General features: G+C 40.4%; 1 protein-coding gene across 1 annotated transcript; it reads right to left on the bottom strand.

The window, feature by feature from the left end:
- Positions 1 to 48,159: 48,159 nt before the first annotated feature.
- On the bottom strand, positions 48,160 to 100,988 carry LOC126336959 (DNA polymerase delta subunit 3). The gene is made up of 8 exons (XM_050001159.1): positions 100,070 to 100,988; positions 99,894 to 99,949; positions 94,283 to 94,540; positions 88,652 to 88,811; positions 71,117 to 71,275; positions 69,917 to 70,361; positions 60,719 to 60,907; positions 48,160 to 48,665 (listed from the first exon to the last, which is right to left on the bottom strand). The coding sequence occupies exons 1-8, from the start codon at positions 100,184 to 100,186 to the stop codon at positions 48,457 to 48,459; spliced, it is 1,593 nt and encodes a 530-aa protein (XP_049857116.1). The 5' UTR covers positions 100,187 to 100,988; the 3' UTR covers positions 48,160 to 48,456.
- Between the last annotated feature and the right edge of the window lie 43,191 nt (positions 100,989 to 144,179).

Raw genomic sequence — 144,179 nt, 5'->3', positions numbered from 1 at the left:
ATTCGAATTTTAGTTGGCCAGAACACTGAAGAGACTTCTCAAAATTTCTAGAAACATTTTCCCATGCCTTAATATTTTGAGAAATCATCCCTTGTCGTATACATAAACATAGAGGGAGTGGACAAAAATATAGAACTACCAAAAACACAACACATTACCATACAATACGATGTAGGGAAACCGTGGGCATTCAAAACAGCTTCCAGTCATCTCGGAATGGATAAATACAGATCCTGTATGGTTTTCAAGGGAGTCTTATAACATTATTCCTGAAAAATAGCGGAAAGTTCAGGAACTGTGTTGGAGGTGGATATCGATCAAGCATCCTTCTTTAAAAGTAGACCACAAAGGCTCAGTAATATTGAGATGGTGACTGCGGTGGCTAGGGGAGAAGCGACAATTCATTCTCACGCACAGACATCCAGTCCTGGGTCGATGCGAGCCTTGTGAACAGGGCGCTGACACCTTGGAACACAGTGTCACAACTGGAGAACAAACATTGTACGACGGTAAGGATCTGATCAGCCAAAATGGTCACATAATTCTTCGCAGTAATGCGACCTTGCAGAGTAGCCAAGGGGCCCATGGAGAACCACGATGTGGCTGCCCAAATCATCACCGAATCCTCGTCGTGTTTCAGTCTTTGAACGTAAACTCGGTCAGTAGCTGGAAAGAGTGTGGAACAACACTCATCCAACCGATTTACTTTCATACATTGTTCCATAGACCAGCTTTTATGGCTTCAGCACTACGTTTTCTTGCCAACGGCATTTGCATCACTCATCACTAGTTTCGGAATTCCACATCACCCTGCAGTTCCCTGCTTATGGAGCTGCCTTCGTGTTGTCTTTCTGCTGACAGGGTTTCGAGACTGCGACATTCAGTTCTGCATCGATTTTTTTTAGGTGTCGTCACAATACTCTTCAATGACAATCCGTCACGATCACTCGACACGTACGTTCGTCCTCATTGTTATTTGTCGGATAATGTTTTTCTGCTTTACTATATGCAGTATAAACCTTTGATGCAGTATCTCTTGAAACATCAAACACAGTGGTAAGACGACCGCTATCAAGAAGTGGGAGATCCATCCCATTCTACAGTTGATTGTTGTCCACATTCGCAACTGCGAATACGTTTAATGTATTTCATAACTGCTGTAGTTGCCACAGTGCCTGCTCCTTTGAACATGCATGCATGCCCAAAGGAACGTCTTATCGTAATTCAGAGTAACACAGGCACTGCAATATCGTACCAAACACTTCGGCTAAGGCGGTTAGGGAAGCACCCACCACAGGAGCACGAATAATTTGCCCACCTTCCAATTCATTTAGCTCCTACATACAAGGAAGTAATGCAATCATAACTACACAAACACTGTTCTGACACCTGGAACGTGTTGAGGACGTTGCACACATGCCGTTCGTGGTCAAATACAATAGTATAGCTTGCATGCTTGGTTCGCATCTGCAGTTATGTTCAAGCATGCATTTCTCATGGTGCTTTCATATTTTTGTCCAACCCTGTCAAAACCCGCATATACGATGTTTCCTGATGACAAAAACTTTCAGAGATGATAGAGAATGTTACGGCGTCGGCGGTGCAGACACCAGTGTGGTCATTTCTGCCTCGAATGGCGTGTGCGAAATATTAAGTTGTGTTCTGGTATAACGCAACTCGCAGCCCCAAGCACAGTATCAGGAGACCTCAGTCAGTAACAACATTCCTCATTCCGCCTGACTTCCGTACATAGATTGTTGAAGACAAAAAAATGGTTCAAATGGCTTTAAGCACTATGGGACTTAACATCTGAGGTCATCAGTCCCCCCGACGTAGAACTACGTGAACCTAACTAACCTAAAGACATCACACACATCCATGTCCGAGGCAGGATTCGAACCTGCGACTGTAGCAGCAGTGCGGTTCCGGACTGAAGCGCCTAGAACCCCTCGGCCACCGAGTGTTGAAGACATCCCGGTGGGATGTGTGGTCACCCAAGCAGCGGTTGCTCCCTCAACGTAACTCCCATGGCGTGAGTATGCAAGACAATGGTAATTGCTGATATTAACGTAAGAAACTCTGGCAGCCAGCGCGCTCAAGCCCCAGCATCCCGGGGCGCAGATAATCCTTGGAGACTACCGGTCTGCTGTACGAAGGCACCATAGAGGAGCTCTTCCCTTAGCGGAAACCACTCGAGGCTTCAAATCATTAGGTCTAGCGGCGGCTTGTAGACCAGTGAATAGCTGATGACGCTTCTGGATGAAATTGAAGCTACTTGGCCCCACATAGGATCGATGGCTGGTGTGGACATTGTCACGGCGTCGGCTGTAGACGGACGTCCCGGAACCAGTCGTAGTTATGAATACATGTGATACTACGGGCAGAGCGGCAAGTATTTACACTGAAGAGCCAAAGTAGCTGTTACACCTGCCGAATATCGTGTAGGGCCCTCGCAGGCACGCAGAAATGCCGCAACACGAAGTGGCATGGACTCGCATAATGTCTGCAGTAGTGCTGGAGGGAATTGACACCATGAATCCTGCAGGACTGTCCATAAATCCGTAAGAGTACGAGGGGTGGGCATCTCTTCTGAACAACACGTTGCAAGGCATCCCAGATATGCTCAATAATGTTCATATCTTGGGAATTTGGTGGTCAACGGAAGTGTTTAAACTCATAGGAGTGTTCCTGGAGCAATTCTATAGCAATTTTGTAAGTGTGTGGTGTCGCATTGTCCTGCTGGAATTAAACTCGTCCGTCTCAATGCACATTGGATATGAATAGATGCAGGTGATCAGAGGGGATGCTTACATACATGTCACCTGTCAAGAGTCGTTTCTAGATCTATCATGGGTCTCATATCACTCCAACTGCACACGCCCCACACCATTATAGAGCCTTCACCAGCTTGAACAGTCCCCTGCTGACATGCAGGGTCCATGCATTCATGAGGTTGTTTCCATATCCGTGCACGACCATCCGCTCGATACAATTTGAAACGAGATTCGTCCGACCAGGCAACATGTTTCCAGTCAACAGTACACTCTCGCTGTTGACGGACCCAGCCGAGGCGTAAAGCTGTGTCGTGCAGTCATCACGGGTACGCGAGTGGGTCTTCCGCTCCGAAAGCGCCTATCGATTTTGTTTCGTTGAATGGGTCACACGCTGACACTTGTTGATGCCTCAGCATTGAAATCTGCAACAATTTGCGGAAGGGTTGCGCTTCTGTCACGTTGAACATTTCTCTTCAGTCGTCGTTGGTCTCGTTTTCTTCTGGCCACAGCGATGTCGGAGATTTGATCTTTTACCAGATTCCTGATATTCACGGTACACTCGTGAAATGATCCGACTATAGCACTACGTTAAAACCCACTTACATCTTGATAACCTACCATTGTATCAGTAGTAACCGATCTGACAACTGTGCCAGACACTTGTTGTCGCCGGCTGGTGTGACCGAGCGGTTCTAGGCGCGTCAGTGTGGAACCGCGCGACCGCTACGGTCGCAGGTTCGAAACCTGCCTCGGGCATGGATGTGTGTGGTGTCCTTAGATTATTTAGGTTTAAGCAGTTCTAAGTTCTACGGGACTGATGTTCTCAGATGTTAAGTCCCGTAGTGCTCAGAGCCATTTGAACCATTTGAACTTGTTGTCTTGTATAGGCGTTGTCGACCGCAGCGCCGTATTTTGCCTGTTCACATACCCCTGTATAGCATGCCTAGACCCGTTTCTTTGGCGCTCAGTATATATTCGATCTGTTCAATTATATTGTGCCAGGAACCCGCCTCCGGTCTCGTAGGTGGCCACGGAAGCATGGCGTTGTGCCACGGCATGTGGAAATTCTTTCCACCAATGCGTCACACTGTGCTTTCGCACCGTACTGTGCCATCACTATTATAGCACCCGGCAATAGGATTTCGCAGGAGCTCGCCTGCTCACCTCTCATCGGCTTACGAATTCTGAATTATGCTACAACATACATAGATACACACATATCCAGAGGTCACAGGCCCTGCAGACCACGCGCTGCTTCCGCAAACTGCCTCCATTCCTTTCTGTTTTGTGTTCAGTTCATCCAAGTGTCTTCAATCCCCACGGCTGCTAGGTCCTTCGCCAGGTCGTCCATCCAGCGCTGCCTTAGTTGTCCTATGGGGCGTCTGGTGTTTATTTTCCCTCAAGGGCTTTCTTCACCTGTTTTTCTTCTGGCATACGGACTACATGGCCTACCCAGTGAATTCTTTTGCTCTTCAGCTTCTTGAGGATTGTTGGTTGTTGCATCAAAAGGCAGATTTTCTCTTTCTTCCCCCTCCTCCGTTCTCCTTTATCTAAGAAAGTTCCTCCTGTCTTCCTTATTACTCTTCTTTCAAATATTGATAGTTTTTTCTTTTATCGTTTAGTCATGTTTCAGGTTTCTGAGCCGTAAATGGCTGTTGGCGTATCACTGTGTTATATATTGTTATCGTAGGATTCGCTACCCACGTCTCAACGGGCTGCGAAGTCTGGACTGAGCTACAACATGGAGAACAAATGTATCAGTGTGAGATAAGGAGCAAGAATGCCATTGAGTCGGAAGTAAGTAACCAAAAGTGCTGTGGAATGACTTCACTGGTATGTTCTGCGCGATGACAAACAGGCTATTGTTCAAGAGGGAACCACTGTCTGGAAAGACATAGTTTCGGTGCTGTGGGCAACCAAGCCTGAGAACCTTTGCCTCAAAGCGTCTTCAGATTATGGCTAACATCGATTTTTGACATCTAAGACCACACAGAAACGCAGAATAACTGATCTTGTAACGGTCCGGTCTCTCCTCGTTCTCCTCGCAATTGCTAGGACGTCGAACAACGTGAAGTATCTCTGTTGGGGAATCTTTCAGCATCTCCTTCTGGCCCCTTCTCCTACTCTATGTGTGGTTAAACCGTAAATCATACAAACTAATTAAACGAACACACAATCCTGGTAACAAGTATTAGTTGAAGCTGACATTAGCGTTCCAATTTACAAAGTGCAATGAACATGCAAATATATTTGCAGGCTTGACTGTTCAATGAAATCGCATCTGGTCACAGCTAGAGAAAGCCAACTATTTTATGCACGTTACTGTTATGGTGTATGTTATGTCTTGTGTAGTTTTATCCAAGTGATTTCAGAAACTACGAACTATAGGCGATGAAGTATCCTGTCTATGATCGAGACGTTATCCTCATCAAATCTTGATACCTGCGAGGAGAAGTACCCAATGAGCAAGAAAACATACGAAAGCGCTTAGTAATCTGAAGGAAAGCGGCAATTTTGTTTCATTTACTGACTTGGAGGGATGTAGAAGTGTATAAAGTAAGAAGTATGTCGAAAATCTGAGAAGATTAAAGCCGTAGGGATAACTTTGTTAATGAACTTGTTGAAATAGCCATTAGAAAGAATATAGATTGACAGAGATCCAGTTGTTCCAGCTATCACTAATCAAATATTGCACGTTGCTTTCTTGTCACTAGATGTTAACGCAGAGGATACAAAACACCCTCTTTTATTTGTATTAATGATTTGTTGACGTAAATACACTCTACACGTCTTCTTTTGCATTAGTGTGATCCTTCTGATTACATGCACAGTTAGAATGAAGATAATATTGTCGTCTCGAATCATTGTCTGATGGACACTAGGATGTTCTCGAGCGGCGGCCGTGTTGTGTTTACGCCAGATAAGAAAACTGCTCCGTAAGGGAACGCTGCAAACTTATCTCAGAGAGCAGTGTCATCTCTCTCGAGACGCATAGTGACTTGCTGTGAAAGCTTCTCACACAGGCACAATTACCACAAACACATTTACCTGAGAGACAATTTTCTCGTCGGCAGGTTTCAACACTCAGCACATCTACTACGTAACTACACCTGGGTACCAGGAAAAGTGTCAACTGGATACCCTTGGTGTGAAGCCGACACATTCGAGTACGCGGTTGCCAAGTGTGTTGAGCCGCTTAAGGACAGAAACTGACGATTTTAAAGTACGAGAAGGACCCATAGTCCAATACGTTTTGATTTTATTTTATTTCATCAACGCCACAAATGTGTTATTAGAATTTTTATGTGTTAACCATTTGCCCTGAGCGTTTACAACGTGATTCTCACTTCCACTTTAGTAAAATATTCTGGAGGTAATGTATCCCTCCACCATTCGGGTATCCGACGGGGACTACTCTAGAGAACGTCGTGATCAGCAAAACCAAAACTGACATTCCACAGGTGTGTAATGTTTGATATCCTAATTCGGTAGGTAGATTAGAGAGTTTAAAATGGGGAATGATAGGCTAAAGTTAGATGTACTGGGATTTAATGAAGCTCGGTCGGGGAACAACAGTGCATCTGCTAAGGTGAGTACAAGGTTATACATATAAAATTAAATAGGGGTAATTCAGGAGCGGGTTTAATAATGAATAAGGGAATGCAGGTAAGCTACTGTGAAAAGCATAGTGAACGCATTATCGTAGCCAAGACAGACACGAAGCGGGCATCAGTTACAATAGTACAAGTTCTTATGACAACTAGCTCGAACTATCTTTGCTGATAAAAACAAAGCAGTGGTTGAGAACGAAGTGCGTCAGGGTTGTAGCCTATCCCCGATGTTATTCAAACTGCAGATGCCGTGGAGATTGAAAGAAGGTATGATGAGGTAAAAGAAATTATTCGGATAGTTGGCGGAGACGAAAATTTTATTGCGATGGGGGATTGGAATTCGGAATACGGAAAGGAAGAGAAGGAAAATAGTAGAAAAATATGGACTTGGGGAAAAGGAACGAAAGAGGAAGGCACCTGTTAGAAATTTGCACAGAGCACCGTGTTTAACAGTCAGTTAAGAAGGTTGAATAAGTGGAAGAGACCTAAAAACTCTGAGAAGTTTCAGATAGATTTTGTAACGTTAAGACCGAGATTTTTAACCATATTTTTAACTGTAAGACATTTCCAGGGGCAGATCTGAGCTAGATGTGAACTGCAGCTTAAAACTGAAGACATTGCAAAGCTATAGGAAATTAAGGAGGTGAGAACTGGATAAAGTGAGAGGTTACTCACAACTTGTCCAGAAACATGACTGTAGTTATAGGTTTCTCAAATGTTGAGAAAGCAATAAAGAAAACCTGGAGAAATTTATAAAGGGAATTCAAGTCCAGGAAGAAAAAATAAAAACTTTGACATTTGTCAGTGACACAGCAATTCTGTTAGAGACATCAAATGACTTGGAAGATCAGTTGGGCGGAATGGATAATGTGTCATAAAGAGGTTGTAAGGTGAACAGCAACAAAAGTAAACCAAGGGTAACGAAATGCAGTCGAATAAGGTCAGGGGATTCAGAGGGAATTAGCTTAGGAAATGTGGCACTAAATGTAGCAGAAGCGTTTTGTTATTTCAGCAGGAAAATTAGTGGCAACGGCCTAAATGGAGGGTATATAAAATACAGACGGCTATAGGAAACAAAGCAACCCAGAGAAGGAGGAATTTGTTTATCAAAAATAAATTTAAGTGCCAAGTCTTTTCCGAATTTTTCTGGATACGGAAGTGAAACGTGGACAGGAAACGGTTCACACAAGATGGGAATAGGACCTTTTGAAATATGGCGCTACAGACGAATGCTCAAGGTTAGATGGTTCGAGTAACTAATGATGAGTTACTTAATCGAATTAAGGTTCAAATGGTTCAAATGGCTCTGAGCACTATGGGACTTAACATCTGAGGTCATCAGTCCCCAAGACTTAGAACTAATTAAAGCTAACTAACCTAAGTACATCACACATATCCATGCCCGATGCAGGATTCGAACCTGCGACCGTATCAGCAGCGCGGTTCCGGACTGAAGCGCCTAGAACCGCTCGGTCACTATGGCCGGCTCGAATTAAGGGAAAAAAAAAGAAATTTACAGCACAACTTGACGAAAAGAAAGATAGGTGGATAATATGCTTTACGCGCCATCAAGCAACCATTAATTTGATAATGGAGGGAAGTATTGGCAAGGAGGGGTTAAAAACTGTAGAGGGAGACGCCAGGATGAATGCAGTAGTAAGGTTTAAATGGATATAGGGTGCATTCGAGTACTCACGTACAGACAAACAGACTTGCTTCGCTTCACTTGCGTAACAAGTATGGATGTCATACGTGACTCGGTGAACGTAAATCATCGGTGGCACAAAACGAAAAGTAGTTCAGCTGGGCCATACTAGTGTTGCTAGGAAGCCACTTACCGAGATTAGAAGCGGCTGAGATAACAAACCGGCCTTTCAACGTGAACATTGAGGACGAATAACGTTATCCTTGCTTGCATGGACAACCTGTCAGTGACAAAACATCACTGGAAGGAGGGGAAAGCACCCGCAGGACGCAAGAGGTGCCGGCAAATCGGTCACAGTGCAGGCTTCTAAATGGTTCGCCATTGACGGCCAAATAAAAATCGACTACTTCCACCCCAAGATACCTCAACTCCCTTCTCTGAAAGGTTATCATCCAATCATCACGCGGGCTACCACTACCACAATGCCTTGCAACACATGCAGATACAGGGGCTGATTAGTACGTTTACAACAACGGTGGTATACCTGAAGTAGTCAACTTGGCGTGGATTCCGCTCGTCAGGTCGTTCTTAGTGAGACAAAATCGACAACTGTAAAACAAAAATCGGGAATTCTTCAAAGGAGTGTTATAGAACCGTTAATGGTTACAATACACTATCTGATCAAAAGTATTCGGACATCCCTGTGTAAACCTACGAGGCCGGCCGCTGTGGCCGAGCGGTTCTAGGCGCCGAACCGAGCGACTGCTACGGTCGCAGGTTGGAATCCTACCTCGGGCATGGATGTGTGTGATGTCCTTAGGATAGTTAGGTTTAAGGAGTTCTAAGTTCTAGGGGACAGATGACCTCAGACGCTAAGTCCCATGGTGCTCAGAGCCATTTGAACCTACGAGGGGCGTTTGAAAGGTCCGTGCAAAAATAACAACTACTTACGTGTTTGGGGTAAACCTTTTTTATCTTTCGACATTGTCTCCTTTTAGACTTATACACTTCGTCCAACGCTGTTCTAATTTGTTGATCCCTTCCGAATAATTGGAATTGTCCAAGTCTGTAGAACAGCTATTAGTTTCTGCAATCACCTCCCCGTTTGAATAAAATCTTTGTCCCGCTAGCCATTCCTTCTAATTGGGGAAGAAACAGTAGTCCGAGGGAGCCAAGTCAGGAGAACAGGGGGCATGTGAAACGAGTTGGAATCATATTTCCATTAATTTTGCGATCACAACTGCTGAGGTGTGTGCTGGTGCATTATCGTGATGGAAAAGGACTTCTTTGCGGTCCAAACACCGGTGTTTTTCTTGCAGTTCGGTTTTCAAACGGTCCAATAACGATGAATAATATGCATCTATAATAATTTACACTTTTCCAGATAGTCGATAACAATTATCCCCTGCGAATCCCACAAGACAGTAGCCATAACCTTTCCGGCCGAAGGAATGGTCTTCGCCTGTTTTGGTGCAGATTTTCCCTTGGTAACCCATTGTATATATTTCTCTTTGGTCTCAGGAGTATAGTAATGTATCCATGTTTCATCCACAGAGACGGAACGACGTTTAAAGTTCTGCGGATTCTTCCTGAACAGCTGCAAACCATCCTTGCAATACTCCACACCATTCCGTTTTTGGTCAAGCGTGAGCAATCGCGGTACCCATCTTGCGGATAGCTTTCCCGTAACCAAATGCTTATGAAAAAATTATGTACCCGTTCACTCGAGATGCCCACAGCACTAGCAATCTCACGCACCTTAACTCTTCTGTCATCCATCTCCATATCATGGATTTTATCAATGATTTCTGGGGTCGTAACCTCCACAAGGCGGCCAGAACGTTCAGCATCAACTGTGCCCATATGGCCACTCCGAAAATTTTGAAACCAATTATAAACTGTTCTAATAGAAGTTGCAGGGTCACCGTAACGTTTATCAATCTTCTCTTTAGTTTACTGAGGCACTTTGCCTTTCATGAAGTAATGTTTAATCACCACACGAAATTCTTTTTCGTCCATTTTTTGACATTCACTCGACTTCCTTGATTCAGACGAATGTCAAACACAAAGAAATAGACCAATATGGATGAAACTTGGTGTGAGTTCTTTCCAAAGATTGCACAGATTTTTCAAACGCCCCTCGTAATGCGGAATTGACTACTCGATGTCACGAGATGATGATGATAGTTGGTTTGAGGGGCGCTCAACTGCGTGATTAGCAGTGGCCGTACAAATTCCTCATCTTTTCACTGTCCAGTCTCACTACTTTCCCAAATGATGATGAAGTGGTGAGGACAAACAAACACCCAGTCCCTGGGCGCATAAAATCTCCGACGCGGCCGGGGATCGAACCTAAGACCTCCTGATCCAGAGGTTGCAACGCTAGTCACTAGCCCACGAGATGCGGACAGGGTCACGAGAGTCGAACATCTAGTACACTGGTTTGTCAGTACAGAAGCAGTAACATTAGAATGAGTCAGTCGGAAGCGCTCAGTAACTTCGAACGTGGACTGGTCATGTCGTATGAGTAAAAAATCCATCAGGAACATTTCAACCCTTCTACATCTGCCAAAGTCGACTGCTGGTGTTGATTCTGAAGTGGAAACGTGAAGGTACATCCATAACTGAACCAAGATCTCTTGTCTTATGAGCAGGGACAGTCGAACATAGCAGAGAATGACTGTAAAAAATCGTTTGAAATAAGCGAAAGAAATCATTCGTGAGTCCCAAAGCCCTAGCACCAGTCCAGCTAGCCCAGTGGCTCTGTGTAAGTGGTTAAAAATAATGGAGTACAATGGTCGAGCAGCTCCACATAGCGATGCATTCCTGTAGTCGATGCCATGCAACGCTTGAGTTGGTGCACAGAGCGACACCACTAGACAGTGGATGACTCGAAACGAGTGATTCAGAGTGATGAGTCACGCTATACTCTTTGGCAGTTGGATGGAGGAGTTTGGGCTTGGCGAGTGCCTGGAGTACGTTACCTGCTTTCACGTGTATCAGTCAAGTATGGAGCACGTAGTGTTGTAATATGGAAGTGTTCTTGGTGCTTCGGAAAACACTAAATGTGGGGTGCCACTCTCATGACATCTCTTGGTCAGTTCCGCTTTAGGCCTACATAGGGATCTCCAGATAGTTTTGATCAAGTAGTGTAGAAGCAAGTTCTTGTTTCCTGTAGCTTATGGAGTCGTTTCTGATTTTATCTTTTCTACAGCAGCCTTTCATAATCTGAGTAATTTCATTCAGATGTTCCTATTTGCTTAAAGCCTCTTTTCTATGGAACCGAGCTGTGTGGCTTATCTGAGTTTCTCTTCTTTTGAGACTTCTTCCAATAATGTGTTGAAACATCTGGTAGGTATTAGTCTTCTTAACTACAAAATGTCAGAAAAATGTGAAGTGTCCAAAATGGACAGAGGATACGAAATGGTTTAACAGATTAAGAGGGCATGTAATGTTATTTCAGTGACATTGTACTCTCTGTGGCCTGGATGCACGTACTGTTTCGGCTTGGACACGTGTCCCTCTCTTGACAGACGCTATCCCACAACCGTTGTAACTGGTCCTTGATATCCAGGACACTGGCACTGCGACAGAGTTGACGTCCAAGCTGGTACCACATATGTTCAATTGGGGACAGACCTAGGGATATTGCTGACCACAGTAGTACTTCAGCATCACACAGTTCATAAAGTCAAGTGCATTGTGTGGACGAGAATTATCCTGTTGAAAGACGGCAACACAATGCTGTCATAGAGGAACATGAGGAAGCGGAATGCTTGTGGTGTTGTCTCAGTAGATACCAACTGTGGCCAGAAATCATACCCGCCGTCTCCACACTCGATGACGCCAGGAGTAACACCGCTGTGCCTCTCCAAAACATTGTAAGAGACCTCTTCCCAGATCGTCACCATAATTCCAACCAAAGGCATGCGGTGTAGTGCAGAACCACGATTCATCGTTCAACAAAATGCGACGCCATTCATCAGCAGTGCCTGCTTCCCAGTCACCGCACCACTCCAAATGCACCCATTTGTTTTGTGGTGTTAACGACAGCCTATGGTATGGTAGTTCCCTAGTCCGGCTGCTCCTAGTGTCTGAGCAAAGGTGCAGGAAGACACGGTACGTTTCAGGGAGTCAGTTACTAGTTCTCTGGTGGCAGATGCAGATGTGAATGTGTTATAATATGCTTAATTCACAATACATCAATCTACGACTAATGATGCAGGAATGCACAGTATGTTTCAGGGAGCCCATTCCTCGTTCTAGGGTGGCAGGTGCAGATGTGAAGAGATTACGATATGGTAAGTTTACAATACGACGATCCTCCCTTGTGGTGGTCAGAGGTGATCGACTGGAACCTTGAAGACGAGTACGCCAGCTCTCACGTTCCCATGCAGTGCAATGTCGGTCCACTGCCACATCCTAATGCCTCCAAACATGGATATCGCACTATTCGACCAGCTGATCAAACGTTGACCCACAAGTAGGCCACTTTAAAATGTGTTGTCTTACGTGAGTACACAGCATGTCCGTGACCTTCGCAGTGATCACTCGACATCTGTTGCTGATCATGTGGCTTATACACTATGCGATCAAACTATCAGGACATCCCCAAAAACATACGTTTTTCATTTTAGGTGCATTGTGCTGCCACCTACTGTCAGGTATTCCATATCAGCGACCTCAGTAATCGTGGGACATCGTGAGAAAGCAGAATGGAGCGCTCTGTGGAAACTCAATGACTTCGAACGTGGTCAAGTGATTGGGTGTCACTTTTGTCATACGTCTGTATGCGAGATTTCAACACTCCTAAACATTCCTAGATGCACTGTTTTCGATGTGATAGTGAAGTGGAAACGTGAAGGGAAACGTACAGCACAAAGGGTACAGGCCGATCTCGTCTGTTGACTGACAGAGACTGCTAACAGTTGAAGAAAGTCGTAATGTGTAATAGGCAGGCATCTATCCACACCGCCACACAGGAATTTCAAACTGCATCAGGATCCACTGCAAGTTCTATGACAGTTAGGTGGGAGGTGAAAAAACTTGGATTTCATGGTCGAGCGGCTGCTCATAAGCCAAACATAGGTGAATGCCAAACGACGCCTCGCTTGGAGTAAGGAGCGTAAACATTGGACGATTGAACAGTGGAAAAACGTTGTTTGGAGTGACGAATCACGGTACACAATGTGGCGATCCGATGGTAGTGTGTGGGTATGGCGAATACCCGGCGAGCGACATCTGCCAGCGTGCGTAGTGCCAACAGTAAAATTCGGAGACGGTGGTGTTATAGTGTGGTCGTGTTTTTCATGGAGGGGGCTTGCACCCCTTGTTGTTTTGCGTGGCACTATCACAGCACAGGCCTACATTGATGTTTAAGCACCTTCTTTCTTCCCACTGTTGAAGAACAATTCGGGGATGGCGATTGCATCTTTCAACACGATCGGGCACCTGTTCATAAGACACGGCCTATGGCGGCGTGGTTACATGACAAAAACATTCCTGTAACGGACTGGCCTGCACAGAATCCTGACCTAAATCCTATAGAACACCTTTGGGATGTTTTGGAACGCCGACTTCGTGCCAGGCCTCACCGACCGACATCGATACCTCTCCTCAGTACAGCACTTCGTGAAGAATGGGCTGCCATTCCCCAAGAAACCTTCCAGCACCTGACTGAACGTATGCCTGCGAGAGTGGAAGCTGTCGTCAAGGCTAAAGGTGGGCCAACACCATACTGAATTTCAGCATTACCGATGGAGGACGCCACGAACTTGTAAGTCATTTTCAGCAAGGTGTCCGGATGCTTTTGATAACATACTATATGTATTTATATCGAGCCTGGTAACAAAACTAAACAAGAACAACGCTAATACACACTGATGGCTGTTCTACCTGACACCTCGCATTCTACCTGAATCTACATATCAGCTGATCACGTGTACATGTGCGAGGTTACATTAGCACCCGAATGCGTCAAACGGGGCTTCACTTTTTCTGCTAAGCAGTGGATATCTTTACCTTCTCGTAAATGTTTTATAGAACTGAATTTATTTTCCTAAGTATTACTTAATTATCACCATTAAGTAGAAATGAATAATCACTGGTTTCTAGCACTTCAACCAGAGGCGTGTCTTCTTCTTTTCTTGTTTCCCCTATGTCATAGATATTATATTAAAAACCGATTCTTACGATAAAGAAACTGTTTATTAAGATTCCTTAGCGTCATTACTGGTTTCGAGCTGTCAGATTGGTGGTCAGTCGGCTGTCCAGGTTAGAGTTATATCTGGCTTAAGGTATACGAAGAAAAACAACCAACATCGAATGCACGCCATAAGGTTCTGTAATTTTTAAGGCGAACAGCCCTCTGACGGTGACCTGTCAGTTGGAAACCTGTAGCGGCGCTACTTGTTCTTATTAACCAACATTACTAACAGTAGCTGACTGCTGTTTTTGCGTTATTGTAAGAATAAGACTGTATTTTAAAAGACCACTTTTTGACCACGAAAATTTTTCGACCAGATGGCACCTACGAGTGTATTAAATAACGTCGAAGATGTACCAGGGTAGGAGAAAAATATGGGAACATCACGAGAAACGCATGCCTGGAAGTAAATGGAGGTGACAGCCAAGCCTGCAGGTTGCGCTGTTGTATTTGACCACGAAGGGCTCCTGTGCAATGTCCTCAATACGATGACAGCTCACTCTTGGTCAGAACAGTGCTTATGTAGTCGTAGGGCGTATTATGTCAGAGTTCAGTGCATTCGAAGGTCTTCGTATGGTTACGTGCTTCCGTAGAAAATTAACTGAACTGTCTGGCGTTTCGAGAGATGCCCTACCTAAGATTTATGCTCCATACAGAGAAAGAAGAAAAACATCATCCGTTAAGTCACAAAGCAGGCGAAAGTGTTTATTGAATGATCGTGACGGACTGACATTGTATAGGACTGTGGCGAAATATGACAGATGCAAAAGTAACTGCAGAACTGAATGTCGCATTGGTGGAACCCTGTGAGCACCAAAACAACTCCAAGGCAGCTTTATAAGCAGGAAGTTGCATGGCCAGCTAGAATTCCAAACCCATCCGTCAGTGATGCCAATGCCTGTAATAGGAAAACGTGGTGCCTAAGCCACAAAATCCCGATTATGGAACAATGGAAGAATGCCACTTGCTCGACTGTATCTTCTTTCACACTGTTTCCAACTTCTGACCGAGTTTATGTCCCAAGACTGCAACGTAACGAGGCTCGGTGGTGATCTGGTTAGCCATATCGTGGTATTTCTGGATCACGTAGTTGCTCTGCAAGGTCGGATTACTTCCAACAATTATGTGACTATTCTGGCTGGTCAGGTCCATCCCGTGGTACAATATTTGTTCTCCAATGGTGATGCTGTGTTCCAAGACGACACGGCTCCTGATCTCACAGCTCGCATCGTCCAGGTCAAGTTTTGTGAGCACGAGGATGTATTGTCGCATGTCCTCTGGCCACCACAATCACAATATCTTAATACGGTATTACTGAGCATTTGTGATCTACGTTAGAGAGGTGAGTGCTTGATCACTATTCACTTCCATCATCGTTACCTGGACTTGCCATGATTTTGCGGAAAGAATCGTACAAGATTCCCATGAAAGCCGTACAGGATCTGTATTTATCCTTTCCGAGATGACTTGCAGCTGTTTCGAGTGCTAATGGTTTTTCTACGACGTATTAGGAATGGTAATGTGTTGGGTTTTTTCTTTTTTCCATATTTTTGTCTATCCCCTGTACCACATCTTTGCCGAATTCCCTGACTTGTGAGCATTTTGGTAGCGCCTATCTTTCCACGTCTGTAACAGTTCTTTTGTCAATATCACAGTTTTGAATGACTAAGTAAATGGTTTCGTAAGCACTGATCTGCATTATCTCTGACAATTTATTTCTATCCACCCAATCGAATGTTTTTACGAAATCCATCAGTGCCCGTACTTTTTTATGTGATAGTGATTTTGACCAGCAACAGCGGTGAATGACCTGTTTATTTGTTGTTTTTTTTCTAACAGTGTACTTAATATCGATTATTCGTTCCTGGTGATACAGCATTGACAGATAGTAAAGTCTATACCAATTATTTTTTTTAATTATCAGCTCCCCCTAAACGTTATTTGTTTTGGGAGAATATGGGACCGGTGCTTCAAGTAGAGTACGCTCCATAGCAGATCGGCATGACCGCTGTGGCTGATCCTCTGGAATCGCCTGGGGCCGTCTTCGTCTCGCGGACTCACAAGCGTAGAGCTCAACAGATTCCACCGAGAACCCTTGACCTTGCTCCCAGTTAACGCGGACAGCTGACCTTGCCCAAAGACTGGTAGCTCAGCCTTGATCTCTCTCTCTCTCTCTCTCTCTCTCTCTCTCTCTCTCTCTCTCCTCGTGTGTATGTGCATCCCGACGGCAGCGCCCCTGGCGCCCTCCTGCGCAGTTTCAGTCAGCTGTCTGTAGCAGAGCACTTATTCGAATGGCTCATACGTTAGATCATAGCGACAATCGCAATTAAGTCGAACATATTATTTGTGCAGCAGTTGTACTCGTTTCATTAATACTATTATAAATGGCTAAATGCTGATCATTTCACAAGTTAACAAACTGTTCATTTACAATGTTTCGCGACTGATCTAAGATGTGTCAAGATGCACGTTCTTTACGTGTTACAGAACTGCTTCATGCTCCATTTTCCGGTAAATGTCCCTGAAAGGATTTTGTAAGGGAGACTGAAGGATATTCTACTATTACTTTTCTTCCACTCAGCTGTGATTATTACTTTAATCTACACTGATGAAAAAATAATCGCAACATCAAGAAAGTTGGTAGCCCTGTTTCTGCACCTGAAAGATGATTATTCAAATTTCGCGCCAGCTCCATAGGAGCAGATTTGCTTTAAATACAAGCTGTAACGGTTATCAGTGTAAGTTACCTTTCATATTGGACGTGTTGAGATGATGTTAGTCAAAGACGCCTTTAAGGCGACAAAGACGCCATTGGCAACACCTCACTGAGTTTGAACGAGATCGTGTAATAGGACTACAAGAGCTGGATGTTCCCTCTGCGATATTGCAGAATGGGCAGAATATAATCACTCCACGTGTTTGTTGGCAGTGGTGATAACGGGAATGTACGGGCGCTAGAAGACCAGGACGCAGACGGTTACGTAGCACTACCGAAAGGGAAGACCATCGTGTTCGGCGTATGGCTCTGGCGTAACTCACAGAATCTGCAGCAGCAATCTGAGCAGCAGTTTACGCCACAGTGACACAAATAACTTGCAAATCGGTTAATTCAAGGACAGCTCCGAACCAGATGCCCTCTAGCGTGCATTCTGCTGACCCAAAACCACCGCCATTTACGACTTCGATGCTGTCAAGCAAGACCTCATTGTAGGCCAGGGTGAAGGTCTGTTGTGTTTCCCGGTGAAAGCTTGTTCTGCCTCAGTGCCTGTGATGGCTGTGTGTTGGTTTGGACGGCACCAGTTGAGGGCCTGCAACCAGCCTGTCTGCGTGTTAGACACTGGTCGCACACCTGGAGTTAAGATCTTGGGTATGCTTTCGTATGATAGCAGGAGCACTCTCATGATTATCCCACCTACCCTGACGGCAAATTGTACATCAATCTGCTGATTTGACCTGTTGTGCTGTCACTAATGAGCAGCATTCCAGGAGGCGTTTTCGAAAAGGTTGACTCTCCCACATACCGATGTCATAACCTAACACGCTCTACAGAGTGTTCAAATGTTGCCTTGGGCTGTTCTGTCACCAGATCTGTCTCCAATCGAGCACATACGGGACATCACTGGACGACAACTCCAGAGCATTAACCACCCCTATACTGACTAACCAAGGTATGGAACACCATCCCACAAAATTACATCCAGCAGCTGTACAACACAATGAATGCACGTTTTCATGCTTGCATTCAATAGTCTGGCAGTTAACCCGTTGTTAGTGTACTAGCATTTCACATTTGCAGCCGGCCGCGGTGGTCTAGCGGTTCTAGGCACTCAGTCAGGAACCGCGCGACTGCTACGGTCGCAGGTTCGAATCCTGCCTCGGGCATGGATGTGTGTGATGTCCTTAGGTTAGTTAGGTTTAAGTAGTTCTAAGTTCTAGGGGACTTATGACCACAGATGTTGAGTCCCATAGTGCTCAGAGCCATTTGAACCATTTTTCACATTTGCAATGGCTTATCTCATGCTTATATTAATCTGTGATCTTGCAACGTTAATCACATACATATGTTAATTAGACAAATGTATTCCCGAAATTTCATTACTGTACATTAATTATTTCTTGGTGCTGTGATCTTCTTCAGTGTATTTGAAATCGATTTCGAAGCAATTACAGCTTCAGTTTCAGGCACTTCAGCACTGTTTCTGATGTGGTACACCACCACAGGTATAACCTGCTATTTTCCCCTAGTGTGGAAACTGAGGAAGCATTTGCAACAAAGTGTCAAAGATTGAAGCACTCATAAAAAGCAGTGAAGATCACATAATACTAAAAAAGCTGGGTAAAACGCGAAATCGATAGCACTGATATATTTTGGGGGAAACTTAAGCATATATCGAAAGAATAGGCTAATGGGAAATGGAGGAGGTGTATTTATTACAGTAGACAAGAAACTCAAATGCACCGAGATAGGAATGAGACTGTGCAAGACTAAGTGTCACATATAATCATAAAATTATACTTCTATCGATCACCAGATTTATGAGTACCTCCTTATGTAACTAAAAACGTTGGAGAGAACCTCTGGTCGCTACAATGTAAGTTCTCCAATCATACTGGAATCACAAGAGGATATTTTAGTCAATAGTGGGACAAAGAGAGAACAAGCCCATTTTTATATCAAATTAATCATGCAAATTAATTAATTGATCACTTTATTACCCCCATCCCTTGAAGATATCATGGGTTTTTCCCAGATGGCACATGCACCCAGTCACCCTTCCCTCCACCATTGGAAATAGCAGAAAATTGAAATTTTGAAGGGAGAGTAAAAATGGCCACAAATACAAATTTAATGGCGGGAATATCAAATTTTGTGTGTACACCTTGAGGTCCAAAGAACAACAGTAGTAGGGCAGTGGGGGTGGGAACGTGGGCTGCCACTACATCAGAGATGGTCTTCTGAAGGAAGGACAAGGCATGAGTGATGTCATCAGTATGGTGAAAAGGGAGAGTTGGCTTCAACCTGAGTGTCAATGAATTCCCGGTAGGCATCCCAGTCGGCACAGTGGTAGTCATGAATGACCTTGGAAGGGGCGACAGGGTAGAGAGCCAGGGGAGGGTGAGGGGCAAAGCAAATGGTGAGGAGAACTTGGAGGAGGTCACAGCCAATGGGATCAAGTACTTCTGCAGTGAGACACCAAAGGAGGTTTGCGGAAGTGAGAACAACAGCGAGTGTTGTATTAATTTTGGGATGGGTACGCTGAGGGAGGGGGACAAGGTCGCCTTGGAGGTTGGAAAGGAACTGATGCCACTGCCGGAGGATGGCAGGGTTGGAGCTATGAATGTTAAGGTCTGCAGCAATCACGTAGGTGGAGAAGGTGTGGTGAATATGGGAGAGGTTCAAATGGCTCTGAGCACTATGGGACGTAACTTCTGAGGTCATCAGTCCCCAAGAACTTAGAACTACTTAAACCTAACTAACCTAAGGACATCACACACAGCAGGATTCGGACCTGCAAACATAGCGGTCGCGCAGTTCCGGACTGTAGCGCCTAGAACTGCTCGGCCACTAAGGCCGGCAATATGGGAGAAGAAGTCATAGGAGATGGGAACAGCAGGATGGACATATGTGATAGCACAGATGATGGTGAGGGTGAGGAAAACGACGCTGAGGATCAGTTGTTCGGTAGGATCATTGAGCAGGCATTGTGGGCAGATGGGGGTATACTTAAGGTGGCCTATAGTGATCCCACCTTACGCTAAGGGGTGGGGATTATCAGTACGGTGAAGAACATAGGGAGAGGTGAGGGTGAGGAAAACGATGCTGAGGATCAGGTGTTCGGTAGGATCATTGAGCAGGCATTGTGGGCAGATGGGGGTATAGTTAAGGTGGCCTGTAGTGATCCCACCTCACGCTAATGGGTGGGGATTATCAGTATGGTGAAGAACATAGGGAGACGTGTGGGCAGTGTGGTAAGGTTGGAGGAACGTTTCATAGAGGATGAAAGTGTCAGCGTGTTACTGGCACTGGGTATGCATAAATAGGGGCCTGTTGGCAGGGAAAGAGCAGATATTTTGATAAAGGAGGGGATATGGTCGTCACGCCAGGATGGAGAGAGAAGAAGGGGAAGGAGGGGAATGAGAGAGGCTTAGACGAGGGTGTCAAGGTGGGTGAAGATGAAGTGGGCTTGGTTGTGGGAGTAGGTAGCATAGCTGTTCAGGTGGAAAACAGAAAAGCCGGCGATGGAGATCTGCTGGAGTATGGGAGGCCTTGGAAAGGGTGGATGTTTTGAAGGATGATAGTAAGGAACCAGATGATGTCTTTGGCTGTGGGGGAGGGCGGAGTAAATTGTTGGGTTGGAGTGGTTGATCAATGGGATAAACAAGGACAGTGAGCACTGGTTTGCTTGAGGAAGTTTGCCTTACATTTAGAGGAATAGGTGGGATGGGCATTATTACATGCATTGCAGGAAGGTGGAGAGGTGAGGTTGGGATGTTATTTGAGGAGATGAGAGACTTTGCAGTGGAGGCAGGTGGGAGGATTTTTACAGGCGGAAGTAAGGTGATTGTTATAGACCAGGCAATTTTGTCACCAGTAGGACTGGGGAGGGGAGTGGGAAGGGTCAACTGGGTGGTAGCCGTTATAAATAATGGCTCTCTGGTTGAGTAGGTGGTCAATGGAGGAGGGAGATTTGGTGAAGAAACGCAAAAGGAAGGTGAGCCTGGTGTCACTGTAGATGCAGCGACCAGAACAAATTTTGAGGACAGGGTGGGCATTCAGTTCCGCCAACACCTCCACCTCCATGACCACGGGGCTGAGCTTTGTGATCATGGTGGCGAGGGTTGGAGCAAGGTGAGGGAGTTGGGGCTGGCATGGAGAGGATAGTGTAAGGAAGAGTGTAAGGGTAGCAAGGGGCCAAAGGTGACATGGGAGATCTTTTCGAGGAGGTCAGTGAGGAGGGAGGGATTGGGGGATTTGCTAAAGATACAGTCCTTCTGGGGAATGAGTTGGGAAATGGGGGCATTGAGGAAGTATTTGCATATTTCCAAGGTGAGGGTGCGAGTGTCAAGGAACCTGTGGTGAAGGGAGGCAGGCCCTGCTGTGGACAAGGAGGTGCCAACATGTGGCGTCAGTGAATAATCTGGGGCGGCGACTGTGGTCCATCGAGCTATGACACACACAAATGGATGAGGTTCTGGGGTTGTAGGGCTACTAGGGAGGGGGGGGGGGGGGAACTCATGAGGGTGGGTGACAGGGGCCGGAATGGGAGCAGGAGCAGGAGCAGGAGTGGAAGTGGACTGATAAATGTGGGGATACAGTATGGGGGAGAAGATGGAGGAGGAGGAAAGAGTAATGAGGTGAGGCTGGGCGTAAGGAATGGGGCTGGCAAGGTACTCCATAAAGTGATGATGGGGGCAGGGGAAGGGGAAATGCAGATGATGGTGGTGGTGGTGGTTGGAGTGTCCATTTTTAAATGAGAATGAGCGTCCTGGCAACAGGCATCACTGAGGTAGGGAAACGATGTGTGGGGAGACGACACAGAACAGGTGAAGATGATAATGAAGATGAAGATACACGTGGCAACAGAGACGGTGATGGCAATGGGCAGTCAGCAGCCGGTACCAGAACCCAAGGTGGCGAGCAGTGGACAGTTTGCGGCAGACGGTGGACTGTAGGCTGCCGGCAGCAGACCCCGAAGTGGTAGGTGGTGGCGACAGTAATGGCAAATGGTAGATGGCGGAGGCAGTGGTAGACGGCGCTATTGAGAGCCTGCATTTGAAGTTGACCACAGAGGATTCCACTGCCACCAACGTACATTTGGCATAGGGACTATGAAGATAAGGTACAAGAAATTAGCACTCATAGGAAGGCATATAGGTAGTCTTTTTTTTCCTTGCTCTGTTTCTGAGCAGCTAATAGTGGTACAAGGTACTCCCCACCAAACACGGTATGATGCTTGCAAGGTAAGCGTACAGAAGGAAATGTAACTTTAGTCTACTTAATAAGATCTGAATCCATCCATATATAGCTACACAAAACTTACAGAACAATGTTGTCTCTTATTTATCAAGAGAACAAAACACAGGACTTCTGCTGCTGATTGTCTCTCCATAGAAACGTTCACATTAGCTCCTAATTTTCTCATTGTAGTCACTTCACTAGTTGTACATGACAAGTTACAATATGTTTGCTAACAATACTTAGAAGAAACAGTATACAGCTCACCTCTCAACTCCACTTTTGTCAGGGTATCACTTACCTATCATATTCTCAAGAATCTTCCTGTTTTTGATATATAGCAATTGGGTCCATCTGATTTCACCAAGTAAGATATGTTCCCCATCAAGTTACAGAACCCTGCTAATTCTCTTGAAATCCCATCACATTCCAACAGCAGTGTTCCATTAGTTAGGAGGCTGATAGATAGTGAAATTTCACAACAAGAAGAATAACACACTAACTTTCAAAAGGAAATTCACAACCATGCTGAGCATATATGAACTGCACGCTGAAATTCAGGAGTATAACACCTACAATTCATCAATATCGAATGAGATTATAAATATCACTCCATACATGTCCTAATCTATTTTATCGTGTTCCTATCATTACCAAGTCAGAAATATGACAGTCTAGGCTAATGGTGACTCAGTCTTCGTTTGACATCACAGTGTCTCTCTCTCCCCCCTCGTAATTTTTTTAACAACCAATGGAGTAAAACTACGAACTATAAAAACTTTGCTAACATTGCCTGGTAGAGAACGCAATAAGATCACACCACATCTCTCTCTTCTGATACACTATGGAAACAAATACCGTCTCCATGTTCACATCTACCGTGTGTGGTGATCTCATTAAATATGCATGTATCACCCACTGGAGCAACCATGTAGTGATCGAAGTCACTTCCACGGACGTGTATAAAGTTTTGTCGCCTATACTGGAGGAAGACTGTACTGACTATCGGGCACAAGGAGATGGTTCTTGTGTTGTTCATTCGTAAGCAGTTTGAGACATTGTTTTTCTGCTATAACACACCCAAGCAGTGTACGACTATGTATTTGTACATCACCATACATTTTGCTTTTCCATCATGATTTTGTGGTTTGTGTCAAATGCTAAACTGATATTAACATGTGTGGTGGATCCATTGACTCTCACAGAAAGCTAGACATCGCATGGTATAAATTGTGCTGCTTCCACAAGACACAGGATGGTTGAAGTAAAAGACAAAGCGGTGTTTGTTATTGACAAAAATGTGGAGGACAACTTGAAGAGTTTGCGGCGTTGTGGACCTTTTCCAAACAGCTGTTCGAAGGCGATGACCTATACATTTTATCTTATCTTCCGCAGTGACAGGATAGCATATGTCTCAGTGTTACGTTTTGAAGAGACCCTGAGCACTATTGATTCCTCATATCACAGCCATGTACAAGATGACTATTTTGGTGCTGGCCGTCCCCAGAAGGTGTTGCTTCCACGAAGACCCTCTCAGTCTCAAACAAGTGGTGTCAGTCGATCATTATGTCGTAATCAACAGTGTACCAGTGTACAGATGGGATGGAAAAGACACTGTTGGTATGGGGCACTGCACTGTAAGAAGCAGCACAGTTGACAGTGACACCAATTTTAGGAATTTTACCAACTTTGCTGTAATTTCAATGCCAAACAATGACACGGCTGCATGATTCCAATTTCTGTATCTTCACTAAACCACCCCTCCACTAAATCTAAATAGATGAGTATGCAGTACATCGATTCATGGTTAATTTTCGGACATATGCACCAAAATATGCCAGACAGCGTCCTATTCTTATGCAGTTAAGTTCTCTACATATTTCTAGCACTTCGATCATAGTGCGGAATTTACGGTTACGATCTGCCATCTTTCTCTATGTGTATAGGAGTCACAGGGTATTCTCGTATTTATAAGATCACCTTGGATCATGTTTGACCAACTGTTCCTGCAACACTGTAGCTGATTTAATTAGCAACTGACCAGAAGTAGGAGGATACTATGTTCACTATATTCCTCACCTCATGAAGGAATAGAGTGACCTGAGTCCGTAATTGCTGTTCCACACCAGTCTTACTCACAGCACCCATCCCTATGCCAAGATCACTCCAGATGACTAGCCCGTCGAGGAGGTTGGCACCCATTATCGGCATATAGTAGGTATGAGAGCGTTATGGTGACATAACAGATGATTTAGAAGAAACATGTTGTTTATGCATGTTGGAGCTCCAGACGGACGAAGTCTGAAGCTTTTTATGTAAATGAACTGTAATATCAATTCTGAAGTATTGTTTTAGTGTCTAGGGTCAGTATCAAGAAAGTACTGACAAGAGATAAATGATCATAGAACATAAATAGGCCATCTACTTGTCGATAAGTAAGAGACAATATTCTTCTGTGAGTTATGGATGGAGTCCGATCTTAATAGGCAGACTAAACTTACATTTAATTCTGTATGCTTACGTCACAAGCTATCGTGTGGTGTTTGGTGGAGGATACCTTAACCATTATTAGTCATTTCCTTTACTGTTCTGCTCAGAAACAGAGTGAGGGAAAAAAGACTACCTATATGCCTCCCTATGAGTGCTAACTTCTTGTACCTTATATTCATGGCCCCTATGCGAAATGTAAGTTGGCAGCAGTAGAATCCTTTTGCAATCAGCTTCAAATGAAGGTTCTCAATAGTGTTCCTCGAAAAGAACATCGTCTTCTCTCCTGGTATTACCAATTGAGTTCTCGAAGCATCCACTCGCTAATTTGGCAAAAGCCAATAGGAAAACTTCGATAGGGTTGTATTCTGACGGAAACCTAGATCTGCAGGTTCGTACACGTTTGGGATGCTGCAGTCAGTAGACAGATATTTTATTATTGTTCACCCGTCCGAATTATTTCGAAAACAAATCTTGAAATCTTTGGGTTTCCAAGAGGGACGAGGGGAAGCATTTGTGCGCCCAGTCCTTCTGAGAAGGATAGGACAACTTTTGTGTGAGTGGAATCATTAATAGTTGTCCGGCAAAGCGAGCGGTGGGCTGTCGGCTGGGATCGATACAGCCCTAATGCACGGAGGGAGGTTCGCGACCTGCTGGAGGCTCTTGACGTGCAACCCAGAGGCAGAAGCGCCATGGGGGAGAAGAGAATGAAACATCCTACAGTCCCCCACAGACCAACAGGTTTCAGCAGGTTTAGTTCGGGAGCTGAATAAGATAATTTTTAAGTGACTTGCTTCCAACAGGAAGAGAGAGAGAGAGAGAGAGAAAACATAATTAGCATTGTATGTCTTCAGCTACTTGATGATGCTTACCACCCATTTTGGTATCAGAGGAAGTGACTACCTAACCTGTGGGAAGCCTACAGAGACATCATGAAAGCGTCTGTACTGGTTACCTGGCGAGTGTAATTGGAGTGCAGGACAAAGAAAATTACTCGCCATGATCAAATTAATAAATTAGCCTATCAGTTTGATATCAATGACGTGCCGCTGGGAGGGTGGAAGCGAGGGCGAGAGTTGAAGCGGTTATCAGGTGTTTATTTTTTTTCTTTTTTTTTTTTTTGTTGCAGAGAGATTTCAGTCCCTCACCTATACACGGAGAGCTGATCATCGTAATAAAATCAGCTATTTTAGCGAATTTGTAAAGTGATTATACACAATAAACTTGATATTTACAACTTCTCTGTGCTGTTACATGGAGAGACTTTGCATGTGATGAGACGTTTGTTTACTTTAAGGGAGAGTTCGAAAGTGGGGAGGCATCCTATAACAGCGGTAGAACATGCTCTTAGTGATCTGTCATAAGCTAGAAATGCTTTTAATCTTCTAGTCCTAAGATGCAGGATGTGGCAGATAAGAAAATTTTTTTGTATCTGATGAGGAAATCCTTAGAGCAAGTATAGCCTATGGCATAGTGTTGTACAGGATTTTCACAAGTAACATTTTATCGATGTGAAAATGGGTGTATGGTCCGACTGCTTCAGTATTCGAAAATAACTCGTGTGAAAAGGTGGAACCTACATTTAGCATGAGAAATTAGAGGTATATTGAGAAAAGAACATCCCTGTTTTGGATTTTTAAATGGATGAGTGTATGTCAGAGCTGAAGCTCCAGTTATTCAAGTCGCACCACGCTATGCCACAGTCAGCAGCAGGAGCAGCTGGAAGTAGTGCTTAAGAACGCTGTCGCAAGCTGCAATTTCCCATCGGGCCGGCTCTTCAGGTATACAATACACTCAGTAAATGACGATGGACTAGACAGGCGCTGGCTAGTTTTCTTTTACATCTTGAGACACTGTGTTCAAGTAAGGTAACGAGCACTACAGTCGTAAAAAATATCATATGACGTATTTCCCATGATTATGTTGGCTAAGACTTGTCACTCGTAAACAGCTATAAGTGTGTTTCATTCCCAAATGATGTTGCTACAGGAATTTATATATAGGAGTAAGGGTGTTACAGGCTCATTTTCAGGGGGTTAGAATCCCTCACCCACATGGAAGAGTTTGCCAACTGGGCTACTCTCAGTACCTCCTCTTCGGTTGGAAGCTCAGTGACTCTACTCTGCGCCGTCTTCCTGTCTTCTCCAGGGATTTCCATTTGAGTTCTCAAAGGATTCACCTGCTTATTTGGCGGGAGCCAATAGGAACACTTCAATTCTGAGGGAAACCTAGGTCTGCAGATTCGTACATGTCTGGGATGTTGCTGTCAGTAGACAGGTATTTTATTATTGTTCACTGTGTTAGCTCTTTGCAATATTTCGAAAACATATATCTGAACGTTTTGATTTGCAAGAGGGATGAGGGGATTCATTTAAGCTCCCAATCCTTCCGAGAAGGATAGGACAACTTTTGCGAGTGTGGAATCATTAACAGTTGTCGAGCATGCCGAGTAGTGGGTTGTCGGCAGGGAGTGATACAATCCTTATGAGCCGGCGGTGTTTCACGTTGTGGTGGCAGCTGTTGACAAGCAATCCAATGGCCAAAGCGCCATGAGGGTGGAGAAGAGAGTGAAACAGCCTGGTCATGGTTGTGGTGTTGCGAACTGGATAAGTTAGTCTCCAGACTTCCAACAAATTTGAATTTGCCACCTTTTTTGATTTTCACTCCAATATTTCAATTTCCAGCTATTTCCAGGGGTTGACGTTTCACATGTGGCTAAACACTTCCTGTTTTCTTAAATAACTACCCGGCGAATGGTCTTGACACTTGGATGAGGTCATCCAGGATACCGGGCAGCATACATAGCACACGCCCGTTGGGCGTTTTGATCACAATAGCCATACATCAACACGATATCGACCTTTTCTGCAATTGGTAAACGGTCCATTTTAACACAGGTAATGTATCATGAAGCAAATACCGTCCGCACTGGCGGAATGTTGCGTGATACCACATACTTATACGTTTGTGACTATTACAACGCCATCTATCACAAAGCGAAAAAAGTGGTCCAACTGAAAGATTCATATTTCTTTATGTACTACACTAACATGTAATAAAAAATAAGGGTTCCTATTTTAAAAAGCACAGTTGATATCCGTTTGACCTATAGCAGCACCTTCTAGCGCGGCAACCTTAGCGCCATCTGGTTCCCCCTTCAAACTAGACGAGTTTTGTTCTTTGTAGTTTTTTCGTTTGATGCTTATTTCTTGAGATATTTGGCCCAGACAGTATCAATAGACCACCCTGTATACCTTGCACACTAATTCGTGATGGGAGGGATCCTCCATCGTAATGCAGTCGCTGTAAAGAAATTTCTGAAGAAACAGAGGTTACTGCACAATATACCCATCAAAAAAGTTAAACATATAATTGGTTCTCATATTTTTCAATGAGATAGATGTCTTATACTGTAGTTATTGATAGTATAAATATTACACAAATTAAAACTATGCTATATGTTCTCTTTTAACCAATCATGAAATTAAAAGGGAACATTATTTGAAAAAACAAAAAGTTACCATGTCCGACAACATCAAAAAACATAAAAAGGTGTGTTCAGTGCACTATTCAATGATGTTTAGGTCTTCCATGAACCCTCAGCACACTTGATTACGAAGGGGCATGCTCAGTACCAACTCACTTAAGGCCTCTTGGGACATATTGCCCCACTCCTCAATGGCGGAAACTGAACGGGGTGGCAAAGTGATTAACACACTGGACTTGCATTCAGGATGACAACGGTTCAAACCAGCATCTGGTTATCTTGATTTAGGTTTTCTGTGATTTCTCTAAATCGCTTAAGGCAAATGCCAGGATGATTTCTTTGAAAGGGCATGGCTGATTTCCTTCCCCATTCCTCCATAATTCGTGGTGGTGCTCCATCTACAATGACCTCATTGTTGATGGGACGTTAAACACTATAATCTCCTCCTCCTCCTCCTCAGTGGCAACATTCATGAGAGCTTCAATCGTTAATGGAGGATGTTGACGACTATAAATTGCTCTTTTGAACAAGCTACATGCATGCTCTATGCAATTCATATCTGGTGAGCATGCTGGCCAACCCATACTTTGGATCCCATGTCCTGCCAGAAACCAACACGATGTGGTTGGACATTATCACCCTACAGTCTCTGCAAAAACATTGACTATGGGTTGGAGGACGCTGTTTTCATACACTGCAGCAGTCATGTTGCCTTCAATTGGAACGAATGGTGTGCAGCAGCCATACATTATACCTACCCAGAATACGATTGAACCACTGGATTGTTACATTCCACAGTGATAGAGTTGTGATTGCGTTCTCCTGTTCACCTCTATATGCAAACAGAGTTGTTGTCATGGTGCAAGCCTATTGGCACTTCATATGTGGACAGTGTTTTGGTCCACTGGTCTCGTGCCCAACGTTCATATGCTCTAGCCCATCTAACATGGGCACCCTGTGATGTGGATGTCGTGTTGGAGTCTTTGGCTATAGCAGCCCCCCCCCCCCCCCCCCCCCAAAAAAAAAAAAAACCACGAATTCTGTTGTGCACAGTTTGGGTATTTGTGGTAACCCTAAGGCTTCTTGAAGCTCGTGATGCAGCTTAGTAGTTGTCTTTGTAGCATGTCTCTGCACATACTGATCCTGAGTTGCTGTAGTTTCCCATGGACAGGCTTCGCAATGTCGTTGCACTGTTGAATAAGTTTCTGGAACTTTTTCCACAGTCTGGAGACAACACTTTTATTACTCTCAACAATATTCGTAATGACAACTTGTCTCATCAGTGTGATGATTTTGATATGGTCTGCCATGGAGAGCCTGTTACAAGGCTTTTTGCTTCACTACTAGGCACACAAACAACTGTGCATTCACAAGAACTCAGGTCTGGTGTGTTTACAAGTTGTGACTGCACGGTCCTGATGAGGCAGAATGGCAATGACGAACAAGTTTGCATTATGTACACAACCACCTTCCTACATAAACACAAAAGGAGCATCCACAGTGCCTATTTGTGGGCAATTCCGAAATATTCTTAACTTTTGTTGACGAGTATAGATGTGCAGTAAAGCATAGGGCTACAGATAGAGAGATGATGCTAAATGTAAAGCGTTTAGCTGCCAAGATGACATTATGTGAAGCCAATAGTGACTACCGTAGCAGAATATTGCCAAAGACCTTTCACAAAATCCAAAGAAATTCTGATCGTATGTAAACGCTTTTAGTGGCTCCGAAGGTAGTGTCCAAACACTCACGGACAAGGGCAAATTGAGTGTAGCATAGGGTGACCAAATTTCCAAAATCAAAATGTGGGATCCATATTAAAAGTGAATCAACATTTAGTGGAAATACTTGTGAATACTATATCTATGTAGTAGAGTTGTGGTAAACTGCTTGGTATAAACTACACTACATAAATAATTTCCTTAAAGTTCACACTAAAAACTGTCAAAATACCTTTCATTACTAATCAAGCAAATATATTCTTGTTATCACTTGCAAATAATATATATCCCTTTAATATAACGATGTCTTTAACTAGAGTAGGAAATGGTTATTATTTGCACTGGTCACTTCTTTTTCAATCTCAACTGGACTGGAAGTTTCATCGATGGTAGTTTCTGAAAAATCTATTTTTATATATATTTTGCAGAAAAAGGTATGTCATTCAAAAGTTTAATATTTTCAACGTAATTTTATAAAAAGAAGTATCCTGAAAATAATCTTAATTATAACTATTTCCTTAACGGCTTCGACACTAAACATTTTATTTTTATCAATTCATAAATCATTTTTGATCAAGAACACACTCCCTGCAGTAGTATTTGTGCAAGACAGAGCTAGCACAAATGCAGTAATGACCTGCAGATTCTTGCAGCAGTTATCCTTGGATGAAGAAAGTTGAAAATGATAGACCTTGTACAGTTTGGTTTAATCAAAGAATGTATTTTCTTTTTTCTCTGGGTATGACCACATTTGCTCTTCATTTGATTATGCTACACATTACTAAAAAAAAGCTATTTCAGAATATAGGGGACAATTAATCAAAAACACGACAATATATGTCCCGTACGTATTCTGTAAGGCAAACAGGGCACTTAAGCTAAATAAGGAATTATCCCGAAAACTGCAGGGCGTCTGCTCACCCTAGGGTAGCAAAGCAAAATAAACAGAAATGGCTAATTCCATTTTCAAATGTACCTTCACAAAGTAAAACCTAGAAGTAATGGCCCAGTTTAATTTTCGTACCATTGCAAAGATGAATAAAAAAAGATCTTAGTGTCAGTGGCGTTGACAAACTGCTAAAGTTGTTAAAACTGACAAAGGTCCAGAGCCTGATGCAAGCCCATCCAGATTCTATAGCGACTTGCCTGTTGCAAGGCTTTGTGCTGCACTACTAGGCAAACAAACAACTGTGCATTCACAAGAACTCAGCTCTGGTGTGTTTACAAGCTGTGACTGAGTTACCTCTTTTAACCATAATCCTTGAACAAAAGTCTGTGCCCAGCACTTGGAAGAAAGCACAGGTCACACCCTTCTACAACGGCAGCAAAAGTGCTCCACAAATCTATCGTCAAATATACTTAAAACATACCCTGAGCTAAAATATAAGGAGGTAAGGGAAATATGGAAACACCCAAAGCATAACACATTTGCATACCTAAAACTGTGTAGGGAAAGTGTTGGCGTTCAAAACAGCTCCCAGTCATCTCCTAAAGGATAAATACTGTTCCTGTGTGGTTTCCAAGGGTATATTGCACCATTATTTCCTCAAAATATTGGAAAGTTCAGGTAACAATGACAGAGGTGAATGGCAATCATGCAACCTTCTCTTCAAAGACCAAAATAGCTCAGTAATTTTGAGATCTGGTGACTGTGGCCAGCATCTCATCCTCCTGCTCACAAAACCAGTCATGGCTGAAGCGAGCTGTGTTAACAGGAGCCCTGTCATTTTGAATCACAGCATCACAATGGATAACAAATATTGTACCAAAGAATGGATCTGGTTCGAGAAACTGAAAGAGGAGCTGGCAACTATCCGGTATTAATATTTCCAAATTATGTTAAAGTGTTTATCCTGTCCTCCGACCCAATTAACTAGGTGACTGGGTGATTCTAAGTCAGGATATGAACGGCAAGGAATACCCAGTAGCAAATGCATCAAAGCTGTTGAATTGAGCCAAGCAGAATTACACCAGCACGGAGAAGAAGATATTGAGTGTCATATATGGTATTACCTAATTTTGCTGTTACCTATATGGTAGGAAATTCAAAGTCATAAAGGAGCAACAGGACATTAAATTGATTATTAGGGTTGAAGGGCCCTTTGAGCATTGAAGTTAAATGAATTCAATTACATACATAGGAAGCATACCAATTACAATAGCTTAAGCAGAAATCTTAGGGTTGTATGAGTGACTGGCAGAAGCCTTGCAGTGGCAGAGATGCAGACCACTGACACAGACTGCCAGCTATTTAGGACACTGCCATAGTTCGCTATGCATGATGGGCTGTTGTGTGTGATGACAAAGTTTCAGCCATACATTAAAGTATCTACAGCACTGAGGGATGAAGCATTTTGGAACAAATGGTGCCTGTTGTCTGGGCTCTGAGATCATACTTGGATCAATCCAACAAGTGGCAGAGATGGCTGATAAGACCAGTCTTGGTTCAAATGGCTCTGAGCACTATGGGACTTAACATCTGAGGTCATCAGTCCCAGAACTTAGAACTACTTAAACCTATCAAACCTAAGGACACCACACACATCCATGCCCGAGGTAGGATTTGAACCTGTGACCATAGCAGTTATGTGGTTTCGGACTGAAGCGCCTAGAACCACACGGTCACTGTGGCCGGCAGACCAGCCTTGCACAACAAAGCTCATAATTTGCAGCTCTGTCTCGAGAAATGATCATGTCCCCTGGTTCTTAGTCGAGTGGAAGAATTGAATCAAAGGCATCCTGGAAACAATACTAAATGCTTTCTCTGACAACTACATAAAACAGATACTTCTGAACCCACTCATGATGGAAATATATGAGACCTAATGGCAACAACTGACCTGATCTCTTTGAGGATGTTCACATCAGAACTGATGTTAGTGACCACGAGGTGGCTGTGACAACAACGATTACCGAAGTACAAAGAGCAACTTAACCAAGTAGAAAGAGATGTATGTTCAGTAAACCAGATAAAAAAATGGTAGCGTTGTATTTCAGTGAGGAACTTGAAACTTTTGGCACAGGACATGGTCATGTAGAGGAACTATGGCTCCAGTTTGAAAGACTAGTTGACCATGCACTGGATAGATATCTACCCAGTAGTACAGTTTGGGATAGAACCCTCCATGGTGTACAGTCATCGTAAAATGACTGCTAAAGAAAAGGGGCCAACTAAAACAAAGCATAGGGCTACAGATGTGGAATGAAACATGTTTGGCTATCAACAGAACAATGTGTGAAGCCTTCAGTGACTACTGCAGCAGAAAATTATCCAAAGATCTTTCACAAAATGTAAAGAAATTATGGTTGTATGTAAAGACTGTTAGTAGCACCAAATTTAGTGTCCAGTCACTAGCGCATGAGACAGAAATAGGAACTGAGAGCAAAGCAAAATAAAAAATGCTTAACTCTGTTTTCAAATATTCCTTTACAAGAGAAAACCCTCAGCTGAAATCACTTAATCAGAACAAAGCCCCAGGGCCCAGTGGAATCGCTAATAGATTCTATACCAAATTCACAGCTGAGTTAGCCCATCTGTTAACAACAATCTATAACAGACCCCTCAAACAAAAAGCCATGCCTACAAATTGGAAGAAAGGGCAGGTCACAAAGATAAGTAGTACTGATCCACAAAATATGATCCAATATCCCTGATGTTGATTTGTTGTAGAATCTTAGAACTAATCATGAGCTCAAATACAATAAGGTATCTTGAACAAAATCACCTCCTCCATGCCAACAAGCATGAATTCTGAAAACATCGATCATGTGTAACCCAAATCGCACTTTCTCACATGACATACTGAATGCTGTGGATGAAGACAGTTAGGTACATCTGATTTCCAAAAAGTATTTGATTCTGTACTACATCTACAATCATCAACAAAAGCACAATCACATGGGGTACCAAGTGAAGTTTGTTACTAGATAGAGGAATTAATTGATACGGAGGGTGCAGCACTGAATGGAGAGTCATTGACAGATGCAATTTAACATTGGGTGTGCCCCGGGAAAGTAAGTTGGGACCTTTGTGTTCATGTTGTATATTAATTACCTTGCAGACAATATTAATAGTAACCTCAGATTCTTTGCAAATGATGCAGTTATCTATAACGAGGTACTGGCTGAAAGAAGCTGCATAAATACTCTTTAAGATCTTGATAAGATTTCAAAGTGGTGCAAAGACTGGCAACTTGATTTAAATGTTCAGAAATGTAAAATAATGCACTTCACAAAAAAAACTGTATCCTATGACTATAATATGAACGAATCACAGTTAGAATTGGGCAATGTATACAAATATCTGGATGTAACAGTTTGTATGGATATGAAATGGAACAATCACACAGGCTCAGTCATCGATAAAGTAGATGGTAGACTCAGTTTATTGGTAGAATACTGGGGAAATGCAATCAATCTACAAAGGAGAGTAATTACAAATCACTCCTGTGACTCACCATAGAATACTGCTCAGGTGCCTATGCCCCATATCAAACATCATTCACAGGGGATATTGAATGTATGCAGGGGAAGGAAACATGAACAGTCATAGGTTTGTTTGTTCCATGGGAGGGTGTCACAGAGATGCTGAAGAAACTGAACTAGCAGACTCTTGAAGACAGATGTAACCTATCTCAAGAAAGCCTGGAAACAAATTTTCAAGAACCAGCTTTAAATGAGGATCTTAGGAATATACTACAACCCACTACATATTGCTCCTGTGTGGAATCATGAGGACAAGATTAGATTAATTTCAGCAATCACAGAGGCATTTAAACAATTATTCTTCCCACAGTCCATACATGAATCAAATGAGTAAAAAGACCCTAATAAGTGGTACAATGGGACATATTGTCTGCTATACACTTCACAGTGGTTTGCAGAGAATAGATGTAGATGTAAAAGCACACTGCCAGGTATTAGCAAGTTACAGAGGATAAACAAGAACTGAACATCAAATAGCTGAATAATACTAGTGGAAGACAAGGAGGCCAGAAGTTGTCCAGTATGTGAGCAGTTGCATACTGTGTACAGCAAGTACCAATCTTCAGTCTTCAATGAATACCACTGCAAAGATTACCAGAGAAAGGCAAGCCATAGAAAATGGTATGAATGGACTTCCGATCCATTTAAGCTAACACCAGCTGGTAATCATTGTGTGTTAACCCTCGCAGGCCACATTTCATATTATGTTGGGATGGTTGTAACTCCAAATCAACAGGTGAGTACAATGTCACAGGCAATGGTAAACAAGTAGTTGTTAAAATTTGTCATTTCTGGCAAATAATTACAGATCAGGTACCAACTTCATGTTTGAGGCCATTTAACAGCTATGCATCTATTGCAAATTTGGAAGCTAAGAGCTAGTCCCTTACACCCGCAATAAAATGGAGGAATGGAGCATGTCCATTGTACTACCAGTAAACTGTGAAGTTATTATGTGAACAGCCATCATGACAAATGTGACCTGCCATACTTCAAAGCTGCATACGATTCTTAAGAGCATGACAGCATTGGCCTCTCACTGTACATGGTGGTATATGGTAGAATGCTGTCATTGCCTTTCGATGTGAGGAAGTCTAAAGTTGAGAACAAATAAGGAGTCAATGAAGTAGTTTGTGGAAATGCTGCGGTGTGCATGGAAACAGGTAAAGAAACCAAATACAAAACTGCTTGAGCATCAGAGATGATGTGATGTTAAGGTATCTGTGTATAAAATGGGTCAATGGGTTATGCTAATGAGCCCCTAACACACATACGCAAAGCAAGAAGATTCCTTAGGCAGTATCATTGGTAACACAAGGTCACACAAAACACATCACTCGCGAATGTGAAGTTACAATTACTGACAGCAATTTCCATTGTTCATGTAGAGTGCATTAAACCTTTTAAGGGTACTCTTGGGCACAGTACTGCAGGTGGAAGTGTCATATCTGCAGGAAAATTAAAATGAAGAAGGGAATGAAGGAAATGAGAACTGACAAGCAGAATGTGCGTGGAGTGCCTCACACACATATGAACATCAGTATACACCAAATTATGCCAGATATAAAAACGGTTTTATGGAAGATCATGTGTTATTCGTCTCATTGTCTTATCATTTAGGGATTGTGTTGCTTGTTATTAAGTTCTATGATAGTTAGTTAGTTTGTAAGTGAACCAGAGGATGTTATGGGAATACAGTGCTTGAGTGGTAATTAATTGTGGTAATTGCAAGAGGGGGGGGGGGGGAGAATGATGCAAATTTCTTTTTCCACGATGGCATACCAACAAGAATGTCCAGGATTGGTTGGATAATTCTGATGATACTGTATCTCTTCTGGGGAGATGTGGTGGATGCACTATAGATCTAATAACTCTAAGCATGAATACTGTTTTCCAGGCAGAAGGACATTATGTTAACCACTCACAGGTGGACATTAAGGCTAATCAGCAATATATGGGAGGTAAGAAATGAGATACAAAGATTGGAAGAGACAATCATCGAGCTGCATCTCGAAGCTGTGAGAGGAGCAATATTCGGGGTATCTTTACATTGAAGTCAATGGATGAGCTCCATTTGCAACAAAGAGAGAGGATTATGATATGCCCAACCAGGATGGTTCAAACTGGCACCGGATTTGAAAAGCAGCTGTTCCTGTGTAAACTGGAAGTGGTAGGATGCCAGCAGGATGCCAATCACACTTTCAGAGGGTGGGTATGCATTAGGTTTACTCTGTACTTGCTCCCAAGGTACTGATAGTTGATTGTTACAAACAAGGATGGCACAAGGATGGCACAAGGAAATAACAAGATTGGAATTACATGTTGAATATTAGTCAATGGTAACACCTGTGATATAGCAGAACGACACACTGTCTCCCAGCTACCATCACTGGAACAACCATAATTAATCTGACACAGCCTTCATTGTACTGTTAAAAAATTGATGTTAACCTGACCTATTTAAATGGCACACTAAAACCAGACATACTTCTTTCACTGTATGAGCCTACAGCTTCGAAAAAGGGCCACATTACTACTGAGAAAATGTTCCATTTGCATGGCACTAATGTGATAAACAATGAAATAATAATATCATGACCTTGAATATTTCACTTTCTGGCAACGTTGTGTTTTAGTTTCGCTTTGTATAACCTGCATCTAACTCAGGTGGAAAACTGCCTGCCCCTGTAAACTAAAGATGCACCAATTACTAATGGATTGTGCTACTTGTAGCAAGTAATGGTTTTTAAGTAAGAATCAGATAAGAAGCCACCTGATAACCAAGGAGATATACTAACCATCAGAAAGAAATGAGCTCACTGCTAAATGATTGCCGAGACATTTGACAAGGAAAAAATGTGATGGTGTACTAGTCTGTAAGTGATGGTGCAGTGGAATCATGTACTGTAGTGAAGCAAAGGAAGTCCAGTGGAATAAACATAGGAAATATTGTTTGCATTAAGAAACAGCCAATACACATTGTAGTTTAACCTGAGCTAATATATAATATATGTAATTGTCAACTTGCAGACTATGTATCGTGACTTTGCAAAATTGATATGGGTGAGCCAGATCTCTGTTGCCATCATCTGTTTAACATTTGCTTTTACCGTAAACCATTATTATTATTTTTTTAAAAAGCTGTTACACTTCTGATGTAAAGTGAATACGAATGGCGTAAAAAATTTATTTTTGTCCATTAAACTGCATTTTGAGTACCACTGTGAGAAAAAAACACACACACACGCACACCCACACAAAATCCATCCTACCTACCTATGGCCCTGGTGACCCATGTCGTGGCACACAGGTAAATGACTGTAATTATGGTCACACGTAGAAGGTATGAGCAAAAGTGCAGCCATCTTCAGCGCATGTTGCTTGTCATTGCTGGAGATGTGCCCCATCCCATGGTTCTGGGTACCCGCATCACAACACAGACACATGTGCACCTGCAATAGTCCTCCCCCCCCCCCCCCCCCCCTCTCCCGCACACACACACACACTCGCACACGCACACTCTCTCTCTCTCTCTCTCTCTCTCTCTCTCTCTCTCTTTTACGCACACTACAGCAGACTGATGTGGGGTCCAGAGAATTAAAGTAAATACTGTTGGCTTGTGTGGATGTGCATACATTGCAGGCAATCAGAACTGATAACTGGTTATAAAGCTATGCTCTATGTGCCTAAAACTTTGTGCTTCTGATGTGTTCGTATCAATTAACCTACAGAGAGTGAATAAGCACATGACTGAGGACCCATTCTAGATTGTGTGTATTATTTCATCAAAACACACTTCTTAATTCTGTTTAAAATGACATCACAGTCATCAATACACTAGACCCTCCATACTACGGTAGCATTATCACGTTCTTTAGTATGGTTGTTGGGCTTGGGAGCAGCATCTCACACCTTTTTATAGACATCAAACCTGATACATCAACAAATATAGACTAATAAGTACGTGTTTTCTGGCGTGCAGAGTAGTACTGTGCTTGTTGCTGCTGTACCTCGCGCCCCCATCCCATGGTCCTGGGGTATCCACATGGCAACACACACAGAACAGTGTAATTGGATTGCAGGTGCAACCACATTTAGATAGTATGACCAGGAGATTATGTGCTGGAAGTCATCACGACCTTTTCCTGAAAGGTTTTTGCTACTAGTATGAATAATTATCATCAGTAAAAAAGGTATTTGCTGTTGGTTATCATATTCTTATGCAAAGGTGTATTCCAGTGTTTGTCCTATACATTTAAAATTACTAAGACAGACTGTTCTGGCATCTTCCAGAGAATAAATGTAAATATTGTTAACTTGTGAGGATGTACGTACACTCTAGGTAATCAAGAGTGGCGACTGGTTACAAATCTATGCTCTATATGTCTACAATTATAATTATTTAACTTGGAAATTGATTACATGAGCTACCAAAAAGTGATGCTTACAGTTCTACTATGGACTATCTCTGGGTAGATGACTTGTCTATTCGTCATAAGCAAATCAGTATGGGATACAATACCTTCCCAAACGTTTTCTTTGGTGATGATAAGAATGTGGTACGTTCTAGTGACAATATGAGTATACAAAGAACAACAATATTTCACTAGAGGGCCTGACCATCTTGCTGGCAAAGATATAGAACTAATTATACTTTCCTGATGTGTAAATGAGGCAATGTGTGTCGAGTGAACTTGGACCACTACCTATTAAAGTTTTTGTATATGTAGTCCTAAGACTGTTCAATTCTGTCTACTTTGATGTAATACTAGCATATACACTGTTGATCAGATGATCACGACATCTTTTCTGGTTAGGACTCCTAAAATTAGAATGCGTAAGTGTTAAACTTTTAGCTGGGTGTGTACATGTTGTGGAAGAAATGGTTTATAAAATTATGCAATTTATGACTAGGTTTAACATGGAAACTGATTATGCAAAATGGTGATAAGTAACTGAAAACTTTTCATCTGCCCCTTTCCTTCCTATAGAACAAAGACTGGGAAACTGCTTTATTATGAACTCGCAGCTATGGCTGGCAGAAACATAACTTTCCCAGATGTGTTACAGTTCCTAATACGAGTATGGTGTTGTAAACAAATACCTATGACTACCCAGTGATCACTTGCATAACATTTTTAGAATTTTTTTAGTGTGTTATGAACAAACATAATGGATTTTAAATTTTTTTTTACATGGCTGGAGCAGCAACTGTAGAATGAAATCTTCTTCTAGAAATAGTAAACAACCAATCAGTTGCAAATTGGAAGGTTTTTAAAATCCCTTTGCCATAACTGCAATGTTATATGTCTTCTTCACGAGGACATATAGACAATATCTCCACACCAACATACATCTATTGCACTAGTCTCATATACGCAGTGCTTGCAGTAGGGAAAGCTTCTGGCAAGAGAGGGCACTAATAGTATACGCAAGGAGAAAGCGTGACAGTGAATGAAACTTTTGTCATGCCAAACTTACTTCAAAGATTAAATTATGACATTATAAACCAGATCATATTTAGCTTTGTACATATTTAAAATCAATAAAATGGCAACAAATAATACGTTACCATCTAAAAAAGGTCATTGTGGTAAAACAAATGGCATAAAACTGTGAATAGTGCAAATAAAAAGAGAAAAAGGAACCAGGATGGGGAAGGGGGGGGGAGATGGTGAAATGGGAGGAAATGGGAGAGGAATGGAGGTAGAGGGAGGGAAAGAAAGGGAGGGGAGGGAGAAGATGGTGAAATGTATGTAACTCTCAAACACAACATATCTGAAAAACTATGAACATGAAACCTCTATAAATATATGTCACATCATAACAAAGAAGAAACACAAGTGCCACTAGCATTAACAGATGAGGAAAATGTCATAACCTATAGTCATATGGAAGATTAAGCAATTTCTCTGCTACTTGGACAAAAGTAGGTTTCTGAAAGCATTTGTGAGTAAAATGTTAAGTAACCTCTAATTCTTCTAGTAGGTCAAACCTGTAAATTTTACTTTCTTTACGCAAAAGTTCTGAGTCTTCTGGTCTCTGTGGTGTATGCTGAACAAGAAGCATATGTTCAGCAAAAGTGGAAATATACACATTTCCCCCACCTTTATTTAGCAGATGCTCTCTTTAAACCTTACTTTAAACAGTCTCCCTGTCTGTCCTATGTAGTAGTTAGGGCAGTCATTACATGTAATTTTATAAACACCAGAGTTTGTGCAACAGACCTCTTGTGTTCCAGTGGAAGAGGTTAATTTTTGTTGTGGGCTATTGCTTAAGGGGAGCTTCATGTTAATTTTAGCAAATAGAAGGAACTTTTTTTCTAAAACCATTGAACATATTGCTCTGAGATTTGGACGACATTTTTCAGTGAATATTTCTCTACAAAGTTATAATGCCATGTTAAGAAATATTATTGGTTTTTTTTAGATGCTTGTTTCTTTCTTTCTAAAATTTTGCACTTTTTCTTCTGTAACTCTTGATTTATACAATATTTTTTACAATTAGTTATAAAAATAAAGGAAAAGAAGTAAACAATATTGTGTATAAATTTCATTGATATACTATTAGCAGTTTTTGAGAAAATGTTCCTCAAAGATAAAAATTTTAGCTATGGGAAATGGCTTCCAAAGTTTTATAATACATTCCTGCCACATATGATGGATTACCAGCATCCTCTTCTTTTTCCAGTGTTAGTTTCCTTTTCACTGGTGTTTTCTTCCCCTTTGTTGGATGTTGTAGGCTTTTATCTCTTCTTCCTGCACCTCTTAGTCTTTCTTCATCAGTTAGGCACATTGTAGAAATGGTGGGTCCTGGTTGGAAACCTAAACGTTTCAGCACATCACATTTGATAATGTTTCCTTCTTTGTATGTTGCCACTGCATCATACATTCCAAAATGCAATGTTTTTATCTGTACAAACAGTCTTTCGGGTATCCTAATCTAAATTAAATTGTTTACACTTTCATTCGAATTTTGCATTTTCCCATGGAAACACTTTTCCAATAAACTTGGCTGTGACAAATCTCTGAATATGGACTTAATTATATCTTACAGCATTTGGGAAATTGTTTTCTGGGCATATTCCTTTCCTGATTGGTACTTACACCATGAGTCATCACCTGTGGGGCACAGTGCATGTTGTGGGTGCTCATTTGTTGATGCAGTATGAAAAAATAATGCCCAAACTGCTCTCCTCATATGCTCAATGCTTCTTGTATTTTGCCTAATTGCACACCCATAATACCTCTGCAATCTATCAATTGCTTCATCTGTCAATCTTTTCTTTCTCCATGGGTCTTACCATTACTAAGCTTCTGGGATCCAAATGTCTGCTTTAGTTTGCACAAGGGAGCCTCCATACGCTTCTGAACATGTCCAATGCACTCCTGTTTTTTATGTGAATTTCATTGCCATAAGGTTTCAGTTCCTCTACAGCTTTATATCCCTTAGAATCACCATCTCCTAAATAGTTAGTGTATCATACATTATACCACTCCTGTGATCTGGAAAAAATTGCTTTCACTCCCTCTACTTCCATCGCTCCACTCGTGCCGTGAAAATTTGCTTCACAACTTTCACTATGTTCGTCCTTGATATTGCCCTTACATCTACAATGTTTTGAGAGAATAGCAACATCAATTACTTTGCAACTGTCTCCACTGGTAACTGTCATAATTCCATTTAGAGATGTATGACCTCTACATTGCCATGATCCATTTAAAGCAACAGTTAAATCTCTACAATTCACATTATCTGTCACAGCTTCTTCAACTGCTTTCTTCACTGTTGCTTGAGCAATATCTTCAGCAGAAGATCCCACCAATTTATAATAAAATCTAAACTTGGTTGGTGGTTTTGACAAGTTCATAATTCCACATAACATTGTCCCTGCGCAATGCTAGCCATACACTAGCCTAACATTTATATCATACACCTTCTTTCCACTATTACCACTACGAAGAATACTGTTAGAATTAGAAAACAAAACTTCTGCAGCACGTTTGTTACACTTCAATAACATTTTACATGCCAAACCATTGTGTAAAGTTATTTTCAATTCCAGTTCTCTTTCTTTGCAAACTTGGCAAAATACATTATGTTTCAAAATGTTAGAGTGCAAGCAAATGTTAATTATTTCATTCACATTATTACTATCACTTTCATAGTTTTCAAATTTTTCTTTGCTGTCACAAAGTTTCTTGCTGGAAGAAGTTCTATCACAATCATTTGGAGTAGTCGGTGAAGCAGACTGAGCAGCATCTTCCTTCAAAACAACAAGATTTCTTCTTCCACTCATTGTGCCTTTTCCTAAACACTCAATTGCTGAAACGGGGCATATTGATATCCACAAACCAAATACGTAAAACAGATATGAGCAAAATTCGTCAAATATGCAAAATTGAACAGCTAAACAACACAAAGCGAACTCCACAAGTCAACACATACAGTATAGTGTTTATGTTTACCTATAAGAACAGTCACTTGTCACAGAGATAAAGCCATACAATGTTGGAAAACAAAATACTGCCTAATTCCGCAAAGATACCATGCTTGCAGCCAGCGAGCGGCGCCGTCAGAGGTGACACACCAAGTCGCTACAACCATTTACGCGGCACGTCAACTTGGCAGTGATAAAAAATACACTTAGAATTCACTTAGATGAGGTGAAACTTGATTCATTTTATTCAGAAAACTCCAAATAATTTTATAATGAAAAAACCAAGCAACATTAATTTTGTCATTTTCATCAATCCAGCTCCCCTTAAAGAGAAAGCAACTTTAAAGCCATATTTCTTATTTAACAGTGTACTTATTCTATGTGACACATTTCCTAGAAAATATATAGGACCTTATACATTATTAGTATTCCCTTCACAATGATAAACATGAGACAAGTTACTGCACATTTGCCTCAGAATATTTTTTTTCTTACTGCAATCGACATAATAGTAACTTCTCACCGTGCAGGTAAAGTGTGCTACTGTTAGCAGAATGTCATTACTGGGTTTATTCTCAGTATTTATAGAGATGTACAATAAGAAAACTTTTTTAGAATGTTTTAATTCATACATTGTCCACTGCCTCCAGAACACTTCTAAGTGCGACACACACACACACACACACACACACACACACACACACACACACACACACACACACTCTCACTCTCTCAAGTGCTGGCTTCCTCTGATGCCAGCCCTGCATGAGCTGGTGGGCTGGCCACTGTTTAGCTTATCCTCGATTTTACTGGTCATTGAGTGGCCTCTGGACAATTGATGGAGACTCGTGAGTGGTGGGAGATGGAATTGTGGACCATTAACTACGCGAACACACAGATCTGAGATTTGCTGACACACAGGATGATTTCCTGTGGTTCATGTTTGGCCAGTATTCCCAGTGTTGGCTACACCAGTCGTCCCCTTGGTCCACTATTGTGTCAGTGGTGTTGGAGTCTCCTGCAGAATGACATTCGGCATCCTGCCCAAAAATGCTCAAGGACAGACAGCATGTGAATACTGCTGCTCTCTACCACTACATTGTATCACTCTGAGTCAATGAGTTGGTAACTAAGGTTTTTTTTATTATTATTATTTTGTTACACTGGGACCATTGCTTAGTCTCATTTGGATGGCAGGGATACATATATAGACTCCCTCTACATTTAAGCATCTTTTAGTGTTCATGCAGACTAATATTGTGAGAGTTACATACGTGTCTTTTTGTTCTGTCTGAGAGCCCTGGCGTATCTCATCCACATTCAGTGTTCTCGCAGAATTGTATTTTGTCACTAAATTTTCTCCCGATACCTGCTGTTTGGTTCATGTGTGGGTGTGGTGAATATAGCAGTTGCACTAGTCCTGTCCATGTTTGAAGAGAACTCCAAACCATACTTACCAATTAAGGATTGGTAGCTATCCTAACTGAATTCTTTGTGTGTCTTCTAGGAATGTCAAACCACTATAATAATTATGCAATAGTTTATATTGTGTTGTGTGTCTCCATTTCATCACAGAACTCTTGCTGACCAACACTGACACTGCCCACTCATAATTGCTAGTTTTTTTAGGTTCACTGCAATTGGTCCAGAGAGAAAATAGAAAATTGAGGGGAGTGCTTGGCATTTAACTGTTAGAAACACTTATCTGGAAAGGTATCCACAGATTTCCACCGGTGAATGCGTAGGTTCAGTGATTATGACTGGTTTACTGTGGCAGGATGTCAGATTTCGTAGCAGTGCCTTTTGTGCCAGTCACCAGGTTGGCTGTGTCAGAGATGTTTAAATAATGTAATTCATTCCTGGGGCAATGGCCTGGTGTAGTGTTGGGCAAATATGTTTTCTTTCAACCATGATCAAGGATTCAGTAGCAACCACTGCAACTCAAGAAGTTCCATGTCCTACCAGCAACTCACTTGCTGCATTTGATCTGCATGTCTTGCAAATATGGGGGGGGGGGGGGGGGGGGGTGTTCCTCATAATCTAGGTGTTTATTTGTAGCAGTCACTGATATTTCTACTGATGTGTTAGTATCTGCTTGCCATTATTAATATGGTGGCAGATCCCTTGGCCAGAGCTGATATAGCAGCAATGCCTTTTGTGCCAGCAACCAGGTTGGAGAGGATTACACCTATAATAATGCAACTTTCTTGGCCACTATTGGGTTGGAGCAGTGTTCATGGCTATACACCCCATCTCAGCGTTATAGAGGGCTTCGCTGAGGTGGCAGATACTGATCCCCCCCGCCCTCTCTCTCTCTCTCTCTCTCTCTCTCTCTCTCTCTCTCTCTCTCTCACACACACACACACACACACACACACACACACACACACACACACACACACACTATCAACGTGTTTGTTTCTATCACATACATTATGACACGCACGCGCAAGCGCACGCGCACACTAGTAATGTAGTGGTGTCTTGGCCAATGATAAAACAGATTGGGCACGTGCTGCATTGTGATTGGCTGAGAGCATCATGACATCAATGCATAGTCGGGAACAGTAGGATGGAGCTCTTGTAATTGGAAAAAAATAGAAACATGGGTGAAAATGCATAAAACTGGGGAGCAATGAGAGTTATTACATACCTGCCTGGGTGTGGTCTCTCCTGGTGGCTCGAATGACGAAACAGTAAATTTTTTTTAACAAACAGACCTTGAGTGACATGACAACATAATTTGTTATTAACAAAAAGATACAACCTGATATTCTTCCTATGTTTCTCAGCTCATGAATCCACTCCTCTCACTCGTGTGTCCCAGATATAAAAGATGAAGAAGGGAAGGGGGTGCTTGATTCTCACTGGTGCAAGGGATGGGAGGGGATTAGGGGAGGGTGTTGGGTTCCTCTGGGTAGCTTTGATCAATTACCAATGTTTCTCCGGTGGTGAGGGAGTGTGTGGGCGAGTGGTGATGGGTGGCTTTGAATATAAGTTGGCAAGTTGCTCATGTGTAACATGAAACTTGACACCAGATGTATAATCTGATACCTCCCGTATCTTATCAGTGATAAGAATGGAACTGAAGCTGTGAAATAGTATTCACAAGATTACACGAAATGTTTGTAAACTTGGAACAGTGGATTTTATACCAGCGGTAATGTTGAAAGCGTTAAAATCCCATGCCACTTTCCTTGACGTTGACCTCCATCTGTCCAATGGCCAGCTTCACACATCCGTCCACAACAAACCCACCAACAAGCAACAGTACCTCCATTATGACAGCTGCCACCCATTCCATATCAAACGGTCCCTTCCCTACAGCCTAGGCCTTCGTGGCAAACGAATCTGCTCCAGTCCTGAATCCCTGAACCATTACACCAACAACCTGAAAACAGCTTTCGCATCCTGCAACTACCCTCCCGACCTGGTACAGAAGCAAATAACCAGAGCCACTTCCTCATCCCCTCAAAGCCAGACCCTCTCACAGAAGAGCCCCAAAAGTGCCCCACTTGTGACAGGATACTTCCCAGGACTGGATCAGACTCTGAATGTGGCTCTCCAGCAGGGATACGACTTCCTAAAATCCTGCCCCGAAATGAGATCCATCCTTCATGAAATCCTCCCCACTCCATCAAGAGTGTCTTTCCGCCGTCCACCTAACCTTCGTAACCTCTTGGTTCATCCCTATGAAATCCCCAAACCACCTTCCCTACCCTCTGGCTCCTACCCTTGTAACCCCCCCGGTGTAAAACTTGTCCTATGCACCCTCCCACCACCACCTACTCCAGTCTTGTAACCCGGAAGGTGTACACGATCAAAGGCAGAGCCACGTGTGAAAGCACCCACGTGATTTACCAACTGACCTGCCTACACTGTGACGCTTTCTATGTGGGAATGATCACCAACAAACTGTCCATTCGCATGAATGGACACAGGCAGACAGTGTTTGTTGGTAATGAGGATCACCCTGTGGCTACACATGCCTTTGTGCACGGCCAGAACATCTTGGCACAGTGTTACACGGTCCGGGTTATCTGGATACTTCCCACCAACACCAACCTATCCGAACTCCGGAGATGGGAACTTGCCCTTCAGTATATCCTCTCTTCTTGATATCCGCCAGGCCTCAACCTTCGCTAATTTTAAGTTGCCGCCGCTCATACCTCACCTGTCTTTCAACAACTTCTTTGCCTCTATACTTCCGCCTCGACTGACATCTCTGCCCGAACTCTTTGCCTTTACAAATGTCTGCTTGTGTCTGTGTAGGTGCGGATGGATATGTGTGTGTGTGTGTGTGTGTGTGTGTGTGTGTGTGTGTGTGTGTGTGTGTGCGCGCGCGCGAGTGTACACCTGTCCTCTTTCCCCCCTAAGGTAAGTCTTTTCGCTCCCGGGATTGGAATGACTCCTTACCCTCTCCCTTAAAACCCACATCCTTTCACCTTTCCTTTTCGTTCCCTCTTTCCTGACGAAGCAGCCGCCGGTTGCGAAAGCTCGAAATTCTGTGTGTGTGTTTGTGCGTTTTATTTATTGTGCCTATCTACCGGCGCTTTCCCGCTTGGTAAGTCTTGGAATCTTTGTTTTTAATATATATATATGTATATATATTACTGAGTAATAATTCTGAGACCCTAAGTGGAATGACCACATAAAACTAAAAGCGCGAAAAGCACGTGCCAGACAGATTCACAGGACGAACCTTAAGTTATAACTTATACATGAAAGTGGCTTACAATGTAAATGTTCGACCCATTCTGGAGTATTCTGCATCAATCTAGGACCCTTACCAGGTAGGATTGACAGAAGACACGGGAAGATCCAATGAAGAGTGGTGCATTTTGACACATGATCATTTAAATGGTGCAAGAATTTTACTGAGATGCTTAAAAAATTCCAGTGGCACATGCTGCAGAAGAAGCTTTTTGCATGATGGGGAAGACTACTATTAAAATTTAGAGACAGTACTTTCAAGGAAGAGACTAACAACGTATTACTTCCTCTCACATATGCCTCGTGGAATGACGACAATGAGAATATTTGAGAAATTAGAACTAATACAGATGCTTACTGACATTCATTCCCGCCATGTGCCATTTGTGAGTAGAACGGGGAAGAGTGGGGTAAGATAATGGTACCAGAAGTACCCTTTGCCACACATCATCAGGTGGCTTGCAGAGTACTGATGTAGATACGAATCTGAGATAGTAGTGTGTAACCAAGAATTCACATTCTTAACAAATTTAAGGCTTCATGTTTAAAGCCATGAAAGTGAGGTATTCTCATGTGTTTTGGTAAAGCAGCATATCTGTAACTGCATTACAAAATATGACATCAAATTATAAAATTTTAAGTGCATTGTTTTTAATAATCATATGTTTTTGTGTACAATTAACTCAGGACACAAATGACTTAATAATCAGTCCAGCAATGAAAGGCACATTACATTACAAATTTCTTTCAGGATGTATATACATGCAGAACAACAAAATAAACATGTTCATATACATCTTGGGTCATTAATAATAATAGCAAAAAACCTGAAAATACATTCCTTGAATAGAATTAAAAATACACATATATCTTACACTTTTGTAACATTACTATGTTTCACGGGGTTGCAAATAAAATATATTTATAAAACTTAACTTTTCTTAAAAAAGTTCATAAGTGTTGCCTGTTTTGATCTCTGAGGAGGTGAAACCTTTTTCTTTGGACTCTCTCGAACATCATTCTCAGTTTCTTTTTTGGTATTTTTTGTTGTGGATTCATTTTTTGTCTTCACTGCATTTTCTTTCCCTTCTTCATGATCACTTTCACTGCAGCTTTCATACACAAATTCCTTCTTTGTAACTGCAACAAGACGTATAGTGTGATTACTATTAAGAGATTAAAATTATTGCTAAATTATAGTGAGACTCAATAAAATGATGTTTAAGCAATTCTTGCAATAAGTAAAATTCCTTTTTGCTATGCTGCCAAAAATTTAATGGACACTAATGAACACAGAGTATGTCCATAAAAGTTTGGAACTTTAAAACCTAGTATAAAACAGGATGAAAGGACCACTACACGCTACAAAATCAATTACTGATGGCAATAAACACCAAACCTCTTATTTTATGCCCAATTATCCTTTCCTTGTGGTATATGTGGAATAAAATAAAGAGAAAAGTAGATAGAAAGAGAAATGCATCTCAGGAGACGTATGACGTGTAGGTGCTTGGAATACTATGTATGACAGTCTGATCACTAACACCTATACAAGAGTCAAATTAGGTACATTGAACTAAAAAAGAAGGTAGTCTCAGTAAGTAAGGAATACAATTACATAAAATAAATGAAAATGCTGTACAAATATGTATGATCCTATTAGTGAAAGTATTTTATTACTTGAGCGGTTACAGCTATCATGATAAACAAATTCTCTTCTCTAAAAATGTGCATGACTTTGGTGTCTAAAGAGAACTTCGAAAAGTTTCTGTGCAACAGAAAAATTCAAAACATGCTCCAGGCAGGGATGCGTGAGAATGCAAAACTCAGAAATAAGGGTGAGAATGCAAAACTGAGAAATAAATTTATTTGTTGTCAACAACTGAGTGATATATGCAAGCAGTCTTATTACTCAGGAGTGTGAAAACACAAAAGCTGTCAATGCAACAGTATGTTATACTGTATAAGCAGCATTGTGCCCTGGGGGGGTCCGTTAAAGTAAGATAAGAAGTGCTGTCTAGAAAGACACCACAGCTGTAGGACATGAGTTCCAGTGCTATAGTAATCTACTTTATTATAATATAGAAAAAAGATATACGATCACAGGATGATTACATGCTGGTCATTCACAAAAATGAATGCATCATGTAAATGGAGAAAAGCTACATATTCCAACAGTATAATGATAACACTTGATATCTACATTAAGGAGAACATAATTAAATTAAAATATAGTTGTCACAACTGATATGAGACTCTGCAATTTCCTAAAACAAAGGGCAGATCACATATCCAAAGGCCACCATCAGCAAGGAAGGAGCATTCATCCAAAATATCTATACACATACACCACAAGTCTCACAATCTGGTACATCCTCTTGCCAAAGGTGTCAAACAGCAACATGCTCTATTTGAATGCGTGTTAGATACACTTTACTTTCTCTAAAAGTAGGTCCAATATGGAATCAAACAATGGAAAATCCAGGAAGGACTGTAACGATATTATGAGAAGAAAAGTAGCTACTCACCATACAGTGGAGATACTGAGTCACATGGTCGCAGATAGGCACAACAAAAAGACTCTCACAATTACAGCTTTCAGTCGTTACGGCCTTTGTCAACAACACACACACACACACACACACACACACACACACACACACGCAAGGAAACCCAAGTTACACTCATGACTGTAGCCTCAGGTAACTGAAGCCACACTGTGAACAGCAGCACCAACGCATGATGGGAGTGATGATTGGGTGACGATTGTCATGCCTATATACAATGCAGCACAATGGTTGCAGCTTAGCTTGTAGACCACATGACTGGTTTCACAGGCAGCCCTGCTTTTGATGGGATAACTGATGTCAGTGACTGGACTGGAGTAGGTGGTGGTGTGAGGTTGTATTGGACAGGTCTTCATCTAGCTCTATTACAGGGGTATGAGCCAAGAGATAAGGGATTGGAAGCAGGAGTTGTGTAAGAATGGACGAGTATATTATGTAGGTTCGGTGGACGGCAGAATACCACTGTGGGAGGGGTAGGAAGGATAGTGGGCAGGACATGCCACAACATGACGTGGTATGGACTCATCTAATGTCTGAAGAAGTGTTAAAGGAAATTCACACCATAAATCCTGCAGGGCTGTCCATAAATCCGTAAGAATCTACATCTACATCTACATGACTACTCTGCAATTCACATTTAAGTGCTTGGCAGAGGGTTCATCGAACCACAATCATACTATCTCTCTACTATTCCACTCCCGAACAGCGAGCGGGAAAAACGAACACCTAAACCTTTCTGTTCGAGCTCTGATTTCTCTTATTTTATTTTGATGATCATTCCTACCTATGTAGGTTGGGCTCAACAAAATATTTTCGCATTCGGAAGAGAAAGTTGGTGACTGAAATTTCGTAAGAAGGTCTCGCCGCGACGAAAAACGTCTATGCTGTAATGACTTCCATCCCAACTCGTGTATCATATCTGCCACACTCTCTCCCCTATAACGCGATAATACAAAACGAGCTGCCCTTTTTTGCACCCTTTCGATGTCCTCCGTCAATCCCACCTGGTAAGGATCCCACACCGCGCAGCAATATTCTAACAGAGGACGAACGAGTGTAGTGTAAGCTGTCTCTTTAGTGGACTTGTTGCATCTGCTAAGTGTCCTGCCAATGAAACGCAACCTTTGGCTCGCCTTCCCGACAATATTATCTATGTGGTCCTTCCAGCTAAAGTTGTTCGTAATTTTAACACCCAGGTACTTAGTTGAATTGACAGCCTTGAGAATTGTACTATTTATCGAGTAATCGAATTCCAACGGATTTCTTTTGGAACTCATGTGGATCATCTCACACTTTTCGTTATTTAGCGTCAACTGCCATCTGACACACCATACAGCAATCTTTTCTAAATCGCTTTGCAGCTGATACTGGTCTTCGGATGACCTTACTAGACGGTAAATTACAGCATCATCTGTGAACAGTCTAAGAGAACTGCTCAGATTGTCACCCAGGTCATTTATATAGATCAGGAACAGTAGAGGTCCCAGGACGCTTCCCTGGGGAACACCTGATATCACTTCAGTTTTACTCGATGATTTGCCGTCTATTACTACGAACTGCGACCTTCCTGACAGGAAATCACGAATCCAGTCGCACAACTGAGACGATACCCCATAGCTCCGCAGCTTGATTAGAAGTCGCTTGTGAGGAACGGTGTCAAAAGCTTTCCGGAAATCTAGAAATACGGAATCAACTTGAGATCCCCTGTCGATAGCGGCCAGAATACGAGGGGTTGGAGCTCTTTCTGAACAGCATGTTGCAAGGCATCTCAGATATGCTCAATAATGTTCATGTCTGGGGAGTTTGGTGGCCAGCAGAAGTGTTTAAACTCAGAAGAGTATTCCTGCAGCCACTCTGTAACAATACTGGACGTGTGGGGTGTTGCATTGTCCTGTGGGAATTGTCCAAGTCCATGGGAATGCAGAATGGACACATCAGAATGCACAATGGACATGAACTGATGCAGGTGATCAGACAGGATGCTTACATACGTGTCACCTATCAGAGCCGTATCCAGACGTTATCAGGGGTCATACATTCCAACTGCACATGCCTCACACCATTACAGAGCCTCCACCCACTTGAACAGTCTTCTGCTGACATGCAGGGTCCATGGATTCATGAACTTATCTCTATACACATACACGTCCATCTGCTCAATGCAATTGAAAATAAGACTCATCCAACCAGGCAACATGTTTATAGTTATCAACAATCCAATGTAGGTATTGATGGGCCCAGGCAAGGTGTAAAGCTTTGTGTCATGCAGTCATCAAGGGCACATGAGTGGCCCTTCAGCTCCAAAAGTCCAGATCTATGATGTTTCATTGAATGGTTCACTTGCTGACAGTTGTTGTTGGCCCAGCATTGAAATCTGCAGCAGTTTGCGAAAGGGTTGCACTTCTCTCACGCTAAATGATTCAGTCATCATTGGTTCCATGTCAGAGATTTGATGCTTTACCAGATTCCTGATATTCACTGTACACTCATGAAATGGTCGTATGGGAAAATTCCCACTCCATCGCTACCTCGGAGATATTGCGTCCCATCGCTCATGCACTGATTATAACACCACATTCAAACTCACTTAAATCTTGATAACCTGCCATTGTAGCAGCAGTAACCGATGTAACAACTGCGCAAGGCACTTGTTGTCTTATATAAGTGTTGCTCACTGCAGTGCCATATTCTGTCTGTTTACATATCTCTGCATTTGATGATGTATGCCTTTATCAGTTTCTTTAATGCGTCTGTGTATTTCAATTGGGCATCTTCAGGAGAGCCATCGAAGATTGACAAAGATGTTCTCCGCTCCACATTACATAGTGTGCTGATAGTATTGCCGCTCATGCGTCAGAGTAATGGTGACGGAAGTACCACACTGCCCAGCGGTAGCACTCTCGCTGGTGGAATTTCAAGGATCAGCTGTCTTTGGTATTACCACTCGCCGCAGTAATCAGGGTACTGTGGTGTCTTTGTCTGGAGCAAATCTCATAGATGACGGGCTTCAACATATTACCTATCTGGTAGCCACTGTCATGGTTCATTAGATTTTCCGTGATGCTTATTTCAAAGGAGTCTTTTATAATAAACATCCAAAAAGATATTTCTGTGGGCAAAATTAATGTTTTGTCATATTCCATTGGAGATACAATGTTTTGCAACTGCAGACTTGCTGGGTTGCACAAGGCAAGTGCAACATTTATGTTCTGCGCAACTTTCTTCCACTGTGTGTGCTGCTTGTCCTATAGAGGCCATACCACACTGGCAAGGTATTCTGTATATTCCTGCCTTCCGCAATAACAAATTATCCTTCACTGATTCCAATAAGTACAAAATCTTAGATGATGGGCAGAAAATCACTTTCACCTGAAAATGACTAAGGTTTCTAGCTATTTTGAAGGAAATATTTCCAACAATGGGAAGAAAAGCTAAGGAATTTGCTGGTGCATTCTCCTTGTTATCCGATTCCAGTTCTTCGTTTTAGCTGAGAATGTCTTGTTAATTTGCTAGGTTGAGTATTAATTGTCTCTGAACACTGTCCTTAAATGTGCAAGCTCTTTAGGTAAACTATATGCATCTGACACTGTATGAGCCCTATGTACAAGGGTTTTAAGCACACTCATGGTTTGGGAAGGGTGGTGACAAGCTGAAGAGTGCAAGTACAAATAAGTGTGAGTGAGCCTACAGTAAACATAATTTCCCAGAGAGCCATCACTCTTTCATCCAATCAAAACATCCAGGAATGGGAGACAACCATCTTTCTCCACTTCCACAGTAAATTGAATGTTCTCATGTATGGAGTTAAGATGATGTAAAAACTCTAACTGATCTTCTCCCTGGGGCTACATTACGAAAGTATCATCCACATACCTCCAAAAACCAGTTGGTTTTAGAACTGCTGATTCAAGTGCTCTTTCGTCAAAATCCTTTACACGAAAGTTAGCCACCAGGGGAGATATGCGGCTGCCTAGGGGGACACTGTCAGTCTGTTCAAAATATTCTTGGTTAAATATAAAATAGGTTCAGGAAATAGCATGCCGAAACAAAGCAGTGATGTACAACTGAAACTGTTTGCCAATTAGTGCCAAGGAATCAGCAAGAAGTACCTTTTTAAAAAGAGATGCTACATCAAAACTCACTAAAAGGTCCAAACTACTTAGGTGGAGAGCTTCCAGTCTGTTGATAAAATCGGCAGCATTCTGTATATGTGGGCATTTGACAAGTAATGGTCTCAGCAAGAAAGCAAGATGTTTGGCTAAATCATATGTGGGGCATCAATAATACTCAGTACACATTGTAAAGGAAGATCTTCTTTGTGCACTTTAGGAACACCATACAGTCTTGGTGGTATGCTGCCATGTGGTCTTAATCACTTGATGGTCTCTGGAGGTAAGAGGAAGAATTCAGGAGTGTACACTTTTCCATTGCACATGTGCTGTCATCAATCTTCCTGTACATAGTATCACTAAGTAGGCCATACAGCTTCTTCGTTACTCCGAAACATGAGTGGGAATACTATCAGCACACTATATAAGGTGGAGAGGAGAATGTCTTCGTCAGTCTTCGATGGCTCACCTGAAAATCACTGGCAGATGTCCAGTTGAAATATGGTGGAATGTAGTTCATGATAACTGGCTGTAATCCTGAAATCTCTTCGAGCATTTTCCTTAACCTATCTTCTAAGATAAGCCGTGAAGTCAGTATTGCCTCGCGCATTTGTACATTTCTCCGGAATCTAAACTGATCTTCCCCAAGGTCTGCTTCTACCAATTTTTCCATTCTTCTATAAAGAATTCTTGTTAATATTTTGCAACCATGACTTATTAAACTGGTAGTTCGGCAATTTTCACACCTGTCAGCAACTGCTTCCTTTGGTATCGCAATTATTACATTATTCTTGAAGTCTAAGAATATTTCACCTGTCTCAAATATCTTGCACACCTGATGGAAGAATTGTGTCACGGCTGGCTCTCCCAAGGCTATCAGTAGTACTGGTGGACTGTCATTTACTCCCAGGGCCTTGTTTCAACTTAGATCTTTCACAGCTTTGCCAAATTCTCGCAGTATCATATTTCATATCTCCCATCTCATCTTCATCCTCTTCAATTTCTACAACATTGCCTTCAAGTTCATCTTCCTTATATACACCCTCTATATACTTTTTCCACTTTTCAGCTTTCCCTTCTTTGCTTAGGACTGATTTTCCATCCAAGTTCTTGATATTCATGCACCTGCTTCCTTTCCTCCAAAGGCTTCTTTAATTTTCCTGCAGGCATTATCTATCTTTGCACTAGGAAATATGCTTCTAAGTCCTTACATTTGTCCTCTAGACATTGCTGATTAGCAATTTTGCACTTCCTGCCAATCTCATTTTTTAGAGGTTTGTAATCGCTTTTCGCCTGGTTCACTTGCTGCATTTTTAAATTTCCTCCTTTCATCAATTAAATTCAACATCTCTTGTGTTGAAACTTCCTGGCAGATTAAAACTGTGTGCCCGACCGAGACTCGAACTCGGGACCTTTGCCTTTCGCGGGCAAGTGCTCTACCAACTGAGCTACCGAAGCACGACTCACGTCCGGTACTCACAGCTTTACTTCTGCCAGTATCCGTCTCCTACCTTCCAAACTTTACAGAAGCTCTGTAAAGTTGCCCGCGAAAGGCAAAGGTCCCGAGTTCGAGTCTCGGTCGGGCACACAGTTTTAATCTGCCAGGAAGTTTCATATCAGCGCACACTCCGCTGCAGAGTGAAAATCTCATTCTGGATCTCTTGTGTTATCGAAGGATTCATACTAGGCCTTGTCTTTTTACCTATTTGATCCTTTGCTGCCTGCACTATTTCATCTCTTAAAGCTGCCATTTGTCTTCTACTGTATTCCTTTCCCCTGTTCTTGTCAACTGTAGCCTAATGCTCTCTCTGAAACTCTCAACAACCTCTGGTTCTTTCAACTTATCCAGGTCCCTTCTCCTTAATTTCCTACCTTTTTCCAATTTCTTCAGTTTTCATCAACAGTCCATAACCAATAAATCGTGATCAGAGTCCACATCTGCCCATGGGAATGTCTTACAATTTAAAATCTGATTCCTAAATCTCTGTCTATCCATTATATAATCAATCTTAAACCTTACAGTGTCCCCAGGTCCCTTCCACATATATAACCTCCTCTTATGCTAGCGATGATTAAATTATGCTTTGTGCAAAACTACCAGGTGGCTTCCCCTTTCATTCCATTTGCCCGTTCCACATTTGCCTACTATTTTTCCTTCTCTTCCTTTTCTTACTACCGAGTTCCAGACCCCCATCACAATTAAATTTTCACCTACTTTATCTTATTTTTACTTTATTTTACTTCATCATCATTTCTTCAATCTCTTCATCATCTGCAGAGCTAGATGACATGTAAACTTGTACTTCAACCATGATCCATGACATCGGTGAGGTGGCTTGCAGGCCTCAGAGATACAAATAGCTATACTGTAGGTACAACCACAAAGCAGGGGTATCTGTTGAGGAGTCATAGAAAATGTGGTTCCTGAAGAGTAGCAGTAGTCTTTCCAGTAATTGCAGGGGCAACTGTATGCATGATTGGTTGATTGATCTTGCTTCGTAACATCAACCAAAATAGCCCTGCTGGCTGGTACTGCAAACAGTTGAAAGCAAGGTGGGGACTCTACAGCCGTAATTTTTCCTGAGAACATGCACCTCTACTGTGTCGTTAAATGGTGATGGCATTATCTTGGATAAAATAGTCCAGATCTCCTGGCAGCGACTACTCTGGAGGATGTCGTCATCAGGAGAAACAAAACTGGCATTCTCTGGATAGGATCATGGAATGTTAGATCCCTTAATTGGGTATGTAGGTTAGAAAATTTAAAAAGAAAAATGAATAAGTTGGAGTTAGATATAGTGGGGATTAGTGAAGTTCGGTGGCAGGAGGAACAGGACTTCTGGTCAGGTGAATATAAGGTTATATATACAAAGTAAAGTAAGAGTATTACAGGAGTGGGTTTAATAATGAATAAGAAAACAGGAATGCAGATAAGTTACTATGCCCAGCATAGTGAACAAATTATTTTAGCCAAGATAGACATGAAGCTCCCACCTACCACAGTAGTATAAAATTAAATGCCATTCTGAAGCTATAAAGCTAAAATTTTAACAGTAAATGCATTTTAGTATATAAACATCGTATGGAAGTTTCTATATTATTAGGTTCAATAACTTTTGAGTTTTATTAAAGGAACTATAAATTAGTACCTAGAATATAGCAAAATGTAACAGATGTAAGTTGGATCTAGCTACTGCAGCACACTATTCTGGTTATAAAATAATTAAGATGTGACACATATCGAAGGAATTATGTATTGTTAAATGGCACACTGACAACTGAAACAGCAATTACGAGGACAATGTCAACTCGAAGTTCTACTTAACAAGATGTACCATCCGTATTTATTGACATTTAACTGGTATGCTCTTTAAAAATTTATCAACTGCAGAAAAAAATCAGGAAGTAGGTATAATCCCATGTCAGATGGTTATTGGAAATTTACTGTTATAAGATGGTGCTTTTCAAATGCTGAGTTGACAGCCAAGAATTGAGTGTTCCATTCATCTACTTCTAAATACATATTCTGCAAGCCACCATGCAGTACACAGCAGACAGTACTCTGTACCAGTACTAGTCATTTCCTTTCCTGTTTCACTCTTAAACAGACTTAGGAGAAAGCGCCTGTCTATATGCCTTCTTATGAGCCTTAATTATTCTCATCTGCACAGTCCTTACACAAAATGGACAGTGGCACAGTAGAAGCGTTCTGCAGTCAGCTTCAAATGATGCTTCTCTAAATTTTCTCTCAATAGTACTCCTCAAAACCCTGGTGGAGAATGTGATTCAGTCGCTCCAGTCCTGGGTGGTACCAAGTCACGAGGATGGATGGTGGGACTTTCGGAGGTAGTGGATAACTGGACAGATAAGGCACATTCTCCACGAGTTTTTGACTACCTCTCGTTGTGCCCTGAAATTAGGAATGTTCTAACCGCTATCCTTCCCACCTCTCTGACAGTGGTACTATGCCACCCACCGAACATACACAATATCCTCATCCATCCCTGCTCCCAACCCCTTGCATCATGTTTCATACCCCTGTAACAGACCTAGATGCAAGAACTGTCCCATAATCCTCCCACCACCACACACACCAGTTTGGTATAGGCAGGGTTACCGGTGAAAGTAGTCATGTGATCTACAATCTATGCCAGAAACATTGTGCTACATCGTCCGTGGGCATGATAACCAACAAGCTGTCTGTTCACATGAATGGCCACTGACAAATTGTGGCCAAGAAACAGCTGGACCACCCAGTTGCTAAGCACACTGCCCAACAGAACGTTCTTCACTTCAATGACTGCTTCACAGTCTGTGCCACCTGGATTCTTCCTACCAACATCAGCTTTTCTGAACTGCACAGATGGAAACTCTCCTGGTAATATATCCTACGTTCCTGTGCCTCCCTGGCTTCAATCTTCATTAGTTACTGTCCTTCAGCCCCTTCCCTATTCCCACTCCAACATTACACAAGCTTATATTCCACCAACACACCCACAGTCTTTTTACTTGTCTCTTTTTCCACTCCCTTTCCTCTCCCCCTGGTCTCCATCTAACCTCCCAACTGCACCAGCTGCCCTACCCTCTCCCCATCTCATCCCTGTATGCTCCCACAAGCAGCACTTTACCATCCCCCATTCCTAACCTGCTACACCTCACCTCACTGCACCAGCCTCCTCCTTGCCTCCACCACCTAAATTACTTCACCCATCAGGCACAGTTGCTCACAGTTTGACCTCGGCAGGCAGAGACAGAGGTCACGTGTGTGAATTATGTTTGTGCATGTTGTATATTCCAGGAAAAGCCCTTTTGGCTGAAAGCTTACTTGTTTAGCACTCTTTTTTTATGTCCGTCTGCGATTCAGCATGTCCACTACATGGTGAGTAGCACTCTAATACTGTAATTACTCCATCACAGATTTTCCATTGTTAGATAAAAAGTATTTAAAAATGAGCTGAATGTTTCATCATAAAATTTGTTTAGTTAGTTCATGAATGTTACAGAAATCACAAAAAAAACTTCAGTGGAGACCTTATAATACAGGTATGAATTATGGACAGCTTCACTATAAAAATTCCTTAGGTCTATGCTCCACTACAAGTCCAAAATATACTACTTCCTCCAGGCTTAATATCTCAAGTAATAATCATGACTGAAAACAGAGAAATTCAGGTGAGCACAGAGGGGTACATACAATACTGCTTATTGGGAATCATCTATGAATGCAATAATATGGGTGCTAATTCTGATATGTCATGTACCCTCCAACATACACTGGCAGCTCGACTAGTACAGATGACGATGTCATTTACTTTCAAGTTACATAAATTATGATTGTGATGAGAATGGATATTGTATCTTTTTGAGAATGGCAAAGATGGCTACACATACATCAGTATCTTGTTCAATCTATTTTGACAGAACTTCACCTACTCACTACCTACAACAGAAATATGAGGGAAAGGAAGTTTTCAAAGAAGTAAAATTCACAAAGCTGTTTCTGAATAATATACGGATAGTAGTATTATAGGCCTCATGAACTCGAAGAAGGAGGAAGGAAGGAAGGAAGGAAGGAAGGAAAGAGAAAGAAGACAAGGGTGTAACATCCAGTCAGTGACTAGACATTAGATATGGAATACAACCTTGATTGGGTAAAGATAGAGACGGAAATTACCCACGTCATCTTCAAAGGAACCACTCCAGCATTAGCTTTACGTACATTAGGAAATCACAGACACTTTAAATCTGGATAGTCACATATGGACTAAAACTACATGCGTCTTGGACACATTAGACCGATTAGGGCTCATACGGAGGCATATAGATAATTGGTTTTCCTTCCCTCTATATGCAAGTGGAACAGGAAAAGAAATGACTAGTAGTGGTACAGGGTATCCTCCGCCATGCACCTTATGGCAGCTTGAGAGTATGTGTGTATATGTAGATGTACATGCAAATATAATGGCTTAACAACCACATCACTTCCCGCTCAGTTTGAATGTTATCCGTAGTAAAGTCTCCAACATGGCACAGTTATCAGTGGTAGAACAGTTCATTGATAAGTATGAAGGACCTCACTTACCTCTTCATTCTGGATACAGAAATGTTGTTATTCCAAATCAGCAGATCTAAGACTGTGCATGGAAAGAGATGATCAATCATTCACAGCATTTCAAAACTGACACACACAACTCACTATAGGATATTCATCAACAAACAACTAATTCTCATTTCACACTGAGCTTAAATGAAAAATAACTGACCTCTAAAACAGCCATTTGCACAAACCTCTAGGCACTTCTCTGAATACTTTGAATGTGGCGTGAATCAATATGAAACAACTAGGAAAAAAGTAAGTTGTTCACTACAAACAAAATTTAAATATCACTACTGCTCACAAGTTGAAAATATGTAATAAGGGGACAGTATTACATTAGATATTATCAGAAAATAGCACACAAAGTACAGAGATGAAGGAAACACACATCTGTATAAGACACTCTGAGTGGATACTTACTCATATAGCCATCCTCATCCATAAACGTTTTATCAACCAACTTCCGTATGCGTTTCCGACCTTTATTGAGTTCTTGCTGAGGAGTGCATGGTATTATGTCTTCCATGTCACTTCGCTGGGAGGGCAATTCAGGTTCATGTTCTTCTAATGGTGGTGGTGATTCGGGAATTTCCTCTTTCTCAAATATATCTGCAAGAAAATACTTGTGGAAATCCTTAGGTAGCTCTGTTTTCTTGATAGCACTTGTCAGTTAATATAATAATTTACACACACACACACACACACACACACACAAACACACTTTATTGTGAAATACAGACAGCTTGCTAGTTTTCTGGCACTAAAAATGGAAGACATATTTCTATTATTTGATGACAGTTAACTAAACAAAATTGCTGAATGTTATATTTCATGCCAATGACATCAGAAACAAATCATTCATAAAATTCTTTTAACAGCATTATATCATTAGGCTGCTATTTGGTTGGGATCACAGAGAGACACTAATTTAATCTCTTCAATAGTAAGTGGCTTATCTGTATCAGCTGTTACAGGGGATGAATTGCAACTTGAGAACTGATAATGCACTCGAATGACAAAGGTGTGGAAAATGGGTACAATTCCCAGAGGTCAACAAAGATGTCAATCTGACTTCAGGAGAATAGCTTGACAATTCACTTTATCTTACAAATAAATTTTCATCATCTCTGTTTTATATGTGAATATAGAAAGCTGCATTTAAAAGTTTAAAATGTTGCCAACAGTTTTGGCAACTTTGAGTAAAAGGCTTCTCTTATGAATGGTTGAATGGCTTCTGTACACCTCTTAAGACCTGAAGGTGAAGCATCACACCCAATGTGTGTCAAATTGTCAATGCACTTTTTCTTTCTTTGGTTCAGTAACATGTATATCTACTAATAATAGCAAAGATATTTAAGTCATTGTTAATACAATAATTTTAAAATCAATGACATTACAAAGTTTGTGAAATTATGACAAAGATAGGTACTGGGCTTAAAAGTAAAATTACAGAATGCATCTGTTAGAATGGCCACAATGGGATTCAAATCGTGATCACTGCAATTATACATATAAGGAGTTAAATGTTGAAAGTCAAGTACAAATGCTGTTTACTCTAATGATCTCACAGTAGATGGGATGTTAAACCTCAGATTCTCATCCTCCCCACTGAACACTGCTTTGGTCTATAACACCATTTACGTTTCTCCACCCACTGATGAAATATTGAGTTTCGTTCAACAGTCTGTCTTACACCAGCCGACGTCTGCTCGAATGATTGTAACATAGCGCACCTTGTGCACATTTCTGTTCTAACATTGGCAAACATAATACTGTTTACTGTTGCTCTTTGCTATAAACTACACTGAAGGCATTGCTAATGCAGCAAATACTGTGAGGAATGTTGAAGTGTGTACATCACAGTTAAAAGTTACCTAAAACAAAATGGGTTGATATTTAAGTCCAAAATATTTTTTTCTAGTGTATGTACCAACTGTCATTCTTTATTTGGAGTTCTGGCATCTATATGCTTGACAGTTACATAGTGGAGTTTGCATACTTGAATCTTACAAACACTGCATGATACAAAACAGTCTCAATCGAGACTTATTGTTCACTTTTGGCTAGATACAGTTTTGATGGCAGATGCTATGAATGGTTTACCACATTCAGATAAGTCTCAATAATTGGAAAATATATGAACTGCTTCCACTTAGCCTTCCCATAACATTTTTCATTCAATGGGCAAAGTTCAGAAGTTAGGTGATGGTGTATGACATGGTCTGATTCGAAACAATAAAACTCAAAGGGGTGTTACATCTTCATTTTTGCTTGAAAGTTCTCAATTCATCCATCTGGTAATCCTATGCAATGCTGCTGTTAGTGATGAATTATAGTGTCTTTACGTTAATTTCATGAGAAGAAGTTAACGGCTGAGCCCAAACAGAAGGCATCACCTTAAGCAAAAGGCAGTGTGAACAGCTAATATTTTGCATCTGTTGGTACAAAAAGGGTGCTATCTGCTACAAACTGCTCCCAAAGGGTGTCTCCATCGCAGCTGGCATTTTTTGCCAACAACTGAGACATCTTTCGGTCTCAGTGTAGGAAGATTTATCATGAAAACTACATTGCATGTTGATTCATAAAAGAAGCTATCAAGAAAATTAGTTCCTGGGCAAAAATGCACTTCAAACTTGGCTTGATGGTATTGTTAACTCTGAACCAGTAAGTTTCTACAAGCATGGAATTCATACACCACCTGCGCATTGTCATACTGTTTCAAATAATGTGAGAGAATATATTTTTTATAATTAATTTTTCTCTTCTGTTTACCACTGTGTTCAATAAAATAACGAAAGGAAAGCTATAGAAATATGTGCTGAATAATACAAATTAATTACTGGTTAATATGATAACCTAAGAACAAACATTGCATTTTATTAAAATAGTCTTCTGATAGATAGCTGTAACACAAGCATGGCTAAAATTATCACCAATTAGTAAGCATCACACAATTCAGATTTCAAAACTGTCTATGTCCACATGCAATGCAATATAGTATTTCCTTTCCTCACCTACAATCGTCATACCTACTACTAAGGCAATCTTGGGATATGCAACGTCTGTTCAAAAGATTCTGGAACTTTGTCCATGGAAGCAGTCTTGGTAAATCTCTTGCTGGATCACACAAAGTGCTGCCTGCAATTTCCTTTTATCTCATCTATCATTGCAAATCTTTGTCCTCTCAACATGGTTTTCAACTTTGGAAATAATAATAATAATAATAATAATAATAATAATAAGTCTGCAGAGGCCATGTCTGGAGAGTATGGAGGATGAGGCAGCACAATGATTTTGTTTTTTGTGCAATAGTCACGCACCAACAAGGATGAACGTGTGGATGCGTTATCGTGATGCAAGCGCCATGCATTGTCTTGTCACATTTCAGGCCATTTCTTTCCCACATTTTCTCACAGGTTTCGCAACACGTCCTGATGATATCTTCAATTAACAGTTTGTCCCTTTGGCCCAAATTCATGATGAACTAATCCCTCAGAGTCAAAGAAATCTATCAGTATGGTTTTGATATTTGGCCTGACCTAATGAGCTCTTTGTGGTCTTTGACAACCTTTCTCGACCCACTGTGAAGATCGAACCTTGTCTCTCAAATCATAACTGCAGACCCAAGTCTCATCACCAGTTACGATTCTCTTAAAGCACATCTCATTCTCATTTGTGCAATCCAAAAGCACTTCACAGATTGTGAAGTGAAGGTCTTTCTGGTCATGACTCATGAGCTGTGGGATGAAACTGGTGGTAACACAATGCATTCCAACATGCAGTGTCAGGATTTCATATGATCCAACTGAAATGTTACATTATTCTGCAATCTCTCGGTCAGTCTTTGATTGACACGCACAATTTCATTGACATTCCTAACATCAGTGCCTTCGGTAGACACCGAAGGGTGTCTTGAACAAGGGTAGTCTATTGTGAACCTTTAGGAACACCAAGTGTGGCTTAAGCACTCATTGCTATAAGCTTCCCACCTCATTTGGTGTGTCTCTGTACAGGTTTTCCTGAGTTTCACACAAAACTTAATGCAGACACATAGTTCCTCTAACTCTGCCATATCAAATTTCGCAAACTATGTGACACAATGTTCTACTCTATACAACACTGAACAACGACGAAAAGACATACAACAATGAAACTTCTGGCAGTTACACAGGTGTGTGCTGGGGTGTCAACTGCAGTTCGCTCCCACACACCAATCATGCAAAATTATGAATATTTTGGAACTTTTTGAACAGACCTCAGAGCTCACTAATTTATTGTTTCAAAAAGGCTTAAATAACTGTCCTAAAAATAAATAATCTGGTCAAGTCTCCATATCTAATTTTGTGCAAGCCGAAGGCCATAACACAACTTATATATTTATTACACCAACTCGTGATACATGACATTCTTCACTGGCTGTGCAATAATTTAAGTAGTACGAAGTACATAACTTCTTAAGGCTCACCTGTCCTCTCTGATCTACCAACAATTTTTCATGCAAAACAACTGAAAATATCAAGACAATGTTGTTAGACCCCTGAAGCTGCCAGTCCAAAAAGGATGTCAACTGTGTTTGTACATAAATCATTAACATTGAGTCAGTAATGTAATGCTGGAGGGAGGGAGGTGTGATAGTTACCTTTTATACATCGCCTCTGCAATGAGATGACCAATCTGTTATGGAAGAAATAGAATCATCTACATAACTTAGTGCACTTTCCTGTGAACAAGTAGCATACGATTGATGTGTTGTGTGGAGTACAGAAGTGTTCCTGCTTTTCACACACTGTTGAGCAGCTTTCTTTCAGTGACAGGAAATTAGTTCGGGTTATACTCGGGCTGACAGCTGTTACAGCCTGGTGGTTGTTTGCCATAATAAATCAGTAACACTGGTATGCTCTCCACACATTTCAGTACTGCCAGTACCATCCTGTAAGTATCCCCTGATATTGCTATGTGCTGCAGTGTGTAAATTCAATTCCAAACAACATGGACTTAGTTTCACTGGGCCCTTCACTACTGTGAGTGCAACATTATTTTGTTACTTACCGCTTCACTCGACAGGTCTGTTATAAAAATTATTCCTCTATAATTCTCACATAAATATAGTCATAGCCTAGAGGCATCATTAACGTGAAACCATCAGGTAATAAATTAAGGGCAAACTGTTCCAGCTCTGGACTACTGCACTGAAAAATGTGCCACTCATACAGCTAGATGAACCAATAATTACCATTCCAGTTTATGTTACAGGCATATTGCAAATTGAAAGTATGAACAGTAATTGTTTTGTAAGCACATTACAGCTAGAAGTTACTTTTCGTTACAATGGTTATTATGGACTGAATGACAATTTTGCTCAAGGAAAACTATTAAAGACTTTATATGTGATCTGATGTTTTCAAGATGCCCACCCAGGCCATTTTGCAAATTCTTCACAAAATTTCGGTAAACGGTCTTGTTGCCACCTTCAGGTGGTTCCAGATGACTGAGCTCTACTCGGGTTGGGTAGGTGTCCTATTTTGGTTGTCTGTTACCCTCCCTCACTCACTTCGTTTCTCCTGCTACATGCAGAGCCATTGTGGTGTGGAGCTGGCAGTGGTGGGCTGCAAACTGCAGCCCCTGTATCAATGTTATCATCACAGGGTGCTGGCAATACTCTGCTTTTTCTTAGCAGAGCATTCCATGCCTGTCTCATAGTCCACCATCTTTTGTTAATTGCCGGCCACGGTGGTCTCGCGGTTCCAGGCGCGCAGTCCGGAACCGTGCGACTGCTACGGTCGCAGGTTCGAATCCTGCCTCGGGCATGGACGTGTGTGATGTCCTTAGGTTAGTTAGGTTTAAATAGTTCTAAGTTCTAGGGGACTGATGACCACAGCAGTTGAGTCCCATAGTGCTCAGAGCCATTTGAACCTTTTTTTTTTTTTTTTTGGACCGTCTTGGGCCCTCACTTTAATGGCTTTTTGAATCATGCAATCTCAGGAGGAAGAAGATAGCCTAAGCATCTGAGTTTTTGTGGTATCTATATTGTCGCAGAAGCTGAGGTGCACAGTCACTGTGGTGTAGTGGTTATGATACTACATTGTTGCATGGAGGGTCACGAGTTAAAAACTCACCTGAACTGTAAAATTTTAATTTCTATATTTGGTTCGAGTACATTCTCTAAGTACCCACAAATGTCAAGTATCATTGTAATAGGTACCTTATGTGTTCTGGCCAGAGGCAGTTCGCTCCACACTCTTGTATGTGCAAGTGCTGAATAAAACTTCGTTAAGTGAAGTCAGTGTTCGTCATTCATCTAATTACACCTTCTTCTACGTCACATTATTCTGGTGGAGTTGCTGGGTATTGGAACTTGTGATAGCACACATTATTGATGACACAGTGGCTCCCATCATGTCACAACAGAGCCAACATTTACGTGGTGATAAACCTGTGTTTGAGGCACATTCAACAGATCACAACCTTTCGGAGACAAAAGAAGAGGACATTACGATGACAGAAACTGTGTGCCACCACATGAGACATCCTTGCACGTTCTCTGGTGACGATGGCCAAGATCCAAACAAGTGGCGGAAGGTATATGAGCGTATAGCCAAATTTGACAAATGGGATGACACCGTGTGTTTGGATAACGTATAATTTCTACTTGGAGGGCACTGCCAAGCAATGGTATGAGAATAATGAGGAGAAGTTCACAAGGTGGGAAGTATTCCAGGCAGAACTATGCAATATTTCGGCGACACACAATGGCAGAATAGCAAGGCTGAAGATAAATTAAAGTGCAGGGCACAGCGTCCAAGAGAAACTACAGCATCCTATATTCAAGATTTCTTGGAGCTGTGTAAAATAGTGGATCCCAGAAGAAGGAAGATAAGGTTGCACATCTCATGAAGGGTGTTTCTGAGGACATGTACCAAGCCCTAATCCTGAAAGAGGTTTCGACAGCAGACGACTTCATAAAATGGTGCAAGTACAACGAGACAATGCATCAAGAAAGAATTACGCGTAAGAAGCTTGAACGGCTTCCAAACGTCATATTGATGTCACTGATGGAGGAAGGAACTGATTTCACAAGCGTTCTTTTTCAGATAGTGAGAGAGGAAGTGCAGAAGGCACTTGGACTGCACAGCAGGCAAAAAAACTGAGATGCTTCAAGAGGCCATAAGGGAGGAAGTGGAACAGACATTGAACCCAATCTCTTGTCCTTCATTTCCCTTTAAAATGGTGAAAAAGTCGAGACCCAGATGAAGTTACATTCCTACAATGCCACATGAGGAACCTGTTTGGGCGCCAAGGAAGACTGGCATGTGGAGGACCCAAGATAACCAACCAGTATTTTTCCACTACATCTATATTTATACTCCACAAGCCACCGGTGTGTGGCGGAGGGCACTATGTGCCACTGTCATTACCTCCTTTTCCTGTTCCAGTCGCATATGGTTCACGGGGAGAATGACTGCCGGAAAGTCTCCGTGCGCGCTTGAATCTCTCTAATTTTATAATCGTGATCTCCTTGGGAGGTATAAGTAGGGGGAAGCAATATATTCGATACCTCATCCAGAAATGCACCCTCTCGAAACCTGGACATCAAGCTACACTGCGATGCAGAGCGCTTATACTTATTACTAAGGCAATCTGAGGATATACAATGTCTGTTCAAAAAATTCTGGAACTTTGGCCACAAAGTTTTTCTCTGGTTACCTTTTACTTATTGTACATGGTCTCCTTCGAAATACTCTCATCCACAATTCATACGCTGCTCCGAATTCCGTTTCCACTTCCAGAAGTGGTCTTGGTACACCTCTTGCTGTGTCGCACAAAGTGATGTTGAGAATTTTCTTTTACTTATCTATCGTTGCAATCCTTTGTCCTATCAACGGGGTTTTCAACTTTGGAAATAATAATAATAATTTAAAAAAAAGGTCCGCAGAGGCCATGTCTGGAGAGTACGGAGGATGAGGCAGAACAGAGATTTCGTTTCGCACCAACAGGGATGAATGGTGGGTGCATTATCGTTATGCAAGAGCCATGAATTGACTCACTACATTTCAGGCCACTTCTTTCTCACAGGTGTCGCAACACGTCCCGACAGTACCTTCACTTAACAGTCTTTCCCTGTGGACCGAATTCATAATGAACTAATCCTTCAAAGCCAAAGAAAACTATCAGCATGGTTTCGACATTTGGCCTGACCTGATGAGCTTTTTTCGGTCTTGGAGAACCTTTCCTTATCCATTATGAAGATTGAACCTTAGTCTAAAACAGGTGTGTGCAGGCATGTCAATTTCATTTTGCTCCCACACTCAACTGGCGCAAAATTATGAATGTTCTGGAATTTTTTGAAAAGACTTCATACTTCACTAATTTATTGCTTCAGGAAGACTTCAATACGTGTCCTAAAAATAAATAATCTGGGTGAGTCTCCTCATCTAATTGTGTGCAAGCTGACAGTCCATCACACAACTTATATGTGTATTACACCAACTTGTGACACGTGACATGCTTCATTGGCTATCCAATAATTTAAGTAGTAAGAAGCAAATAAATTCTTAAGGCTCATATGTCCCACCTGATTTTCTAACAACTTTTCATTCAAAACAATTGAAAATATCAAGACAATGCTGTTAGACACCCAGATCTTTCAGTCCAAAAAAGATATCAACTGCGTTTCTACACAAATCATTAACAATGAGTCATTAACATAATGCTGATTTTGCACAAACTAGAAGATAAAGATGAGAAATGTGAACATTCAGAAAGCAAAGGAAAAATGCAGGTTACTCAGAAATCAAGCAACTGGCAAGAGATGAGGAAATTACAAATTATGAAACTTGGTATTGCTAATATGGTCATGTTTCTGTAAAAGAATTACAGCAACTAAGGTTCTGTTTTAGTTGAGAAACATTTTGAAAATTACTTGACGGCAAACAAAAGACCTCTTGCTAAAATAAAGCAGACACCGTGAGAAGGTGAAAGAAGCCCTGGCAGGAAATAACGTATCATCAGTGGTCTCCATATATTTACTAGGAGATACTATGGTAAAATATGTTCATCACTGATCAGCCAGACTTACACATATAAAGATAATGGATCTTCCTGTATGGAAAAATATATAAAATATGAAGAAGGTAGCCAGTTGTCTAAAGAGGAATTGTGCATAGCACATGGAAAGCAGTTAACACCAATATATGAGCTTTTGCTCTCTTTCTAGGAGTACACACACACACACACACACACACACACACACACACACACACACACACACACACACACACTTTCTCTGTGTGTGTGTTTTGTACTCCTACTAAAAAAGAACAAGAGCTACAAAGTGTTAAACTGCTTTCTATTACGTAAGTGGTAAGTGGTTGTCTTTCACTTATTGTAAATATTCATATAAAGATATATTTGTTTCAGAAAGGATAGCTCACAAGTTACTTACTTTTCTCTTTCACCTTTTACAGCTCTAGTAATTTTCAACATTCCTGGCAGGTTCCCACATAATAATAACTGAATACAGCTTTTGGCACTTTAGAGCATCATTAGTGATTGGAAAGTCTGACAACAAATATTATTCATTGACAAGAAAAAATTAAAGAATAGCTCAGCTGAACTTACCATCGTCACTATCAGAGTCAGCGACGATGATTCTCTTCCGTTTCTTGACTGACTTTTCACTGTTATCATTGCCTTTTTCTTTCTTTTTATTTGGTTTCTTGCTTTTATTTGACTTGGTATCAACAACTTTTTTTGACTTCATGTTTACTTCTTCAGAATCCATTTTATCCTCTGAAATCTTTCTTCTTTTACTTGAAGTTGATTCTTGCTCTGACATGTCAGGAACTGACTTACGCTTCTTTTCTGGAGGACTGTCATTCCCTTTAGGTGATGGGCAATGGCCATTCTCCTCACTTTTTGGCTTCTCTCCATCAGATGCTGCTTCTTTCGTTTGGTTTTTAAGAAGTTTTTCAGTGTTAGAGTTTGTTTCTCCAACATTTTTATTGAAAAATGTTGCAATGCCTCCACTCTTTCCCTTTGCAACAGATTTTGCAGGTGCCTTTGACTGAAATAATACAGATTCTTTTATACACACACTAAAAACATATGAGCATCATGAAGAGGAAACAATAATTTACAAGGACATAACAACTGGACAAGCTTTACTCTGGCAAAGAGAAAGGAGCTGCAGCAGAAAACATATGAGTACTTAGTTAAAGCTCTCAAAAAGTGCCGGACTGATGCTCCACTACTGTATTCATTGCAATAACCAATATATGAAGAAAACAGCAAATTCTCATTTACTTAATATGAGACATGACTTAAGAAAACTATAAAGTGCTTTTCAAAACTAAATATCAGAGCTGCACATCTAGCCAAGTTTGGCAGCTATCAAATCAGCCAAGGCATACTGACTGCTTATCAGAGGTTTTTCTAAATCACTAGAGAGAAAAGAAATGATTGTTATTTTAATTTAACTCTGAGTGTCTTTTTCATTAAGAAAAGGAAATTTAACAATGAAAAGTCCAGGATAGAATAAGAGTTATACTTCTGAGAAGGACTTCGTCTGAAAGCTTAAATATATCTAGTATTCTTTTTTGTCATGCCTGCCTGTGAATAATCGCCTCGTCTACATGGCAAGTAGCAATCTATTGTTATTCAAAAAGATATTGTATATAAGGCAAAAGCTCAAATATTTTCTCTTCAATTTACGTCATTTTGGACACTATTTGAACTGATTTTTTTCTTTACATACTCTGACATGTACCTATTTTACTGTTTTTAACAGTTTTAAATGAAACAAAATGTAAAAATACTTACACCTTCAGATGACTTCTGGGCCTTGCTACCTCGAGCTGCAAACATTGCAGCAATACTTCCCGGTTTTGGACCATTTTTTACAACTGCACTGTTACCTTCTACAGTTTTTTCTGCTGTGTCTGCTTCACCATTGGTTACATGCTTGTTGGAATTGTCTGTCTGAAAAACCACACACACAATATGATCAATGGAAAAGTTCTAATTCACTAAGTGTATAACAAAGTACTTAAATATTTACAGAATACGCTGAAACACATAAAGAATGAACAAATGTCTCATTCAGCACATTTATTACTGTATGTTTGTGTGTTTGGATATTATGGGTGCCCAATAGTGGAGTCATCAGTGCCCTTACACTTATTAAAACACACAAATGTAAAGATGAACTAAAATTGTTGTTCACGTATGCACACAAAATGATCACAAAGTCACTATCTCACTAAGGTGGTTCCTCAAAAAGCACTGCTTATTAATATATATCGAAAGTGGGCACACATTAGTATATTAATGATGGCAGATTACTAAATAATTGCTTTCTCACTTTCTCAAGAAGCAAGAGGTAACTGTCAGCTTTACAGCAATAGGTCATTTGAACAGCAAATTGGATTTCACAGTCAGTCTTCAGGGGGAAAAAGGGATACTTCCAGCCACACACAGTGAGATTGGCATGGGCAGCTATAGGTAACACACACAGATACAAAAATCATCAATAATCTGAACTGCATTTTATGTCTCAAGTCTAGATCAGGGATAGCACCAGTCAAGGCGGTGTCTCTAATGCTCATCAGTGGCAATACGTCAGTTGTGCATAGCCCATGAGAGGCAAGAAAAGAGCACAGCTTAAATTACTGCAAGCGAAACGAGCAGTAATTACATATACGTGAAAACCTTGTATTCTAGGTGCTCTGCAGATTATAAGTATTTCTTGTTAACACCATTTGATGCAAGAAAAATATTTAATGGTAGACCAGTGACACTACAGCGTTCTCTGGCCTGAAGTCGAACTGTGTGTGTGTGTGTGTGTGTGTGTGTGTGTGTGTGTGTGTGTGTGTGTGTGTGTGTGTGTGGATCTTATGGGTGCCCAACAGCGGAGTCATCAGTGCCCTTACACTTACTAAAACAAACAAATGTGGAGATGAACTAAAATTGTTGTACACACATGCACTCGAAATGATCACACAGTCACTATCTCATATGCGCTCTCACATGCACTAAAACCAGTTAGGAGGGAAGATGGCTAATCAAGAAATTAAAACACAAAGAAAACAAAACACAGACGAGCTAAATCACAGGGATATGACTGGCTGACCACTTGCAAAAAACTTGGGTGAGCCAGCTACCATATTGACAAATTAAAAACATCTCTATAAAATAATCTTGTCAAAAATGTGGAACAATTAACAAAACTGTAAAACTCGAACCACACATTCATTTGATCATTACATAAAATAGACTATGTATCTATCAGCAAATTCGTCGCAGTCCACTGGTCGACAAATACAATGCAGTTCAATAAACTGTGGCGCGCCGTGATCTGCATGCCACAAGCGCCACACATTCGATGGTGCTCTTGCTGGAGTAAGAATCCATGCGTCATAGGGGCTGATTGTATATATAAAGTAGAATTAAGTTACTAACTATAGATCTAAATGAGTGCACTGTCAAACAGCTATTTCAGTGTTTTTACTTCAGTATACATAAAAGGTAAGTCCTAGTAGACTATAGGCCCTCAACAGGCAAATGGATTAAGACTTCAATGTTGTTTATCTTAAGTCAAACTGCAGCCTAGTTTTTCTAAACCAACTACTCATCTTATCAGGAATGTGACCCAACACTAATTACGAGGTTGTACACCAAGAAACAGCATGCACAAATGAACAAACTAGGACTAGAGACTGGGTCACATGAGAAATGAGCAAGCAAAAAGAAAAAGATTCATCTATGATTTTACCATATTGGTGACACATTTCTGAAAAAAATGCATTGTATGTTTCAAAACACTAGGCTGGGAATTGGCTTGAAGACAGAGGACACTGTAGAATAATGCTTTATCTGCAACACATATAAGAGCCAGGCATATAACATATCCAGAGCATATACAGTATATATAGTGACTATGTTAGTGGTGTTGAGAAACAGCTCAAATCGTTAAAATTGAACAAAGCTCGAGGGCCCAATGGAATCCCTATCAGATTCTACATTGAATTTGTGGCTGAGTTAGCCCCTCTTCCAAACATTGTCTATCGCAAATCCCTTGAACAAAAAACCGTGCACAGTAGTTGGAAGAAAGCACAGGTCACACAAGTCTACAAGAAGGATAACAACCGTTATTTACAAAACTATCATCCAACATTCTTGACACAGATTTGTTTTAGAATCTTAGAGTTCAAACACAATGATGTATCTTGAACAGAATAGCCTCTTCTCCACCAACCAGCATGGATTTTGAAAACATTAACTATGTGAAACCCAACTCACACTTTTCTCACATGACAAAACGGAAAGCATTGGATCAAGGGAGTCAGGTAGATGCAGTATTTCTTGATTTACAAAAAGCATTTGACCCACAACAAATAGGACTAACTGCAGACACTGAATGTATACAGAGAAGGGCAGGACAAATGGTCACAAGTTTGTTTGACCCTTGGGACAGCGTTGCAAAAATAATCTTGAAGATAGGCATAAACTACCCTGAGAAAGCCTACATACAAAGTTTCAAGAACCAGCTTTAAATTATAACTCTAGGTGTATATACTGTGATGCCCTATGTATCATTCTCATAGGGATCATGAGGACAAGGTTAAATTAATTACAGCATGCACAGAGGCAATCAATTAATCAATCATTCTTCCCATGTTCCATATGTGAATGAAACAGGAAGAAACCCTAATAACTGTTATAATGGGATGTACTCTTTGCCATGCACTTCACAATGGTTTGCGGAGTATAGATGTATAAGTCGGTGCGATAAATTTGGGCAAATGAGGAGAACCTTCAAGGTGAAGTTTAGAGAACATATTAATGTTACTGAATCCAATCCTTCAGCATTTACTGCTCATTTAAGAGAATGTGAGCATTTGTTAATGACAGCACTAAAAACATCATCATTCTTCACAAGGCAGAAAAATGTAAATTACTGAACATGCAGGAAGAAATTGAGTTATACACCCACATGATGAGACATCCTGACAACAGCTTTCATGAAAGACAGTTACAAAATAAGATGTACATACAGGATGTGAAGTGTCTTAACCAAATAGGTTCAGCTTGGAGTATCCTCCATTCCCTGTGTGTAAAATTGACTAATTTGACATGAAACATTGACTCACCACTACATCAAGGTCCAAGATGACAACTCCTTATATGACAGACCTATATTTTGCACTATGTCCAACTTACTCAATATGTTTATAATAGAGGGAAACATTCCACGTGGGAAAAATATATCTGAAATCAAAGATGATGTAACTTACCAAACGGAAACATTGGTATGTTGATAGACACACAAATAAACACACAAACGCTTTCGTTTGGTAAGTTACATCATCTTTGTTTTTAGATATATTACTCCATATGTTGTTTGAGACAGGTAACATCAGTTTTTCTCTCTTCATTACACACTGACATACTGCACTGCACTAACGAACGGACTGGCATATAGTTCAAGTATGGAGGATGGTAAGCAGCAGCGCTACTTCCTCAGGATGGTGAAGTAGTCGATAGCGGCCTGATCTTCTGGGGCAGGCTTCTTCCTGCCTGAGCACTGCTCTTCCTTCACCCACCTCTCCAAGATGTGAGATGTGTTCCCAGTCCCGAAGGGGGCGAAGGGGGGGGGGGGGGGGGGGGGAGTGAAGATAAGTGGGCGTTGATGATTTGCAGTTTGCAGGTCTTTCTGAGACAACACTTCTTTCAACAAGCTACGAATGTGGCTGAGGTCATATGGACAGTGGGAAAGGGGACGCTTGGGCATGTCCACTGGCACGAAGGGGTATGGATTGTCCCAGTAGGGGTACGATCATTTCTGAGACACACTGCAATCTGCTTCAGGAAGGGCTGTATGCTGTGCTCGTCTGGGAGTGGCCGGCAATAGGGCAGTTCTTTCTCCTCTGACTCTTCCTAGTCATGTGCGGAAGCAGTTGGCATCTCTTCCTCAGCTCACAAGTCTGCCTCCACAGCGGGAGGGAGAGCACGCGACTCCACATCTATCAACAGATGCTCTGCCTCCCACATTTCTGCAGGGGGTGGGGCTGTGGACATATGCGTGGCGGCATCCACCCCTTCCGGCCACCTCACAGGGGTGGTGGCAGCAGGGACATATGTCTTCTTCAGCACTCGCAGTTCTTCACACAGCTGCTGGAGCTAGCGATGAACAGCTGTGAGTTCCTCTTTCATTGTGTCCCTATAAACGGCAAAGGTGGCTTGGTAGAAAGCCAGGGCATCATTGGTGGCACAGGCCACTTCTCCACTTCCTGGAGCGAGGGGGGAGCTGTCTTGTCACCAGACACCGCCACAGGGCGTGTCGTGGCAATTCAGACTTCGGTGTACCTTCAAGAGCAGCTGCAGCTGCGCGCAAATTTGTGGCGTGGGTACCTGGCAGCCACACCACATGGCTTGGAGCAGCTGCGTGTGTCATGTGCCTCCGCGAACTTAAAGCATGAAACAGTGCCTTTGCATGTTTTGGCAACATGCCCCACCTGCTGACATTTGTAACACTGCAACAAGGTGCGGCTTCTGCCTCAGCTGTGGTGCTTCCCCACAACCTCTATGAGGACTTCAACTGCAGCAGCCAGCCTGCTTCCCTTACTGCATCTGACTATTGTTTGGCTGGTGACGTAGGCGAGTGACGATAACAAAGGGAGTTGCAGCGAGTCGAACAGTCGAGTGCGTGTACACTGACATACTGTATATGTTCTGCCGTTATATACTAATTGTCCAAACACTGTATTTAATATATTCATGACTGCATGGTACAGATGTATCTAGATATGATCCCTGAGATGAAAACAGACCTGTAATACAGACTATTTGGCCTATCCATCCGCTTCTGTGATAGTAGAGTCCAATGTTCCTAGGAAATGCCACAGTTTAACACAGTGGTTCCCAACCTTCCTGAAACCATTACTCCTGAGGGCAATCAAATAATAGTGAGTTTCCTCCAAACCCCTCCCCCAATCATCATCAACATTAACAGCCAACAAACAATTTCATTTTCAAAATGACAAAAAATAAATGGAATTACGCTTTTGTACATGTCCTGTTACACCACAAACTAATGAGTCAATGAGAGAACTAATACAGCTTATTTTTAACAGCATTTTCTAGAATGAAGTAATTCTCAGTGCATTCCAAATGTTACATAAAACTACTTCTCAGAAAAGAAAGCTAATTATCTGCATTGAGGGTAGACACTCCTTAGAAAACTTGCTTTCTTTGCACCACTCCTCTCTCTAGCAACACTTGTTTCACCCACATCCTGCACCCCCATTTAAAATCAGTCAAATCACAATACGTCCACTATACTTACGTCTACTGTTAGTAAATCACATCTCCCTCCAAACTTTCCTCACACGGTATAGCCACTGCTTCCCTGTAACTCCAGCTGCTTCTACCATTTCTGTTGACACCTCACCTACATGCGGTGCCTTCCCTCCTCTCATACTTTCCAGTGCTAATTCTACTTCTGCCCAAGTCAAATCCTTTCCAGTATCTTTTCTTTGGTTTTACCCATCTCTTCATTTGGTCTCTGGATTTAAAAGGGCATGCAGGTGCTCTTTCCAAAATACTTAAATTTTTTTTAATGATCATTTACTTCTTTCTCGTTTACATCCATTATTGTGCAGCTTTCTTCCACACATTTTCTCTCTGTCTTCACCACCCATACAGTGCAGCCCTATTGCCTTTGCTGTTTTCCTTCATCACACCAGTCCATTTGACCATCAACTTCCTCCTTGCCTCTGCTACTTTCGTCTTGGTATTATATTCATTCTTTGCATCCTGTTTTCTTTGCTAAAACTACACCCTACATGGGCTGTTTGTTTCCTGTAGTGCTCCTTTAACTCTCTAACTCCACTGAAGTATTGGACTTTTAAGGTTTCTTGTTACTCAAAAAACAAATTGCAGCATCACAATTTTTTGTCTTAACTTCTATTCCTATTCACTGGTCCGTATTCACTTACAAGTATCTTACTCCCTAAAATTTCCTGATACTTTACTCTGGTTTCTTCTTTCAGTTTTCAGACATTTATTTTCGCCTCTCCTATTCCCATTAAGGAAAGTGCCTAATTTTGCTTCTTTAAAATCAATGGAAACAATTAGAAAGATTTTACAAAAGCACATACAAAATACTCAATATTACTGCATTTATCCCAGTAATATTTTAAAACTTCCATTCTCTTTTCTGCAGACTAATCAGCTAATCTGCTGTTTTTTTCCTGCGCAACTACCATGTTGGAGAGAATAGATACATAATGCAAATGATTTTGTTCTCTAATGCATTCATCAGTATAATAACTCATTATCTCCTACAGAACATACCCTATTGAACAATAATGCATGTGATACTGGTAAGATGCCATGTACAGGGAAGAGAAAGACACCATCCACACTGCCAAATAATACAACATGTTATTGTAGTTAACAACCAGATTCAAATGGATATGTTACATCATGTTTATATTCAAGTTTAAGAGAAAGTTACAAATGATGGAACTTGTTTCAAACAAATTTTCATTAGGTAATTCTTGTATTTATGATGCTGCATTAGATGCTGCACAGTTATAGAACTAGATGCTTTACATTGACCTTAACAGAAGAAACTGAACAGTTGACATTGCACCATGAAGACATGATTTTTCCCAAGTAGACAGTTGCCTGATGACAAAGTCATCTAAGGCAGGTACTACTTTTGTTGTTTTAGTGCCATGTGGACTGTTTAGTAATACAAAACTGCTGTTTTTATTTAACCAATATGCTCAAAACAACAGAAATGCCACACATAATAAGTGTCTATATCTGCAAATTTATTGGGGTACAAATTCAATAAAGATGGAAATTGATAGTCTGAAGGCAATTTTCTGTGATCTTAGATTGGAAATAAAGAAACAAATTCAATAAAAGGTAGTAAGGTCTCATGCAGGAATTATCCAATCAATTATTTTAACAAACAGTAACTTTTATTATACTGTGCATTTTAAAAACCTCACATTACTGTTAGCACAGTGACAGTGATGGGACACAGTAACTGTTAGGAACTAATGGAAATGTATATTTGTTTTTGTATTAATCGTTTTTCTCTGCAAACTTGAGCATCCTCAGATATTCAATGCCTGAAGGCAACAAGTCAAAATCTCAGAGTAATTTTAGCATCATCGTCAGGCAATAAGTGTTTGACAATGGTTCTGAGAATAGCTGTGAACTTTCAGCATGTTACTGTTGGGTGATGAGTATCTGAAGAGGCTCCCATTACCAAAGCAAAACTAATAAGAAAAAAGCAAATAATATGACTTGGTTTTTTTTATATTAATACTGTTACCTTCTTTACAGTTAGTCTGCATTATAATTCAATTGTCACTATTATCCGAATGATTTGAACCAACTGTCATTAAATCTACAATATGGCCTACATACATTTCCTGCCAAAGTCCTCTGAAGCTTTCCAGTGCGCAGCACACAGTCTACTAGGCAGAAGGAGATATACAGTCATTTGCTTCATGTATGTTTTCCTGGCACATGGTCTTCAATCTGTGCCCAAACTAATTTGATAGTATCCACATTCAGCTGCATGTAAGTCAAGTTGGTATGTTTTTAGAGGGAGTTGTTTAAAGTAATGAGCTTCAGAAGTTGGCATAGGTCTAGCTTGTATTTTGGGGAATGTTTTATTCTACACATTAAAGCCAATTCATAATTTCAACTTTTCTGGTGTTTGCAATTCATGAAAATGGTAGAATTCATTTCAAAGTGATAGCGACTGCTGTTTTTCTTAACCTAAATACAAGTTTAATCCCATGAATGTGAAAAGAGGAAGAAATAAAACACAGAACAAGTTTCCGAAAACCTTCCCTACAGAAAGTTGAAAATTGTCAGTAGCTTCACTCATTATCCCAGAATGATTCTGGTGACCCATGTTCCATCAAAATAACACATTTTTTAATTATCTTGTTCCCTTATCTCACGTATTTTTCTCAGCAATGGGGCTTGTGCTGCAACTACAACACTTTGCTACATTTTTTCCCCATTATCATTATTTTTATTTTGTTCACAATCACTAGCTTCGAAATTCATTCCATTCCCAAAGCACTACCTCAATACCCAAGTTTCTCAAGTTGTGTTTTTACAAGTTTATGTAATGTTTCACACAACACACTTTCTTATGATTTGAGTGCTTTCCTGGCAACAGAAAATTAATGTTCCCAATTTTCTACAGCTTTGATAATTTCATTTACAATCTATTATACAATTCTCTTGATGACGTTGCATGCTTCTACAGTCCATTTTTAACTTCAAAAAAATCAACAACAGAAGTCCTGCTTTCAGATTCACATTACAGAAAGTCTGTGAACACAGTGAATAAACCCACTTGCCTGACTGTGAAGCACTTCATATTCATTGCCATATTTATATATAGATCACACTTGAGTGCTTGCAGACACAGATTCACAGCTATAGCATTACACAAAATATCACTGACAGTTTAGCTCCAACAAATAATGTCATTGCTCTGTGAGTGAAACTGTGGCCTGCAACAGCACAGTCTGAAGGAGAGCAGCTATCACCCTCTAGTGCAGCTAATGCCAATGTGATTGGAAGGAGACTTAAGACTTATTGACTGATACTGATCAATAGAGGAGGACACACAAAATGGCTTCAACTAGGTCACCTTCCAACATGACATGAACAAGAATTTATAGCTACTAGCTCTATGGACAAAGACATAGTCACAAATTTTCGCGAACTGCTAGGAGGGAGGATCCAGAACAGCATGCTAAAAATCCCAAGCAGTGGGGTGTGAGCGTTGGGGTAGGTGCAGAATGGGGATGCAGACGTTTTAAGGTCACTTTATGTTTTTCTCGAAATGATTTGAAAACTGTGGCTTCTAGTGAAAAATGTTTCACAGTACAAAACTAAACTACATTTAAATTTTATTTTTTTCTCCTGCTGAGACTAGTGGTTTATGCACTGTAGGGGATGGAAAATTGCAGATTATTAAAAATATTGTTCTAACAGTATAAGATTAATGTCTTTAAATGCAGGAAGTTAAAAACAAATATTAAATGTGTGTACCACATCTAAGTGCAGTAGATTCTTATTAAGGGATAAACAGTTTTCCATGGTGTGACTTCTTATTAGAAGTTTTCCATGGGTTTAATAGGGTGGAAGGGGGAGGTGTGTGGGGTAGAATCACTAAGAAAGGTAGGTAACCGGATTGTGTTCAAGCACTTCCCTCCTTCATAACTTTGCAAATCTATGAGTACATCATTCCCTCCCAGGCTGTATACGCAGACAAGGACAAAAAATTCCTAGATATTTCCTGGGTTTCCCGGTTAAAAACACACATTCTCCCAGATGAAAATACACTTTTTCCGTATTAAGTGACAGCATACTTTTCCTTGGAACTGTAAAACTTATAAACACTTTCAATGGTTATGGTTTTATACACCAGCACAGAATTTCCCACCACTTAAGAAAACTAAACTCAGGGGAAAAAACACGTTTTGAAAAGATGTCTGATGTGCAGCAACATGAACACTGCATATTTTCAAATTACAAAAGTATAAATTCGAATTCACCAAACACTGCATGTTACTTTCCGAAGCACTGAAATCAAGTTGTGATGTGCTTTTGTAAGCCAGTCATAGCTCATGTCACGTGACCTCACCAGCCGTTGACAGCAGATATTCAGAGCATAGGACATGCGATGTAGTCCGCCAATATCAACATAACTATTAAGTAGCGCAAACACACAAATGGGAAAAGTTAATGGTTTAAATTAATATACATAGTGTTGCCACAAGAAAAGAAAAAGTTTTCACATATAATGTTGATCTTTTTGTGCATGTTACACGTTAAGATACATCACACAAATGTGCCAGTAAAATTTTTAACAAGATGTAAATGTCTGATCTGAGCTCGAAGTTATTCTAAATGGCTGTACTCAAAATAGTTGATTTTTAAATGAGAGTCAAACGCTCTGTGATTTAAGAAATTCACAGTATAGTTTCGCACACAGTTCATCTTGCATAAAAGTAAATTTACTTTGAAAGTAACGCCTTTCAAACAACTATCTGTAATATTTTCTTGTGACCTGTTAGTAATAGGTTCATTTCAGCAATTGCCAGATAGCACCAGATAACAGTTGTCACCACGCTTGAAAGGCTACAACAATGCAGGAAGCCCTTACATTCGTACGTGTAAAACATTAAAAGATCTTACATTACGTCACAAAAGAAACATGATATTAGAGGATACTTCAAGAGCACTGGAATTTTGTGAACCATACTAAAATGCATAATTCGGATTAAATGCACATTCGTATGTCCAGATTCGGATGTAAGTTTTTTTGGAGTACCAGTACTATATTATCTCATGTTTGGTTCTTTAATATGGCATATTGCCATACATGTTAGAAGATGAAAACGTGCACTTGAAATACAGTGAACAGTTCAAACTAGCCAATAGTGTGGAATTAAACATTTCATTTGAAACAAATTGACTGCCTGCAAAGAAAATATTAATAAGAGCCAAATGTCTTTAGCAAATCAACAAAAATAACTTCATTGTTCTGTAAGGCGAGTAATGCTTAACTGTCAGAAAGGTGGAAATAAAATAAAATCTTAAACTAGTAACACATTTTAGCCTTCCAAATCATGTGCATGTATTTTAATTCACTTGACAGCTCCTGACCACAGAAATCTGTTTTGTTTTCATTTGATATGAGAGCAATAAATGAATAGGAAACAGCACATCAATTAATGTAAACATGGGTCACGTGGAGACTACCCACCTCTCCGCTTCAACTCAGACAGCTCTGTGCATCAGGCCCGGATCTACCGGGGCAATACTTGTGCCCCCCTCCATCAAGCGTTTGAAGTTCAACACCAAAAATTAAAAAAAAAAAGACTTTTCAAAAATATGTTCACTTTGTAGCGCACATCTTTCTGAAGAGTCTGACACATAAAACATATGTTTTGGAAGAAATATAAGTTATGTTACTTGGTCTTAAGTGTGCCAAAGTGCAGTGCCATGTCTTTGCTCTGTGCAATTCAAACATGTAATATTTTGTAATGGATGCCATCAAACTATATTCAGGACAGTGGAAATCAAAATGTCTTGGGGTGCCTCTTTTGCCCCCAGTCAGCCAGTTTGACATTCTGCCCCCTCTTTTTCAAAGATGATGTGACTTACCAAACAAAAGCACTGGCAGGTCGATAGACACACAAACATACACACAAAATTCAAGCTTTTGCAACCAACGGGATGTGGGTTTTAAGGGAGAGGGTAAGGAGTCATTCCAATCCCGGGAGTGGAAAGACTTACCTTAAGGGCAAAAAAGGGCAGGTACACACACACACACACACACACACACACACACACACACACACACACACACACACACACACACATATATATTAAAAGGAAAGCGCCGGTAGACAGGCACAATAAAATAACACACAAACACACACAAAAAATTTCTAGCTTTCACAACCAATGGCTGCTTCATCCCATGTGGAAGTTTATATATATATATATATATATATATATATATATATATATATATATATATGCCCTTACTCTTTGCCTTTAAATATGTCTGCTTGTGTCTGTGTATGTGTGTGTGTGTGTGTGTGTGTGTGTGTGTGTGTGTGGGCGCGCGCGCGAGTGTACACCTGTCCTTTTTCCCCCCAAGGGAAGTCTTTCCGCTCCCGGGATTGGAATGACTCCTTACCCTCTCCCTTAAAACCCACATCCTTTCGTCTTTCCCTCTCCTTCCCTCTTTCCTGAAGAAGCAACCATCGGTTGCGAAAGCTAGTAATTCTGAGTGTGTGTTTTGTTCATTGTGCCTGTCTGCCGGCGCTTTCCCACTTGGTAAGTCTTGGAATCTTTGTTTTAATATATTCCAAGACTTACCAAATGGGAAAGTGCCGGTAGACAGGCACAATAAAGTAACACACAAAATTTCTAGCTTTCGCAAGCAACGGTTGCTTCTTCAGGAAAGAGGGAAAGACGAAACGATGTGGGTTTTAAGGGAGAGGGTAAGGAGTCATTCCAATCCCGGGAGCGGAAAGACTTCCCTTAGGGGGAAAAAAGGACAGGTGTACATGAGGAAGTATTGAATAGGATTGGGGAGAAGAGAAGTTTGTGGCACAACTTGACCAGAAGAAAGGATCGGTTGGTAGGACATGTTCTGAGGCATCAAGGGATCACCAATTTAGTATTGGAGGGCAGCGTGGAGGGTAAAAATCGTAGAGGGAGACCAAGAGATGACTACACTAAGCAGATTCAGAAGGATGTAGGTTGCAGTAGGTACTGGGAGATGAAGAAGCTTGCATTAGATAGAGTAGCATGGAGAGCTGCATCCAACCAGTCTCAGGACTGAAGACCACAACAATTTGTGTCTGTGTATGTGCGGATGGATATGTGTGTGCGTGAGTGTACACCTGTCCTTTTTTCCCCCTAAGGGAAGTCTTTCCGCTCCCGGGATTGGAATGACTCCTTACCCTATCCCTTAAAACACACATCCTTTCGTCTTTCTCTCTCCTTCCCTCTTTCCTGAAGAAGCAACCATCGGTTGCGAAAGCTAGTAATTCTGTGTGTGTGTGTGTGTGTGTGTGTGTGTGTGTTGTTCATTGTGCCTGTCTGCCGGCGCTTTCCCGCTTGGTAAGTCTTGGAATCTTTGTTTTTAATATATTTTTCCCATGTGGAAGTTTCTTTCTATTACAATTAATACTGGGTGGGATTATTTGCAACCGGGAGAACAAGAACTCTTCAGAAAATTTGCACTCTCTGTTGCCTATTAGCTATAGCTTGCTGCTTTGTGCAATATAAAATTAAATATACGATACATAAAACCAGTAAAGACAAGAGACAAGCAAGACAGCAGGCATTTCTTCAATCATTAAGTCCTAGCATTTTTTTTTCTCATCTTGAACAGTTTTACGTGGCGTACTTTCCTTTCTGGTAAAGAATCTGTTACCTCACCAAAGTTCGTCAAACGTTTTGCTACATGAAAAAACGAAATGTCGTCGTTCAATATTCAAAAAACAGTAAATACAAATAGTACCCCAGACTGGTGTGGTATCTCAACGTCTTTATGTGTATTTTGTCACTGACTGCAAGACAAAATAGGCCTACCTCATATTGCAGCAATAGCAACACACACGAAATAAGAGAGAATGTTTTGGCACAAATGGTCACTTTTATAACACGACAGAATATAATTCACAAAGTACCAATAGCAAATGCCTATTAGGCCTACTGCAAGCAGAAAGTATTATTTTAGAAAACAGTTCCACATTCCATTCACAGACTCTAGCTTCTGAAGAATGTGATCGAAAAGTAGTAGTACAAAATTTTTATATAAATTTGGAATTGTCATATTCTTCCATAATTTGTGTGATGTCTCCATTTCTTCTACTTCCTCATTCTAACAAACAATCTTGTAACCACTAATTCTGTAACTATTCCTGCCAGTGTCAAAACTTATTCTCCAGTGAACTTCTCCAATTCTGCCACAATCACCAGTTTAGTTATCTGGTGTTTATTCTCCGATTAGGCGTTATTATGTGTTCGTCCAACGCGTTTTCCCCACTACTCCCAGAATAGAACTTTAGTAGCTACTAGCCAGAGAAAGTCCTGCTGGCCCTTACTAGTGTAGCGGAGTGGCGGAAAATTTTCTGTCAAAATTTCATTTTCTTGGATACACCAAGAAGATAATATGTAACATTTCTTATATGTTACTCCTGTTAGTCATTTATTTTAACTCTGGTAGCCTGAATCTATGGATTTTGCTAGTAATTATAACAATCCTGATCATTCGCAAACCCAGTCAACCACATAAACAGCAATTGGCATTCACCCATTCGGCTTTATTCCACTTATATTTTATAGCACCATTCCCTTTTGTCTGCAGGAAACTTGAATTCTAGAAGCGGCAGGAATTCCTGTGGCAGAGATATCACATACACTGTGCATACATTCAAAAATCAACTTATTAATTTAGAAATCAACTTAGAATTTGTTCAAAAACCAACAAGGATAGGTTTCAAAATCATACGTATAATCAATACCTACATGCGCTGCATGCTAGGCGCTTTGTGAAACTAAGTCTTTTTCTTCAAGAATACGAAATTGGCGCCCGGGAAGGATACCCCAGTTTGCCCCCCCGCCCCCTAGATCCTGGTATGAATCTGGCAGCTTAGGTGTGCCAGTAAAGTTTTTCCAAATACCGCCTGGCTGCTTGCTGCTATTGCTTATACAGCTAACTGCCACATGTCCGTAGCCAGAAGCCTGAGAAGGTACAACTCATACGTGACTCAACCACACATGCGCATGAGCTAACTCGCAGCTGCTCAGACCAATCTAATATAAGAAGTTGTGACGTCGCGTTCATCGGAGGCAATTTGTTATTCTACAGTAGTGAGATGCAGTAATAGCTGTTAGAGTATTAGTTCTTACCATTCAAAGTTACAAAAATTTAACTGGAAACTAAAACAACGGAAAAATTCCCTGGTTTTTCCCGGTTTATATACATCCTGCCTCCTTTTTCTACCCCATTACGTCACAAAAAGCAACTACAGGATATTTCACAAGGTTATGCAAATCTTCCCAGGCATGTCGTCTGAATAACTGGTGAAGAGGGAGAATTATTTTTTACAAAGTGAGTTAACACTGCATGGAAGACATATGAGTTATTAATAATACTAATGCAAGTAATACATATGAACAGAATCTATGCACACTTTACACACTGTTCTACCAAAACGCTGCTGCACTTCTCTCACCATTAATTGTGTTACTGATAGACTGCATAAATCTTTTATATTCAGGAATTTCTGGCACTTCTACAGTGGGCTGCACAGAGTGGAACCACTTACCACACATCCACAGCATATCTTCCAAGATGAGTGTGAATATATCTGATGGAATGGAACTGATGATGTAGGACAGTAATCTGCTGTAATGCAGTGCTTGATTTACGTTGAAATATCTGAAGTTCTATGACATACTTCTGTTGCGGAAGGCCGCCAGTGGTGGCCGAGCGGTTCTAGATGCTTCAGTCTAGAACCGCGAGACTGCTACGGTCACAGGTTCGAATCCTGCCACGGGCATGGATGTGTGATGTCCTTACGTTAATTAGGTTTAAGTAGTTCTAAGTTCGAGGGGACTGATGACCTCAGATGTTAAGTCCCATAGTGCTCAGAGCCATTTTTTTGTTGTGGAGGGAGACAACTGAAGGCTCTGGGGTCCATCAGATTTTGGGAGAGCTGAGGCTGGGGTGATGCATTTGATACCTCTCATGTTATGGAAAGTATTCCAGACAGTGATAGCAGAGACAATGAAACTGAAATTGTTGAATACATATTGATAGCATGTTATCCTTGGAAAATACAGTTTACAGCTCCATCGGTTAGAGAATGTGAAAAGTTTGTATGTAAGGGTGTTGCAGGGCAGGTTGTGCTGATAAATAACTGTTAAGAAAAAAAAAATCAATATGTTGCACTGTTTCCAAGTATTTTAACACTGAAGTTAGCCAATTGTAACAATTATTTCTCAACAACTTCCCCTGCAACATCCTAAATAAATAGGAGCTAAGTGAAGTTATTTTGTCTACTCACATAACATAACTGGACAGGAAATGTTGGTAAGGAATACTTTGTAAATAGAAAAACAAGTAGCGCTCATAGGGGGGAGAGGGAAGTTGCCTTTCCTGGAACAACACTACAGCTGCTGTACAGGACGACTACAAATCAGTTTCTCCTCTAGTATTGTAGAACTGTATGCAAAGATTTACATAGATTCTGTCCTTACCCATTCGTTGCACTACTCTTATTAGTAACTCGTATCTGCACTCCATGTAGTTTAACACATTTTGTGCAAAGTTAACACTTCAAGGGGATGTTTGCCCACTAAGTCACCAGTGATACATAAGACACGCCATGGAGAGTCCACATAACTTTGTGAAACACCCTGTACTTGCTTCTTGTGTTGTAGTGGGGTAGATAAGAGTAGGGAGTCACCTGCTCAACTTCCAGTCTGCAGACCTGTGAAAGAGGTAAGTACATGAATGCAATCTGGTGACCTACCTTCCCTCACACTTCTACCACACATATTTTCCCCCCTCCATCCTGTTACACACCAGAACACAATTTGTATCCTAATATGGCTCCACTAAACTTACACGTGGTACACATATTTAATATCTGTTTTTAACACACTTCACTTAAAGATATTATTTTTGAACCAATGCAACAATATTTTTAATAATATGCAATTTTTGCTTCCTCTGCATTGTGGAAACTATTAGTCCTAGAGATAAAAACGAATAGTACTTTTTTTGCAGAAGAAAGTAGTTTAATTTCGTACTGGGAGTTGCAATTTTCAAGTTATTCTAGAAAGAAAGAGAGGGAGGGAGAGAGAGAGAGAGAGAGAGAGAGAGAGAGAGAGAGAGAGAAAGGGCCTTTAAGCATCCCCCCTCAATATGACCACTGTCTACGTTGGATGTGAATGTGCAATAACCACTCACAGATGGCACGTAGCAGCACTAATAGTGGAGGGTACATAACATGTGTTTGAGGGGATATGGAAAACAGTGCAGCTGTTGTTGTTGTTGTTGTTGTTGTTGTTGTAATGCGAAATGGAGCGACTGATCTGACATCCAAAAGGGCACAGTCATTGACTTTTGGGACATGGATGGGAGCATTTCCAAAAGAGGTAAAATTATAAACTGTTCATATGCTGCTGTAATTAAGGTATACCATGCAAGGCAAAATGGTGTTATTCAAAATCAAGGCAACTGTGGTGGATCACAGGTTATAGATGACAGGGCTGAAGAATGGCTATGGAAATGTGCACCACTCGAAAAGACATGCAACTATTGAGCAACTGACCGTCCAGGTGAACAGAACACCCTCTGCTAAACACTATATGGGGGCTTGAAGAAACCTAATATTTCTATCTGAGAATACAGAAGTGCATTAAGTGATGACAGAGTTTGTGGCGTTTTATTTAAAACAGTCAGCAATTTGTAACTTCATAAATAAATATTAACTAACATATAAAAATGAGAAAATAAAACAATTTCATAATGAAAAACATTTACATGCACATAATTATGTCAGGATTCATTCAAAGCAAACTATATGTACATCTGAGTTGCTGCAAAAGATCATTTTTGTCGCCTGTTTCTACTTATCTTTCCTCCTGGGACATCCTGCATAACATAACAAAGTTGCAAAAACTATATCATCAAAACTCAAACACCATGACGACATGAGTAATGTAGAGGAGCAAATGAAAGGTATTTTTTGTCGAAGTAATTACATTTTTGGTTGGTGATTTGGATGATGGAGCTTTCTTGGTAGGACCTGTTGGCCACTGTTTGGAATCACTCGTCACTGTTGCAGCCTCTGCCTTTATCCTTAACTTTGATAGTTCAGAATCCGTTCTTGGCAGGCACTTGCTACATGATATGGCAGGTACCCTAAAATATATATAAAAGTCATTAACAATTATTTATAAAGATAAAGAAAAGAAATCAGAGAACTTTTCTACATTCGAGCACAATAAATAAATCTATAATAATGTGTCGGCTTTTGCATAATATCAACTGTGGTGTTTAAACTTCAATATGCTATTTTTAATGGGCAACACAGTAATCTATGTGTAAATTTAATTACTATTTATTACATTGTGTTTCATAAATGGTCTTCACATCTTTGGTCAATTAAATGCCTATGCGGCAGTGTAGTGGTCTTCAGCCCTAAGACTGGGTTGGTCTGACAGTTCATGCTAAAACTTGTATATAACTACATCATATGGCTCATTCTAGATATATCTACTTAGAACTAAGGTTTCCTATTCTGTTCAATTTATGCTCATGTCTGTTACACACACACACACACACACACACACACACACACACACACACACACACCAGGTAGATAAAACAACCAACTGATGTCTGAAGTAGTATATGTTCTCCAATGATATTATGGTGCGTGACGGGAGCAAGTAGTTCCGATGCCTTGGCTACACAAGGTGGTGACAGCTCAGATAATGGAAGTGGGATCCCTGTGTTGTCAGAGGGCTCAGCCAGATGGGTACATACCAGTCCCATCACATGGGCTTGTTGCATGTGCAGGAGACCTAGCAATGGAGAGAGGGGGGGGGGGGGAGGGAGTCTATGGCAATGAAGGAAGATGGGAAGGAGGAGGGGGAGAGGAACCATGTTGGAGACGCAAATGACTCACACTACAGAATCGATTTAGAAAGGGAGGTCAAATCCCACGGGGGACAAAAAAAAGGGAGATTGGGAACATGAGATGCAAAAGGGAATAGCTGAGTCATCATAAAGGGAAACACTGAGGCTGAAGGGGGGGGGGGGGGGGGGCTGGTGGGGAGTCACAAGGATAGGAAGCACTGGATATGGGGAAGGGATGCATCCCGGGAGAGAAGAAAGGCTAGCTCAGGCCTTATGCACACTACACACATACCCAAAAATTAGCTGTGATCCCCCTGGGAGATATTCCTTTTGGTTATGAATGGATTATAATGAAATTAAAGTTGTGGCCTACACACTGAACTTCTGGACCTTCAGAATCAAGTAATCAGTGGAAATAGGACTACCTGAGGACAAGATCAATCTAGATGGTAGTTTCCAGTTGGATAATGCATGAAATATCATCACTGAGAAACTTTATGGTTGGTGTAACTGACTCATTCATGGGATTTAACCACATGAAGATGATCAGTATGAGCAATTACAGAAGAAGCAGATGTGCTAAAGTAATGCCCGTGGAGCAACCTATGAATATGTCACACAAGAGAGAGTTGTACATCATTACCGAGAATGGGTTGGGGGAAGACTGATGTCTATGTTGGTGATTCACAAAATGCAAGTTAAATTTGGAAGCTATATACTTTCTACAATAATGGGTTACTGAACATGCAGTTGCTTATAACATGAAATCTTGAAGTATGCTTACCACTAAATGGCTACCCAGTCAATTATACAGTCAGAAATGCTACACTTCTGAATTCATTTACCCAGTTTGTCATGCAACTACCTGGATGAAAATAATAAACTGATTAACAGCCAGTTGTTTACAAGGCAGTTACCATTAAAAAACCTCAGAGAATGTGATCAGTTGTGCCTTCTACTCTGTCCACTGCTGTCAAATTGCACTGCTAACTCAGGTGCCAGTTACTAGGCAGATGCAGATAACCCTTATAGCTGGTATAATAACTGTCAAAATTTTAACAGTGTGCTTTATTTCTCACTGCAGCGAGTTTATTTCACACTGCATTGTGACCTATCAGCTGCAAGAGCCTTCTGTCAAGGAATAACATGGCAAAACTTCTCAGACACTGCATCACAGTTTTTTTCCCTATATATAAAGTTTTGATTCTTGTGTTACATTAAATCCTCTTCTGTATTAATCTCCCCAACAAAATTAACCCAACAGAATGTCAAAGATGATCATACAAAAGATTTATATCATGCAGTATGGTCATGCTGAACAGGCAAAAATTAGTTCCTGCAACATTATGCTCTTTTATTAAGATTATAAGAGTGCATGACAGACAGGCATAACCCACTAAATGATGTAAAATGAAGGTACTGATTGTTCAATCACACAAATATTGCTAACTGTGGATCCTCTCTGAATTCTGTTATTGTTTTTTATTGCTTCTTCTAATTGAAATGAAGTATTGTTTCTTGTGTTAAAATAAATCCTTTTTTTAACTGATTTTTTACATCCACAGTTTCAAATACAAGAAAATTAATGGTTGCAGTGTTATTATTGAATGAAATACCACTGTTATGTAGTGCTGTTGATTTTAAAACCATTGTATGGTTAGATGAAACATATGAATCCCAGTCATCATGTTAGAAAACAATGGATAGATGATAGATATATAGACCACATAATTGTACTCACAGATAAGCGAGCAATAATTATCATCTCACATGCAAAAATCCCTCCAGTTTTAAAACAAAAAAATTGGATCTGAGCACTATGGGACTTAACATCTGAGGTCATTAGTCCCCTAGAACTTAGAACTACCTAAACCTAACTAACATAAGGACATCACACACAGCAATGCCCGATGCAGGATTCGAACCGGCTACCGTAGCGGTCACGCAGTTCCAGACTGAAGCGCCTAGAACCGCTTGGGTACCACGGCCGGACAGTTTTAAAACTGGCTATTAACCTACCACGGTAATAAACACAACTAGCATCAACAAATGGAAAAAGGAATTTTCTTACATTGTGAAAAGAAGATTTAAGCCTTAACATCCAGCTGACAATACGAGCACTGAAGATGCAGCACACTCATAGATTGAAAAAGAATGGGAAAGGAAGTCAGCTGTGTTCTTTCACAGTAACCGTTATGGCATTTGCCTCAGTTGCTTTAGAGAAAACACAGAAAGCTTAAATCTGGATGCTCAGATGACATTCAAACCACTTTGCCTCTAACACAAATCTGCAGCATTTTCAGCTGTGCCACCTCATTTGGCATTAAGCATAACGTTCTACAGTACAAGCATTGTGTGTAACAAATAATAAAAGCTATACAGTAGCAGAAATTCAGAAATTGTTAGGTGAAGCCCAGAGAAAAGGGAACAATGCTGAATGCCACACAGAACTCATCTTAAAAAAATCTTGGACATCCAGAATGAAATTTGAATATAATGTAAAAAACAATGGGCATGGCAGGTCATTCCAGTGATTCTTTCACAGACCAAAGCACAAGTTATCGACAGCGTCGAGGAAGGAAGCATTTACGAGCCAAGCAATTTTACCTGTGCTGGTAAAATCATAGTGTTTTTATAAATGTTTGCAGTTTATGTTTGTGGTCCATATTATGAGTGAGCAGCTTCTCCTGCTTTTCTGTTGCAAAGGCATCTTCACCTATACACTGCAAACCACTGTGAGGTGCAGGGCAGAGGGTATGTCCCAATGTACCAGTTATCAGCATTTATTCCTGTTCCATTTACATAGGTAGGATATTGTAATATATTCCTAGAGTCATCACTTAAAGCTGGTTCTTGAAACTTTGTTAACTTCCAGAGTCTTCCAGTTTAGCTCCTTCAGTACCTCTGTGACACTCTCCTACGGATTAAGCAAATCTCTGACCATTCATGTTGCCCTTCGCTGTACACATTCAACATCTCCCATTGGTCACCTTTGGTGCAGGTCCCATAAACTTGAGCAATATTCTAGGATGGGTCACAAGCGATTTGCAAGCAATCTCCTTTGTCAGCTGAATGCACTTCCCCAATCTTCTATCAATAAACTGAAGTCTACCACTTGCTTTACCCACAACTGAGCCTTTTGCGATCATTCCACTTCATATCCCTACAAAGTGTTACACCAAGGTATCTGTGGAGTTGGCCAATTCCAACAGTGATTCACTGACATTGTAGTCACAGCCATGGGTACAAAATTACATGAAAGTAACAGCAAATGGCAGATCAGAATGTGGCAAATTCTCATGGCAAATGCTAATTATAGAAAGTAAAATACTCTAAGTATGATGATACAGGTGCTGAATTAAGCAATATAACTGCATATTTTTAAGGTCACCATCACCTATAGAATGAACATTCAATCAACATGTGTATTAAGGAAATGCCTCGTGAACTCAAATGGAAATCCCTGTAGGGAAGGGGATGTTATTTTCACAAAACACTATGGAGAAAAATTAGAGATCCAGCATCTGTGGCTGCCAACAGAAATATTCCACTGCCATCAATGTACCCTTCGTAAAAGGACTGCAAAGACAAGATAAGAGAAGTTAGGGCTCATACAGAGGCATATATATAGCCGTTTTTCCCTCGCTCCATGTGTGAGTGGAACAGGAAAGGAATGACCAATAGTGGTATAAGGTAACCTCCATTATGCGCATTATAGCGACTTGTAGAATCAAAATGTAGATGTAGATGCAGTACAAAGAATAACAGTCCCATTTCCCAAATCTCACTGGTTTTTCACCTTCCTTTTCTACCAGGAGACGCTGGTTCCAAAAGCTCGCACATTTCCTTAACTTCTATATGTTTTCTCCTGCAACAGCTATGTGCATAGATTTTTCATCATCTCTTATATTATATTTTCAAAAATGGATTATTTTAGTTGGTACAACAATAAGAAAAACACCCTCCCAAGAATAAATATGCAGATTTATGAGCACTTATCGCACTCTACTAATAATGTTTTGGGAACAGATAATCATATGTAAACAGTAATGTAAAACTGTTAAACCTAACCAAGACATAGAGGCAGCAGCAGCAACTCAAAGTAACACTTTCTTTAAAAAAAAAAAAAAAAAAAAAAAAAAAAAAAAAAAAAAAAAAGTAAGTATAAGTTCACTTTGCGTACCTGGATTTTCTGATACTTACTTGCTGCAATTGGTAACTGTCTGCACAATGGCTGATGGGAAGCAAACAAGATGAATAGCAAGTCTCATGCAGGTTGCCAATGATACTGCTCATTCATAATTTCCTTTTCTTCTTAAATGAAATTAGGTCACATTTTATTTAAGCAGGGGCATTTGTCCCACCCTAACCACAACCTCAGAAATTGTAACATATTCAGAAGAAATAACCAAGTATTTAAGACAACCAAGATTATAAATTCCACTGATGCTCATGGTGCTAGTAAGTCCCAACCAACTATAGGCTCAAAAATTGTGATATATGGGACAAATAATTATGACAACCGAGGTTATGAGACTGAGCATTTCTTACTGACTACTATATACTATCACCTAATTGGCTATGACCGACAGTAAATCGATAACAGCAGTTGGCAATGGAAGAGCCAGGTACAGTGTAAGTGCACTTTAATTCTTAATCCTACTTCACTTAAGCTCTAAGATCTCTTGTGTTCCTTCATCTTCTACATTACATTAGTTACAACAATAATACATGTATTTCAAGTAACTTACGGACTACTGTCATCCTTCTGGAAACTATCAACTTTATACAGGTCACAAAGGGCTGTGTCATTCTTCACTTTCTGCACACTGTATATGTGTTCCGAAGTTATAGTTTTGAACTGGTCTTTTAATTTCTGCAAGTTTTCTTCCTGCACAACAGCAACTTTGCACCCACCATCATTTAACAAAACACCACTGATAAGGAAGGTTTTCTTAATCCCTGCAGTCTTTGCCTCTCCACTCTGTGTCGCAAATGCATACAGCAATCTGGAACAGAACAAAACAAAACTGGGTCATTCCACATAAAATCAGCCAAATTTAAAACTGGTCCCCACCTGATATCTCCAATTTTGTTAAAACTTTTACCACAGCAGCAGGTACATCTCAAAAGAAGCCCTGTAAAGCTTTAGCTCAGATATGCTGTACTTTTGGCAGCACAGCCATCAGCTTGCAGGTCACTTTGCCAGTGAGAGGGTATTATCATGAATAAATCATTACTTTTGACAACTCTTTTTATGAATTGACTATTTTAGTGAGAAACCTGCAAATTGACGTTTCTATTCAACTTTTGACCAATGTTTGGGGTCAAATATCTCAAAGTGGTAGCCAATCAATTTTGTTTCCAACTAGTTCTGCTGGGAAGAACAGATTTTTATCTTCTAGGCACCTGACTTTGATCGTTGGTTTTTTTTTTTTTTTTTTTTGCTTAAGGGATGCTACTATCAATTTTTTTTAAAATGGTAATCATATACTGTCATAAATACAAGATACGTAATGTGTAGGTTGGAGATGTTGATGGAGTTCTTGATATTGTTGTGTAGGGCAACAGAACCATCAGAACCAACAGTTGATTTCCCCAACTGTATTCTACAGGTGCTTGATAGACCTATCCACATAAACATGCACAGCAACACCGTTATGACTGACGGAATCACTGATTATGCAAATATTCAAATTTCTGAGAGCTACAGCACCTTTGTAATGAACAACAAATGGCTGTAAAGTGGCCTGGCTATTTTCCCAGTGGAAGGATTGCACAGCACTTTGCACCACAAATGAGCAGTTTTCTGCTAAATACATTAAAGCAAAAATTTCTCCTATTTTTGAATTGCCCATGATCATATCAAAATGTTGGCTTTGTTGCTTTTCAATGCAGAACAATTTATTTTTTACATCCATAAAGACTGGAATTATATAAAAATTCTAGTTTATACAGTCTTAAAAATAAACCGATTCTCATGAATTCAAATACATCAAATAAGCATTTACCCTGACAAAGTTTTTGTTGATGCTGAGCCACAGTCATAACAGCATTTTTTAAAAGAACTGTATTTTTCTTCGGTACAATCAAAGTTTCAGTTTTTATGCCATTATCAAGCACAAAGCTAGAAGTTCTTAGACCATTAATACGCTGTTTCTGGTAAAGTCAGCCCAAATGTAGACTGCACAGAAGAAAAACACAGTAATGAAGAGTGAAATGGTGATGTTATCTATCTAAGCGAAAACAAGCGCCTAGGAGATAAAAATCTGCTGTTTTTAATACAGCTACGTTCTAAAAATCTGACTCATCACAATTTTTAGATATTTGACGCCAAACATTGGTCAAATTTGATGATTAAATTTAAAACACCATGCCTAGATCCAAGTATCTCAATAACTCTACAAACTTGAAAGTTGGTATTAGTCATGTGGCCTTAACATCAACTTTATTAATACAAAAATCAATTAGCAAGACATTTTTCAGGCTGGAGATGTCAATGGCTAAAACTGGGATGGCGTGCACGTGCTAAACTTTCCTACCCCCCCCCCCCCCTTTTTTTTTCAAGCAGCAACTGCAGAAAATGTGCACAGAAGGTTGATTACAAACATAAATTTGCAGGTTTTTCACTGCAATAGTAAATTTATATAGAGTTGTCAAACACAGTGATTTATTCGTGACGCAATATCCTTACTGGAATGTCCTGCAAGCTGATTGCACTGGTGCCAAAATTACAGCACATATTGAGCTAAAACTTTATAGAACTTTCTTTGAAATGTCCCGCACTTAGGGTTTTTTAACAAAATTGGAGACAGACACGGAACGATACAACTTCTTTAAAATTTAAGTAATGGAGAAACAGAAGTAATACACTATTATTTAGACAGACAATTTTGCAAACACTTTTCAACTCATGTGATTTAGTTCAAGCTCTCTGGGATCTCTATCATCACACAAACATAAAATTGACAGTAAATCTCATGTAGGTGTGTTTCTGTGCAACTACGTATCAGCGTCATTTCACGCCAACCGGCCTAGACTTCCCAACTCAGGGATTTTGTTTGCTACGTAAATTCCAACATTTACCAAATGTACTTTCACAAATTTTTAGCTCTTGACATGCAATACTTGAAGTGTCACATTCATTTAAATGAGGGCGCACAAAACATCATGCAGAACATTGTGAATTATTTGTCATTTTTTGACAGGAGATTTTATAGTAGTTTAGTGTGTCTCCCAGTGAAACTTGCTGCATACTAACTGATAAGTGCAGTAACCAATTTAAAAGTTGCAGTATTCATTATTGAATGGTCTGGAAATTTCCTATCACTACCAGAAACACTTTTCATCTTAATGAAATAAAATGGCAACCAGAGTAACACAGAAATTTGTGTCCTCCAGCAATGTTCTGGGATTACAGGAAAAACAGTGAACTGAGACATGCATACTAAACAGAGTCACTACTGTAGCTAAGCGAGAGCAAATACTAAGAACTAGTAATAATAAACTGTAAAATGATGTTCATGGCTTAACATACAGGCAACACAATCATTAAGAGAGGGGGCACAGGCTAGGATATTAGCCATATATTTTTCAAAAGAACCATCCTAATGTTTGCCATTAAGCAACGTAGGGAAACCAGGGAAGCCTAAATCTGGATGACTGGAGAGGAATTTGAACCCAAATCAATGCAGGTTTTAATGACTGTAACCTCAATCTATGGGTATAAACAGCAAGTATTTAGTACAACTGAAAAATAAGTAAGTACAAGCGTAGAGTATCACAGATAGCCTTTAGTGATCATTCATTGTTAATAAAACATAAAGTAGTTTATGTAAGCATCAGCTTTCTCTTAAGACTAACTCATTTACAATACCCAAAGTTTCTGTTTCATGTGAAGATCGACAAATTGAGGTCTGTGTAAGACGAATGAATGTTCCTGAGGATAGCAAAACGTCTATGATCAAGGCTGAAAACATGTTATAAACCATCATCAAACAACATGACTTAACAAATGAGCCGCTCCAAGCCAAGTGGTGTAACTCTCATTGCTCTTGTTTTGAGACATTTAATGGTTTACCATGACTGCGATGCAAAATTTAAGATTACCTCTGATCACTTTTTTATCATATACGTCATTAGAATCGATTTTCCTAACTTAAATTACCTATTACAATAAACCTGACCCAATTATAGACCTAATATAAGGGCCCAAATGAAGTTACACCACTTGTGGCAAACAGGTAAAGTACTTAATTTACTATGAAAATATACATGGCAAACAATAATGCTGTATTTACATAATTTTTCATAACATCTGTTACTCATTACCAATAAAATGATTTCCTATCAGTGGCCAAATGTTTTCAGCATTGTGAAAAGAAAGAAGACTCACAGTAGTAGTGATTAACACGTGGAATAACGGGCAGCAAAAGTTCTTCCATGTCCTTGTTATTCTTCTCCTCCACAACAGGCTGTGTACAAGTTTCCCTTAAGTATATTAGACAGAGAAATAGTGATTCTTTTTTATATATCATCTTCAAGTCCAACTTGCAAATCCTATGTCAGTAGAAACAATTTCCTCGAAAAATTGTGAATGGGTCACTCTTTTGTTACTGAATCCACTGCTTCTTTAGCCATGACACTCATGTTTTTCATGTCGAGTCTTTCTCTTACTGACCGACTTCAGCAATCTTACCACAGACAAGAAGTAATGGTTTGCTGTTACAGTGACATGAAAGGGTTTTTTTCCCCTTGACTTCACAAAAAAATAGGGTACCAATCAGTGGGACAAAATATCTGTTGCGTCTTTTGCAGTTTCATATTGAGGTAAATTCATCATCACTGATGAAATAGGAAGGGCTACTTTCCATGAACATTTGTTCTACTATTTCAATGCTATTCTATACATTTAAAACTAGTTTCATGAATATTTTCCAATTCATGTTTTGTTCTGTGCAAATATCACTGTACATTACAAGTTTTGAGGACTTCGTTTGTTTTTGTTTCAATGTGTATGGCCCAACAAGCACCATTTCCTTGGGATCATTTCATTCTACCATCAGAAATCTTGAATAACAATCTAGGATTCCTTTATATCTGTAACATCTAACTTCTTGTGCTTTACATTGGAAAAAGTATCAAATATGAGGCACTATTACTTTTGACTTTAAGTGATAATAAGAAAATAGAACATACTGACAAGAAATGGATGGCCCTGAATGTGCTAGAAAAAATTCATCTCTGGATCAATTATCATCCCAAATAATTTGTTCCCCAACACTGTCTTCATCACTGTAACTCATGGTGAATCACAATAAACACATTTCAAACAATGAAAGTGAAATCCTACTGCTGAAACAGACTAGATCGAACATCCAGTCAGAGCAATAAAACTCAAAACAGCAGCAAGCACAGAGGTGCAACTCAACTACACCACTCGACTGGCAACTGATAGTTGTCACTACTTACAGCAGAAACTTGTTGCGGTTGTTTTGTGAGTTATTAACAAGACCATCTGCATTGTTAACATAAGGCCATTTGCTGAACAAGATCAAGAGGAGTGATACTATTCCTGATTTACAAAGCTTAAATGTCCTTCGATAAAAGTGTTGTGGTTATCTACTTTAACACAATTAATAGCCTGTTTGATTACACATATTTATTACCTTATAATTATGTCATTTCTTATAATGAAAAAACAATATCACTACATAATTATTTTTGACACGTCACTATTAAATGATGACCAGTTGTAGCTATCTTCTGAAAACATAACACATGGTCAGTGTATGGTGAAAACTAGTCATAATTAGAAGCATGTTATAGTAATTACATAAAATAAATAGAAAAATGGACAGTAAATGAGATTTATGATTCCAGCAAGTATGATCAGAAAGCACAGTAAACAATCTAAAAAACTGTCTGTTTTGGAGTCACTACGCTCAGGCACTGGTATTGACTGACTCATTACATAAGTGGAAATTATTTGCCATTAACTCAAACTCACTAAACAGTGCACAAATCTGAATGTGTACTAAACTATACTGTAAAAAACATGCAAAAAAGTGTGTTAAGAAACTCATAACTTAAACGCAATTTTTTTTTTTTTTTTTTTTTTTTTTTTCCTTGAGGGGCTTAATTACAATTTTGAATTTAGAACACTGACCCTATATCTCAGCCTTCATTGAGGCATTTATTAACAATATCCTTTTTTTAAAAGTGAGAATTGCATTATTTGTAGTACATACAAATAAAAATTGCTGAACTGTCACACAAAAATGTGCAAGCAGCGTTCCATGTTAGTTTTCAGTAAACTATTTCGCATCATAATCGTAATCAGTGTCAGTATAGCACACTTACTGCTTCGCCGTGTTCACATGCACACCCAAAGTTTTACTAAGCCATTTGTAGGTAACCTGAAAAATAGGGTTGTTGATAAACAATTCTGTACGTCTCGCCATAACATAAAATTCATACAATACAGTGACATAATTCGAAACATTTGGATGAAAAATTAGACGATCATCTTAACTTACCACTTTATTTTCATCGAGAACAAATTCTTCAATATTCTGTATATATAAATTTTCCGTTTCTTCGTCCAACATTTTGGCGGTTTTCACAATCGCATGCCAAAGCACCAACAACAACATACATCTCTGACGAATGCATTGATTCTTTGCGTATTACCTACGTCACTTGCATTTGACAGTTCATGCTCAATTCCACAGGCATTGAAAACTTGCACATGGATAAAGTCTCCTGTCTCAGATCAGTCAGATCAAAATGAAACAAGGATGTGCCAACCAGACATACGTCTTAATTTTGTCGGAACGCACCGTAACGACGTTCCGGCACCTTCTAGGAATTTTTTCTTGAACAGACCGGAAAAGGCCGGCATCGGGGATTCAAAATAGAACGTGGGTATCAAGTCGCATTGTAACTACATATAATTTGCCGCTGCACCGGCAGCTGTGAACGTGCCAATCGGTAACCAACGTGACACTCCTATTGTTTACATTCATACTTGTTGTTTTCTTGTTTTGATTACAAGAAATTATCTTTTAAAAATTTGAACAGTATTTCGTAAAAAAGTGATTTCTCACTGTAAGTTTTATCGCAATTTTTCAGAAATCGAAACTTGAGATTTTTGTGCTTGGGATGGGGGAGGGGAATTGTATAGTTGAAGGAGTGCGATATGGCACCAAAATTTTTTGAAATTATGCACTGGAGTCAGAAGGAAGAATCTAGGTTCAGTCTGCACATGATATTACTTACGAGCCATCTGCCAGCCATTGCTGAAATAATTAATGAGCTGAAAGTTCATTTAAGTTCAGTTTTCGAAGTATAGGCACACTTCGAATGTGTAGCCACTACATAGCTCCATTCTATTAATGACAGACTCGTTCCTATTCTTAATGTTCAACTTTATTCTCAAGCATTGAGCCAGACATTAACATGGAACATCTAAGAAAAAAAAAGCAAAGAGTAAATGATCATGTACACACTAGATTCTCTGCCGCTGCCCCTGTACTGTGCACACGCAACTATTCGTCTGCGTGCTCCCACAAATGTTATAACAGTGGAAATACATTTATAGACAAATTATGAAAGTATGCTGAGCTACAGGATGTCGCAGTACCGGTACTATGAAAATAGATGTTTTTAATGTTCTGGCACATATCGGAGATCGTACAGTTCCCTTTCAGTATCGAAAGTTCAGACGTTTACCTACATGAAACGGCCTTTTTTGCTTCACTGACACTCTGTCTCCCTGAATTATTGCCTAGGATAGGATTTCGTACAAAAGTATTTTAACATCAGAGTTCCCCAGATCTACTAATATTATTTCAGAAATATTGGCTATCCATAAAAGATATTCTGTGACATAAAATAGTCACAGTTATTAATAAGCAATGGTAGCTGACTTTATATTTTAGTTTCATATATCAGTATCCTATGGACGAGTTCTAGGGCAATGGAATGTTTGATGAAGCGGTAGGGGGGGATGTGATCTTCAAAAGCTGTTCGCGAACTCCTGTCCCTCAGAGCTTCGATAGGTCTATTGGGCGTAGAAGTGGGTGTTGGCTGATGCTTTGATTTTAGTTGGCTGAGCGTTGAGTCCCAAGCTTCGCTAATGATGGAGTCACTGTCTCTATTGGTCAGTTCATTGGCCACTCGTATTTCAAAGGCCGCCTTCAGAACATAGTCCCAAAACGACGAGGTCTGTCTCAACACTTCCGTTTCTTCGTACTTCATTCAATTCTTTGTAGCCCAGAATGTTTTGCACCCACAAATTAAGTTTGGTGTGTCTTTTATGTTCCTTCCATCTCTCTTTAATTGTCGGTACAGTCGGCACGATGTATCTCTTACTGAATTACATGGCCTAGAGTAAACACCTGCTCGTGGAGCCCCAAGTCGGCTTTCATTATACCTAATAGTGCTCGTACTCTCGAAGGGGGACGGAAAATGCATTTAATGTTACTTTGAGCCAGGATTCCGTCGATTTTGTTCTATACTTCGCCAGCATACGGCAGATACACCATTATCTTATCATCCTCGTCGTGTTGTTTTTGCTGAGCCGGTACCTTATGCTTGAAAACAGGTCGTATTTATCAGTGGTCTTATTCGTTCTTTTTGAATACATGTTGAAGGTTGTTGAGCTCCCTTGGTGGGCTTTCTTAGTCTGATAATGTATGGTTCCTGTGTACTACTTTACATATAATAGCCTCTGACTGTGGAGAATGGTGACAGTGTGGAAATACTGATTAATTTGAGTGGCTTTGCTGTATACACTAGTCTTTTTCACAGTTGACTAACAAGAAACCCTTTGAGTGCGACCTTGGAAGTTAAATCTTTAGCATGGCTCATTTGAAAGTGTTGCGTTAACAATTATGGCAGGACTAAAATTAGCTGCTAATGACTCTCCATGTGCATCTGGAGGGCGACAGAAATCGAGTGCTCGGGTGATGCCGAGATCAACCTTTTATTGGATGTGAGTATTACACTTCACAAAATGGACATCGTTGACATCAATAAATGTTCAAAACAAACCATTAACTTTAGTCATGAACACAGAATAAAAAATGGCGCCCAACAGTGATCAGGAAAGTTTACACCATCAAGATCAAAGGCGAACTCCTTGGGAGTTACAAGCTGTGCAGGATGTTTAGCTAGGTATCCACTCTTAAAGAATGCATATCGAATCACATTGGTGTAATGGGGCGATGAGAACTCATGTAATGTGATGGCATTCAGCAGAACAGTCTGTTGTAGAGCTTATCATGAACCTGCATGTCGTTCAAGGCATAGCTGCAGGTAGTGTGATAATATGATTTATAGGCAAGGAAAAAACAAATATCCAGAAGCTGAACTGAAATGTCACACTTTTTCATGAGGGATAGTTTGCTCTAAAAGAATATGATCATTATACACAGACCACTTTTGCTTGGCGTGATGTAAATATTCCCTACTGCCCTTGCAAGATCATGCACATGAGAAAGAATCGTAGGGAGCTGAGCACCTCCAACTACTAACAGCACAATAAACAACTTTCCAGCCAATTTACCATCCACATTAATAGTTGTCATAATTGTGTACGAACGCATTGAGGCATTGATGTTGGTTGGTACTCTCTTGGTACCTCTATGTTCCAGGCTTATCCATTTCCTCTTCAAATCCTGATTGGTCGGAACTGGAAACAAATTCCTTACTGAACTAAGGGGTATGCTTGTTTATCTCACTACAAATTATCGGGCCGATTCCGCAGTTTGCTGTACATCATCACCCTTGACATGTTGTCTAAAATTTCGTTATCTTATGTCTTCCAGTTCTGTAACTATGTTTGAAGTTATGTAACCATACACTGCTTCCCTTCAAATCACTGTAATCTATGTCACACGCAATTTGATGAGCGTAGCTTAGTAAGTCACAATCATGCACATCCTGTAAACTGTATCGAGAATCCTTGAAGCAAGCAAACACCTGTTTTTGGAACAAATATGCCTTTTCCTCTCTTGAATGTCTGGTCATATGGTCATGTTGCTGGGGAGTCATTCGAAATCTGTTAATAATTGTCTTTTTTTTACTATCTACATCTACATCTAATGCTACAAACCACCATGAGGTGCATGGCAGGTATCCCATTGTACCACTTATTACGGTTTCTTCCCGTTCCACTCACACATCGAGCATGGGAAGAATGATTGTCTGAATGCCTCTGTGCATGCAGTAATTATTCTAATCTTTTCCTCCCCTGTGTGATTGGTACATAGGGTGTTGTAGTATATCCACTGAGTAATCACTTAAAGCTGCTTCTTGAAACTTTGTTAATAGACTTTCTCAGAATAGTTTACATCTGTCTTCTAGAATCTGTCATTTCAGTTCCTTCAGTATTTCTGTGACACTCTCCCATGAATTAAACAAACCTGTGAATATATGTGCTATCCTTCTCTATATCCATTCCATATCCCCTGTTAGTCCTTTATAGAATGGGTCCCACAACACCTGAGCAATATTCTAGGATGGGTCACACAAGTGATTTGTAAGCAATCTCTTTTGTAGACTGATTGCACTTCCCCAGTATTCTACCAATAAAGGCAAGTCTATCACCTGCTTTACCCATGACTGAACCTATGTTATCATTCCATTTCATATCCCTACAAAGTGTTACATCCTGCTTTTTGTATGAATTGGCCGATTTCAACAGTGGCTCATTGATATTATAGTCACAGGATACTGCGTATTTTCGTTTTGTGAACTGCAAAACTTTACACTTCTGAACATGTAAAGCAAGCTGCCAATCTCTATGCCATCTTGAAATCTTATCAAGATGTGACTGAATATTTATGCAGATTTTCTCATATAGTACTTTGTTATAGAGAACTTCATCATCTTCAAAAATCCCGATTTTACTGATAATATTGGCTACAAGGTCATTAATATACAACATTAACAGTAAGGGTCCCAAACTCGCTTCCTTGGAGCACACCCAAAGTTACTCCCACATCTGGCGATGACTCTCTATCCAAGATAACATGCTGTGTCCTCCCTACCAAAAAGTCCTCAAACCAGTCACAAATTCTCACTTGACACCTCACATGATCGTACTTTTGACAATAAGCGTAGGTGCAGTACTGAGTCAAATGCTTTTCAGAAATCAAGAAACATCGCATCCACCTGGCTGCCTTAATCCAAAGCTTCCAGCAAGTCATATGAGAAAAGTGCAAGTTGTGTTTCACATGATCGACGTTTTCGTAAACCATGCTGGTTGCCTTTGAGGTCATTCTGTTCAAGATAACCCATTATCTTTGAGGTCAGAATATGTTATAAGATTCTATGAGAAATCGATGCCAAGGATACTGGATGATAGTTTTGTGGATCGCTTCTACTACCTTGTTGTAGATAGGTGTGACCTGTGAATTTTTGCAAGAACTGGGCCCGGTTTTTTTTTGTTTTGTTTTGAGGGATCTATCATAGATTTATACTTAGAAGGGGCTGACTCGGCCGCATATTCAGTGTAAAATCTGACGGCGATTGCATTGGGGCTTAGAACTTTGTTAAATTTTAACGATTTCAGCTATTCCTCAAAAGCACTGACACTAATAATTATGTCATTCATCTTTTCAGTGGTATGAGGATTAAACTGGAGCAATTCTCCTGGGTTTTCCTTTGTAAAGGAACATTTGAAAACCGAGTTAAGCATTTCAGGTTTTGTTTTGTTACCCTCAATTTCAGTCCCTGTCTCTTATGCTGTGGATGATCTTCCATGTATGTTATTATGTTTGGTACTCGTTCCTTGGATAACAATTGTCCGTTACTATGATTCAATGGAGACAGGATTTGTGGCTCTCTGTGCATAAGAATGATGACCTACATGGCTCAATAACTGTTTCAATATCACTTTCACTTGTTAAGCATATATAGTCATCATTGTAATCCTCATGTACGTTGTCTGCACAGTCAAGCCTATACAACATTACACACTCCGCTGACTCATCTTGCAGAAACGCTAAGATTTCATCTGCCACTTCTTTCTCACTCTGCGAAATTCCTTTGTGTCCTTCCTCATGAAATATCAACTTTGAAAACTGTTGTTTCAGATTTAATGCAATGTATGCCTTGTTTATTGTTGCCATTGCTCTACTAGCTCTGCTAGCTACTAGCTCTGTAGCACTGTTGTAGTTACCCTTCAACAAAGCAGTTCAACTACGCTCAATAGCCTCATGCTGTGCTCAGCATTGGATACTTCGAGTTCTGCCTCCTGTTGCCACTTGCAGCCAATATTGTTGTTGCATGGTAGACAATATATGGGGCATTGAAGGCTGTAAACATCATTGGCCTTTTGCGATCTCGCACTCAAGGGGTTCCTTGTAAGACATCCAAAAAGTGGAATTCGCCTTTCTAACCTACCTCCATGGTGAATTTGACAGAGTTGCAGAGAGTTCAGATGTTGGGCGAACTACTAACATTTTTCATTTCCATGTGGCCACACCACATCAACGTATTTGAAAAAGTATGTAGGCTTCAGTGGAGCTATTTCCAGAGCTATATCTTCGAAATCCTCCATGAATAATTTTGCTATAAATGGTGACAGGTGACAGAGGGCATCGAACGCTGAAGCCATCCTTTTGTTGATAATAGGTGCCACTGAATAGAAACAATGTTGATATGAGGAAAAATTCGAAGTGATTAGTAATTTTTATGTTGAGTGTCTCCCTGATCAATTTGAGGAAATCAGCAAGTGAAACTCTGGTGAAGAGAGAGGCAACATAACATCTGAAAGCTTTCAAATTTGAACGAGAGAACAGACATGCAGAAGTTTTAAACTTCTCTTTGTCTTTCTCGTATGAATGGCGATTCAATAATTTGAATACAACTTTTAAGTTCCTTCTCTGTGCCAGATGCAACACTTTAAACAAGCAGGGTTTATCTACACCTACATGACTACTCTGCAGTTTACAGTTAAGTGCCTGGCAGAAGGTTCATGGAACCACCTTCAAAGCCATTTCTCTGTCACGCCGTTCATTAACAGTGGATGGGAAAATGAATGTTGAAATCTTTCTATGGGAGCTCTGATGACTCTTATTACAGTGATCATTTCTACCTACGTAGGTGGGCATGAACAAAATATTTTCGAATCTTGAGGACAAATTTGATGATTAAATTTCATGAATATATCCTGCCACAATGAAAAATATCTTTGTTTTAATGATTGCTACCCCTTACTCGTTTAACATATCTATGAGACTCCCTCCATTGTTTTGTGGTAATACAACATGAGCTGCCCTGCTTTGAACCCATAAATGCTATCTGATTCGCATCTCACTGCACAGCAATATTCCAGAAGAGCATGGACAAGTGTAGTGTGGGCAGTCTCTTTAGTATACTTGTTGCATCTCATAAGCCTTCCGCCAAAAAATCACTTTCTTTGGTTGTCTTTCCCTATAGCATTATAGTATACACGATTTTTCCAACTTATGTTACTCATCATTGCAAACCCTAAGTATTTAATTAAATTAAAAGCCTTTAGATTCAATGGATTCCTTTTAGTACTCATGTGAATGACCTCATACTTTTCATTATTAACGCTTTTAATTGCCGCTTTTCACACCATACAGGTATTTTATCTATATCATTTTTCAGTTCGTTTTGATGTTCTGATGACTTTACTGTATGGTAAATGACAGAATCACCTGCAAACAGTCTAATAGGGCTACTCAAATTGTCTCCTAAATCAGTTATATATATTGCCTACAGCAGATGACTTGTAACACTACCTTGAGGAACATCAGATGTTTCTTCTGCTTGACTTGTTGACTCTCCACCAGTTACTATTAATTGTGACGTTTCTGACAGGAAACCACAAATACAGTCACACAACTGAGATGGTACTAAATAGGCCTGCAATTTGATCAGAAATCGCTTGTGAAGAGTGGTGTCAAAACCCTTCTGGAAATCTAGAAGTATGGAATCAGTCTGAGATCCCCTGATGATAACTTTCATTCCTTCACGTGAAGAAATAGTTAACTGTATCACAAGAACGATATTTTCTTAACCTGCGCTAACTATTTCTCAATAAATTGTATTCTTCGAGATAATTCATTATGTTCTATAACCAAATGTGTTCCAGAATCCTGATACAGATCGATTATAGTGATATTAGTATGCATTTCTGTAGATTAGCCCTGTCTCCTTTCGGGAGTATTAGTGTGATGTATGCAGTTTCCTTATCTTCAAACATGAATCCACTTTCAAAGCAAGAATTTTTGAGAAGTTTCTGCAAGTGGAGTGCATCAGCAAAAACAAAAAAAGTCTTTGTGGACCAGTGAGATTTCTGACGGAGACATTGTTAGTAAAAATACACAGCCCTCCCACAGTGCACAATTTCAAGCACCCAAACCTGGAATTACAGAAATATTTTTTGACCATGCTCTTTAACTACAACTGATTACTCAAAATGGTATTTCCATTTTCTTTCTTGATCAGAGTTATGGTCTTGATCAGCAGCTATTGGACCCGAGTTTCATCACTTTATTATAAGGCCAAATATCCTTTCCCCATCTCACAAAACATTTTTGGAAATACAGATTTGTTTTTTTTTAATAAGAGCTACCATCTTTTGGACATCTTTGATATTTTTCCTAAATGTTTCATAAGGAACAGTCCATTGTGAAGTATGCTGAGAAAACAAACACAGGCTCATTTCCCAACTGTCTTCGGATCTGGAAGTAGGAAATGCCTTTCGTTAAGAAAATTTTAGTAAGCTGTAAGACCAATATTTCTAAAAAAAATTCTGAAGCTAAAATGTCTTTTCTTGAAGAAATCCCACTTATGTTTTAAGCAGAAACTGAACCTGCCCTATAATGACAATTGTTGATAAAATTCGGCTCCTTTTCGTTCAATGTCTTTGCATCATTTCAGAAAACTTAAGTTGAGACTAAAGAGAGGGTTTTTCTGCTTCAACAATTTTTGTTCTTCTGTTCAGCTGTCATCATGGTAATTTCTTCCTCTAAAAGATTTTTTCTTTACTGTAGACTGTGAAGTATTCTTTTGAAATGTGGTGCAACCTTATAGCATTTTCTATAATGAATAAATGTTCTGCACTTCAAGCTATGCTAACAGCTTGCTGTATCCTTTCTGTGAGAGTTTCTGAGCACTCAATGTACATTTCTATTTCTCATGTCTTTTGCTTCTAAATTTTGTTCTGTTAACTTCTGCTACACACTGAAATGTAACAGGGGTAAGTGAATTTTCTTTGGTGAAAGAAGTGATATCTTTTGACAAACTTTCCAATAAATCATTGAAACTATATGGTTCTAGAGACCTGTTCAAGTCTCAAGTGTTTGTAATATGTACATATGCAGATGAAGCAACGAATGAAACTTGATACAAAGACCATAATGGAATCTTAATCTCCTGCTCACTAAGCAGATGCCCTAACCACTATGTCACCCTAGCACAACGACTTTGCAGTGATGCATGGAGTACCCTAGCATGCCTCCCTCCTCAGTTCAAATTTCCATTCACACTTCAGTCCACTCGGTATCTCCCTAAAGGAAATGTTTATATTCGTAATATATGATATTACTGGTCATGCAGAAGCAATTATTTGAGTTTTCATGATTCACATTTAACAGATGCAAATTTTGGGGGATTTGTTTTTGCATAATACATAAGTGAAATATTTTTCAATTAAAGTTTCATCTCATCATTTATTTGAAAAACAAGGAGTTATTAAAAACAAAAAGAAAACTTTATTTAATCGTTTCACATCATACTTCTCTATTACACAACCTGTTAAATATGGAATGTGTAATACTCAAGTTTCTGAAATTATGAAGGTTTTATCTGAAGCACTACAGGGTAAACTTTATAACTTAGTACTTAGTTTACCACTTTTCTAATTATAGCTCCACTTAAAACATTTTATTTACAGAAACATAATTAAAATTGAATAGCAGTTTAAAAGTTTCCATAGTCTTTTGGAAATTTATTATTCTGTTGGGTTAGGTTGTTTGGAGGAAGAGACCAAATAGCGAGGTCTTCGTTTCATCAGATTAGGAAGGGATGGGGAAGGAAATCAGCCATGCTCTTTCATAGGAACCATCCCAGCATTTGCCTGGAGCAGTTTAAGGAAATCGCAGAAAACCTAAATCAGAATGGCTGGACAAGGGATTGAACCGTCATCCTCCCGAATGCAAGTCCAGTGTGCTAACCACTCCGCCACCTTGTTCGGTATATTGTTCTGTTAAAATTCATGTCTTTTTTATGAAATTATTAAAATTAGGATATTCAGGAAAATCCTGGTGTCAAAGAGTAATCTACAAACTGAAGCGAATAACCCCAAAAGTTAGTTCAGTTCAGTTTTTGTTATGATGTCTGTTCATGTGGTCAGTCTGTCTTTTCTATATGATGTCATTTAGATACTGTTATCTGAAAATTAGTTTTGTAAATAACATGAAAGATTATGAGGTCAAATATAGAAGAAAATAAATGACAAAAGTAAATGCACAAAGAAATATTTCATTCCAAGTATATAAATCTGACCCATCTTTGCCAACAAAGCCACTCATCAGCTGTAGATTGCATGTAAAGCTAAGTAAACTTATTTCATATATGCAAATATTCTTTCCCAGTGGGATTTGTAAACTGCCACATCAGTATATTGATTATCAGAGATGCAATTATACTGATGGAGGTTAATGTAATTTATGAAATGAACACTGCAAGATATAGTTGCCATCTGAGTTCATAACAAGTCTGTTGCATGTTTGAGATTCAGTATTTCAAAAGTATTGCTTATCTGGGTAGGAAATTTACGTCATCTAGATGTTTTTAGAGTAGAAATTACATTTTTTTTAGATTTATAGTTTTTGAGGTAGTCATGTTGCCAGTCACTTAAAGGTACTGTGAAGCAACTTCCTCAAAAATGCTCAGAACAAATTGTCATATTTTCAATACCAATATTTTCATTTTGACACGAAGTGTGAAATGTTTTTTTACCCAACTTTTCATCTCATGAGAATTCATAGCATTCGCTGATGCACCTTTCATCTTCTTGTTCATATTTGTGTAACCACAGAAAATGCAATTTGACTTTTAAATAAAGATTAAAGAAATTTAGGCAAGTGACTGGAATTTGCACTGACATCCAAGCTGAAGCCCCATTGGCACATGCAACTAAAGTGGCATAATGGTTCATGGCACACTGCAGCACCACTATCAGCTGTCATCGACACAGGACACCAAAAATTCTATGTAGTGGCACAAGTTTCAATTTGGCAACATCTGAGATGATTCAGATGAGAATTAATGCTATACAAGTAACATTAGAGCTGCATTAAATACAAGGAAAGGAAAACTGGTCCGTTGGATTGGAAAATTGTTTTCTAGCAGGAAAATTGGACCCAACAAACACGTTTATAAAAGAAGTAAAAACTGAGAACAAACATTCTGCTGGCTTGTAAATATGACCTGCAGACAAACTGGTCACCTGATATATTCGAATTTTATTGTATCCATTATCAGAAACATTTAAAATACTTCTTATTTTCAGTATAATGACTGTTGCATCACACTTGGGTGCTAATTCCCCACATACGGTCCACATTTCTGTTGTGCATGGTCTCTAAAATCAAGATGGACATATGAGTCTTATTTTTGGTTCCATAATTTATTTCCTTGATTTGTTGTTGTTGTGCCTTAAATCTAATGAGTGGTTTGATGCAGCTCTTCATGTTTTTCTGTCCCATGCTAGCCTCTTCATTACTGCATAATTGCTACGAGCTACATCTATTTGAACCTGCTGCTGTAGGCAAGCCTTTTCCTCTCTCTACAATTTTTACCCCCACCCCCTTCGCATACTTCCCTCCATCGCTGAACTAATTCTTGATTCTTCAGGGTGTGTCATATCAAGCTTTCATGTACTAGACTGGGAGATGAGTGTAGCAGATACTGAATGACTATTTTTTCCTGAATTACCACTTTATTGAAATGCAGTGGAACGATGGGTGCATGGCATCTAGAGATACCTATGCAACATATTAATTATCTGTTCCCAAAATTTACGAACAACTGACTGAATAGTTTATGAAGTTCAGTACATAGCTGAACCAGTTTAAACAATTAATCCAACTCTTGGATCGACATATGTTTAAACTAAGTTTATTCCGCTAAACATGAAACAGAGCGATTATTTGAAACCAGGATGGGACAAGCAGACATGTGATAAAACATCAATGAACAGTGCCACTGGATATTGCTGTCCATTTAATAACATAGCATCATTAATTTATCGAAATTCAAACAAAGTTCTATAAATTCATTGTTATTATGAAAACTAACATTATTGTTCATAGGCTATTTTCACTGTTCAAAATTACTCACGATTTTTACTAAGCCATATGTATGGCTAACTACAATATTTTACAAGTACAGGTATTGATGAACCTTTAGAGTGCGATATTACTGAAGGTCCGGAGTCACCACCCTAAAACCAGTGGACGAGACTAAGCTGGTGCCACTGCTTCCACAAAATAAATTGTATTACCTCTGGAAGACTAACTGGGGCTTAGTCCTCGCTGAATTCACACTATGAAGATAAGAGCAATTGATAGATTGTACAAGCATTGGTAAAGGAGATTGAATGTTTTTAATGTTACTCAAAATTTTGCAGATTTAGTGTATAAAATAGAAATATGTAAATTATTTACATTAATTACATATGTATCATGTCTTTCTTCTCTTCCTACTCGAGTATTCAGGCTGGAGAGATCACTCCCCATCTCTTACAATTCGTGTTTTTAATCTTGATCTTATTATCTGACACTTTCTCTACACAAATGTCAGTGGTTAATCTTCTGAAAGTGTATTTCGATACCAAATTGCTTCTACCTTGACTTGCATTTGAGTGTTCTTGCTGCTTCATTACGAAGTTATTAATTGTGTAATTGCAACACTCTGTGATGTTTTGTCAGTACAGTATATCATATTCCAATTCTGAGTAGGTGGCTTGATAACTTTTAACGCAAGCTGGCCAGTGATACCTTCATTCCTAAAATGTGGTAAGCATTTTTTGTGTTGTTAATTTTATAAGTTTCAGTGCAGTTTCCTTTTTTCATGGCAAATATCCTTTAACAGAATTGTTATATCAAGAAACCATTATGATCAGTAATATTGCTCTTTCATTTGCAATAACCAAATGCTGTAATCTATGCTCATGATTAATAGTATGCTTCCAAGTGTTCTAAGTTGTTGTTTCTATTTTATATACAATATTTCAGTGACTGACTGAGCCATCCTCTTCATGTGCTGCAGCTTTTGCCATTATGTTCGAGTTTTCAACATCGAATTTCTTTGTGAGAGTTGAAGATGGCTCGAGGTGTAGTGATAGAGGTGAGTGTATTTTCTACATAAGGGATCTGCCTGTTTTTCTCTTAACTGACAGGTTGAGGAAAGGTAGTAACCCTCTTTTTCGAATCCCACTGTAAATTTTATATTATGATGGATGGCGTTTAAATGTTCCAGAAACTCTTGAAGCTTTTCTGCTTCATGTGGACACATTACAAATATGTTGTCCACTTACTGATAGAAATATGTAGGCTTCAACTTGGCGGATTGTAGAGCCTAGTGTTCAATGTATAGGTTTGTCATGACAGATGATGACACACTACTCATCGTCACGTCATCGGTTTGTTTGTAATATTCCCCGTTGAGTAGGGAATAAGTTGATCTCAGAACATCTAAAAGTTCTATGAAACAATCGTCGAACTTTTCCACGATTAGTTCCAAGGAACCAGAAAGTGGAACACTGATGAAGAGGGAGACTACATCGAAATTGACCATAATATCTATATCCTGAAGCCATTGAGTCGGTGTACAATGTCAGAGGCTGTGGGTGTGGTGTTTGCGGTTCCCCATATATTCCCTGAGTATGCATTTTAGGTATTTTGCCAGCTGGTATGTTGGTATGCCAGTATGACTAACTGTAGGTCTTGAGATAATTCTTTCTTTGTGTACCTCAGGAAGGCCATATAGTCATGGTGGCACCGCTGCTTCTGTTTTAAGAGCCTTAAAATGTTTTCGTGGCCAGCTTAACCAATCGTCACAATCATCATCTTCCTTTCAGTTTTGTCCATGGGATCGAGTCCTTTCTGTCTGTACGCAATGTCGCTCAAACGACAGAAAATCGTCTTATTGTAGCCCATAGATGATATTAGGAGCATAGTGTTAGTAGTAGCGCAGTGTATGTTTGGCAGAAAATGTTCTGACATCAGCGTCAGTGCTCTCTTACATTGCATCATATTAAAGCTGAGACTATTGTGCACATCATATTTCACTTACAACAGCATCAGCTCTTCCTTATCTCCAAGGCCATTCCAGGAAGCATGATATCCTGCCATTTGCTGAAGTCAAAGAGAGGAGGGGAGGGAAGAGAGGGCCCTGTGCTTCTGCATATTTTGCATGAAGCACTCCCTCTCCATTCTGAGTGCCCTCCCTCCCCCTTCCACTCAGCTGCCAATGGGGTGCAAGCTTAGCTCTCCATGAGCATTTCTTAAAAATAATAATGTTGTTGGATGCACATCATCATTTATTGTTCAGCATGGACCACTGCCAGCGCAGTGCATATCATATTTCACTTACAACAGCATCAGCACTTCCTTATCTCCAAGGCCATTCCAGGAAGCATGACATCCTGCCATTTGCTGAAGTCAAGGAGAGGAGGGGAGGGAACAGAGGGCCCTGTGCTTCTGCGTATTTTTGCATGAAGCACTCCCTCTCCATTCTGAGTGCCCTCCCCTCCCCCTTCCACTCAGCTGCCAATGTGGTGCAAGCTTAGCTCTCCATGAGCATATCTTAAAAATAATAATGTTGTTGGATGCACATCTTCATTTATTGTTCAGCATGGACCACTGCCAGCGGCAGTGATCAGCTTGGATGTAGAAGAAGAATATCAGTGTGTATTAAGTCAATCCATCTCTAATTGTTATTGCTAAGTGTGTATGCTTTACTATACTTCTTTTTTTGTTGTAATTGTTACAGATGCACAACACCAGCTGCAGCCCACAAGATGTCTGGCGTTGTTGGACTATATTGGAGGTCGAGTAGAGTAGGTGCAATGAGCAACTGGTCCAGTGTTGAAAAAGGACAGTTAGTCACAGCCCAAAGATGGTCTTTCCAACCATTGAGACCTGGTGTCATTTGACTATGCCATTGCACAACCACAGCAGCCAAGTTCCACAAGAGTATTGTAATTTTCTAATATATACAATTTAACTGCCAGTGTTTCTAAATGTGTAAATGTAGGTTTGGAACCTGACAATGACTTTTAAGTAATTATAGAGGTTGGAAGTGCTCAACATGTCAATGCTAAAGTGCAGTATTCGTGCTATGAGTGAGAATATCTATGCAGTATGGTTCAAATATAGACAGGAAGAAGACAGATGAGTAGGATGCATCTCACACTGTTATTGACAATCATATGTATGGTTGTAAAGTGTCTATAGCAGATAAGTGTGGTGAGGTGATGCTAAAATTAACCTCATGGAACATGAAATATGTCTAAAACATCCCAGTATTGTTAAAGTGAAAGACTTGTATTGTGTATTATCATTGCCACTGACAGACTGTGTCATAGGCATCAATATTTGAGAAGAGTGTAGTATGAACTCGTTGAGTATTTGCCCAATAACAGTGTAAATTTTAACAAAGTGGAGTAATACATCAATGCCATATTCCCCCCTTACCAAAGTGCGTATGTGTTGAGCCTGTAAGTATAAAATCAGTGGAAGCTGAATTTACTGAAGCAATGCCAATGTATGTAACTATATGTACAGGCTTTAATATGGTTCGGGCTGAATTCAGACCATACAAAAAACAATTATTTGGATCTTTCAGTAAAGCTGAATGATCAAGTATTGAATTTTAAAACAAATGTTGTTTAAAGTTTTTCTTTTTTACTTCCAACCTATAATAACTGTAATAGTGAAAGGATTAAATAATAATAAAACGGATATGACAAATTAACTCCTGGTTTATTACTAGAATTTTCCAGAAAAATTGATTGTATAAATTCACAATGATTCTATGTTTATATGACAGCTATTGATCAACTATAGAATATTTTACAACAGCAGAGGTAAGTAATATCAGTAAGAATACTTTTCTTTCAAAAAAAGAGATTGAACTGATCAGCTATGTAATATTTACACCAGCAGAGATACATTATACTATGACTATTTTTAATCCCATACAATATTTAGAATTCATAGGGACTAGCAGAATCAGGTGAAGAACCACACAGAAACAAATAAAATATATATACAATATATTTTTACAAGCACCTATAGTGTTCACTTGTGTGGATGGTATACATAATAATATATGCAATTCACATGTATAAACACACATATCTAGAAAACTATGACAAATGCTTCATGTATTTATTGCACACACACACACACACACACACACACACACACACATACACACACACACACACACACACAAAAGCCGTTTGAGCTATTAGTTTGTGAATGGGAGGATTTCAATTCCATCTGCACAGATGCATCATTTTTCATCATGACACAACAGACCAACTTTCAGTTGCAGTGCAATATATAACCTGTAGCTATGCAAACAAAAGACTACTTGCTGCATATAAGGACATTCATCATGAGGAAATAGACAGCCCTTATAGTCTTCAATATTGACCTCGCATGTGGCTCCACGGTGCACACATTTTGCCTGTCTCTGAACGGCACCTACATCTATATGGTATGCACACATCTTCAATCTGAGCCTTACAAACTCCACAATCCGCAAGCCATTCTCCCTGTCTTTAATCAGGCTGATAACCTTCTTGTTCTGATTTGTTATGCCTACAGATTATTGGGTGCAAATTCAGACTGGGGATTTCATCAAATTAATTTATATAGATTGTGGCCTTTCACCCAGTAGATGAAACTGTCCCTATAGAGTAACTTGATATCAGCAAGGTTTGGTTTCACAAATTTGTAATGGAATAAGCAGATGTGAAGTTTGCAGAGGTCAAGAACACGCATACTGATACAGAGATGCTTCATGAGCTAAACTGAAATCTTAGACAACTCCACAGTCACTAGTCCTTCATTGAACTGTGGCTCATTTAAAATTTGGCCTGGTAACATAATATTTTGCATCATAACGCCCATCACCACGATAAACTAAATGAATATCTCTCCAGAACTGAATTATTCATTAATTCATAAAAATATCTTTCGAAATGAAAGTTGTGGGAGCCTTCTGTTCAACTTTTAAATCAGTATACTTCTTCAGCCAGGGATGCTAGTCGAAGAGTGATTCTAAGTAGTCGCTTCCCCAAACTGAGGCATTACTGGAGGTTTCTATACCATAGAATGTACCGCTGCTTGTTTCCAGCTTTGTCATCACATTGTGGACAGAGCCATTTCGTGGGACAAGGCTCTCTGGAAACTATGGCAGGTCACTGTGTGTGTCATCCCCTACCAGCACCAACAGCCACATTGAAGATCCTAACCTTCAATCTGATAATTTCATTTTATGACAACCCTCAGAAACCTCCAAAACGCTGAATTTGTTGCATGGCCTGTCTGTAGAGATTGTTTACTTTCAAGTAAAGTATATAACTCACATCGTCAGAGGCCTGTATCCCACTCACTCAATAGTGGCATACCTGTGGACCCACTGGCATTCCAAAAAGAAAACATATCAACTGTTTGAGGATGATACATGTCTTTTTAACATTGTATTCCACAAATCCCCGGCACAGTGTAATAGAAGGCAGCATCCAAAGTATATTTGCGCATGAATGCAATCTAGAATTTCTCCAGAACGTCTTCAAGCAAGTGCAAATCTGTCTCCATGTAAAGTTTAGTATAATCTAAATTAGAGGTGTTAAACTCCTGGCAACCATTCACTGCGCGCCTATACTCTACACCAATTACAGCAGTGCCCATGAGTTTGCTGGTGAATGCACGTATATTAGGTAACATGGTTTTGGGGAGTCTCTCCACTGAGTCCAGGTATTTGTATGGAAAGACCCCAACTACATCACAAACTGAAACTTTGCATCGTTGTGAAATGCAGACCGAGTGACAGGCATATCCACTCGATGCATTATCTCAGGAAGTTTCTGATGAGCTGCCTTCACAAATCATAGAAAATCCAGGAAGTAGACCGATATTCTTAGTGTCATTCACTTGGGGAATTAAATGTATTGTGAGGTATGATACTGACATAATCTTTCTGCATTCAGAAAGCACCAAACTGCTCAAAAAAAGTGAGCATCATACCCCCTAAAATTGTGGCAGAGACGGGTATGTGTAGTGACAGTTTGTACTTCAGGTTACATGCATTGTGAACTGAACCACAAAACTTCCCTGTTGATGACAGTGATCTCTGAGTGCAATTTCCACTTTTCTATCCAAACACAGGTCACAAATATGACACTGAACTGCGTGCTTATGTAAGGCATCATTCTTCTGTGAATTGCTCATTGGAATGTTTCTTCTATAAAGGCCTTCCACATCCTACATACGTTTTTCGAGCTCAGAGAGCAACTATCGTGCAGGACTATTCCTGACAAATGTGACAAATTTGTTGCAACTGGTATCTTACGAGCATACAACCTGTTATGCTGCTGCATACAGTACATGTCATATGTGAAAGTGGTGTGAGAGGCGGTGGAATCACCTTCACAATGCTCCACAGGAACTAATAAACACTCAAAGTCAGTGTATACACAGATGGACATCCTTCCTGATGGTGGCTGTTCTTAAACTTTAAGATCTTTTTATCTTCGGTGGGCATCTCCACATTTACTAGTTCCTGGCTCGAGCAATCACCATGTCTTCCTAAATCACACATAGTAAAAAATTTTAGCCATCTGGGGCGAAAGTGACAATGCAAGCAGTATTCAGCCTTCTCATTTAGAATCTGGACCTTAAATGTGCCTTTTTAGTTGCAGTATCATTTGAAAGGGGGATGAAACTGGAACCACCATTAACTGGATCAAAAATGTATAAGTACACGACTGAGTGCTTTACTGGACCCTCTTCCCTTAATCTCGGAAAAACACATTAGTATGACACTCTCAGTAAAAACACCATACCACCCAGCAATTGTCATGTCCTGCGATGTCACACCATCCTTCCCCCAAAGTTTGACGGTAACTGTCTCTGCAGCATCACCGCTGCCTTCCTTAGGGCGAGGGGGGGGGGGGATTGGGATGGGGGGGGCACATCAGCTCACAGTAGAGAATCGGTTTGCACCTTATGGTGAGATACCGCTGGCGAATAATAATTTCAGGGAGCTTCTTTTCCAACACTGCTTGGCATGCAAGAAGGAAGGTAGCACTGACATTTTCAATGCAGAACTATAAGATCCTATATCTGAAAGGTGACACAGGCATCGAGGCCTGCTTCAATGAAGGGTTTGACTGTAGTCCACTACCTTCTCCAATGGAAGAAGAAGCGAAATTGATTAGTATAACGCAAAGATACTAGCAATAAACATGTACACCCACCAATAATAATTACATTCTAATACTTTCGTTGAGGTTCACCAACAATAAGTGCTTTCAGCCACTCATCATCCTCATTGGTTCAAATGGCTCTGTGCACTATGGGACTTAACTTCTGAAGTCATTAGTCCCTTAGAACTACTTAAACCTAACTAACCTAAGGACATCACACACATCCATGCCCGAGGCAGGATTCGAACCTGCGACCATAGCGGTCGCGCGGTTCCAGACTGTAGCGCCTAGAACCGCTCGGCCACCCCGGCCGGCAATCATCCTCATTACCAGGTCTGCTGTAGTCTAATATTTTTTAGTTTAGTTCAGTTTCCACTTATCTTGCAATATCAGCAACAAGTGAATCTAGAGAAAGAAAACACTGTATGCAATCGTTGAACAAATTTTTATTACTACTGATAGAGGTAGTAATACCGCTACTTACGTATTTTCCCCATGAACTCTGCCTCGAAAAAAATGGTGTCATTACTTGTGGTAATTCATCCACAATTAATCGAAACCACATGAACTCTGAGAGGAAAATGGTGTCATTGACGCTTGCCTTGACAGATTAGTATCGATATGTTCACCTATAGCACAAACAACGTAAAACAACACATAATCATCACAAGCAAACATGAAAAAAAACAAATTATAGGTCTACATAGAAAAAAATTCTTACTTTCGCCTTCACGTAAATTATTCATGAGAAATGCCATTGCCTCATCATCGAAAAGTAGTAGTGTAATGCTTTGAGACCAGCTGTCATCGTCTGACATACGAGTGCACTTGCCAGTGCCTTCCTCATCAGCTTGTACAGAGTGCTTCATGACTAATAAAACAAAAACCAGAAGGAGCCGTTGAGCGCTGATTTGTAAACAGGCGCCATGCGCTCTTGGGTGCAGGTGCACATGTACTGAGAGAGGCAGATGTCTGCATTCAAGCGAATCTGGCGCAGTGCTGACGTTTGTACTTTTAATGGCAGCAACAGGGGCACACGGAGCCTTGTCTGCACGTATCACTACGTACGCGCTTTTCATGAGTGCAGAAGACAGCTGTAGTTCGTATATTTACGTACATGAAATCCAACAGTGCTGCCTGGTACTACGTATTTTTCACCGTACATGTAATTCAGTGCTTCTGCGCGTGGCGCGTGCATGGTACCACGATAATGTTCCAGCACAATCTAACCAAGGTCGCCCTGTCAGCTGCTGCCTGTCGACATCTGCTAAGTGACGCGTCCGCTCAAAAGGGTTCCTGGCACTTATTATTTATGAGCTGAGCAGCAGAAAGCATTAAGTTAAAGACTCACCTAAGCCTGTAAGTAAGGAGATGGAAAATAGGAAGTAGATAATAGTTGCACAGTTTCTGAAGTGTTCATAAACCCGTATTGTCCATATCTCTTCTTCATTTGCTTGAGGGCAGAACATCCTTCTGTTCACAGATACTGTATAGTCGCACATTTATAAATTTCTTGGTTCAAATGGCTCTGAGCACTATGGGACTTAACTTCTAAGGTCATAAGTCCCCTAAAACTTAGAACTACTTAAACCTAACTAACCTAAGGACATTACACACATCCGTGCCCGAGGCAGGATTCGAACCTGCGACCGTAGCGGTCACGCGGTTCCAGACTGTAGCGCCTAGAACCACACGGCCACAACGGCCGGCTATAAATTTCTTGAAACCAAGATACATTCTCATGGCTTTCGACGTAGACTATGCTGTCTCTAAGATCATATGCTCGGAGCTATGACACTACATCTTCATACGTCATTCTTTCACAGTCCCAGCTATTTGCGTGGTAAAATCGAGTCTACCAAGCGGCCCCTTTTCCAGTCTTAGCACACTGCAATGAGCTAAACGGTTTGTGTGATGCAACAGTTGTTGAATACCTTGTTAATATTTGTCTGACATCAGAGAACGCAAGGAATGCCACATCTTTACACACAAATCGTCCACACTAGTCATAAAAAAATTGTGTAGTCTAATGCCTCTATATTTATAGCACATGTTGTACAGGTCCATTTAGCAGCGAATAGTTTATGACACGGTCGTGTAGTATTAATGCATATGTTGTAATGCCTGCAGGGGAGCTTTTGGGTGATTTGAATTCAATACGTGGTGTACAGTTCCAGTCTTCACTGCCTCGCATATTTTGAACAATGTCACCACTGTGGGTGATAATTCTTTAAACTTGTATGGGCTTAGAGTGCATCTGAAACGAACGTCCGTCTCGTAATATGATGCGTAAAATTTTGCGTACATGTTATTCAATAGTTTATGATCACTTCTGTCCCAGCCTAGCTGTAAATTATTGTAAGGGAAGAACTGGGAATTCAGGTAAACTTGTGTACTGGTTAGAGTATAGTTGTCAAATACTCTTGAATCCTTTTCAAGATTCCCGTTACTACCTGTTTGGAGCACTAGAACAATAAAGTAAGGCGTTTATATCCGGACAGAAATCTTGAGTCAACGCTTTTCTAGATAACAGTGGACGGATTGGGTATTCAAACAATTCTCATAAACAGAAAGTTAAGAGTAGTTGCATTCCTGAATTCAGAACAAATAAAAGTTTCAGATTCTCTTCGTCTGATAGTGACAGGTGCGGTACTTCACACATTAATTTATCGAGCACAATTTTTTGTTCTTCTTCTCCTTGTCCTAGAATGCACGAGTTGTTATCTGTAGTGCTTCAAAATAGAAACAGCTCGTGCTTAGCACTCAACAAAATACGATTCCTGTCTGCAAAAAAGCCCATTAACATTTTGAGTGGAATGCTTGCGTTAAAAGAGTTTTCTATAGTTCTATCTGTGAAACGTCCTGTGTTTTATGAAACGTTCAGATATGGTGTTGACGCAGAGACGCATATCTTGAGTGTAGAAGTGATCCCCTCGTTTCTGGTGCGGTCGATTTCAACTCCATTAACCACATGTCTTGTTTCTTGAAACAGAAAGGCGAATGCATTACATGTAATGCGCGATGTTACTGACAATGCCACAGCTTTCTTAGGGGTAAATATCCGCTAAGAATATAGGATGCTCTTGCTTAGAACAGTCAATCCATCATGATGCTGAACAATGGTTCATACCTCATCATTATTACTAAACATTGCTGAGGCAAACGGTTTGTAGGAATAATATTCCGGCTAATGATATGCTCGTCATATTGAACTGGAGTCATTACTTTGAGTGACGTCATTGCGAGGTTTCTATCCCATGGTATTAAGATACTCATAATTCTCACGTGTTATAGCATTCTACTTCCACTGCAAAGCGATCTTCTGATGGTTAGGTAAGCCGTGTTTATACTTAATATCCATAATTCTGCTTTAGATGAAGATGCTCTACAATTTCCTCACCGAGAAAATGGGCTAGATTCGCGTTCTGACCTACAATATTCAGCTCAAGATGGTTTTATACCTGAACAGTCAAAGGGAGATATATTGGACTACTGGGGACCTCTGCAATGTTACAACCAGGGCCCAACGTAGGAAAGAATATTCCGTATATAGTATGGGCTAACCGTCGTTAAGGTACAAATTCATCGCAATGTTATATTCTACAGGAATCATACCTACTGGCAACATGTCCACTTGATCATTCGACTCGTAAATTTTGTCGGTATTATGATCCAGCACTTGTTCCCCTGAGAAACCTAATAGCGATCCTACTAAATCTTCGTGACTAAAGCTCACTGTCTCTTCTGCTGTTTTTACTTCTGTTTTAAATGTATTAACGTTTGTATGTAGCTCAAATCCTTGTACAAATCGCTTTAAATGTGCATTTAAATCGTCAATGTTGTAGCAGCCAGCACAGCTTCCCCAGGCCCTAGATACTGTTTATTATTTACCTCCGTGACATTAGTTGTGCTGCTGTATGATTCCAGACCGACTTATGCAATACTCCATTTCCCCCAGTTCAGACGTACTGGAGGAAAGCTGTTCGCTTTTAATTTAGATGTACATGCTTTTAGAGTTAAGAGTGAATGACATAACGTCTCAACCTTGAATGATTTGGTGACATGCACACTGTCTGTTTTTATGCAACTGTCAAGAGAAACATTAGGCAGAAATATCCAAAGAGGTATGATCTGAAGTCTCGGTAGCGTCAAAAATTGTACTACACCTTGTGAGGTAACGGGCGAGTTGTGGCGCCCTGGAAATATTCTGAGTTCGGAGTTGGCGTGGCCGCAAGGGCCGCTCGGCAGGCCGACCACGTGGTGCTGGACGTTGGCTGAAGCAAGAAGGGTCCAGCCACGTGACTGAGAATTCCACGTTGACGCGGTGTCGATGAAAGGGACTTGTATGCCGACAGTGCCAAAGATGGCGGACTTTATGAAACCATCATGGCTGACATTTCACAGTTCGTATAGAAATTAACAGTAGCCAGATGAATCATGATACCTCAAAAAGAAACATGTACATTACTATTATTTGTGTGACGATTCTGACGGTGTAATCAGATTTTCAATATCTTTATTAGTTTAAAGTTTAGTGTCTGACTGTAAATCATACAAGTAAAACCCAGTAACGAATTTCTAAAACCTAAACTGTTTATACGATTTCGTCGATCGACGTGTCTTTAGAAAGCTATTAGTGTAAACCTAAATTGGTATAAATTACAGGCATGTAACTTGTATAGTACATGAGTTATTGGACGTCAAAGTGGCTGATTACTATCGATCGCGTCAGGATATAAGTACTCCACAGTTACACGAACAAAGGTAACAGCATGCTTATAAATATACTTAATCACCTATGTCTTTGTTTATACCCGATATATATACTACTCATGAAGAAATTAGTCAATTATTAACTGTGTTCTAGAAAGAACATAGACATTAGGCTACTGGCCTACTTTTGTTAGCTATTCCTTTGATAGATGTTTATTTAATTTGTTTATGTGTTTAATAATGTATGTTAGAACATGTTTATGGTTCATCCATAGGAGTATTTACTTAATGTAAAGTTCTTTAAATGTAAATCCAGTATTTCGAATTCGTTCCATTATGTTTGTGAATGTGAATTGGCTTGAAGACTTGGTGGGAGCACTCTAGCCAGTCACAGTACTCGTGAATGGGGAGACTGGATGGAAGTGGGAGAAGAGTTGGGAAGATTGCGGCGCGAGAGACAGTCGCACAGGACACGAGTGGGTGCTGGACGCGGAGACGCGATGAAGACGCACAGTCGCAGGAGAGACTTGGAGTGTGGAGTGGTTTGCGCGTGGTCGCACGAGATAGAAATACTTTGGAGTGCCGCCTTACGCACTTGTGAGATTTCCGTGGCTTCTACAGTGAAGACGTAGTGTGCGTTTAGAACTGAATATGTCGCAAGCTATGTTGTTGTTCATAACTAATTACGTGCAGTAGGCATCTATTGTTTCCCTCTTATTCAGCTTATATTTTATTTAATTGCTGGACCAGCGACACCAATAAGTGTTTTGCAGAAATATACTGCATTCTCAAAAGTACTTCTACTATTGTACTTATCATTTAAAGTCGTTAAGATAGTACCTGCAGATTTTATTTAATTGCAATTTTTCATTTATAAATGTTACATTCGAAATTCGCAATTTCAGAGTGACAGGAACCTTGGACCATTCGATTCATGTGTATATTCATATTTTACAGTGTAGACTCAGCAGTATTTGGCGTGTAATGCGACAACTACGTGTCCCAGCCCCTAAACAACAAAACCAGCCAAAACTTTTAATATTTCAACTCTGAGTCTGTGGGTACGTAGTTGAGGACCACCACACATTTATTATTATTGGAAAACCCGCAACCTGGTACCCGATGATGAAGTAATGACACAATTCTTCGGGCGGCCTTAAACCGCTGATTGAGTGGAAGCAGTTCTATTTCGATTTTTTTTAACGCACGTAACCCAATGAGTTCTTTACCCTGCCTCCCCCCCGCCCCTTAACATCGAAAAAGTCCCACTTTCTTTGGGTTTCCACATTGCCTCAGCCAATGTATCCCGTATCCCGTAAAACACGCAGCGAAATCTTAGACTTTTGAGTTTCATGAGGAGTTTAAGCAGAGCCAATTTAGTAAGCAGTCAGTCCAGTAGTATCGCTAAGGGCTGTTTTTGTTTATGTACAACCCCAGCTGTTTCCTGGATGGTTTTAGATATAGGCTTTTACCTATAGTTATGGCTTCCATGACCATATCATGCCTTTGAGCTTCTTGTAATTGCTTCTCAGCATTTCGGGCACGTTTGACTGTTTGAGGTATGGTACCGGCTCCCCTAGCTGGCAAACCAATGGCCGATAGGTTAGCAAATGCAGCGATTAGGGATGGAATTATTTACTAGATGTCTTTGGTATTGGCAAGCACCAAGATGTTTTAATGCGTCTTTTCCTTCCTCCTTTCTGTCTCAATGCACCTTTGCCACTGTCACCAGTGATTCGATGCAATCTTTTAAACATCTTGTAGGCTTTTTCTTCTTCTTTGGTGTGCATTCATTATTTGTTTGAAACGTTTTTGTTAAATAAAAAAACAAACACAGAGTCTGCTTTCTCCCGCAGACCAATTGGTTCGCCTATTAGAATTTGTTCCTCTTAAGAAAACTGTGGGCACTCTATTTTAAGTTAAGATTTAATTACTGTGACTTGTATTTTGATTTTAAAGGCCTAGTAGGCGGGCACTGCTGTAACTGGAATCTCATCTTCAGCTGTGTTGGATGAAGAAGAGAGGTCCTCCCTGCCTTGTGGCAGCCACGCTATTTTTACTTAGTGGCATAACCCTTATTTTCAGTTGGCACAGTCATTTTGAAGAACGGCCAGTAATAGATTCTGTTTAACGCTCCGAAAGCTTTGACATCTCTATGTTTCTGGTTGAATTGTTCCAGCAGCTGTTTTCTAAAGATAACAGAAATGCCTAAAATTTGTCTAAACTACCTGGTTAGCCTAGAACCTTTCATACAGAGACGTTTATGGTGCTTGGTGGCATGTGGAGGTTATTTTCTGAAGGTTACTTTTACATTCGCTAAGGTGGTTTTAGTGTTTTCTACGTTTAATGCTTTAACAATTTTGGAATTTCACTGCACTGCGCCCACTTTTGTATTTGTATTAAGTTTGGTATCAATAGGGGGGGGGGAGGTTGTGGGGATTATTTTCTAAGGATATCTTCACATTTAAGGTGGTTTTAATACTTTTTAAGTTTAATGCTTTAATAATTTTGAATTTTTCCGTGCTCACCTTTGTAGTTGCCTTGAGTGTGGTATCCTTGAGGTTTGTTGTTGTGTCCCTTGCACAGTCTAAGGGAGCGTTAGTGTGTGTGTTGTAGTTATGCCACTGCCCTGTTCGTTACTTCGGGCCGGGGACTGTTGCCCGAGGTCTACCTCCGAGTCCATTGTGCCGCCTATGGGCTTGCGCCACGATCCGACGTCGGCCTGACCAACAGTAATTTCTGTTTGACATACTTCCTTCTCGTGAGAGGAAAATCTTGAAACATGCTTAAAGACTAAAGTGAGGTTCCAGTAAAACCGGCTCAAAGTTTTTTGGTTCTAAAGAAGAGTGACATTTAAGCTTGATGTTCTTTAAGGTTCATATTGTTCTCTACGAAAGGAGAAATTTATGATTTGGCTTCTTTAAAAGTCTGTATCGTAGATATCTATGCTAGGACTTTGAAACATGTTAGTAAAGAGTTCTGATGCTCAATAAATTGATTGTAACGATTGCTACATAACAAGCGATGTTCAATAAGTTTCCCAGTCCTTCCTCTAGGACCTGACTGTTGGTGTCCTTCATCTTGGGATATGTTCTTGTATCAGTGTGATTTATTTCCTCCTGTGTTTCTTTGCCTAAGATATCAAAGAAAACATCTGCCCCCAAAATCACATCTATTCTCGCATGCTTGCAGAAATCCGGGTCAGCAAGTGGCAGACCAAAATGGATGTTCCAAACTTTCATGTCCATGTGATTAGAACAGCAACTCTCAGAAGACACTGGCCACAATAGCGTAAGTGTTTGTATTGTATGAATCATTAGCCTTGGAAAACTCATCGGCGCTACAACTGCGTGGCACAGGAACTGTAAGGCTATTGTTCATGCTGTTCATGGGAAATGAGCGTTTACTGAGTTTAAGCTTCAGTTTCTTGACCTTGCAGTTGTATTTAAAAGATGTTAGCTCTCAGTACCTAATAACACTCTACAAGATTGCCGTTTACCCCTGCTGTCTTCAATGTGGACAAGGTATTGCAGCTGCGCTCCGTTGTCCCTAAAGTAGGCTGATGGGACAAGGAGCATCTTTGAGTCACTCATCTGGCTAAATCTTGTAGCAGCTTTCTAAACATTCATGGTGGTGTCTCATTGTTCTATATCGTGTCTCCCTACCACATTTGTGCAACGACGCTCTGAGCGTGTTTTTTAGGGAATTAACTAGTTTGAACCTGGGACCTGTTGCTGGTAAGGAGACGCCAGACCACACATGACATGTAGAATTCAGAAGAGTTCAGTGAGACTAGCGATGATATAACCAAATACTAAATGATCTCAGCGTCAGTTCCACTGCACTCCCTGTAAAAGAATCTTAATACTAACTAAATATTGTGGAAAGGGTTCAAGGCTTTCCTATTTTTAGTTAGCTGGTAAAATAACGTCGAAAAAGCAGTTAAGTTTACCATTGGAAATTTTATTCTACTCACAAAACATCGTTTATAAATTGCACTATTGATAAAAGGAAATATTTTAATACTGGATGGTAAAAACCAACTGCGTTCAACAAAAATGTGAACGAATATTCCCTGAATAGGTTTCCAAGTTATACAATCGATCGAAGGATGACCTATGCCATATCACATCTATAATCTAGGTTTAATTTAAGTTTCACAAAAGAGAAAACTATCAAAATGGTCTACAGTGACCCTCAATTATCTTTAATTACTTATTTAACTTGTCGTAAATTACAATGGCTGATGTGGCTTCTCAATAACTATATAAAAGAAAAATCATCGCGTTTCAGATCTTTTCTTCAAGTGGCAAATGTGAACACCGTGAGTTTTAATTAACGATCGACACTAGTATTACGCAAAAAAGGGGGTGTAACAGATGAGTCTTCTGCAGTTCTGATTGAAGCCTTATGCGCTCAAAAATGCGGCATCGCGTGCGTTCATTACCTTGTCGGTGTTTAGGCAGCGTCAGGGCGACAGAGGCCAGCGCACCAGCCATCCAGCTCGCCGTCTCGGAACTAACTCTTTCCTAACTTCTCCTTACTACAATTTACCGAAGTTAGTTTAAAAAAACTATCTGGCTGTGTTTTCATCTGACCAATCAGGGTCTCAATGTTAACCTTAAGCTCCGCCTACAAAAATTCTGTCTATCCAATGAGAAACGTTATACTTTTCGTGGTGGGGCAATGTTTTTAAAGTTTGCAACGTAACAGAGACGCTAAAAAGTCTCACGCTAAAACCTGCAGCTGGTGTGGTCCTTTTAGCGTTATCGTAAGATCTATACTGTTCTTCTGGATGGCTCTATCTTTTAACATGGGCTGGGGGTGGTCCTTGACGTACCGGAGACACGAAAAAGTCTTACGCTAAAACGTGCGGCTTGTGTGGCCCTTTTTTGTGTTGTCGTAAGATATATACTGTTTTTCTGGAGGGCTCTAGCTTTTAACATGGGCTGGGGGGTGGTCCTTGACGTATCTGAGACACGAAAAAGTCTTACGCTAAAACGTGCGGGTGGTGAGCCCTAGTGGTTAGCTGGAGACGTGGGTGTCCGTCCCTTATCGTAGGGCCTTCTAGCTTAACACGGTTCTGCTCTCGGCTTCTGTCCTCGTTTCTCCCCTCGGAACTGCGTCTGCCTCACGGTGGGAAGCTACGACATGCATTTAGGCATTGTTGTGTTAGTCTGTGGTATTTCATTTGCTCACTCGTTACTCGTATTACTTTGGTTAATTTAATGTCACGATTTATTCGGAGCTATGTGACGTACTAGTAGATTTGCTTAATACACTCCTGGAAATGGAAAAAAGAACACATTGACACCGGTATGTCAGACCCACCATACTTGCTGTACAAGCAATGATCACACGCACGGCACAGCGGACACACCAGGAACCGCGGTGTTGGCCGTCGAATGGCGCTAGCTGCGCAGCATTTGTGCACCGCCGCCGTCAGTGTCAGCCAGTTTGCCGTGGCATACGGAGCTCCATCGCAGTCTTTGACACTGGTAGCATGCCGCGACAGCGTGGACGTGAACCGTATGTGCAGCTGACGGACTTTGAGCGAGGGCGTATAGTGGGCATGCGGGAGGCCGGGTGGACGTACCGCCGAATTGCTCAACACGTGGGGCGTGAGGTCTCCACAGTACATCGATGTTGTCGCCAGTGGTCGGCGGAAGGTGCACGTGCCCGTCGACCTGGGACCGGACCGCAGCGACGCACGGATGCACGCCAAGACCGTAGGATCCTACGCAGTGCCGTAGGGGACCGCACCGCCACTTCCCAGCAAATTAGGGACACTGTTGCTTCTGGGGTATCGGCGAGGACCATTCGCAACCGTCTCCATGAAGCTGGGCTACGGTCCCGCACACCGTTAGGCCGTCTTACGCTCACGCCCCAACATCGTGCAGCCCGCCTCCAGTGGTGTCGCGACAGGCGTGAATGGAGGGACGAATGGAGACGTGTCGTCTTCAGCGATGAGAGTCGCTTCTGCCTAGGTGCCAATGATGGTTGTATGCGTGTTTGGCGCTGTGCAGGTGAGCGCCACAATCAGGACTGCATACGACCGAGGCACACAGGGCCAACACCCGCATCATGGTGTGGGGAGCGATCTCCTACACTGTCCGTACACCTCTTGTGATCGTCGAGGGGACACTGAATAGTGCACGGTACATCCAAACCGTCATCGAACCCATCGTTCTACCATTCCTAGACCGGCAAGGGAACTTGCTGTTCCAACAGGACAATGCACGTCCGCATGTATCCCGTGCAGCCAACGTGCTCTAGAAGGTGTAAGTCAACTATCCTGGCCAGCAAGATCTCCGGATCTGTCCCCCATTGAGCATGTTTGGGACTGGATGAAGCGTCGTCTCACGCGGTCTGCACGTCCAGCATGAATGCTGGTCCAACTGAGGCGCCAGGTGGAAATGGCATGGCAAGCCGTTCCACAGGACTACATCCAGCATCTCTACGATCGTCTCCATGGGAGAATAGCAGCCTGCATTGCTGCGAAAGGTGGATATACACTGTACTAGTGCCGACATTGTGCATGCTCTGTTGCCTGTGTCTATGTGCCTGTGGTTCTGTCAGTGTGATCATGTGATGTATCTGACCCCAGGAATGTGTCAATAAAGTTTCCCCATCCTGGGACAATGAATTGACGGTGTTCTTATTTCAATTTCCAGGAGTGTATGTCAGGGTTTTCATGGAAGGTGTTGGATTTGCCTGACACCTTACAGCTTCGCACTACATACCGTACAAGAACCACTTTTGCTAGCAAACTGACCAGGGCAGATGCATAAAGAAACAATTTGTATAAATACAAGGTGAGCATAAGGTTTTGCCATGATTACAAAACTTTATTTCTAAGGAACAAAGCTAGATACATGTACATGGTTTGTTGCAAATGGTAGCTTAACTCACAGGTTTTCTATTTTTTGTGATACATACACTTCTTTCATGTGCACCGTTGTTCCCGTTGAACGTCTAGGTGATAATCAGTTTCCCTCCATGTCTTTCAACATCTCTTCCATCACTGCACCTGCAGCATCTTGTACTTATGCCGTAAGAGTTTGCACATCAGAAACTGGTAAACTGAACACTTCATCTTTAATATAACACCACAAAGTGAAGAGGTGTTACGTCTGGTGAAGATAATGGCTATGATTTGGATCCTTTCTGCCCATCCATCTATAGGTTTCGTCCAAGAATTGGCAAACAAATAACCCGCCAGTGTAACGGTGCACCGTCTTATTGAAACTTTACCCATGGTTGAAATTCCTATAACTGAGGTGGAATGTGAAGTTACAACATTTCTAGGTAAACGGCTGCCATAACGGTATGCTCGGTTAAAAAGAAGGGTCCAAGAATTATGTTGTGCTTTAAGCCACACCAACACATTCACTTTCGTGCTGTCTCTTATCTGAAGTATTACGATATGTGGGTTCTCTGACCCCCAGATCCACACACTGTGCCTATTTACTTTCCCGGAGATCTGAAAAGTTGCTTCAACAGAAAAACGAACAGTATTGAGGTAGTCATTGCATCGATTCATACCAGCGTGTTCCAGCAAATTGAGTGCGTCTACCCTGTCATCTGGCTGCAAGTTTGCAGTGTTTGCACTATATGTGCAGAGAAATGCAGCGGTTTATGTAAAATTTTTACTACAGTGCTCTGAGGTAGTACTGTTTCTCTGGAAAGACGACGCGTCGATTTCCGCGGACTGATTTGAAATGATGAGCAAACGATATAAACAGTAAGTACGAGCTGCCGCATCCGCCATTTGGCTTCTCAGAGCTCTGGAGTGTAAACCTTGTGATGATGATGATGTTTGGTTTGTGGGGTCCTCAACTACGCGGTCATCAATGCCTGTACAAAGTCCCACTTTTTACACAGTCCAATTTTTTGCACAGTCCATTCCAGCCACTGTCACGAATCATGGGGATGATGATGATGAAATGATGAGAACAACACAAACACCAAGTCCCGGGCAGAGTAAACGTTCTGCTGTGCTATACGATTTGCGTCACGGCACTTCAGCATGAAATTACTGGTGGTTGTGCAGCCGTAAATTGTTCTAACCATTCTAGAAGTGGATTTAGAATGGTTCGTTTCTTAGATGATTCGGAGAGAAGAAAAAGATGGACTGTTAACTGTCGTCGTGAAAACTGGGAACCCGGACGGAGCACACAGTTATGTATTGTACGTAAATAATATGTATTATGGCCTGAAGCAATAATTAATAGTAAAAATCGTATGTGAGATTCGGACGTAGGTTTTTGTTTAGCTGTTTTCAAAGTACTACCGCTTAATAGAGATTCTGCCTGTAAGGACTTAGCAGTTGTTAAATCAATACATAAAAAAGCGGATATGTCTGATGCTAACAACTACCTCCCAGTTTCAGTTCCGACAACTTTATCCAAAATTCTTGAGAAAGTAATGTATTCAAGAGTAGCTTCATAGATATGTAAAAATGAAGTACTGAGAAAATGTCAATTTGGTTTTCAAAAAGGCTTCTCAATAGAAAATGCTATATAAGCTTTTACTGATCAAATAATAAATGCTCTGAATAACCGAACATTACCCATTCGTAGGTTCTGTGATCTCTCAAAGGGTTTAAGTGTGTGAATCATGAAATTCTTCTAGGTAAGCTTAAGTATTTTGGTATGTGTGGGACAGCGCACAAATGGTTTACTTCATATTTAACTGGAAGAATGCAGAAAATTGAAATTACAGTACAGACAGTCGGACCTTTGTCAACTTTAGCCATTGTCTATATTTACACATAACTTGCGCTTTACCATGGAGTAGGAATTGTGTAGTGTGTAAGTGTTAAGTGCGTTCTTGTGTGTCCTGGAAATTTAACGAAGCAAGCCTTCATTCGATTAGAAGTGCCATGTTTGGTGAGTTTCGTATTTATACTTGGTTACTGCGCAAATATGCACTTTGGATAGAGCCGCGCCAACCTGTACTTATAGGAGCCTGGTAGATGATTCAATAAACTTCATTGTCGAATATTTAATTTGAATTCCGCGATGAAAATAAAACATAAACACAGTAAGCGACTGTATCACAGAAATATAAATGTTTCTTGTACCGTTATTCTTCATTTCAACAGCAAAGAAAAGCAGCAATAAGCAAATAAAAATTAAGATTCTAGATGGAGTCAAAGTAAAATCTTTTTCACATTTCAAGTATCTAGGAAGTATGGTCTCGAACGACAACACCATTAAGCAGGAAATACCCAGCAGTACACAGAAAGCATCCAATTTTTACGGTCAAATCAGAAATCTTCTCTGGTGATAAGTGCCACGAAAAGCAAAAACGGCCAAGTACCGCACCTGTTCCGTACTCAACTTAGCATATGGTTTAGAAACATGAACCCTACTAAACAAAGACCTCATCAGAATTCAGGCAACAGAAATGAGATTCATTAGAACCAAACAATTAGAAAGGACAAAAATCAGGAATGAGGTGTATAGTTACCAGTGTCATAAAGAAACGCAGGCTTCAGTGGTATGGGCACACAATGAGAATGAACAGCCAAAGACCTGCCAAAAGGTATTTCAACCTGAAGCTCATAAGAGGAAGACCACGGGGAAGTCCAAGAAAACGCTGGATAGCGACTGTAAGATCAGTTGTGGAGGAGAAAGGATACAAATGCGAAGCAAACCTGGAACGGAAGATGTATGAAGACAGAAGGAGATGGCGAGTGACTGTACACCACATCTGGGAAACTGGAGATGGAAAATGATGATGATGTTGTTGATGATGATGAGTGTTCACACTGGCTGCCTGATCACAACAGGACGGTGAGAACCAGGCTGGGTTACGTCAGCGATATTCACATTCATGGTTTTTAAAAAATTCTTTCACATGTCTTAGTCAGTCAGGAAAATTTAAGATATTTTAATGATATGTGCAAAGTAACTTAGTCCATCTAATTTCTGTAGTCCATCTATTTTCACAGATCTATAACAGAAGAAAACTAAAGAGCCATATTTTATCACACACTTGTTTTATCTTCGTATTGACCAACTATAAGCACTTAACAACTTCAATTCCTCTTCTTTCTTTGTTGCTGTTTTCTATTTTTCCAGTACTCTTTCACCTCCTCCCCAGGTTGTCTTTTCTTACTTCTGTCCATGTTGTTCCAAATTTCTTACTTCTTCTGCATTGAAAGCCTTCTAAATTTCTTATTTTATTTTTAAAAAAGATTTGTCTGTAATTTCCGATTCTTCAACGCTGTTTCCTTTAGTTCTTTTCTTATTTCTGTAATCCATGGTACTGTCGATTTATTCTTGCAGAAATACAGGAATATTTGTTTCGCTAGCCTGTTCTCGTTCATTTGGTAGAAGTATTAAAAAAAGACTGAGCTTCTCTTAGCCAGTGCTTCTAATATTTTCTCTATATTTTTGTAGAGCTCCTCATTTACTTCTCATTTTCCAGCCATCTGCAGTTTGTATTAACCTATATTTTTCTAATAGTCCATCTTTCAAGTACCTCTGTTCTGTCCAGCTTATAGTTCATCGTTAGGTACTCACAGCAATACAAATATTTTGGCTGTACCACTGCAGTATAGTATTTTAGTTTAGTTTTTCTAGATATGCGTTCCTTGTTATATATATTTTTTTTGTCAAAGCATATGCTCTCTCTCCATTTTGTTCACTCTTATACCTACTGCAAATTTTTCTAATCCGTTCTGTTGTACTGTTTCTCCAAGATAATTAAATTTACTTACTCACTTTATTTTACCTGTTTGTGTTTCTATGAATTTTGGTGCATTTTTTATACTTGTGATGAATATTTTTTTCAACTGAAATTTTATGACCTCCATGTGTTAGATTTTCTGAAAGTATTGAAAAATCGTCTGCAGAAGCCAGGCAGTTCTATTTGATTTGCTTGCTAGAAGCACTGGTTCAATTTTGTCACTATTTAGCCGCAAATTCCAGATCCTTACATTGTTTCTACAATTCAGTTAAACAGTAAAGGTGATAAGACACCAGTTTTTATTTCAAATGCCTGAAGCACTTATTTAATGAACTGAGTTTTAGATATCGTATTTAGAGTTTCAGGAATAAGGTATGCTAATTTTCATTTAACACCAAATTCTTAATGTTTTTATCTGTCTACAGAATCAAATGTTACCTTGAAATTAACAAGTGATACTATTATAGGTTTTCTGATTAATATTCTCCGCCGAATTATTGATTTTAAGTTAAGAATCTGTTCTGTGCAAGATTTTCCCTTTCGAAAACCACCTTGATGTTCTCCAATTTGTATGCCTTAAATTTCTACAATTCCGTTCATGAGAATTTTTGATAATATTTTGTATGCTGCTAGTAGAAATGACACTTCTCTGTAATTGTTGACATTTTGTTTGTCTCCTTTTCTTATGTGGCAGGAGAAGTAATGCCATTTTCCACTCTTCTGGAATCGCTTCTTTCCCAAATGTTCTCAAAAAGCTGTTGTCTTTGGTTGTGACCATTTAAATTACTCTGCTGTAATGGCATCCTCACAACTTGCTTTGTTGTTTTTGAGTGATTTGAAGGCTTCATGAATTTATTGCTCTGTCTGTGACAGATCTTTCTCCAGATTTTGCGGTATTACTGGGCATTACAATTTAACTTTTGCAGCTGGTCAGTTTAAGAGTCAGTCACAAACTTTTGATAGTACTTTACAATTTTTTTTGTTATTTAATCCTGTTTCGCCCTTTTCATCTTTGAAACAAATACTTAGTGTTTAGTACCCTTTAATTTTAGTGTTATTACTGGATTATTTTCTAGTATGTCCGTAAACTGAGATTAATTTTTTTTTAATATTCTGCCATTTGACGATTCTTTTCTTTTTTTCTGAATTCTTCTAAATTTTAGTTCATGCCAATCACTTTTTTCACTGTCTCATTTACTTCTCTAAATTTTCCTATATTTTCTATTATAATATTAGCTGTAGTGGAGTTGTACCTGATTACTTTATTGGTTGTATTTGTGTTTTAGAAAGGAAAAATCGTATTTTAATCTTAGAGAGATAATGATGTGAATCAAGTTCCCCATTTCTGATCACTTTAACATTTATAATTTACGTGTTATTGCTTTTAGATAAGGGTAAGTGATCCAAGTGAAATTCCCCTAGGTTCAGATTTAGAGATGTCCAAGTTTTAGCTTTCTTCGGTAGTTTGCGAAAATGTGTGGACATAAGTTTCAAATGAAACATTTTTCACCTATTAATCAATTTTTCGCCATTTCTGTTTGTTCTGTGTTCTGCACATTCGCCTACAATATTCCCAAATTTGTTTTATTTTTAAGCTTCCACACTGAAGTTATTGAGAAGCTTTCGAAAGTTGTGTTTACATATGTCGCAGATGTCACATTCTTAGATGCTATAAGTGATTCTTCCTATTTCTTCTGTTATCGTTGTTTATAGGAGCAGGGCAGTTTTAAAGTTATAACCTTTATTCTTGCACTTTATTGTTAACATGAACATTCTTTCTTATTTTGACATAAATGCTATTATAACATATATTCTATTATTCTTCAAATTAAAGTGGTGAACTCTAAATGGAAACACGTTAGAGATAGTTGTAGAGAAGATCTTAAGAAAACTTAGCAAAATGAGGATGCACGATTGTGTGAAAAGTTCACTGAAATGCATCTCCACTAGGCCTCGGTCGCATCAAATAATTACTCAAAAAATATCTTAATTTCAAGAGCTGTGCACAATTCCTTGTCACTGGAAACAGAACCAGTGAGCCAAGCATTATCTCCAGAATTTTCAGTTTTCAGTCCATATGTGTCACACGATGATCAATTTGAGAGGTCGTCGTTGGTTCCAGTCGATGAACAATTTCCATTTCATGCATCGCATCATTAAGGAAAAAGAAAGAAAATTAGTAGGAAAAATATTGCAGAATTTTTGCAACTCGAAAAAGATAAAATGCTTTTGATGGAGGCACAGCAAGATACTGCTAAAGAGGACGACCCTATTTACTTCCTGACACCTCAGAAGACCAATACACTTACTTTTTATTCAGATTCAAACTTTTTAAAACTGAAAATATGCGAGCCTGACTGTAATGAATTGGAGGTACTGAGTTCTACGCGGAGTTCTACTCCAAAACAATGACTGTGCACTAAATTATCATGCCCTATCATTCCACGCGATTTTTCTTTTGATTTTATACCCCTGCGAAAATTTGTGTCCTGTTTCGAAGTTTTGCCCTGAATGTTCTGAAAGACATACTGAAATGTATTATGAATCATTCTGTGATATGAACAGTTTTTCAGGAAAAGAAAAATTCTCTCCTGGATGGCCTTCGCTATTTATGTGAAGAGTCCATATCTTCGTATTTCTTCTGCACTTCAAAACTTGACGAACCACTGCACTGTCAAAACAATACCAATAAAATAATAAAGTTATTGTTGTATACGACAGCACAGACTGGCCGCCGGAGAAGAACCGATGGATTCACCTGTGGTATCTATAACTTTGTACGTCAGCTGTCGAAGAGTGAGGATTTCCTTGCAGGTAAAGCTCAGGCCACCAAGTGGGAAAAGAAAAAAAGAGAACAATGACAGGAACAATAATAATTTGTTTACCTGTCTTACAGTGTCTGAGAGTGTGCTGAACCTGCCCATTATTGTTCCTGTGAACTGTCTCTAATGTTCTCGAAGTCGATGGAACTTGAAACCCTAATGTTCCTTCCAACCTTCTGTTAACTCAGAAAAATCGGATTGGACATTTCTTAGAGACATGGAAGATGATTTAAAAATTTAGCAAAGTGAGATCAAGCAGTTCCCAGAAAAGAGCACCGAAATGCAGTTCCACTTGCCCTTGTTTTCATCATATGAATTTCTTAAAAGAAACATTGTTACTAAGAGCTATCCACAGTTCTTTGAAAGTGGATTTAGGGTAGATATAAAGCACATTATATATATATATATATATATATATATATATATATATATATATATGTTCCTTTTCAATTCCGTATTTCTGTGAGAGTGTATATATAGGTTTCTACACTCTCACAGAAATACGGAATTGAAAAGGAACATACTGCAAAACACGAAAGTGAAAAGAAACATTTTACATATTAGTCACAGGCTTTTATTATAGTCCATAAACAGCAAAGTCTCATCTTACATTATCACATTATGTTAGTCTTCTCTCCCAGTTCGAAATACTAAATGTATATTTTACTAATTATAGAACGTGGACAGTAAATAACAGTTTTTGTGTCAAACAAGAAGTTTTCTCACATGTCACAATCAGTGAAGAAAAATACAAATTTTGGAATGATACATGCACAGTTACTCAGTCCATCTACATTTATTTAGTCCAATAATTTTTGACTATCTGTATTAATAGAAAACCGAAGAGGCATATTTTGTTGCATTCGTTTATGATTCTTTAAATTCAGATGGTGAAACTGAAATGGTAACACCTTAGTGACAGTTACAGATCCGAAATGTGAAATAATTTGGGTGAAGGTCACGGTTAAAGCAGGCTCAGATATTGTAATTGGATGTCTCTGTAGGCCCCCTGGCTCAGCAGCTGTTGTGGCGGAGCACCTGAAGGATAATTTGGAAAATATTTCGAATAGATTTCCCCACCATGCTATAGTTCAGAGTGGGATTTTAATTTGCCAGATATAGACTGGGAGACTCAAATGTTCATAACGGGTGGCAGGGACAAAGAATCCAATGAAATTTTTTTAAGTGCTTTATCTGAAAACTACCTTGAGCAGTTAAACAGAGAACTGACTCGTGGAATAACATATTAGATCTTCTGATAAACAGACCCGAGCTATTTGAAACAGTTAATGCAGAACAGGGAATCAGCGATCATAAAGCAGTTACTGAATCGATTATTTCAGCCGTAAATAGAAATATTAAAAAAGGTAGGAAGATTTTTCTGTTTAGCAAAAGTGACAAAAAGCAGATTTCAGAGTACCGGACAGCTCAACACAAAAGTTTTGTTTTAAGTACAGATAGTGTTGAGGATCAGTGGACAAAGTTCAAAACCATCGTACAATATGCGTTAGATGAGTATGTGCCAAGCAAGATCGTAAGAGATGGGAAAGAGCCACCGTGGTACAACAACCGAGTTAGAAAACTGCTTTGGAAGCTAAGGGAACTTCACAGCAAACATAAACATAGCCAACGACTTGCAGACAAACAAAAATTACACGAAGCGAAATGTAATTTGAGGAGGGCCATGCGAGAGGCGTTCAATGAATTCGATAGTAAAGTTCTATGTACTGACTTGGCAGAAAATCCTAAGAAATTCTGGTCTTATGTCAAGCGTTAGGTGGATCAAAACGAAATATCCAGACTCTCTGTGACCAAAATGGAACTGAAACAGATGATGACAGACTAAAGGCCGAAATACTAATTGTCTTTTTCCAAAGCTGTTTCACAGAGGAAGACTGCACTGTAGTTCCTTCTCTAGAGTGTCGTACAGATGACAAAATGGTAGATATCGAAATAGACGACAGAGGGATAGAGAAACAATTAAAATCGCTCAAAAGAGGAAAGGCCGCTGGACCTGATGGGATACCAATTCGATTTTACACAGAGTACGCGAAGGAACTTGCCCCCTTCTTGCAGCGGTGTACCGTAGGTCTCTATAAGAGCGCAACGTTCCAAAGGTTTGGAAAAGGGCACAGGTCATCCCCGGTTTCAAGAGCGGACGTCTAACAGATGTCCAGAACTATAGACCTATGTCTCTAACGTAGATGAGCTGTAGAATTTTGGAACGCGTATTATGTTCGAGTATAATGAATTTCCTGGAAACTAGAAATCTACTCTGTAGGAATCAGCATGGGTTTCGAAAAAGACGATCGTGTGAAACCCAGCTCGCGCTATTCGTCCACGAGACTGAGAGGGCCATAGACACGGGTTCCCAGGTAGATGCCGTGTTTCTTGACTTCCGCAAGGCGTTCGATACAGTTCCCCACAGTCGTTTAATGAACAAAGTAAGAGCATATGGACTATCAGACCAATTGTGTTGTTGGATTGAAGAGTTCCTAGATAACAGAACGCAGCATGTCATTCTCAATGGAGAAGAAGAGTGATTTCAGATGTGCCGCAGGGGAGTGTCGTAGGGCCGTTGCCATTCACAATACACATAAATGACCTTGTGGATGACATCGGAAGTTCACTGAGGGTTTTTGCAGATGATGCTGTGGTAAAAAAATGGTTCAAATGGCTCTGAGCACTATGGGACTTAACAGCTGTGGTCATCAGTCCCCTAGAACTTAGAACTACTTAAACCTAACTAACCTAAGGACATCACACACATCCATGCCCGAGGCAGGATTCGAACCTGCGACCGTAGCAGTCGCGCGGTTCCGGACTGCGCGCCTAGAACCGCGAGACCACCGCGGCCGGCGATGCTGTGGTATATCGAGAGGTTGTAACAATGGAAAATTGTACTGAAATGTAGGAGGATCTGCAGCGAATTGAGGCATGGTGCAGGGAATGCCAATTGAATCTCAATATAGACAAGTGTAATGTTCTGCGAATATATAGAAAGAAAGATACCATATCATTTAGCTACGATATAGCAGGTCAGCAACTGGAAGCAGTTAATTCCATAAATTATCTGGGAGTACGCATTACGAGTGATTTAAAATGGAATGATCATATAAAGTTGATTGTCGGTAAAGCAGATGCTAGACTGAAATTCATTCGAAGAATCCTAAGGAAATGCAATCCGAAAACAAAGGAAGTAAGTTACAGTACGTTTCTTCGCCCACTGCTTGAATACTGCTCAGCAGTGTGGGATCCGTACCAGATAGAATTGATAGAAGAGATAGAGTAGATCCAACGGAGAGCAGCGCGCTTCGTTACAGGATCATTTAGTAATCGCGAAAGCGTTACGGAGATGATACACTCCTGGAAATGGAAAAAAGAACACATTAACACCGGTGTGTCAGACCCACCATGCTTGCTCCGGACACTGCGAGAGGGCTGTATAAGCGATGATCACACGCACGGCACAGCGGACACACCAGGAACCGCGGTGTTGGCCGTCGAATGGCGCTAGCTGCGCAGCATTTGTGCACCGCCGCCGTCAGTGTCAGCCAGTTTGCCGTGGCATACGGAGCTCCATCGCAGTCTTTAACACTGGTAGCATGCCGCGACAGCGTGGACGTGAACCGTATGTGCAGCTGACGGACTTTGAGCGAGGGCGTATAGTGGGCATGCGGGAGGCCGGGTGGACATACCGCCGAATTGCTCAACACGTGGGGCGTGAGGTCTCCACAGTACATCGATGTTGTCGCCAGTGGTCGGCAGAAGGTGCACGTGCCCGTCGACCTGGGACCGGACCGCAGCGACGCACGGATGCACGCCAAGACCGTAGGATCCTACGCAGTGCCGTAGGGGACCGCACCGCCACTTCCCAGCAAATTAGGGACACTGTTGCTCCTGGGGTATCGGCGAGGACCATTCGCAACCGTCTCCATGAAGCTGGGCTACGGTCCCGCACACCGTTAGGCCGTCTTCCGCTCACGCCCCAACATCGTGCAGCCCGCGTCCAGTGATGTCGCGACAGGCGTGAATGGAGGGACGAATGGAAACGTGTCGTCTTCAGCGATGAGAGTCGCTTCTGCCTTGGTGCCAATGATGGTCGTATGCGTGTTTGGCGCTGTGCAGGTGAGCGCCACAATCAGGACTGCATACGACCGAGGCACACAGGGCCAACACCCAGCATCATGGTGTGGGGAGCGATCTCCTACACTGGCCGTACACCTCTGGTGATCGTCGAGGGGACACTGAATAGTGCACGGTACATCCAAACCGTCATCGAACCCATCGTTCTACCATTCCTAGACCGGCAAGGGAACTTGCTGTTCCAACAGGACAATGCACGTCCGCATGTATCCCGTGCCACCCAACGTGCTCTAGAAGGTGTAAGTCAACTACCCTGGCCAGCAAGATCTCCGGATCTGTCCCCCATTGAGCATGTTTGGGACTGGATGAAGCGTCGTCTCACGCGGTCTGCCCGTCCAGCACGAACGCTGGTCCAACTGAGGCGCCAGGTGGAAATGGCATGGCAAGCCGTTCCACAGGACTACATCCAGCATCTCTACGATCGTCTCCATGAGAGAATAGCAGCCTGCATTGCTGCGAAAGGTGGATATACACTGTACTAGTGCCGACATTGTGCATGCTCTGTTGCCTGTGTCTATGTGCCTGTGGTTCTGTCAGTGTGATCATGTGATGTATCTGACCCCAGGAATGTGTCAATAAAGTTTCCCCATCCTGGGACAATGAATTCACGGTGTTCTTATTTCAATTTCCAGGAGTGTTGATAAACTCCAGGAGAGACGCTCAGTAGCTTGGCACGGGGTTTTGTTAAAGTTTCGAGAACATACCTTCACCGATGAGTCAAGCAGAGTATTGCTCCCTCCTATGTATATCTCGCGAAGAGACCATGAGGATAAAATCAGAGAGATTAGAGCCCACACAGAAGCATACGGACAATCATTATTTACAAGAACAATACGAGACTGGAATAGAAGGGAGAACCGATAGAGGTACTCAGGGTACCCTCCGCCACACACCGTCAGGTGGCATGCGGAGTATGGATGTAGATGTAGATGTAGAACTTTAAAATCTTGGCAAAATGAGATCCGTTGGTCGAGGGAAAAGTCTATCGAAATGCAGCTCCACTTGGCCTTGGTTTCATCACACGAATTTTTTAAAAGGTTGCTTAATTCCAAGAGCAATGCACAGTTACTCGTCATTGGAAACAGAACCAGTAAGCCAAATAGCATTATTTCAAGAATTGTCAGCTGGCAGTCTGTGTGTGTCACAAGATGATTATTCGGAGAGGTCATCATTGGCTCCAGTCGATGTACTGTTGCCACTGCCCAGCATCGCACCAGTCAGGGAAAAGAAAGAAAATGAATGGGAAAAATATTGAACATTTTTTGTAACTCGAAAAGGACAAAGACATTTCACCTATCAACCTATATGTGTCAAGTTCTGAGAGGTCATCGTTGTTGTCGTAGATGACCTATCGCCACCACATCGTTAAGAAAAAAGAAAAAAATGTTGGGGAAGAAACTGAACATTTTTTGCAACTCAAAAACGAAAAAATACTTTTGATGAAACCACTGCAGTTCATTACTGAAGATGACGACGATAATTACTTCCTGGTGTTTCTCAGCAGTCCAGTAAACTGTCTTCTTCTTCAGAGTTAAACGTTTTTAAACTTAAAATACAAGAGCTTGACTACAGCGAAATGGAGCAGCGTGTTTTATGGAAAACTCCATTTCAAAACAATTATTGTGCACGAATTTTTCTTTCCTTGACGTTATATACGATTTTTCTTCTGCTGTCATTCCTGCAAAAATTTGTGTATTGGTTCCAAATTTTGTCTTGAATGCTCTGCATGACTTACTGAAACGTATTATGATTTATGCAGTAACATGAAAACAGTTTTTTAGGGAAGCGTCTGTCAGCATTTGCCGGATGAACCTATAGCTTTATATTTCTTCAGTGCTTCAAACCTCGACGAATCTCTGTATGCTTCAAAACTCAACAAGTCACTGCACTGTCGAAAACAGACTGGCTGAGGTGAAGAACTGATGGCTGCTACGCCTGATTATCTACTATCTTGTTCTTCAGCTGTCAATGAACGAGGATTTCCTCGCAGGTGCAGCTCAGTTCGCAGAGAGAAAAAAACTGAACCTGCCCTTCTTTAACGATCTCGATAACTACGGAACGTTAAACCCTAATTTTTCTTCCTTAATTCCTTCTTTCTGTTAAAACAGAAAATTCTGATTGGAATCTCCTTAAAAATAGAGATGAGAATTTAAAATTTTGGCGAGGTGAGATCAAGCAATTCACACAAAAGTCCACTGAAACACAGTTCCACTTGCCCTTGGTTTCATCATATGAATCTTTTAAACGAAATATTATTGCTAAGAGCTATCCACAGTTCTTTGAAAGTGGGTATAGGGTCGATCTAAAGGACGTAATTATTTAGAACTTGTCTTACTACACTCTCACAGAAGTACGGAATTGAAAAGGAACATCTTGCAAAACATGAAAGTGGGAAGGAACTTTTTACGTATTAGTCAAATTAGGCGTAGAAACATCTATAAATGTAATTCAATTTTTCGGCATATCGTATTTATCATCTCCAATTAGAATGCAATTAAATGAATTGTTGCGAGCTTTTACTAGTCCACACAGCAGTCTCAAATTAATATATTCGTCTCCCCTAGTTACAAATATGGAATATACATTCTACTAAATTATTATAGGATGTGGATAGTAAATAACTGCTCGCCTTTCAAACGTAGAGTTTTACCCATTGTAAAACTGTAGCAGATGGTTGTCAAACGTAATCAATCATGGCCAAAGGAAAAATTCGTATATATTTGGAGTTTTCTGGTCATGGATGATTAAAACCACACGGGGGTCAGATCTTAGGCA

Source organism: Schistocerca gregaria, chromosome 2 (assembly GCF_023897955.1).
Source record: "Schistocerca gregaria isolate iqSchGreg1 chromosome 2, iqSchGreg1.2, whole genome shotgun sequence".
Taxonomy (NCBI): Eukaryota; Metazoa; Arthropoda; class Insecta; order Orthoptera; family Acrididae; genus Schistocerca; species Schistocerca gregaria.
Note: the sequence above shows the minus strand (reverse complement) of the source record. Positions and strands in the feature narration are given on the sequence as shown.

Excerpts from the sequence above, each read along its gene's own strand:
- LOC126336959 (XM_050001159.1), bottom strand. The coding sequence starts at position 100,186 with ATGTTGTTGTTGGTGCTTTGGCATGCGATTGTGAAAACCGCCAAAATG. Across the intron at positions 94,541-99,893 it reads CATGTGAACACGGCGAAGCA|ATTGCTGTATGCATTTGCGA; the intron begins GTAAGTGTGCTA and ends GTTCTGTTCCAG. Across the intron at positions 70,362-71,116 it reads CCCAGAAGTCATCTGAAGGT|TCAAAGGCACCTGCAAAATC; the intron begins GTAAGTATTTTT and ends GTATTATTTCAG.